This window comes from Xiphophorus couchianus, chromosome 22, assembly GCF_001444195.1.
Source record: "Xiphophorus couchianus chromosome 22, X_couchianus-1.0, whole genome shotgun sequence".
Lineage (NCBI taxonomy): Eukaryota > Metazoa > Chordata > Actinopteri > Cyprinodontiformes > Poeciliidae > Xiphophorus > Xiphophorus couchianus.
The window spans coordinates 16,246,157-16,390,335 of record NC_040249.1 but is presented as its reverse complement, the minus strand read 5'-3'; the positions used below and the strand labels follow the sequence as shown (position 1 = coordinate 16,390,335).

Here is a 144,179-nt window from a genome sequence, read left to right as displayed (position 1 = left end):
TCTAACTCTTGATGCTATCTGAATTAAAGAAAATCCTCTATAATGTTTATTTCATTCCCATGATTAGTGTATGTAAACTTCTTACAGGAGCCCACATGCTTTACATATTGTTGCCTCTGTAAAGCACTTTGAATTGCATTGCATAGGAATTCTGTTACATTTAGGGTCATTTAGGTTAAATATTCTGTTTCATACGTTATATGAACAGAGGAGTGTGATGCAAATCATGCATGCAAATTGTGGACATTAATGTTCATCTGCAGTGGTTATTTCCCTAAAAGATCATCTGTCGAAACAACATATTCGAGATTTGTTGCAAAAAATAAATCTAAGCCATCTTTTCAGATGTAATAATATGCTAATTTTCCTCATCCACATCTACAGATGCAGTCTCCTCAGTTTGTGAAAAACTACTTCCACCCTACTCATTTTGCAAGGTCCAAAGAGCAGACGCTCACAAGTCTCACACTTGGTGAATGAGTTCAGAGATTGTGTTATGTCACTGTCAGTTTTGTTCAACTCTTTGGTTGCTCATCTACAGATTAGAAATCCTCCAGCTCATATTTGAGAGACTCACTGCCTAAATGGAGAAATTCCTAACAAGAATAGCAATAATGAAGAGAAAACAATTTTTTCTACCCATAAACCTAAAGACAGTTGAACTATGTTCTTTCTGCGAAGTTGATAAAATATTTAAATATTTAAATCAACTTATCACTGGTAAGTTGAATTGGTATATTCAGATAAGAACTGACACTTAAACTAGATTTTGTGCTAATGTAGCAAACACTTCCTACATAATTTGATCAAGAATAAGACGTAGCTCAACACAGCTCTCACTACAAAATATTTTCTGTAGTGCATGAAACCAAAGAGTTTCAACAGTTAATAAGTTCAGAATTTTTATAGTTATAATTTTCAGCCATTGTTTACATCTGGATTTACTGTGTGAAGGTAGTATAAGTTAAAATCAGATTAGTGCAAAGACATTTCCTGATCTATTTACCTGCAGGTAAACCATGGTTTCTCTATTACCTTCACAGTATTGTAAAGGTAATACAGAATAATGTTTTCACATTACCGTTGTAAGCTTTAACACTGGAAGACATTTTTTTGAAAAAGTCAAACAATTTTGCAGTATGAGAACTGCTGTTAATGTGTGATGCTGCAACAAAATGTGCCTCAACATGCAGCAATTACCAAGTAATAATACTTAAACTCATTATAAAATATTTTATTTACATGGACATGATGGATTAATGAACTAATAACACCTAGCCTACTTTCTCATGTATTTATCTCATGTATTTAATCTTACCCAGTGGGGTCTCAGATAGGATGAAATTCACTTTAGAGCATTGATGTTTGATAAAAAAAACAAAAAAACATTAGACCAGATGGTGACTGTATGGAGAGGACATGTTCACTGCACAGCAGGTTATCATAAACAAGAGCACTGATCCCAGTTTACATGCACTAGTCAGAGTGGCTTACAACAAAAGCGATGCTCCTACTTTAAAAATGTGACTGGACTTGATATTGCACAAAAAGCACGCCGGTTACATAGACTATCATCCTTTGCAATCCCCCTCCACCTCCTCAACAGCTGCACACTCCTGGAGATATAACAGTCTGCACAATTTTAATGGTGACTTCAAAATCTAAATGGACTTTTAAATATAACTACAGTAACTGTGCTTTTCCTATTTTGTTGCTCCTCTGTTATGTGTGTCTCAAACGTAAAAGTAAAGCAGACGCAGCAGCCTGGTAGGACAGGAACATTTTGCAAACACATGCATATGATGAATGTTCCAAGACATATCATTCATCTCAGCCTTCTACAGCTGTTTGCCGTATTACCCGAAAAACAAGCCCTATAAGATGGAGCATTCTGTAGAGGAAATACATCTGAGTCATACACCAAAAGAAATTAATAAAATTAATTAAGAACCCTTAATGATTAAAGTGAGGACATCCAGTGTTTTTAGTCAGACATTATGAGGAAAATGTTATTTTCATTCATTAACAGTTTGTCACCAGTGGATTGTGTAGCAATGTGAATTATTTGATAAGACGTAGTTTGCTGTGCTGTTAATTGTTGATTACAAGATATTGCTGCTCTGTTAATACAGTTTGTTTTTTTGCCTGTTTTTGTGAATGAGTAATTAACATGTGTGATTCCTCATTATTGTTAGTCGCAAACAACAGAGATTAAATAAATGGTTCTCTAATTTTTCTTTTCTTCTCTGTCTGCTGTCTTTGCTTCCTCTCTTCATGCTCACCCATTTTCTTCATTTTTTTTGCCAACCCCACATAAAATATTCATCAAAACAATTTATCTGCTGTCAGTTCAGCTAACTAATTTCAGTGTTTATTCTCTCAACTCCCTAAATATGGTAAGTGCTTCATTTAGAAGTGAGAGTATAGGGACTAAAACATTTGCTGAACTGAAAATTTGCAGGCAAACTTGTCAAGACATGCTAGACTGCATGAGTTGTGAAAACTATTTCTCAGCCCTCCCATTCCCCGCCAAAGAGATATCGCTGTTTTATCCTTACATCTTTAGTCATTTCACTTGTGTATATGTAGAAACCCTGAGCATAAGATTTTATGTGTAAATGTGGAAAACATAAATCTAAATGCAGTGTTAAGTTTTCTTTTTTCTTATATTGTTACATTAACACAATATATCAGATTTTGCTTTAAGAGTTTTAGTCACAGAGCAGCGAACAATAGACATAGCTAAAAGTGTGTGCATGGTTGTTGGTCCTGTGTGTCTCTGTGTTGTCACAAAATAAAACTTTACTTAGGTGGTAATACTGAATCAGGCCGTTTGGTATTAGATTTTCTGTAGTGGAGTGCCTGACAAAACTTCTGAGTTGTTGAACCCTGAAACCTTTACATTTTCTGACATTCATGGCAAAAATGGTTTATCAATTGGTGTATAACTTTTGATTATACACCATTAACTGGAATAACTTTACATGTTGCTTCAAGCCTAATTATCAATGAGTCCTATAAAAACAAGTTGAGGAAATACAAGTTGTTGGAACTATCAAGATTTTTTATAATCGCTCTCTTAATAGCATGTTGGAGCAGCAATTTATTAAAATACTGCAGAAAATAAAGTTTGGGCAAAACATCCACCACTATCCAGTCCAGAAAAGTAAATACTGCAGCCTTCTGTGAGTGAGTTAGATGGGACAAAATCACAACATGCAGAAAAATGCTAATGTAGACCATGAAACTGGTGAAATGTAGTGACTTATTTTACCGCACAGAGCGGGGTGAGATTTCAAGCATATCTACCTTATTCCTAGTAGTGCTGCTGTGTTAAATTGATTGTGTTAATAAGTTTGGGTAAAACACCAGCAGCAGCAGTAAAGAGTTTTGTTTTGGTAACTAAATTCATGTTGGAAGTTGTATTTTCAGCTAACTGTTTTGGGGCCCAGCTAAATTATATACATATATATTTTATCTGTTTTGATTATCACACATGCTGTGAAGCTCGGACTTGTCCAGACATGAAACAAATAACACAAGCACCTCAGTGTTATAACAGATTACTACTGTTTCTGGTGTGTGCACTGAATTAAATTTGCTTCAGAGTGGATGTGTGTCCTTGTGTTATTATGTTTCAGTGCTTAGTTTATAGAAGGTCTCTGTGTCTTCAAAACATATCTTACTCTATGAAGGCTATTTTTGATTTAACTGCATTATTTGGAGGGTTATTTAGGAGAGATATAGCTATTTCATTTTTCTTCTCGTTGGATAGAAGCCAATCTTAATTGGATTTGTGTTAACCTATACTCTGAGGTGAACTCACCTTGCTCCTCTGGTTAGGATGGAAATATGTACCATCATTCATTTTCTACTCAAAAGTTACTGGATTTATAAAGAACCAATACTTGCATCACCACATAAATATTTTTTTATCTTGTAATTGATTTTTTGAAGCTTTCGGTGCCTCTTCTGACTGCATGTTTGCAGAGACCATTGGACTTTTGGTCATATTGTTGCCTTTTATCCAACACTCACCTCGGTCATTGAAGAGGACTTTAATTTGACAATATACTTCCACCAAGCTACATTTTTGAATGTTCTGTTTGACTTAGTGTAATTATCTTATTGTTTTAATTTTTAGAATTTCCTGCTCTGTGCTCTCTATTCCTGTCCTTCAGTGAGTCACACCGCCCTTTGGTAAAAGCAATGGACAGTAGGTGCAGATGGATGATGGTTTAACAGTGCTGTCTATCTGCAGTCTGAGGATTGATGTACAGCTTGACACTGTGTGCAGATGACCTTACTGAAACTAAGTGGAAAGGCGTGGGACACCATATACGTCAGTGTTCAGTGACAGCTGTCAGCCCATTGTGGTGTCATCGGAGGTTTACCGTCAAGCAGAAATAATGAAGAAATACAGCATTACTCACTTCACTGTTTTGCTGAACTTAGTTTTTCTATAAATTGTTGTACTCACTGTGTCACGTTTTTCCTCGTCAGATTTAATACAAAGACAACAGCAGATTTGTTTTTCATCCGAAAAAAAAAGAGATCATTTCAGCAATTAAAGACTAAGATTGTAGTCCACATCTGGTATATTTTTAATAAATGAAATTGCTCGACTTTCTGTACTTGTGATTTGCTCTGGTATTTATAAGCTCCAACCTTTTCTTCTGGCTTAAAATTTGCATTTTTATGATTTACCTGTGTAACATAGAATCTCTTCACCAGAATCAAGAAATCTTAAAGAATTGAGTTGGAAATCAAAATTTATCATGACCGCTTTTGCACCAGGCTTCAAAAACTTCAACAAAGTCTTCATGACCTGTGTTTAATGTGGTAGGTTGAGGTGTAAAATTTTAAAATGAGTAATTTTCATCCTCAAATCCCATTACATTTTAGCAGAGCTGGAGCAAGCAGCTTTCTTCCAGATAAAATTACAGTCTGCAGCATTTCCTTTCCCTTAATTTTTCAAATTGCATATACAACTAATTGCATATGAAATAACAGCAAACTGCTCTCCAGTAGCAGTCAGTCTTGTTCCAATTTAAAGACTCTTCTCTTGTTGGAGAGCATATATGAACATCAATTTTCCATTTTTGGCACAGATTTTCAAATTGACTTAGGTTTGAACTTTGACTTATTCTTTACACTCATCCATCTCACCAAAGCAAAGTTTCACCATGTCAGTGGTGTGTTCAGAGAGATGTTTGGTGTTAGTTTTACTTCATGACATAGTCCAAATGTATGATTAACACTTGTCTTGTCAACTGTTTCTCCCACCTGAGCCATGGATCTTTGCAGCTCCTCCAGTTGCCATGGGCATCATGGCTTCTCTATGAGTAATGATCTTTGGCCTGTCAGTCAATTGGGGCGACCTTGCTGGATGGTTTTGAAACCTTATCATTGGCTGAACAGTACTCAGACCTATCATGTGAGCATAGATTGTGCCTTGGATAATCTGACAATTTCATGGTTTTGCTTGATCAAAACCTTCTGATCCTTTAGAATCTAATATTTTTATTCCTTAAAACTTATTCGAAGGCAGTATGTTGGACTCAATTTTGTTGCTCAAATATTTATTTGTAAAAATAAAAAGTCTTATTTGCTTCACAGATAACAATTTATGTTGAGGTTAATGACTCTAATGTGGTAAAATATAAAAGTTAAATGGGTGTAGACTTTTGCAGAGCACTATTTGTGAATGATTAGAATGGAGAGCAGAAAATGAACTCTAACAAAAGAAGAAAGTAGATTTCACTAAACTGTTTATTGTTTATAAAGTACCTTGTGGAACACAATCCACTGTACAAGGCAGGTATTTTTACAAGTCTCCTGTAAAACAAGGATCCTGAACAAAAGTTACAAGCAGTATCATCTTCTGAGTCATTTTTCACATTCTTTTCATTCTAAAGATAGTTAATTCGTGATTTAATCCGTAGTGTCTGCTGCTAACCACGGCTGCCAAGCAGTAATAGCACGGAAAGCTATCAGCTGGGGACCATTAGTTCTGATGATTGCTCTGCACGAATACATCACAGCAAAGGAATATGGAGCTATTTTATACGACCAATAATGCCCTGTGGTGCTAATGCTGCTCATCAGTGATGTTCACATATACCAAAAATGATCACAACATGATGCAAACTGCAAACAAATTAAAAAATTGCTTCTTGTAATTGAGGAAGGTATAACATCTCTGTTTGTGCAAAGTGCCTACATTTCGCTAAGTGCTTTGGAAGACTTAACAGCAGTGTGACTTAGATTTTTACGTCTTTCATATTTTTCAATTAAGCTTATAGCCCTCGTAAAGCTATAGCTTTTCGAATGCAATGGTGTTTTCCTACTGCCGTTTAGTGTTTTTTTTTTTGTTCCTTGTATTTTAATGGTCTATATATAGTTACACAGTCTTCCAGTGCTCACTCTGTCTAAAGTGTGTATACCCCCTCCTTATTTCAGGGCTGTCTTCTGTAGCTGTTATGATTAATGATAGTGAAGTCTCATTTGTGCTCTCAATGCAGAACAGGTATATTTGTTGCTTTTTCAATGAACTGCCATTCTGCCTATGGAAAGCTGCAAGTGTGTTTCTCTCTCTGTGGAAGAAACTGTGACTTTTAGCAGCAAAACTGAGGATTGGTGAAAACAGAAATCATTTCTTTATTTTTAATGTTGAATTCAGTGTCACCATCCCTGGATTTTGGTTGTGTTGGTATTTTGACCATTTCCTTATTATTTATACACATTTGTTAGGTCTTGTCATATTTCAATTCACTTCTCTTTGTGATTTATTGCTAGATTGGTGTTGCCATGTAGGATTAATTCCTTTGTGTTTAGATTCTTAGCTCATTTTAGTGTTGTTTTGTGCATTTGGATTTAGTTCTCTTAAAGCAGTCTTATTCTTTTCCCCTTGGTTAGTAGTTTTCTGAGTGTTAGTTCACCTTGTGTTGATTAGTTTCTCTCTTAGTTTCCTTGCTTGTACTCTGCCAGCTGTTCCTCTTTGCCTCTGATTAGCTCATTTAGTTCCGAACTGTCTCAGTATTTAAGCTTTTTGGTTTTCAATGGGTTTTCTGTACATTACCTTCGTCAATTCACTCATGCCAGTTCCATGTTTTGATTCTTTTGTGCCATTTTATAATTTTTTATATTTGTATTATTATAAAACCTTCACTTTACCTTTCTGCCTTTGGCTCTGTGAACATTTGGTTCCAACTAAACACCGAACAATGAGCTATCAGCATGCTTTCTTGATAGCAGTCAGTCTTGCCTCTCCTCTTTAATAACAATAAACCTGTGCACCATCTACGGGCCACCCTGGTATTCATTAAAAACAGAAATCTGGACCTGAACAATGAAAAAGTGACTTTTCAATTATCCAGTAGGGTTTCGAAACGTCTAGGTTAATTCTACAGCTGAAGATGGCTATCGGGATAGGCAATAAAACAACTTTTTCCAAGTTTTTTTTTTATCACTGTAAAATCTCCGTTTAAATCCTCCAGATATTTTAGAAAGCTGCTTCTGTAGGTCTCTTCCTCATTGTATAGATTGTAGAAAATCCACCTGACAGCTGTGTTTACCTCTGGGCCTGCATTCCTGGCACAACATTGTCAGCCTTTGGCAACCTTCAGTTTGTGAGCGACCATTTATTTTTTTCAGTTCTTATTTGATTTGACCAAAAATAGGACTCTAAACATTAGGCAAGTGGTTAAAAATGCCCTGCACATTGAACATACATCCAAAGGTATCTGCATTTGAAGATAATATATTTGTCAGTCATACATATGCGGACTGTGCAGATTTATTTTATAAACAGTTTCAACGGTAGCTCAGTTCTCACTCTTGTTGCTTTGACAATGATTTGATTACACATACTAACTGAATCAATATTTATATGTTTTAAAACATAACTACAGCCATATAGGCTTCTTTCCCATTATGTTAGGTTTTAACTTAAACATTTGCAGCTTAGGTCAACATATTAGACACACATCTAAAGAGAAAGGTCTCTGTGGAGTACCAGGTATTATCCTCAGAGAACTTAATGCGCTCCTCTTTTCCCGTGTTTGTTCAGCTGTCACTGTTTGAGAAGCAGAGTGAATCTTGGACATTTTAGCAGCTCCTTCACAAAGGCAACACAAAGACACAATACATCATTAAAACAAGAATCAAAAGTAAAAAGGCAGAGTAAGAAATGAACCATTTAACATTTGTTTCTTGGGATGAAAGGGGAAGCAGGTGCAGCAGTTTCAGACCTTTTTGGTGTGAAGAGGGGAGCTAACCACATGCTGCAATGATGTGATAATTATTTATAATTATTATAAGTTACTACTGTTGCAGATCCACTACCGGAGGACACTCTGAGAAATGTCTGCACGTTTCATGGCGTCACTGCCTCTTCACGGGAACATTTCCTTTTCAGACAAAGCGCAACTGACAAGTGGTTCAGTTTTATCGGCAACCTCGCAGTGCCCGGTCTGCCCAGGGGTATTCCATCAATGCCTCCCATGGAGACACTGAACACAGCAGAACCGGCCGTGTTTAGCCGCAATTCCATGCATCACTCTCTGATTGGCTGGCGAGGAGGCTGAGGTGAGCTCACAAAGCTTCACCATAGAGCGGCGTGGGCGTGGGATGGGCTGTGGATAGGGAAGAAGGGGAGGGGATTGATGTTTGGAGTTATCATAATTAGGCTGTTGGGAGCCATGGTGATAATGGCCATGCTCAGAGCGAGGGAGCTCGGGGGAAAACACTTTAATTGAGATATGGAATACGTACCTCCAAGGGTGCTTCACAAGAAAAGAAATGCCAGCAACAAATGCTTGCTCAGTGTAAACACCAAACAATGACACAGGAACCCGTGTTCATAGTACACACTGTAATTAGTGACTAACAACAAAATCTAACTCTATTAATGTTTCAATGGGCGACGGAGGCAGAGAACGGGATTAATCAGGGCTTGTTTACATAAACATTTGCCTTCCTTCTCAATCAGAATGACTTCTGCAAATTGTACGACAGCAAATCTGTATTAAATTATGCCAGCAACATCTGAACTGGTGCGAAAAGGTGACCCAGTCGGGGTTGGCGTGTCGTTGGAGGAGTTATGGCAGCAGGTCAGACGAAGCACAAAGGACGATGCATATATCTGCCATTCGTTATGCCACAGATGGGCTCTGTGACAATGAGCCGTGACATCATTAAGCCACCATAGGCAGGTATCATCAGCAGGTGCAGGCATTTAAAATGCATTCAAATCAAACTGTGTTGCAAATTCTAATGACAAATATTTGCCTGTTTAGTTAGAGATTTTTGCATTTGTCTTCGGGCTGAGTGAGAAGAATCATTATCGTGCTGCTGCTTAGCATTTTCTGCAACTGTTGTTTTGACTGAATTTGCATACAAATATTGTATTGTCCTGCCTCGGCACAGTTTCTGCTAATCAAAGCCTAATATTGCCTAATTCCTGAAGTAAATGTTTGTGAGTCTGGTGTAATCCAGCTGACTTCATTTGGGCATCAAAACACAGCAGACAAATACAGCTGCATGGACAGACTGACGTGAATTTAGATGGCTGGCGCATGTGTTGTTCACAAACACAGACACAGCTTCACTCACAGGTGTGTCTCAGTAAACTTCATTATCAAGGTCTTGATTTCAAAAAGGGAAATTCTGGAATAGATTAATTACGCACAGAGTTATATTTCAAGTGTCTATTCTGTTAAGTCTGAGCTTAATGGTTTGTAACTAATTAAAACCCAAAATTTATTTTCTCAGAAAATGTGAATATCACAAGACAAAAGCATTTTTGATATTTGGTCTGCCTAAGGTACTTCCTTTTACTGAACAGTGTGCATGTGCTGAGTTTGTTCAGGGATTCTTTTGCATGAATTATTCAGCTTATGACACTTCTGAAGTGTCAACTCTACGTTGGCAAACATATCATTTCTGACAGCATCAGAAATGGTTGTTAGCTACTTTTCCTCTGCTTAGTAATACCTCTATTACAAAGTTGTGACTTTCTTCAAAAATCTACTGCATTCCATCCGATGCCTGTCTTTTAAGTCCAAGAAGGCAAGTCACACCTTCTTAACAGCAAGAAGTAAAAGGTTCACCCTTGACATGGTTACAGCAATAATATTAAGATTATTGCTTCTAATATCAGTCTTTTACACAGTCATACACTAAAAAATATTTTTGAAAACAATTAAATCATTAATAGAAGAGATGTAAATGTATGTATATAACATGCAATATGTTGATAATTAATAATATTAATAATTATGAGTTGGTCCATAAGTTGATTTTTTCCCCCCTTTTTTCCAGATTTCTGCCATGACTTTTTAACACAGACATTCTACTTTGGTTCTTGGGATTTTGGGGTGGAAAGCAAAATGTATTAATTACAACTGTCAGTATAATAGTTATTTTCTGAAATGCTGTTAGTTTAACAACAGCTCTAACAGCATGCACACCTTCCAAAAGCTTCACTTATGTCACATCAGTCAGCAGAAATGTTTTCAAATTCTAAAGATGTTTGGGAACTCCTTTTGGTGAGCTATAGTCTTGACCTTGAAATCCAACATGAAGGATATTTTTTGCCTAAAAACTGCTGATTTATTAACACTGACCTTAATTAAGGGAACTGAGTCTAGTCATACTTTGGAAAGTTGTTTTGGTTACTTTAATGGACTGTTGATGGTCATTCAGGTCATTTAGCTTGGCTAGCACATACAGGAGAGATTCACCACTGTGATCCAAGGATCCTATAGTTGTGGATCACAATGGTTACCATGGAGACCCATAGCGAGCTAACTTGCTAGCTAATGACGATCGATCGATCTGTCTGTCTGTCTGTCTGTGTTGTTTCAGTGCGATACAGAATAATCAAATTACCAGAGTAGTCCTTTCTCTTTCTGTTTATCTTTCTGTTACACTCTGAACACCTCTAATGTGAGTATTAAACTTGTAATCACAAGTTCCCCCCTACTCGCCGTCTCCATGTCTTTCACACACACGTGCACACCCACTTACCCTCACTTTGATTGGAGTCACTTTGGTTCCAGACTTTGTTATTTCATCGACCAAACAGGAACGTCAATAGCTTTCAAATACAGTGACCTGTCTGAAGAGGAGCTGTGGAGCATGAACGGCGGCACCTCAAAAGATTTCCTGCTAATTCGCTCCTTCCCTGGGTAGCCAAGGCGCTCTGCTATTATTTCCAGTCCTTTGCCTTTGGCGATTTCTCTCTGTTCTGAGGTTAGAGGGCTTTGTCACAACATGAATGCAGAGCCACCAAGACACCTTGCAGTCAAGGTAGAAATGTTTCCATGGTACCTGAGCTCAAGGTCATCTGGACAACAATATAAAATTAGCTCTCCGGGGAGTGAACCTCTCCGACACTGCCATGCACAAGTCCCATTTCGCCACCGGTGCTCTTTCACATGTCTGCCCCTGCATCCACATGCACAAATGGTGCTGGCTGAATAGAGTTTTATTTCTTTAAAGGTACTCCGGTGGGATCTGGCTGAGCAGAAGGGCTGGCACCTGCAGGGATGAGAACAGAAGAGGGCTGGTGACGAACGGAGTAGTCTGAAGCCTGAAGGAGAGTAGAGCAACTTTGCTGCGGTGACTGCAGGTCACTCCCAGGTTGGGTCTAAGGGCCCCTCATGGCCCAACCCACTGCTGCTGGTCAGATGGCCTGCTCCGCTTTAAGGCAACAGAGCCAGAAGCACACTTTTACATTGTCTTTACTCTGTCTTTGTCAAAGTCTCTCAATGACTTTCCAAAAATAGGCAAATGGGAATCTAACACAGGGGTGCCAAAGTGGGAAGAAGGGTGAAATAAAAGCCAGTTGTGAGTGCAGAGGTGGAAAGAAGTAGCATATGTTGTTTTAATGCTGTCATTATGGATCTCCCTCTTTTCTCTTCCCACTGTCCTCAGATGGTTTAATTCCGTTCAAAATAAGAGAGCAGGCTGACTTTATGTGGGCGGTGAAAGGAAATGTTTACCTATGTGCTCAACAGCCGCATCTGTGACCCACATTGTGGCCGAGGATGCAGAGAAACCAACAAAAGAAGATAAGCGGCGGCGTTTTAAAAACAAAATAATCAATGCCGTGCCTCAAACTGTGCTTTTTTAACAGCACATCTGAGACTCCTTATGTGTTGGGATACTCTTGCCTGGCAGGCAGCGTTTATCTCGATGTGACAGACCACTTTTTGAGATGGAGACATTATCCGTGCCCCCCCACCAACACTCCCTCCTCTGCCTCAAGACCCCTCGTCCCCCCCATCAGTACCATATCCACAGAGTACAAGGCTGATAATTGTTGGTATTCCCAGCAGGCAATAGTGGTGGTTTAATCTAGTCGTGGGTGTAATCCTTGTGTGCTATCTGGTGCCAAAAGGCCTATGCTGTATGTATAGCATCCCTGAGATTTCACAAGGAACCACAGGAGGGAAAAATGGCTTTTTAGTAAGACCTGAAAGAGAATCCGCATTGTGGCACATCAACAAGACGGAAAAACAAAGAAATCAGGTCATAAAAATACAAAAAGTGAGGTAATTTTTAGAATTACGTAAAATGAGAATATGGATTTTACATAGGGTTGGTTGGACATAAAAAAAACTGCAAGTACTTCAGCTATGCTAAGTTGTACTTGCAAATAAATACCTCAGGAAGTAAATTAGTTATTGGTTGAGCTAAACGTCATTAAACGAAGTCATTGCAAAATGATTGGACATTTGCATGTATGCCTGATAACCTATCTGTAATTCATCGGGACATTACAGAGGTTTAAACATTTTACGGAAGGGGGGACAAATATAAAATTAACTTTTTTGAGCTTTACATCATGTCATAATTTTATGTCCTCATCAAAGGACGTACCTGGAGTGTTGTTGTGATTCTTTTATGTATCTTTGAGGATCCTTGAATCTCCCTGGCAGCCATTTGGTGGTGTCTAAATGCTTGCTGTCACAAATTGCCGCCTTTTTTGCCATAGCCCCTAGTTGGAGCTTCAGTCCTCAGTCGAGCCTCACAGAGCTGCCCTCCTACACAACTCCTATATGGCCAGCTTTAGACATATTAATGTATGATTAGCCTATGTTCTTTAGTATTTTTGACATTTTTATGTCAGATATTTTTAATAAATCCTACTCCAGCTACTGTGTTTTGCTCTGGTTTTCCCAAGCTTCTGGTACTGGTCAAAATGTCTGCATTATGAACCACTTGCAAACATCCATTTGCTGCGATACTGAGATAAATATGATTTGCATAGCTAAGAGAAGATGAAGATTAAATATTTATGGATGTTTATAGTTTAAACATCAGAACCAACCTGATGTTTTGGTTCTGGCTCCACAGAACCAGGTAAAATTAACACCAGCTGTGATGTAAAAACCCAATCTAAAGATTTTTTTCTAAGACTTCTACATTCCTACTCTGAAATAGCATGTTTCAACTATTATTGGTGATAGTTTAAGAGAACCACAGTTAAAAGTCTGAACCACCCCCTTCTCTCTGTATTCCAGCAGACTTGGAGTTAAGCCCCCTGCAGGCTTTGCCCTGAGGGCTACATAAACATTGCTGTTGGTGTGCTCAATGTGAATGGTCTCGAGCATAAGTACATAATAAATACTTGTCAGAATCAGTTCACTTTTTAGTCATTTTAGTTTGTTATTTTTCACTAATCTATACAAAACATTTTGCATTTTCTCTGTGTGGGATTTGCATTGCAGTGACTCCACCTCCTGTAGTGTGGATAAATTGAATGCTGGCATGGAAATCACACATGCTTCACTTGGATCCACATGCAAACACAATCACCTCCATCAGTATAGCTTGTTTCCTTCTGCAGTCAAATCGTATTAGTGTTAACAAGCGTGAGAGAGCACATTCCCACTTCCCCTATCTGAACACTGCAACAGCACCACTCCAGCTTTTCTCTTTTTTCATTCTCCTTACCGTTAAAATTTGTTACGAACAGGTTTCTTGTTGACCTTCAAATCTTGTGTGGAGACCCTGCACCATCGCCGGGGCAGTGTGGGGCAGGCATTAGTTGGACTCCTTCCTGGATCCGGCTCTTCTAATGAGGGATATCAGCACTTTGGCACAGCTTCCTGGCAGCGTGCATGAAAATGGATGGGGATGGTGAGCAGCTCTTCAGAACTATCCAACAGCCTTAGTCCAAGAAAATGGTCCCCAAAGGGATCATGTTGCATTATCAGATTTTTAAAATATGCCCATTATTTTCACAGTTATATTTAATCCAAATGCACCTTTGGGATTCAGTTTATTTGTAGATAATAGGAGCCCCACAGCGTACAGGGAGGTATGGTATGGTGTAGGAATAATTTTCTCTTTTTCACCTTCCCAAAACAGCGATGATGCCTGATTTCACTGTTCACCCTAAATGTTAAGAAAGAGCATAAAAACATATAAAATGATAATACATCCGTGGGGGATATTTCCAGGGATGCTGTAAGGTCATTATCTTGTCACATATAAAGACGACAGCAGAGGGTGGTGTTTGTGAGTGTGTGTCCATATTCCCCTGGCTGTTCGTCAGCCAGACTCCCCTGTGACCCATAACGAGAGAGAGGGCTGGAGCCGCACACCTTGGTGAGCTGTATTGATTGTCTCCCCGGCACCTTCTGTCGAGAGGTCTCATTCTGTCTGTCACACTCCCACACAGGTGAGGCACGCACATACAAGCCAAATCCATCTATACATAGATGCACACAGTCTTGCACACACCTTACTTAAACGACAAATGCCAGCCTTCAGGGAGCTGCGGCTTGACATCCAGCTTACCAGGTGCTCAATTAAACTAGGAAAGCACAGCGCTTATGCCTTAATGTGGGTGTTTGGGATTTTTTTAAACAAAAAAAAGCAAAGGTTTACTTTGAGGTAAATGTAAAGAAACTTGTTTTGATTGGTTATTATTAGGGATGCACAGATATGGAAATTTGTCCCCATGTCAATATCTGGTATTAATATTGCTGTCATGACAGGTTGCCGATATTAACTGATATTGTATATATTAAGTATATTTCACTGCCTTTTCAACACCTTGAAAACCACTGTTTTCCTGTAGTATTTGACTAAACAAATACTACATGACCAACTTCCACCACTTTCCCTCTGTAAACAAACAGCGATAGGTTGGAAATAAATATTGTTTTTTAATCTCAAACTGGTTTTATTCATCAGACCAATATCAATATGTTAAAAAATGGCCAATACTGATATTAGTGCATCCCTAGACCCCTGCTTATTTCCTTCTAAATGTTTCTACATTTGTAAGGTTGGTGGGTTGACCAACAGAGTTAATCTGTTTCTGTCATTGATTTGGTCATTGGTTAAATTTTAAAGAGGGAAATTGGCAATTTAATAGTTTATTTATTTCACCTTGACAGGCATCCAATCAGGTGGACTACTACTGGCAGGTTCTCTCAGTGCGAATCTGTACAGCTCTATTTGGTCCGATGGCATAACATGAATAGCCTGTAGCATTTATGTCCAGTGATGAAAAAAAAGTTTGAAAACAGTAAAAAAAAAGTCAAAAGTCTGGGGGAAAAAAATCTTTACATTTATTTATAATATTGCTACTTTGGATGCATCAAACATACCTTCCGCTGAAAAAGGGTTTTGGTTGAAAAAGTCAGAGAACCAACAAATTATAAAGGAGACAAGAAAGTTATGTACTGAAGATGAAATTCTGAACTGTCTTTGTAAACCACTAAGACTATGCCACTGGGGACGGACGTCCACTCTCTGACCTCTGTGACTTTGGGACGTTCTCACCAGAACTCTCTGGTGCCCAATCTTTGTCAACGCTGCCCCAAGAGGCTGTAAAACACCGCGACTTTACTGGTCTGTGCCACTCAGCGGTGGAGCAAAATGCCTCACCTTGTTAAACTGGAAAGAATAGATATGATGGAGAGTTTACCATCCATTTCCCTCTCTCTCATTTCATTGGTCATGGATCTGTGCATATGCATAGAGAAGCACTCTGCGGATGACAACCGAATCACTGAGAAGATATATATATTTTTTTTATTAAATCCTCATTTTGCTATTAAGCTTTCTTATAGCTTTCAGTCGGTAACAGTGCTGCCTTACAAATTAAGCTTTTGTGACTTCGTAATTCCAAAGCGTGTCAGGCTGAATAACGATGAAATGCATACTGATCTCTTTCTCTGGTACTCTAATTTTGTGTATGTGATTTGAATTTGCCTGACGTAGGCATGGAAAGGAAGGAAATTAACACCTTTCTGGAGGTAAAATATAAACATGTGCCTGCAAATCCAAATACATGTGGGGGGAGAAGTGTTAATTGACCAACCTGCAGGGCGATTATTGTCGGTTGACCTCCCAACCAAAATGTGTTTCTGATTATCATGCTCCAGAAGGTCTGTCGTCAATAAGGCTGTATTTAAGATGTTTGGATGGCATCTTCTTTCCTCCACAGGGAACTGTTCTCAGTCAGGTGAAAATGTGATATGAAAAAAATGCGTATTTGTTAACACTTTTCAGTTTTTGATTACCAAATTCTAATTATACAAGACACTGGGAATGAGAAAGAAATTGTTATCCCCATTGTGGTGGATGTCTTCAAGACTCAAATATGCAAAACGTCTTCCTGACTCTGGACTGAATGTGAATTTTTCACAAGTCTGTATAAATGTCCAAGCTACGAAGTCATAAAAGAGAGTGAGATACGACTCAATCAAGATATAATAGGAATTTATGTTTAAACTTTCTGCTCATCAGTGGCGAGACAGGAAGAAGCTGAGGAGTGTGAGATGCAGACATTGCCTGCAGAGAGTGTCTACGTGGGATAGTGAGGTTACAATATGTTTGACCCGCAGATTTTTATCCACGTGCCGAGTCCCCGGGGATAAACACAGCAGAGACAGCGCTCTAATAGTGTTTCACTTTTATCAACAATCACAAATGTGCACTTTGTGTCTGTTTGCTTCCCCTTGACCTTCTGTCTTAGTTGATGTGGAGGTGAGCTGGGTGTCCAAGAGATGACTTCAGCCTCCAGTAGTAAAAGTTCCATCATGACAGTAACATTTAAATGATTAATACCTCCAGAGCTTTTTGTCATATGACACGCAACAATCACAAACTTCAACACCCTCAGATTTTATTTAGGGCAAGATAAATTGTATTGTGTTTTTGTAGGTTTATGTTAAAATGCAAGGACACATGAAGTAGCCACAACCTCAAACTTCTGTACACTTTACTGGGATTTTACGTGATAAGTCAACACAATGTTTTGCATAATTGTGAAGTGGAAGAAAAGTTTAGTGTTCTACATGTTTTATAAATAAAAATCTGATATACGTTAGTATTCAGTAATAGTTTGTAGGACTTTCTTTTGTTGTAAATGTAGCTGCCATACACACTGAAACGTTCACGCATTCTTCCAAAATACCTCAAGCTGAGTTAGATTGCATGGAGTGTTTTGTGACCATTATTCTGAGTAATTGAAGGTCTGTACTTTGACTAGGCCATCCTGTCACAAGAATATGTTTTGATTTATACTATTCCACAAGTGACTTCTGGATGAGTCTTCACTCCAGTCTTACATCTTATGCAGGATCCTACCAGGTTTCTTAACTATGTGTTGAATATGTAGCAGTATTTAGCTTTTCATCCTCACTGACTTTTTTTTTTTTTTGTTCCAGAAAAGAAAAGCATCTACACAGCATGATGCTGCCTCCTCCCTGATTCGTGGTGGGGATGGTGTGCTCAGCTTCCACAAAAAAAATAATTACATAGAGTGTGCAACTAATAGCAGATGTGTTGACAGATTCTCCCATCTCTACAGTAACCAATGTCTGAGGCGAGTGGAACTCAATGACTTTATCATGTAGCTTGAAGCTAGTGTCTTGGATGTAAAAGCATGCTTCTTGAATTTGATTTGCTGACTTGCATTTTCTGCAGCCAGTTTAATCAGGGATAAATGTTAGCTGTGTTGTTCCACTGGCCAGTAAAATCTGGTTAAAATTCTACTCAAGTTAACAAAGAAAGGGCTAAACTCTTGTTTTTGTGCAAAATCTTTGCTGTGAATGGCAGGAGGTTTGTTACTTTCTTATACTCAATTTAATATTCTTCATTCACTCATTTTTTGACTCTCATTCATCATTTTATACAAATTCATAGTAGATAAAACCTTAACCAGTATGTTTCTAATTGCTGGCTATAAAATGCTGAAGAACAAAACCACACATCTTCTTCCATGTGCTCACCCACTGGAATTCCCTGTTTGCCTTCAAAAGCACAAGTCACATCAAAACCAAAGACAAACATCAAGTGGTGCAATAAATTAGAAATTTATTTTTCCCCGTATCTAAAACCCTTTGAATTCTCCAGGTCCCTGAAGTAATTAGAGTCTCAGGCGAGTGGGGCTCACAGGGGCACCCACACTCCCTCTGCTCAAATAGAGGGAATGCCCTTACGCCTGGCTATAAGTAAATGGTGTCCCAGACCTTTTCCATCAATTACCCCCCTCACAATTCAAATTTACACTATCAGCTACTCACTGGAGCAAAAAATGTACTGTCCTACCTTTGCCCTTAAGGCTTCCCAGCAACTCTGCAAAATAAATAAAAAATATGCTTGTATCTTGTAGAATCAAACTCGGTTTCCAGATTCCTACAAGCAATGCTGTCACCATGCAACAATGATGAACCATTTGTAGTCTAAATGTGTGTGATCTATCCAAACACAGCTTCTGACTAGGATGGCCACAGGGCCGGTGTTATCAGCCGAGCAGAAGGCGGGTGTTTAACAGGACCTCAGATAGCCTACCCTCACCTGGCCTCAGGCACAGCATCAAGCTCCTTTTTCAAAGACAGTCAACTCGAGCAGTCTGCTTTGGGTTAATGGCGCCAAAGGTAAGGGTCAGGACTCCTATTACGGGCTAGTGCCTTATCAAACTTGGACCTGTCACCTGTCAATCACATGACTTACTCCCTATCCATCTGACCAATCTTTCTAGCAGTAGTTGCACATGTGCACAAGGGCACCTTGTATCTGTTAGATGCAAGTTTGAAGTCTTTTCACACTTTTAGCAAAATTATACACATGCAATCATGCAGTGGAAGGTTAGAAGTTGTCAAAGTTGTTTTTTGAAGCACTGATCTTGCAAAACTTTATGAATTTTTTTATATTATGATTGACCAACACAAAGTAGTACACAATTATGAAGTTTAAGTTTTTTACTTTTATTTTTTCAAATAAAAATCAAAAAGGGTGAAGCAGATGTATTCAACCTCCTTAAATCTGATATCCTTAAATGAAATAATTGCAAATGATTGTTGTCAGAAGTCACCTATTTCAGTGGTTAAAGTTCTTTGAAGCATTTAGAGGTTTGTTAGAGAACATTAGAGAACAAGCAACATCACGAAAACGAAAGAACACTGCAGACAGATGAAAGATGAAATTGTGGAGAAACAGGACAAATTGGAAAAAGATCAAGAGGTGTGACTACTTCTGTAAGGCACTGCATATCCAGCCCTCAGCCTCTTCACCTCTCCCTTTATCCCCTTGTTTCTTCTCAAATCAGCCTTTTATTGACTCATTGCTGTTTCTTTTTGGTCTCTTACACCCCATGGCGTCTTATCATCCCGACTGGTTTTCTCCTTAAAAGAAAAAGCTCAATGCATACTTGAGTGGACCAAGAGCAAATTTGCTGTTTTCCGCCTCATTCATTCATCCTCCGATCTCCAAACCCACCTCTCACTCCTTCAGCTTCTTTGTTCTTGTTTCCAAGTCTTTCTCGGCCTCATCTGTCTTTTCTTCTTCTGTCTCTCTTTTTTGTTCCTGCCAGCAGACTGATTTCTTTTTATCCAGGAGCGCAGCAGATTAACAGATATTGTATCATGGCCAAGACAGGCAAAGCCCCTCTCTGTCCCTGACATCTAATTAATGGTAATCCTTTAATCTGCTGCTTGTAGTGCAGACCCCTTGGTCGCCGTCCCATTTGCAGCAGCAGGAGTGTGTGCGATGAAGGGAAGGAGATAGAGAGAGCAGGTTTGCTCACTCAGCAGGTCGAACAGGGCTGCGTTGGACAAAGACGCAAGGAGCACAGCGAGAGATAATGTCTTTTTCATTTTTAGGGATTACACATATTTCACTTCTATTGTATAACAGAGTCTGCCTACTAGCTGCTAATGTATAAAATGAGAAAGGTGAGATCGTCTGCATTAAATGCTGTCTTCATTATAGTAGAGCAGATAATTAAGGTCCATATTGTTTGCACACATTGTACCGGTGCATGCAAACATACGTATACCCGTTCCTGGCTGACATCTGTACTTGTTGTATCAGGACTGCAGTGTAGACACAGATCTAATTAACAACAAGAGAGAGGGAAGCAAATCCTGTCCCATTAATTAACTTCATTAATAGAAATAAAAAATCACCTTCATACTGTCTTTTTTTGTTGAGCAATAAAACAGGCAATTAAAACCTCGTCTCATCTTAAAGCCTCATCAAAAACAATGTGCAGCTTCTCTCTCTCTCCCTCTGATGGTGACTTCACAGATGGTGCTTGGAAATCATCTCATGAATCTGAGTTGTTGCAGGGCTGCTGTCTTGGTGTCTTTTACCCTAAGAGACACTGGAGCCTCTAGCAGCCTACTTCCTTTGACAAACTTATGTAATATCGCACTGCAGATAGTACAAACAAACAAAACAGTTTCTTACCATCATAAAAACAGACACTTGTTCCATTTGCATTGCATATCAACAAGGGTGGGCCGTTTTACGACTCGGAAAGGTTCAGATTCCACACATCCATCAATAGCACGAGTCAGTAATTAATCTGTGGCTTTTACTTTTTCTGTTTGAGCTGTTTTTTTTTAGTGGGAGGCCTGAAAATACAGTACAACCTGGAACTTCAGTAGAAACCTATGTAGCCTTTACCCTGATTTTAGTGAGTTATAGCTTTTATGTGCAGTCCCTTTATTTTCAATGAGGTTGAGGTCAAGGCTGGGGCTGTCCCACATGCCACAAAAAGAATATTTATCCTATCTCTTTACGCAATATGCTTAATGTGGAGAGCTGTCTGGAATGCCATTAATGTTAGATAATTATTGAAGAACAGAGGACCCCTGTCTACTTGTGGGCCAATATTAGTGGATTTCTCTGGATTGTGACTAAACTGTTTGCAGAAAATTTGCAGATTCATTAATTTTTTCGTTGAACATATCTAACATATGATATACCGTAATTAGTGTTTGAATTTTAAAAACGAGGAGCTCTTAAGTTGTAAAGTTACAACACTCACATTGTTATTGCGACATTATCCACTATTACTGCATATGGAAAGTTCTCCTGAATATTGTGAAGCCATTCCGTAAGTTTAAGTTGACTGATTTAGCAATAGTTAAACCCGTTTCAGTATGTTTTCTCTCGCTGTCTGTGTTTCAGACAGCGAAACAGTAATTCTCGCAAACAGTAATTCTCATGGAAATAAAATGAAATGGAGGTCAGTTTTTTTCCAGGAATGACCCAGCTGACCAAAAAATAAGCTCGCATTCCAGACTTTCACTGAAATTTGAAGATGTCCATGAGAACAACCCAAATGAAGAGAAAGTTTTTTCTTGTTTCACCTGAATGACCCGAGGAATGTTTGGTGGAGTCAAGATGCAGCTTTCAAAGCACCGTGACTGACAGATAAACTATTGAAAGTAAGACCAGTTTGCCAGCTGTCAGGCATGGTGATGGCTGCATCCTGCCTTGGGGCTGTTTTACTGACAGTGATATTGGTGCATTGCAAAAACGAAAAAAGGGTGGAATAACAGATAATGGCTAAATGTTTAAAACTTGGACACATATTGATGTTACAACCAGGAAAGGAAACTAACATTGATCAAGATTGACACTAGCTTTAATTACAAGTTAATGTTTATGTTAATGTACTTTATGTCTCTGTGTGAATAATGGAAAAAGCTAAATGAATTTGAACTTGATTTATTTAAAAATGTGTTAAAGATGTAAGTGACATCTTTTTACTCTTATAAAATATGCTTAAAAGAAACCACTAAGCCTCAAATAAATATGACATTCATGCTGAGAATCACTGAGATTCTGACAAGTACTAAATCAGCAGAGCTTGTTGCAAATGTGCAAGCGTTAAATGAAACTGTTAAGATTTGTGTGAGCGTTTGTATTTCCTGAACAGAGGATCTGCAGGAGGGCGTGATCCACCTGAGGCAGCAACCACACCTGGCACCAATTAAATCTTTTGATGTGGCTTTTTAAGGAGCTTCTGCATAACCATTCGGCGCCTTATGATTGCCATACCTGGTAGAGTCAAACCAAAGAAACTCTTAAAATCCAATTTAAGAGAATCCCGATTTGTCTTCCTTGTGCCCTGATCACCTCCTCTGTGTTTCCCAGGTCAAATGCCTGGTGGTTCCCATAACATCCCAGTTCCAGTTCTCCAGCCTCAGCTCCTTTCAGTTCGCCTTAAAGTTACAGTATTAAAATCATGTTATAATGTTGTAACATTATACATGGAGTATAAGAAAGAGCAGGACGTTTCAAAGAGACAGAGGCCCAATTTCAAGGCACTAAATTAGAAAGTAAAATTTCTTTTAAGTCATAATTGATATATATAGCACTTTTATAACAACTATAGTTAGCATAGTTACTTAACTGTGCTATAAAATGGCACTATGTGCCTGGAAAATACATAATACTGCCCCTTTAAGCTCTGCAATCTCCGGATTGTTGTTAGCACCATTGCATCCTGCCTTCCCACTCTCCAAGAGGGAGATAAAAACATGATCCTCATCAGTTCACAAACCATCTACCTCCACGGATCCAGCTTATGCCTCCACATTGGGACTCTGCCACTGAACCTTAAGATCCATTCATATTCATCCAACCACCAGATCAGCTCAAAACTCAGTTGTTCACCCTCTACTCCTCCTACTTCGTCACAGTCCTGTCTGCGCCTTTGTTATTTTCTGTAAAATAAACACTGATTTCATTTTTAAAATTGATTCCACATGTGGGTCAGGAGACTGTCTGAAAACATGACAGAAACCTTGTATAGGCGGAGACACAACGGTTGTGTAGAACACCTGAGTGCAATGATACGTACTCCTCTATGTGGCAGCTGTTTCTCAAATACATGTGTTTTCACAGCTCAGCACAAACAGTTGCTGTGATTAACGTATAAACCCTCCTCCCCCCCTTAAAAGAATGTCCATGTCTTAATAACCCTCTAAATGTGTTTCATTAGCGCCTGATGGTATCAGATGAGTGTCCCCATATATGAAGCGGGGGCTGTTATCCAGTGGGATGTGATTTTGATGTGCTAATCGATACCCCCGACTCATAGCCCACCTCCTGCTGCAGAGAAACCCACTGTGGATTGACAGGTGTGTCTGTCAGGTTGTTAAAAATATGACACCCTCGCGCTCGATCTGCCCCTGAATTCATTAACCTACATTTGAAGGATAATTTAAGCATAGGTCATTCACCATATGTGCTTTGATTGCTGGATTTGTTCCTGCATTTGGGATTTAAAGCCAGTCCGTGTTGTTTAATAACGCACACAGATGGCCTCTGGCGCTTCTTCATTCTCGCTGCCAGTCTCTTATCCTCATCTTATCTTGAAATGGTGAACTGATGTTGCACTTTTAAGATGCTGCACTTGATTTGCACTGTAGCGCCTTAAAAGTCTGGCAACACTTATAATGAGGGCGCTCCACTATTCCTGTACAAGAAAAATAATTAGGATAAGACTGTACTAGTGATCTGTGAGCTGGGCTAAACCTACACTGCCCTGCAAAAGATTTTTCACTCCTTAAATTTTTCACATTTTGTAAAGTTCCATCCTCAAACTTTAATGCAATTTTGGGGGGGATTTTATGTGAAGCAGAGCAGAACTGTGAGGTGGAAAGAAATGATATATGGCTTTTAATATTTTGTAACAAATAAAATGGAAGTGTGGTGGACCCATGCCTATTCATGGTTCAGTGTTCACAGATTTTCCTATTTCTGTGGGATGTTAATTCAAATTATTCGCCAAAAATTCACCCAGTTACAGATTTGCAGAGACCATGAAGTGCTGCAGTGATAACATGTCTGGAGATTTTCACAGTATAAATAAATTTCGCAGAACAATTACATCCTAAATGGATCCAGGCGAAGGCTTTTGTCATGATGGGTTAAGGTTTCTAGCCCACATGCAGAACACAAGACAGGAGAGTAAGAATCAGTTTAAGTGATTTATTAAGGTACACAATTATCAGAGTGTGGGAAGGTGGTCTGGTCCAGGGAATCAACTGTAACGGGCAGCAGTGGTTCACTGCGAGGGGAAAAAGCAGACTGGTGAGTTCAGGGGTCGTGGGAATATGGAAAACTCAGATGAAACACAGGTTGTTCTTACTTGGTGGTGGCTGGATCTGAATCTTGGAGGGTTACTGAGTATGTCCAGGGTCTCGGTCTCTAGTGGGTCCAGGAACAACGGAGGAGTGCAGCGGAGAACGGACAGGTAGGCTCGGGTGCAACAGAGACACAGAGGAGTGATTCGGCCGCCAGCGGTGGGGTCCAGGAGATACTTGCAAACAACGGAGAGGTGAGTCTGGGAACTCGGGCAACCAGTGGATACTTTCCACGGCGTCACGAGGGAGGTTCTGAAACCAAGGAAACTGCCAGGATCTGGTCAGCGGGTCCAGAGTGTCAAAGGGATCTCCTGAAGGCAACAGAGAAACACAAAGAGAATCAAAGGAAGGCTCAAGGCAACGAGGAACACAGAGACAGGGCTCAAGGGGGCTCAGAGGTACCGTGACTGGCAAACACTCAGGCGACGCTGGACTGGCGGTCAACTCCTTAAGTATGCTCCGCTGATGAGAGTAATTGATGACAGCTGTGGATGATGATGATACCACCGCACTCCAACCGGAACCTGTCGCCATCTGGTGGTAAGAGGTGGAAAAGGCGCACAGGAAAAACCCCACCAAGAGAACCAGAGAACCCCGGAACATAACAGTACCCCCCCCTCAACGGTCGCCACCTGGCGGCCTAGAAGAGCTGGACGGCAACGAGGAGCGATAGTCGGAGATGAGGGAACGATCTAAGATGAACGAACCAGGGATCCAGGAACGCTCCTCCGGACCGTAGCCCTCCCAATCGACGAGGTACTGCCAGCCGCGACCTCGCCGACGGGAGTCCACGATCCGGCGGACATCGTAGGCAGGACGACCATCAATGTCACGGGGGGGCGGAGGGGGTTCGGCCGGAGGGCAGAGCGTACTGGTCTGGACAGGCTTAATCTGAGACACATGGAAGGTGGGATGGACGCGGAGGGAGGCGGGCAGACGGAGACGAACAGCAGATGGACTGATTATGGCTGCGATGGGGAACGGACCAATATAGCGGGGAGAGAGTTTTTTGGAAATGGATTTGAGGGGAATGTCGCGTGAAGAGAGCCAGACCTGTTGACCAGGGGTGTAGACGGGTGCGGGTCTCCGCTTACGGTCAGCCTGGCGCTTATTACGTGCTGCTGTTCGGTTGAGGTTATGGATGATGGTGTTCCAAACCTTATGGCAACGGCGAATGTGGTGACGGACGGAAGTGACGGAAATACCCTCTTCTTCTGAGGGTAGCAGAGGGGGTTGATAACCAATGGATGCTTCAAACGGGGACATACCGGTAGCTGCTGAAACGTGGCTGTTGTGAGCGTACTCCACCCAAGGAAGGAATCGGGACCAGTCGGAGGGGTTGGTGGAGGTGAAGCAGCGGAGGGTGGTTTCAAGGTCCTGATTGAGCCGCTCAGTTTGACCGTTGGTCTGGGGATGAAAACCGGACGTGAGAGAAACAGATGCATTAAGAGTAGAACAGAAACTTTTCCAAACCTGGGAAATGAACTGGGGACCTCGGTCTGAAAGGATCTCTCGTGGGATGCCATGGAGCCGGAAAACATGCTTGACCAGGAGTTGTGCGGTTTGGAACGCTGTGGGTAATTTACGGAGGGGAACGAAGTGGCAGGCCTTGGAGAAACCGTCGACGATGGAGAGGATGGTGGTCATGCCCTTGGAAGGGGGTAAGCCGGTAACAAAATCTAAGGCTATGTGGGACCATGGTCGTTTGGGAACGGGGAGAGGTTGCAGGAGACCAGACGGAGGTTGATGAGATGTTTTGTTTCTGGAGCAGGTGGTGCAGGCTTGGACGTATTCACTGACATCTTTATGAACAGATGGCCACCAAAACGTGCGGTTGACTAGTGCGATGGTGCGGCTGATTCCGGGATGTGCAGAGAACTTGGAGGCATGGATCCAGCGAAGAAAACGGGCTCGGACTGAGGCGGGGACGAAGAGCTTCTTGGGTGGACAGGAGGCGGGTGTTGGTTCAGCTAACTGAGCTTGTTTAATGATGTCTTCGATCTCCCAGGTAACGGTGGCGACTGTACAGCTGGGGGGAAGAATGGTGGCAGGAATCTTCTCGGAATCATCGGGTGAGTAAAGGCGGGAAAGTGCGTCAGGCTTGACGTTGCGAGACCCTGGACGATATGAGACGGAGAGGTTGAACCGGGAGAAGAACAGTGACCAGCGTGATTGACGTGGGTTGGATCACTGGAACTGGATCAGGATCTGGAGGAGATGTCTGAGGGGTAGAACCTCGAAGACAGCGGGTTAATTCAGACAACTGTTGGTTTGTTTCTGTTTGGATTCTGCTTAGCTCTCTTAAGGCATGTTCATGGGTCTGTAATAACGATTGTTGTTCTGATAATGCTCTCCGGATTGTGTCTGCTGGGCTGATTTGTTGGCCTGAGTGTTCTGTCATGATGGGTTAAGGTTTCTAGCCCACATGCAGAACACAAGACAGGAGAGTAAGAATCAGTTTAAGTGATTTATTAAGGTACACAATTATCAGAGTGTGGGAAGGTGGTCTGGTCCAGGGAATCAACTGTAACGGGCAGCAGTGGTTCACTGCGAGGGGAAAAAGCAGACTGGTGAGTTCAGGGGTCGTGGGAATATGGAAAACTCAGATGAAACACAGGTTGTTCTTACTTGGTGGTGGCTGGATCTGAATCTTGGAGGGTTACTGAGTATGTCCAGGGTCTCGGTCTCTAGTGGGTCCAGGAACAACGGAGGAGTGCGGCGGAGAACGGACAGGTAGGCTCGGGTGCAACAGAGACACAGAGGAGTGATTCGGCCGCCAGCCGTGGGGTCCAGGAGATACTTGCAAACAACGGAGAGGTGAGTCTGGGAACTCGGGCAACCAGTGGATACTTTCCACGGCGTCACGAGGGAGGTTCTGAAACCAAGGAAACTGCCAGGATCTGGTCAGCGGGTCCAGAGTGTCAAAGGGATCTCCTGAAGGCAACAGAGAAACACAAAGAGAATCAAAGGAAGGCTCAAGGCAACGAGGAACACAGAGACAGGGCTCAAGGGGGCTCAGAGGTACCGTGACTGGCAAACACTCAGGCGACGCTGGACTGGCGGTCAACTCCTTAAGTATGCTCCGCTGATGAGAGTAATTGATGACAGCTGTGGATGATGATGATACCACCGCACTCCAACCGGAACCTGTCGCCATCTGGTGGTAAGAGGTGGAAAAGGCGCACAGGAAAAACCCCACCAAGAGAACCAGAGAACCCCGGAACATAACAGCTTTTACTGATCAGGGACCCTCTGAAGAGCTGAATTCATTTTTACATATAGGGGTATCAAAGTTGATTAGAGCTGAAAAATATAAAAATGGATTCCAAAATTTTCAGAATTTTATTCATGAAACAAATTAAAACTTATTTTCTTCCACTCCAGTATTAGATTCAATTTTACTTTGCTACTTTGGTCTTTCACATAAAACAACTATAAAAACACTATTTCTTCCTATATGTTGAAAAATGTGAAAAAGTTCCCAGGGTATGGAGATTTTAGCAATACACTGTAAAATGATTACACTATTCAGGGGTGAAAGCCACATATTTTCTCACATCTTCCTCCCACCAAAGGGGTTGTTTTCTCCTTGGTTTGCAGAACTAAATAAAGCACCTGAGGATCTTTTAGTTGCTGTCGGCTGAAACACAGATGGACCAATACACTGATAGCGAGGATCTGCTGAATTTTATTCAAAGAATACTCAGAAATCTGGAGAAAGACAGAAGGAGATGTTGATCCCTTGCATTCAAATGTGCCCACATTATCCATTATCGGAATAAATGCAGCGTCAGGGTATGTTGTGGGCTATTACCTCCTGTCCCAAATGCTGTTGCAGATATTGTTGCTGAGGCAGCCAGTGCAGTGTTGGGGCTTGGTGTTGGCACGTGAGGCACAAAATTTGCCAACTTTTTTCTCTCCAACAGCTTTCCCTCCCTGAGTGTCGTGGAGGCGAGGGAGTCAGAGTGAGGGGAGAGGAAGTTGTCAGCTGAAGATGTGTGGCACTGCTTGTACTCTGATGCTTCCTGCATTTCAAATTAACCCCTAGTACCACCTCCATCTTCTACACGGTCGACAGAGCACGGCTTTTCCTGCTAGTATTTTTTTTTTAGCACTCTAAACAGAATTTTTGGCCGAACAAACTCTCAAAATAAACAAAATGTTGGTCCCGGTTCCATCACCATAGTTGTTACAACATACTGCTGGTTTCTAAAACTACAGCTTAAGTCCTTGCTTCGTTGACTTGAAATCACTGTATCACATTTGTTCTAATTCGCATGTATAATTTAATTAATTCAAAAGAATACTTTATTATCCCAAAGGTAAATTACATTTTTCTTTAAAAATGTGTTGAAGATGCTGATGACAGTTGGCAGGAATGATCTCCTGTAGCAGTCTATTACCGCAGCTCTGCTGAAGCCTCTGACTGAACACACTGTTGTTTTATAACGTCTTCTGATAACTTCTGATAAAGAGGATGACGTCCATGATGTTCTTTATTTGATGAAGAATTGTTTGCACAGTAATTTCCAGGGGGTCCAGAGCATCCAGCTTCTTTGCCAGTGTTTTCCCATTATGATCAGTAGAAGAGATGGTTTGAACTTCTTCTTTCTCCTCCTCATTTCTGGTCCTGCTCTGGATCCACAGCACCTCTTCTTGTATTGTGGGTGCAGTTGAGGTATCATTTGAGCTTTTGCAATGTTAATCAGCTACATCAAGTCGTATGCCACTTTGTTGATAGTGTTATGCATCATAACAAATGATAGTTGAATATTTGTTCAAAAATTGTTCTGCCAAAAAAATGTCTACCCTGGAATACATAAGATTCAGACACTTTTCCGTTGTGCTTTTTCTCATCTAATGACTGTCAGGTGGTAGATGTTAGTCACCATTTAGTAAGTGGTTTCCCACTGTTCTTTTGGTCCACATGAACTATAAGGTAACAATAATCTAAGGAAGGCAACAAAGAATAATAGCGGTAGGTAAGCAATTATTGTGTTTTGCTGTCATTTTTACCCACATGTGCTGTAAGTGTTTTTATTTTTATTACCATTTGCTGTGAGGTAAGAATACCTTAAGTTGCCAAGACAACTTCTCTGAGCAACTAATTGGTTCACACAAGTTTCTTGTTCACAGTGGATGTTTGGCACGATCCATTATGATGTGTAGCCTTAGTTATTAATAAATAACTGCAGAATTATTATTATTAAATTGCCTTTACAAAAGTATACCTTGAACATTTTCACCACCGCTAACTTCAATGTATTTTATTCTAATTTTATATAACAGACCAACACAAAGCAGGGCATAGTTTTGAAGAGAAAGGAAGGAAATCTGAAAAGAAATATGCATATGTATTCATCCCCATTTAGCTGTATAGATCCACAATTCAAGTTGTAAATCATATTAACAGGACTACCTGTTATAATACCTTCATTGAAGATTGGCTATATGAAAGTGGTTCCTGATGAAAACCAGAAGAAGTCATTTTAAAGGGTGCAGAAGGACACAGCAAACATGTGGAAGAAGTTGCTCTGGTCAGATGGGATCATATTTGAATGTTCTGGTTTACATTTCATGATGTGGAAAATCTGCACATCATCTTGAACACACCATCCCGACCATGAAGGAGGCATCATCAAGTCGTGGAGACGCTTTTCTTCTGCAGAGACAGGGAAACTGGACAGGGAAGAGCAATTCTTCAACAAAACCAATCATCAGCTGCCAAAGAAATCATACTGAGAAGGAGGTTCACCTTTCAGTTGGAGAACAACATCAAAGGTCACCTTAAGCTATAATGAAATAGTTTTGATCTAAGTTTGTTTCTGTACTGCAATAGCCTAGTCAAAGTCCAGATCTAAATTATACTTGCTTTATCAAAACTGACTGAGATTAAACTCTTTGTCTCTGATAACTCCCTCACAAAGCGTTGCTTAATTTTTATTTTATTTTATTTTTTTTTACTTTCCTTCAAATTTGAATGTTCTGCACTGGTTTATGTCCATCCATCTCAATCAAACTAAAGTTTGTGGTTCGAGCTTGGCAAAATATAAAAAAGTTCAGAGTTTAAAAAGAAAAATGACTTTGTCTTAACTCTACAAATCTGAGCAAACTTTTGCCCAATATTTTCTTCAAAAGGCAGCTGAAACTTTTTGATTCCATCTCCTTTAAAATCTAAATGAACGAACAAAGGGCATAGAGGAAGAGAGAGAACAATTATACCTCAGAGCGTAGTTATACAGAGGGAGGAAAGGCTGATTAAACACAGCCTTGTAAAACTGCCTACCTCACCACTACTGTTTCCTCCATTTTTTTGTCTTCCTCTGATGCATTTCATGTTCTCCCCTGCTCTCTCAGCAACATCACTCCTCCTCTCAACTTATTTGCTTTCTCTCCCTCCTCCCCCAGACCCTTTTTTTTCCCACCCTGAGCATTTTCTGCTTCTTGGAGTCTCACCAATCCCTCGTGTTGTTTCACACCAGACTGTGTAGAAAATACTAAAAATACATGTGTTTGGTCCTAGCAATCCCAAAAGGCAACTTCATGGAGAACAAAGGAGATAGCAGGGCTCAAATAACTCATGAAGAGAGAGAGAGGGGGAGAAGCAATGCTGCTCTGGGGGCTTTGTTACCCTCACTGAAGAAAATTATGATGGGATTATTGATTTACAGCACAAAATGGATGGAACATAAGTAGGGTTAAGCTAATTAATCTCCATCTTTCATGAAAATGCAATTGTAACCAGCGGTTATTCTACTGGATTATTGTGACTGAGCATTTACTGAATCAGACGCCTGCAGCCAATTCAGGAAAAAAAAAAAAACATGAAGCGGAGGTTTGCAGGTGTGAAGAGAAGATGGAAGATGGTGGGAAGAGGAGCGGACGGATTTGCTAAAATGAAGGCACCAAAATAAAATCCCAAAACACAAACGGAGGAGTTGCTGACATTCCAGTGACATTTGGTGTGTTGGTGGCATTTAGGAAGACGTATTAGGCAGTAGCTCGGTTCATGGCGTCATGTAAAGCCACATCCTCTAAAAAGAGAAAATATTTCAGCCCAATGCATACTGCTCTATTAAAGCAGGTCTTATTCATTGATGAGTTTAATGAAAACCAGATGGCATCACAAATTCCAGGTTTGCCTTCCACCCTCGCTTCTTCCCTTTGCCCCTTCTTCCTGGCTCTGTGTACATCCATCAGGGAGTGCTCCAGTGGAGCGCGGCAGGTCCGACAATTGTCCTCATAAATTGCATGTGTGTCGGGGTGCAGAGGGGCTAAGTGAGCAGTAAATAACAAAGGGGCCCCTCCGCCACCCGTTCACTGTTGCTGCGTTTCCGGCCACGCAAGATTACCCAGGATGCCCCGTGAGAGGGTGTCGTCTTCCTCAACGTGATGAATGGACAGGCGGCAGGAAGAAGACGCCTTCGCCACCCGGCGTCTGAAAGAGAAAAGGTGAGGTCCGGGAACCCTGCTGATTTAAATTGATGAGTGTCTTTATTTTGGAGTGAAAGAAGGAGAGAAAGGAGTTGTTTTTCTTCCTTCTTTCTGTAATAACAGATCACATGGCAGATATCTTTAACTGCTTCCATTCTTCACTGTCAGGTTCTTTTATTTCAATCCCACTTACTTTCTCTTGCTTTCTTCTGACCTTTTTTCCCCATTTCTTTTTCCTTTTCCTGCTCATTCTCTGCATCTCTATTGAGCGTGAATTCATAACCACCTCTGGTCGCTTATTTCCACTCGATATCCCTTTGCTTGCCTGCATTCTCACACTGTTTACCACTTTTCTGCCCTTTGTTATTATCTTTCTGATGTGTTCTGTGATGCAACCTAATTATTAACATCACATTTTAGAACAGCGCCTACAGGGAAAATACTCAAGTTATTTTTCAGTTGATAACACTTTTGTACATTTGATTGATCCAATCAACTTCAGTATTTGCAGTGTAGGCTACATTTATTGGCACCTCTACAAAAGAAGTAATAGAAAGTCTCTAAAGAAAACCAAGCTTTAATTAAACCATATTTATTCAGTGGAGAAAAAAACTTGTGCAATGGTGCCACAATTACTGGCAAGCTTTAGCATCTCCTTAGAATAAATGTAATTGTTTTCTTTCATTTTCTAATTTCATTTACTTCTTCAATTTCAATTCAGTTTATTTATATTGCACATATTCAGAACAAATATCTCAAGGCACCTCAGACAAACAAAATGATCTTGTTCATCTGCAGAAATATGAAGTCAATTCAATCCAATCATACAGACAGACTCAAAGTTAATTGCATACATTCCAGTTTGATCCTAGGTAGAAAACATTCCAGTCAAATTCAGTTTATTATTAAAATGATTTAAAGTATAGACGTCATTGACTTGCAGCATTCACTCCTCCTGGTTGAGCATGTAGCAACAGTGGAAAATTGCTTAGATTGTGTTTTTGACTCTGCAGAAACCTCTCATGCATATGGTGACAGTGGAAAGGCAAACCCAACTTTAATGAGAGGAAACTGGTAATAAGCCATCTGCCTTGACAAGTTGTTGTCAGCAGTAGCCCAGCTTAAAGAAGGTTTAACTGCTAAAAAGAACAGAAAAGTAAACAGGGTGTTTGCCTCTTGAAAAACTGTGAGTCAGATAACTAATAGATCTGCCTCCCATTCTAGTTTTAGAGATTCTAGGAACATAATGGAACAATCTGATCTCTAATAAATAAATATTAAAAGTATTTTCCTGACTATTAAGAGTGACTCATTGTGTATCCGGATTAGATTTAGATAAACAATTTACTGTTCAACAAAGATTAACAAAAATATGCACTTTTGAATTTGTTATTTTTTTGTTAATGAAAATTAAACATAAAATGCCCAGTGTTAGATAACGATCCAAACCATATGGTGAAATTAACAGAAAAGTGGACACAGACACAAAACCTGCTGGAGAAAACTAAATCTTTTAAAAGAGATCTGAGGTGAGTTGAAGAGAAAAGAACTCTGGACAATGTACAGAGACTGTTCAAAAAAAGACTGGTCAAACATCTTTCCTTTTCTCGTCCAACATTGTGAAATGTTGCAAAAGAAGACTAAGAGCTGCCCTAACGACTAATAGCAGTTTTTGTTAAATGTTTTTGAAAATAAGTTCTTCATCCAGAGTGAATAAATTAATGGTAGCACTTTCGAATATTGCAGTGAGATATTGTGCTTCTGCAGCAAATTGAGTTTTTCTATGCACATCCTCATGAAAAATGACAATAAATGTGGCTGGCACTGTTTTGGTGTTAGCTCTCCTGACTAGTCTCATCTTTTTTTTCCTTTGCTGTGGAGGCTGTACTGTTACCTAAATACTCAATATCACACTGCTGATCTCTGACACCATCTGTACTGCCCCTCCTTTATCAAACTTACACCTGGTCCGCTTTAAATGTTCCTCCTCACTCAAATGTTCTTGTTTTATTCTTTGTTTGTTTGCGCTTAATTTCAAATCCTGCTTTAACAAGCTTTGACAGGTCTGCTTTGAACCCAATGATCTAGCCGCAGTTGCTCAACATTCAGGCGGCATCTAATAAAGAGGGAAATGTTAGGCTTTCAGATAGGTGCATTTGGTGCAAGATGTTATTTCAGCTAGAAGAGTTCCATCCATCCATTCTCTGTTCACCCTTGTCCCTAATGGGGTCGGGAGGGTTGCTGGTGCCCATCTCCAGCTACGTTCCGGGCGAGAGGCGGGGTACACCCTGGACAGGTCGCCAGTCTGTCGCAGGGCAACACAGAGACATACAGGACAAACAACCATGCACACACACACCCACACCTAGGGAGAACTTAGAGAAACCAATTGACCTGACAGTCATGTTTTTTTTTGGACTATGGGAGGAAGCCGGAGTACCCGGAGAGAACCCACGCATGCACAGGGAGAACATGCAAACTCCATGCAGAAAGACCCCGGCCGGGAATCGAACCCAGGACCTTCTTGCTGCAAGGCAACAGTGCTACCAACTGCGCCACTGTGCAGCCCAGCTAGAAGAGTTTCCTCTCTAAATGTTGACAGCTGTGTGAAAAATGGTGAATGCTTTACGGAGGGTAGACATTCAACTTTTCTTCTCTCTCTGAGATGCATTTTTGCTATTTGTTGTTTTCTGTGTTATTACCGGGAAAACTATGTTAAACCATAACCATTTATCTGTCAAGTCTTGCCATTTAAACTGAGACTTCGACAGAAATAAATGACCCGTGCATGCATATGTCTTAATGAGAGTCATTGGTAATGTGACACAAACAAGTCAAAATAAAGATAATACATCTACAGTGCTCTAACCAAGCACTACATTTTGCATTTGAATCAATCGTATATTTAATAGTTTGACATGTAACCTTTTTAAGAATATTGATTTGTGCAGTGTTCTGCATGAGGGCTCGTTTTGGAGCGTATTGACCACTGTGTTGTTGTGATATGGTGGGAGAAGGCCTCAGGCTCCGGCCAGACGCTCTCAACGCCACAATTATTGACCCTCTTGACCTTCTCGCTGCAAAGACAATATAAGCATGTCTGTGTGCTCCCTGTATATTGTATCAACACTGCCGAGACAGAAACAGAACCACTTACTCTCCTCTTATCAGGACCGAGAATGCTGAAAATGTTTCTCTCCAGCACAATTCCTATTATAGATGTTTATTGAACCTCAACGGTTGTGGAATACTGATCCACTTGTTCGTGTGGGTCCAAGTGTCTCCTGTCAGCAAACATTTGATGAGCTTTGAATATTCTCTCATCAGAAGAAAACAGATGTATCTTAATGACCTTATATTGTTGGAACATGTGTTGATTCTTAATCAATCTTATCTATTGTATCTTTTAGTGGCTCAAACACAAATCCTAATTTAAATCGACGAGTAACAATGACAACCAATACAGGCAGAGAGTTATCTCTATATTAAAAGTGATGTTGTCTGAAACTATTTTAGTAAAAATTGGAGTCTGTTGATATCTGAAAAAAACTGCTGGCTTTACATTAGAAACAATGGTAGCATTAAATACTACAGCCTGGAGTCTCCTGAAATTACAGCTTAATTTTCCATGACTTAGAGATTATCTTTCTTAAGCTTAAAGGTTAAACTTTGAGAATGTATTTCTTACTTTTCCAGAACTGAAAATGTATTTTTTCAGAACTCAGAGGTTACTTCTCTAGAACTTACAGGTTTCTATATTTAAAAAGTTAGAAATTACTTTTCATTATTTAAAGATCACTCTTGTAGAATTTAAAGATTACTTTTCCAGAACTTAAACACTACTTTTTCAGAACTCAATTCAAAGTTTATTTGCAGCATCCTCCCATATTGGTATAGGATAAAGTAAAAAATAAAATTAGATTTGGTGATGATAAAAAAGGCAATAAAATACTAATAAAATACCCTCAGATTCAAAGGTTACATCCCTCTAAACTAGAGGCACTTCCCAGAACATAAGGGTCACTTTGCCAGAGCTTAAAGGTTATTTTATTCATAATTTTAAAATAATATTTTTAGTAGTAGATCTCTCTAAATTGTTTTTAGGTGAGTGGGTGAGCATAGTTATTTGTCTTGCGTGTTTCTGTTGTCCTGTGATGGACTGTCTAGAATAAATTCTGCCATGTGCTCAATGATCACTGGAAATTGGTGCCAGCCAGCAAGAGAGTAGCATCAAGATTTGGTAACGAGAATGGCAAGATTTTAACCCCAAACATGGAGAGAGAATTACAACGAAATGGCTCAGATCAAAATAATAATGTGTTAGAATGGCCCAGTCAAAGTTTGTGGCAAGACCGGAATATCAATGTTTGTAGACGACTTACTCTGATGAATAAGAAATGGGTCAAAATGTTTTTATCTGGTTCCTAAAACACCTGCAGCTCAAACTGCAGAAAAAAGTGATTCTAAATGTATTGATTAATGGGGGATGACTTAAAATTCATGCCACACTTTTTAGATTTTATTCGCAAAAGGTGAAAAGCTAGGTTTTCACTTTGAGACAAGGAGATAGATAGATAGATAGATAGATAGATAGATAGATAGATAGATAGATAGATAGATAGATAGATAGATAGATAGATAGATATTTGTAAGTTTAATTGATTCCTTCCATTAAAAAAAATTATTGAATGCCTTTTCACACAATGCAGGAATATAATATTGCTCCCACCACAAGGTCTTTGAAGTTAAAGAGGCAAATTTCCGCTTTAACTTCCCTGGCATAACTGTTATAGCTGTGAAACTACACAATGATTACTTTAAAAAAAGATGACCCACCGGACGAGGTGGGACGGGTGAGCAATATCATACCTCCTCAGTTCTTTTATTCCCTCTCCTCCCATCTCTGTCGTTCTGTGTGTGCGCGCATGCATGTGGGTGTGTGTGTCAGCCTTCAACCTCTCTTCTCAGCTCCCTTATGCTGACTTGGGCTTCGATGCGGAGGTAAGCAGCCTCCCTCGGCTAGAGGTGACCCCCTGGAGCCTATTAACATCATACACACTCCGAGCAGCCAAAACACACTCCCTAAATGAACTCTCTTCTCCCCCTCAGCCAGAGCCCACTGCTGGGTGAATTAGATTGCAGGCTTTTTAATATGGCTCTTAATGGTTTATAAATTGCATGTAATGATTCCTCCTTTCCTCTCTCCCTTGCAGAGCTTTTTATGGCCCTTCTCCTATCCAAGGGAGTAGGTGGGATTTAATATATGGTGGAGGAGGCAGAATACAGAGCTGAAACTAGACCCGCACTGCTTTCTTCCTGGCCCTTAACACCTCCCCTGGCTATAGAGTCAGGAGCCTTGGAAATGATGTCGGACACTAGTGCTATCTGGCTGTACTGTGTAAGCTGTGTGATGAGGGAATACAGGATGAAGAAAAGTTCACCAGAGATGTGCAGGTATGAGGAGAGAAAAGGCCACACTGTAAGGAAAACTATAATTATAAATAGCACCCAGGTGGAGAACAAGTACATAAAGAAGACAGATTACACAGAGGAAAAGCATCCCAGGTTTAATATTTATGTGCTTCCGTTCCTTATCAGACGAGATCTATTGACAGAAATGTAGTGATAGAGATAAAGCAAAGACTAATGTTGTTTGCACAACTTTGATGGCTTCTGTGATGTGAAAGTGTGGAACTGTATCTCTCTCCATGTGCTGTCTTACCTTCAGGCTGGCGCTGGAAGTGGTGTGTGTGGGTATTTGATGGAGGGACTTCACAGTTGTGGCTATTATTAGGTGCTGATTGAAGAAAGATGTGACAAAATGTCTTTATTCAGGTCTATCTTGCTAACAACAAATGCATGACAAACACTTTCTTCCTGCTATAATTTGAAGTCTTATGCTGATTATCACATATGTCAGAGTGACATTACACTCACTTTGTCTTGGCTGACATCGAAAAACTGCATTACATGATTGTGCAGCCGCTCAAGAACAAGAAATTACAAGAAGGTGTTAATTCTCAAGTATTAAAAACATACAGGTGGATCTCACTCATTTAGATCATCATCAAAACATTAATTTATTTTAGTACTTAAATTAAAAAACAAACTGCAGACCAAAAGCAACAGAAAAGTCTTTGTCCTGGGGAAAATATTCTTTGGATTAATAAGACAAATTTAAAGCACTTTGAACTGCCTAATTACTGAAATATGTTATACAAATCAACTTCTGGAAGTTTTTTCCTTTTACATCTCGTGTGAAACTAAGACATCATTTCAGAAGAAGGAAAAAAAAAACGTCCTAATTGCTAGATTGATCTTGGCATCTCAGTTTCTTTGTGTTTATTTTCTGTATTTTATTTTCTTGTGTTCTGTGCTTTAATCTTTTTGGATTTTGTTTTCTTAAATTGGTATTTTTTTTCCCACAAAATTTTGTCTCTTTAAATTTCAACTCCCAGTACTATTTATTAACTTTCCCTCAGGGCACCTGTTTGCCTCTGCTTCCCAGCTGCACCCCGGTAGTAATCAAGCACCTGCATGTTGTCTACAATCAGACTCTGCATTTAACACTTTCAGTTTCTACCTTTCTGTACCGGACCATGTTGCTCCTGTTTGTATGTTCATTCCTGACTGCATTTCAAAGGAGGGTTTGCATTTCAAACCCTCCTACAATGTCACTCCTTGATTATTATTATTATTATTATTATTATTAAACTCTCAGTTTGTCTTTGTCTGCACCTTTCACAACCTACAATTTGACACCTATTGACAGTCAAACATGATGGTGGTAGTGTGATGGTCTGGGGCTGCTTTGCTGTTTCATGACCTGAATGACCTGCTGTAGCTGATCAAAAATGAGGGAACTAAGAAACCTTGAAGAAAAATGTTCAACCACCTTAAGCTTAAGGCCAAATATCCAAAGAACACAAGCAGGTCATCCTCTGAGTGAAAGAAAAAAATGACATTCTAGAGTAGCCTAGAATGTCTGGATTTAACCTAAACTGAGCTGTTGATGCTGAAAAAACCCTCATTGTCAATTATCATAAACACCTTCTCCAGTTGTCACTGCCAAGGGTGTGATTGCTTCTCCCAGTTGGCCTCCAATCAAATCATCCTGAAAACATTTCAGTTTTGTTATTATTTGTCTAATGGTCTGAACAAATAAGTGTGAGAAATAAAAACTAAAATGGGGATGAATACTTTTCACAACACTATTTTGTATTTTGTATGTATCGATAACAGAAATGGCGAATTATGTTTTTCAAGTAACGTTGTCTCATCAGTAACAAATAATCTTGCAAATTTCATTTTTTGTACATATTAAAAATGAAGACAATGTGCAGTTTTTGTTTTTGTAAATGTGAAGACACTATTTAAATAAGCCTCTGGCCTCGGGTCTATAGTTGCAACTATGACATGTATTAAAGTTTGCATTTACTGCTATACACAGGCAGGAATGTCCTCCTCAACTATTTCCAACAAATCAGTCTGCCTTTTGCAAAATGTTGGTAAACATTTTAATTTCCTTTGTTTTCTTTTTAGTTCAGTGAAGTATTTAAAGTCTTATAGAATGCTTTTCAATTTTTTTCTTTTTTCTTTTTTCACAGTTTTCTGGTCAAGTCTTTGATTGTATGTAAAAGGGCAGAAAGAGTCCCAAATGAGAGCCTTTAGAATATACATAAAAGACCAACATATCTGTGGTAATTGCAATTTTGCTTTTCAGTGCTATACAGAAATAAATCTGTCACACCAGCTAACATGAACAGAGATTGTGCTTTGACTTTGCCACGTATTCCAACATTATACGTTTTTGGTATGTGAAGCTCCAAAGAAATGATGATCCCTCAACACTTTTACACTTCAATAAATTAAAATCAACCAAACAAGAAGCTCTTTGTCAATATGGTAAACAATTAACAATAAATAATTGTAATTGACAACTAATCCAATAATCACAGTGTTTTCTAAATCTGTAGTTTTATTCTAATTTTTAGAGCCATCTTGTCTTCATAGCCAACATTCCCCCCCCCCCCCCCCTCAAACCATCAAGAGACTGGTAATTAGAGAGGAGTGGTAGGTTTTCCGTTCCTAATGCTTCACAATATGAACAGCAGCCAGCACAAACCCAGCCTTTACTTGATGGTGTGTTGGCACTATGTGAAATTCCAATTAACTGACCCAAATGTCTGCAGGGAGTATTTGAGAGTGCTGAGAGAATGCAATTATTTTCCGTCTTGTGCTTGGATGTCAGCTGTGTGGTGAGAACCAGATACAGAATCTTGTACCTTGTGTGCATGTGTGCTTGTGTATGTGTGTGCTTTGCGAGGGCAGTTTTGTGAAGTTTTTACCTTTAACTTTGCCACTCTGCTACAGAGGAGGTGTAAAATGTGATTCATTATTTGCTTCCAATGGTCTGCTGGGCAGCGGAATGAAAGAGAGCACAGGAGAGAAGTCATTTACATTGTGTGCAGCGAAGCTCTTAAAGTAGCAAAGCTCAGCTAGACTTCCAGTTACGCAGCCATTGTCATGGTGAGGTGCAGCGTTCGTAACTATGAATCCTACCCAACTGAAAGTCTCTTAGGAAGCAACGCTCTGCAGGGTAGCGATGAAAAAAATACCCGCTACCAGACTCCTCTGTCTGACAGAGAACAGGTGGAGAAGCAAAGCTCTGTAACTGCCCCATGCTGTGCTTTAAAAAACAGTTCACACAACTTAGTTTTTTTTCAAGTGGGGGGACCTACTTTCTCTTGCTTTTTGGGAGTTTCTGGTTATTCCCTGCGCTGCCGCCAGGTCTTTGGTGAGATAAAAACAGCTCCTGGGGCAAAGAATCATCTAAATAAATAAAGTCCTTGATGTTGCAAAAAAAAAAAAAAAGGAATATATTAAAAAGTGAGCTCACAAATTGGATGTTAGCCTCCTTTTTATATAAACAGAATATGCAATGACAAGACATAAAGGGGAACAGAGGAAAGGGAGGAAGCTAAAACATCTACAAAACTGGGAGTGTAGCTTCTTGCTACCGTGTTCATATCCTTTAAACCTTTTGACGTTTTGTCACATTAAAACTACAAATATTAACTTTTGTTACTGAGATTTTGCATGATAGAGCAATAAATGTGATTTATGAAACTGATCACTCAACATTATTTATAGAAAAAAAAACAATCTGAAAAAAATTTCAGTTCAGCAGCGTTTAGTTATTTCTTTGTAGAACCACTTTTTACTGTATTTACAACTTTTGGTAATTACTTAAGTTCAGTTTGAATTTTTCACTGATGGAAATGTTTGTGTAACGCACATAAATAAGGGTGCCTCTTTAAGAAAACGGAGGTTAGGAAAGCCGGATAGCCTGCCTAACCAATCAGTATATCTAGACTCCAGTGTGTTTCAACCAATCAGAATGCAGAGTGTCGCTGTAGGTCCCACCTTTCTTCTCTGTGTCTCCAGCATTGTTGTGTGTGTCTGTAGGGTTGACATGAGGAGGAGATTGCTAAACTGTGCAGCGTGTGAGTTTGTGTAGTTTAAGATGTAAAATTACTGGATATAAACTTTCAACAAACTGTTTTGCTGTTATCATCCGACTTCTGAGCTGGAAGTAGCTGAAGTGAGTAAACAGATCGGCGTTTCAGTTTTTTCTGCCGACTTTAAAAAGTATTGCTGGAGCTAACCTCACTAGCCTTTTAGCTATAGGATCATTGTCATGCCAAAAGTCGAGAGAGCAAATGAGACCCCACGCGAAGGGAATAGTATTTGTTTACTTTTATGTTACTGTGGTTAAAGCATAAAAAACATGCCTTGTTGCTTATCTAGTGTCCCACGTGTTCGGACTGAGAGCCATCATACTGTTGTCACCATCTTGTCGCCTTCAGAGCGGTGAGCAAATTCTTTGACTTTCACTTAGGTTTTTATTCTGTTTAGCAGATTGTTGTTGAATAATAGAATTTATCTGACTTATTTAATTGCTGAAATGTAAACTTTTGCTGAGTTTGGAGTATTGCTACACCCTGCGGTGTGTGAGGCCTGTATCACTCACATCATCATACAGTGGTTTGTGTAAGACCACTGAGATCTCTTCACTTCTATTCTTTCATCCTGAGAATTTTTGGACTGTACTATTTGGACAAGTTATTTTTAATTTGGGACTTTATAACAAAGTGCTGTGTAGGAAATTCCCATGTGAATGGTGTTTGAGTTGAAACTGAATTGGAACTGGATTTGATGAATCTGTTTTCTATCACTGTTTGGAGCTCAGGTTAACACAATGCACCCAAGAGATTTAAAACTGAGAACTAGCAGTTAGCCAAATATTATTAATACTTTATGTATTTAATGTTGTGTAATTTTATTTTCATAATTGTTTAAGTCTTGTACAACATTTTTTTTTACAAATTTTTGGTTTAGTTCACTAAAGCCAGTTTGTTCTTTAAATTCATCTAACTGCCTTTGTGTCTCATTTAAACACCGCACTGTGCTCCGATAGCCGAACTTATTGACCCATTGGTTTAATTAATTTAATAATCTTTATTTCTGTTTTACACTTTGATCTGTTGTAATTTTGGCTTCATATATTATATTCTCATCTGGGTGTAGGTTTGCAGCTACTAACAGGTCTTTTTGCTGGCAGAGGTGAGTTATGTTTCTAGAAAATGTCCTCAAATAAGAATAGCCCTACTTAAATATATCTTAAAGTAGAAGTAAAAAGTAGTCATCCAAAAAATTACTCGAGTATAAATGTATCTGGTTAAAAAAATAAGCTACTGAAGTACTCAGTAACAGAAAATAAAAAGTATTTTATCTAAGTATTATCTGACAGGCAAAAAAGTAAAGTTATGAGTTAGAATATTTGTATTAATGAAGTTTTACTGAAGTAAAAGCAAAAAGTACAGTGCAGTAAAACTACTCCCACGAGTACGTTTTTCAAATCGTTATTCAACTAAATGCAACTAGTTATTACTACCTATTTTTGCTTCTAGCTCCATCCACTTTTGATCAACTTTGAACAGCTGCACAGTTCATGCTGCACGGGACCCGCACAGTTTGAGTTCAGTCTTAGAGCTTAATACACCACACAGCATTTTTCATCTAAGTGCTCTGTTCTATTCTCATCATATCAGAGCACCTAGCTCCACATGTTTTCTGTGTCGCCTGCAATGAGAAAATTTGGTGATCGGTCATGTTTGTACATTTCCAATTTTACTGAACTCCCAACTTCCCATGTTGGATTGAACATCATGGCATGTTAAATGCTCATGATATTGTTTTATAACCTCACCCTGCTTTTAAGTCCTCTAAAGCTTCATCTCTGAGCTGCCTGCTGTACTACTTTGTCTTCACAGTGATTTTTTTTTTCTCATTAAGATTTTCTAGCAGACTTCTCAAATCTTCACAGAACAGCTGTATTTATGCACAAATCATAGGGTGAATTTAGGAGACATTTGGTTACAGTGAAATTTATTTTGGGTTTTTTTAGGATATAATTGGTCCGATTGTATTTGTAAAAGAGTTTAAGAAACCTTTCATCCTTTTGCATGCAGTTCCCACTTTGGTCTATCAGCAAAGGTACAAATATTTCTACAAGACACTTTATGAAAGGTAAAGTTTTACAACATAATGAAATTAAAACATATGAAATGATTAGTAGTAAAATAAAAAAAAACATTTAAAAAATCCTTCAAGCCCATCTGAGAAGGGCAACACAACATTGATTCTGCAAGATCCACAAATGAAAAATCCATCAGGGTGAGCAGCTTTTCGGCCCTGTGGCAGAAACAGGGCACCAGTGGTCGGATTCTTCTATCTCATCTTGTGACACTGAGCCTGGTCCTCTTGTAGGGTGGCAGTTAGCAGCCGATGGATCAACTGGACCAGTCAGACCAACAAGTTTTCAGTTTTAGAAACAAGTCATTTATTCCTTGATGTAATCGAAATGCTAATATAATGAAAGACATAACGCATAGACTGTTACATTTGTTCATGCTATTTCCCATCTTCACGCTGGTTTCTCATCTTATTATTTGCTAACTCTTCATCTAAACTGAGGAAAACATGTCACTGCCTCTACCTGTAAAAGCAAGATAAAGACACCCCGCATCTTTATCTGCGGTTCCATTTGAGCTCCCTCTATTAAGCCGAGGGTGGAGATTCGACATGGGGGAGGGAGGTCCTTTCTTTCTCATTACCACCTTCTGTCAGTATGTGTACACACCACAGAGGTGCTAATCTGGACCCCTGGTATGCTAATCTCTCACGTCGCCTCCCTCCAATTCCAGCCACACCTAAATGCTCAAAGAAGGAAAGGAGAGAGGAAGTCATTAAAGCCCTCGCTGCAGGAGCCTGCCCAGGCCTGGCCTGGGTGACATGGGACAGCAGAGGCACTTCAGGCGTGCAGGCACTGGTGGAAGAGAAAAAGAAGTCTCAGAGGAGAGGCAGATCAGTTAAATCACTGACTCTGTGCTGGCTCCCCCCTTGGGTAATCCCAGTTCCCAGCAGACAGGATAGCAATCAGACATGCGGGGTGCAGAGCAGAAAAAATAATGCAGTGCACAGTGATGGTGGGAGTATTTAGGTGTGTGTGTGCGTCTATGCATGCAGTTTTAGGAGATTAAAGGTGACAGTCATCGTTTTGCTCAGTCCTGCTCGCCTGCCACAATCTGTCAGTAACCAAAGCTACTCAGTGAGGCGTGATGCACCTGTCATCTGTGAGTGTGTCATAGCCTGCGCGTGTGCTTTGAGTGTGAATGTCTTGCCCCGTGTTATTTCTCCTGAGTTTGTATTGATAGGTGCACGCTCTCTGGAGAGGCAGTGGAGGTGATTATGTTCCTGTGTCTTCATCAGAATAGATGTTTATACACGAAAGAAATCAAGTACATACATGAATAAGATGATGTCAAAATGAGGCAATTTCTTCTTTCATCTTAAAGGGAATCTTGCATTGTAATTTTTTTCTAATTTTCCTTCCCAATAGTGTTTGGACTAATACCACATTTGGTTCTAATCAAATTAATGTGAAAAATATAAAAAAATAACCAACAAAGAGACCGCTTGTGATCCATAAAAATCCTCCTTAACTCTTCACCTGCTTTCTACCACCAAGCTTTTGCTGTATGTTGATAGAAAAGGTATTCACTCCATCATCTTCATGTTGCTAAGATTTCCATCCTGTCTGGTTTGAAAATAGGATGCTTCTTTGTCTTTGTTGCAGTGAGAAACATTGACGGAAAATATGAGAATCTATAGAAAAACAGGCAGCACTTCTTTACATGAAGCATTTTAACTGGTCATATATGTCTCTGATCAAAAGCTATGAGCTGTTTAACAGTTTGAATATAACCTCTTCATTTGTCACAGGCAATAATCACATTGTAACTCTGGTTTAATGTGCAAAGCCATAATGTGAAATCATACTGATTACAGTGCAGGCACGTATAAGTGTGTGTGTGTGCAGATTACTGCGAGACAAGGAACTCTGCACTTCTCTTATTAAAACTGGATGATGGCTCAGTTGTCTGACTTTAACTCATCTTTAAAACTCCTCTGTTTTTTTCTTCTTTTCTTAATTTCAAGAAGCATTGCTACAATTTAAAAAAAACAGGGGCGGACTCTGGGTGATTTAAGTTTGCAGTCATGGAGACAAATTGAAAAAGATGCTCAGATGAAAGCTAAGCAGTACATTCTTATGAGCAAATAGGAGCAGAGTGCGGCATTTATATGCTAGCTGCATTCACATCAGTACCTCATCACTGCATTTGTTGTAAATAAATGTGAGCAATCAGCTAAGAAGTGCAATAAAAACCCAATAAAATGCCGCAAATAGAGAGATGGATGGAAAATGCATTTCTCCTTCTCTCAATTTCTTTGAAGACACTTGGGCAGGCAGAGAGACATTGAGGGAATAAGCAAGATAAAAATACAAAAGAGAAGGTCGGCAGTCTTTTTGCTCTGACCTATATGTCTAAAGACTGGGGGGTCAGAAAAACAGAAAAAGGTTATGGTATCTGGTCCATTTCAGCAACAAAGAGCTAAGTACAGAAAGCCGTTTAGGTCCTGGAGAAAAAGAGATTCGGAGGAAAGGTTAAAATGAAGTTTTGTATCCTCATCTCCCTCAGCCCTGCGGCTCAGGGTCACCTCAGAGACCGGAGAGTGAATTACCCAGCAGCCCCTGCTGCTCGCAGGATCAGACGGACAAGGGGAGAGGACGAAAAGAGTTAATGAAGGGAAGAGACAGTTCAGGCTCCCTGAGGACCTCCGGGCACCTGTCTGGCGAGCTCCCGTTACCCAGCCTGCTCTGGCTGGCTAATTATCAACACAGAATTAGCCCTGAGTCATAGTACTGATTGATCGTGTGTCTTCAATGTGTCTCTGGTCTCACACTGTCTTATCTAGCTGTTTCTCTGTGAAAACCCTTGGTCAGTGGACTCCTGCTGTGGGGACTAAGGCAGCGCACAGCAGGTGACCGGTTCTTCAGCTCAGTGTTGACACACTGTGTAGACTGTGGTTATTTTGCCTCTCAGTGGACATATAATTAATTTGTTAAGAAATGATTTGACAGAACATTTTTCAGATGGATGCGAGGGAGAAAAGGCCATGGTCTCTCTCACACTGGGTCAACATAATTCCCCTTAATAGATGTTATTTGCCATCCTGGTTATATAGAGGTGTGATTAAATGAATGTTATTATGTTTATATTCATTATAATCATTCATCAGCGATTAAGTGGTTCCAGGTCCAGTAGGAATCTTGTTCTGGTTCATTAGGCTTTACATTTCAGTCTAAAGGGACTCAATGTGGCACAGATTATCACTCTTACCATAAGTCATGTCTGGTAATGTGAATGTTAGTGTCTTTATAAAATTCCCACTTATCTTGTGGAACACAAATACTTATTGACAATTATTTTATAAATATCCATGAGGGGTACATGTTGTTTAACCAGGTAGAAAAGGCAAAGCAGTGATCACACAGTCAAAAATTAAGTATAACATTTATTATACAAACAAAGGTTATGCAAAACTCTAAACGTCCAGTGCTCATGCACAACCAACAAGAATTTGGCAAGTGGTTTCTGAATAATAAGTCACCAACAAGTCATTCATGTATTTCTGCACCACATGTGCTGGAGCTCTGCTGGGGTTGCTAGGCAGTGTGTCCTGATTTGTGACGTTTAGATACCAGTGGTTTTTAAAAGGCTCATTTTCAAGACACCAAAAAACATTAACTTATTGCCAAATGGCTTGGTGTTACTTTTTCTTTTCTGTTTTGTGCTTGGGCTGTTTTTAGAAGCAGTTCAGACTCAGTAAAAAAGTAAAAAAAAAGGGCCTAATTTGAATTTTGCATAATACGTCCCCTTTAGGAAGAAACCTCCAGGTCTCCTGAGCAGTCCCTTTGTGGTTCCACTGCATCAGCAGCCATCTTCTAAAAAGAAGAAGAGAGCCCCAGTCCTTAAGGATTGGCAGGAGGCAAATGCTTTTGGAAAGCTTTGGGTACTTATTCCAGGGACAGAGTACTAGACTGCCCCCCCCCCCAAGACATGACTGGTTTCACTTTTGTGCCTGCTGATGCTGTCCTAAGCTACCTTTACTGGTCTCCCTCTTTTCCCCCCTTGTCTTCTTTAAAGGCCTTTCCTTGCCACCACTCACTGATTGTTGCCGTCGTGCTGACTCCTCCTTGGTTACCCAAGTCACCAGGTGTTCCTCAAGGCTGCATAATCAACATGGTAGACAAAGGAAACACATTTCTAATTAAAATCCTGCAAATAAAATCAAAATCTTAAAAGATTTTGATTAAGCTACTTTGATTAAGTACTTACAACTTACAAGTGAAACATTTTTAAAGAAACTAATCACATTTTCCATTCAGAACTTTTTTAATTAGTGCATTTCTGTTATGCCCTTAAATCTGATGCACACGTGCTCACCTCAGTAGACAATAAAGCCGCTTCTCTTGGTCCTCTGGAGAATTTTAGGGTAAATTTTTTCTTAAGAAAATAATTTGATGCAAAGTTGGAAAAGACTTGTGTGTGCAAGTTGTGGAAAAATTATCTAGTCTATTGCTGAAGCTGTTCGAGGCTAAAATATAAACTAAATGCAAAACATGTTGCAGCAAGCACAGACATCCCCAACGTACTAAAGAGATGGGTTTTTTTCCAAGTAGTTACTTGAATGCTCTGAGGTTTCTGAAACAGTTGGAAGCTAACTAGGTATAATAGCGCTATGCATTAATTTGATGGTTGAATAACCTAAATAACAGATTAAAACCCATAAATGATATTTGAACTCATATATCTATTTATTCAATAATTTAGCAGCAAAAGGATTTTTCAATTGAAAATGCTGCTTATTTTATCGTTACATAGTTTTTGATTAAAATGCGATTAACTGTGATGAATTAATTACAGGCCCTGCAATTAACTCAATTAAAACTTTAATTGAGCTCCACTGCTAATAAGTATCTTTTAGGACTTAAAGTTGGTCATTTCTATGTAGAGAATCAAACATATCCAAATGAAAAGTATTTAAGTTGTTCCACCAGCTGAACTGACACAGTTATATGCATTGCTTTTACTTCCCTCTTATTGTATAACCTTAATGAAACTAAAAGCAGTCAAGGAACATCAAAATGTGGATATACAGGATATTTGCATCCACCTAAGTATCTGGGAGTGAATATGACTCCCCTTTTGTTTTCTTCTTTGCCTCCAGTTTAGACTCAGTGCTTGAGGCATCATGTTCCCCCACTGCAGGAGGAAAGAGATAAAGAAGCTGCTAAAACAGACTGAACACATGTTGCTGGTAGAAGTATGCGAGCAGGTGCGTCCTCTCCACTATTCTTGCATGCATCAGTTCAGTCAGAAGTCTTTTTGTTTTTTTCCTCTTGAAGGAAACACAAGACGTGGGTTGGATGTTTCTCCCAGCGGGGAGGAAACACTTTGCCTGCAGACAACTCCAGCTGTGAGCTTTGCAGGAAAGCTTGAATCCTGAGTTTCAACCTGTATTTGCAAAATAAGAAAAGAACAAAGCAAAGTCTCATAAGAGAGCAAATTTAGCTCTGTGCTTGCAATCGTTTGGGGTGTCTCCCTTATATTTTGCATCCTGGGACAGAACATCTATAACAGTCTCAGGAAACCCTGGGGGATACTTGGAGGATTAGCACTGGCAATATCTGCTCAGAGCTGGGAATTAATTAAGTAATTATGAAAACCAAGTATGAATATTGCATGAGTCCTGATTAGGCCGTTTGTGATTGTGTAATCTCATTTCAAGCGGTTGACCGTTCCTGTCAGCCAGGTGGAAGCCAACTCATTGTGTATTTCTACACACACACACACACACACACGTACTGCCTTGTACAACAAGGATGCAACACAGCCAATCATCATAGTTACTACTGTCAGAACAGCTGATGTTTATTCCATTACAATAATCACAATGAGGTAATCACAGTGGATTAATCCTCATAGTAATGGGGATTGAGCAGCAGATTATTTCTTCTTACCTAATCCATAAAATTGTGTTTGTAGAAGCACAGGATCTAAGAATATTACTGTGAGCCTGAAGATAAAACGACACATAAAACAGGTTTCATTTTGCTGCTAAAAGTGGGTTTTTGCTTTTGTCTGTGACACTGTCTGGCTTGTTGTTTTTGCTCCTCTCTGTGGAGTCCTGTGGGGTTTTCTGTTGTACTGCAGTTTGTCCGTCAGCCTCTTTATTGATAGACTTCAAGGCCCTTTCTCAGCCAGAGGTTTGCTTTAAAGAAACGCTTTTTGCAAAAGATTCAAACAGACCCAACAGCAGACAGGAGATGAGTAACTAAGAGAAATAACTCCACAAAGATTGGCATATTCTCAATATACACAAGCAGCATACCTGTGAAATATAGGCAACTACTAGAGTTCACAAACTATGGAGGTCCAAGGACTCCAGTTTCCTATTAGTCACATGGAAGTCTATTGATCCAAGGGTATCCGTCTTCTCTTTCATTTGTTTCACATTTTTCTTGTATTGATTTTTGACATTGGCGTTTTTAAGGTTGTATTCCACAGTGTGTAAATATCATATTCTGAGTTTGACTTGTGTCTTTTTTTATCCATGCAGTTATTTTACCATAACTCTGGGATTTAATCTAACAATACAACTGTGTGCTGTTTAATATGTTTAATGTTGTCTTTTGCTTAAAATAATAATAATAAATATTTAGTGGTCTCCATCTCTACTTAACCCCTTAGTCCTCATGCTAGCAAAACATTACGCTGAAAATGAGAAAAACCAAACATTTAATGTGAGTTCATTTATTCAGTAAAAACAATCCATTGGAAAATCACTGGTGTTCTGTTTTTATTTATGTTTTATAATGTAAATTTTTAATTTGTCATCTGTAATTTGTTACTTTTCCTCTGGGGTATAATAAATATTCCATGACACATTTTTAAAAGAGAGGATTAGCCTCTCTAAAAATATGAAGATTATTTATCTATTTCAAATAGATTGTATCCCTTTTGAATGGATTAAAAAATATGTTAAGGAATGGATTTAAAAATATCTACTGTAGTGTCTAGTAGCACAGATATGGTATTCTATGGGTCGAGCAAGGAAGGGTACAAAATGGAGCCTTTGTTCATTGTTTCTTTGGAGATTCCTTTTACAATTCAAATTTTCAGGCTTTCTTCTGAGTGTTCTCTAGAATATTTTCTCATGGGCATTTTTAAATAACAGCACTAATCTGCTAAATCTATTTATATCAGCAGTTGGAGCAACAATTTAAATGTTTAATGTTAAAACAACTCCAAAGAGGTTAAAAAAAAAAACGTCTTGAAAGCTCACTGTCAGAGAACTGCTGCAAGGAGTGACATCTTGGGCTCATCAAGTCTCCATAACAATCATTAGATGTGATCTGCCAATTGTTCAAACGTTTTTTAGGCAGATAAGACTAAAATCTTGCATTTTAAAGAACAGACTGCTTTCTCACAAAGCTGGAAGATTTGTGCCATATTTTTCTTCCTGAAGCCAAACGACCCATTAACAAGAAAGTTCAGCTGCTTTTTGCCAAAGAAGAAGTGAAATAGAAGAAGAAGACAACAATGGCTAAAAAAAAACTCTTCGCTTGTTTGGAACTGTTTGATTTGCTTTCCTCAGACTCAGGTCAACAACACCTTAACTTTCATCAACCAAATAGCTTCAAACCTATGACTTGAAATCTGCATTAGTAAAACATAAAACACAGCAATATGATCAAAACATTTTAAAAGGATTACTGTGAGTAATCCTTTTTAAATAGTTGTAATTGAACCCAATAGAAGCTATAAACTGTTACTTTGATGTTTAAGGATGCCAGAAAACCATCACAAACTCAAACATGTGTAGTTAGCTAAACTCTATTTTGACTTTACCCACAACTGTATTTCTATGGTCATAGGAGAGAAAACTTTAGTTTTCTGGCAACAAACACACCTGCTGGATTTGGGCTGTTTGTTTGCAATTCTAAGCAGCATAGAAAACCTTTGGGCAAAGAAAGGAAGAGGATCCATGTCTCTACTTGTGTCAGTGCTGTCCTATTTGCAACTAGAGGTTGCAAAATGTTAACAGCCTTTTGCAAACTCTCTTAGTGTGACAATTTCCTACAGTATGAAAAGATTAAATTATTTTATGGATTTTTGCACATTTTAACCAGGACTGCCAATAAGTTAGAAGGGTCTAATATGGTTCAAACTTAAAAGAACAAAAGAATACCAGGGAGCTTGATTCAAGTGAAAACTGGAGCTTCTTATGTTTCACTATATGCTCTACTTCACTGGAGCAGTGCAGTGGGAACCTTCAGTATTTAAACTGGTCCCCAGTGTTTGAACTCTGTTCAGAAAGCAGAACATAAAGCGGAGAGATGAGAGGATAGATGCAGAGGGAAAAAAAAGATGAAAGACTGCGGTGTGCCCTCCGAAGGGAATGTGAGAGCCCTGGAGCACGCTCGCTCACACTGTTAGTTAGTTGTGTGATCGTTCCTTTGTCCCTTTTAGCAGCAGAAGGAACTGCTTTAAAGCCCAGGAAACATGAGATGAGAGGGACTACAGGTCTGATGTTTCAATTTCACATCCTTGCTCGTTCTTTACATTGTTGGATTACTTTCTGTGCGTCCCTGAACTTTGTGAGATTGCACTGTGCGGGAGGTCAGAAATCAGAGAGATGAAGTTTTTGTCTGGGTGACACCATCGCCTTGCAATTCTTAAACTAACAATCATGTAGAGGATGAGAGGAGCAGGTGGGTCTCCAGCATCGCATGCCCACCTTTTTAACCCCTGTCTGCTCCCGACAAGCTGTTGCAAAACATGCTCATTAATTTCATATCAGGTTATAACCAGAGACGCAGCCTGCTGTATGATTTTTTTATTTTTAATTGCAGCAAAAATGTCATTTTAGTTATTTTAGTCTGGAGGGAGAGGTCACAAAGTGTTATTTTGCAGATATTAATACTTTACATAGGTTTATTTGTCTGTACAGAGAGTGTTAGTCAAATGTTTACACACTAATCACAGCTATTACTGTCATTTCATTTTGGGGTTTTAATTATTAATTTGAACTGTTGTTTTTTCAAAATGAAATAATGATATTATATACTTCAATGACCTAAAAACAAGAGAAATGTATTCACAAACCTTGCTGGAATAATGTCCCTTTGCAAGTTTTATGGAAACCATATGATTTCACTTGCTTTCTGTAGCCATCAACAATTTTTTCTGATTAAAATACTTCAAAGATTGTCTTGACCTCAAACTAAAGGCCTTTGATTGGGAACCAAACAGTTTAAACAACATTAATATTTCAGAATCAAAAAGTGGTTAGTTATTCAGTTGGAATAAGGCAAGACCTTGATGATAGCTACATGTAGACTGGCAAAAAAAAAGTCACCTTCTGGATTTCACTAAACAAATAAGTATAAGCCTCGTATTAAATAGTTACTGCAAGGAAACAAGTCATAAAACCTCAGCTGATGCAATGAGTAGCTTCTCATTTCTTAGACAACCATGTGGAAAGACACATCCTGTGGTTGCGGAAAAGATGTTCGTCTGTTTGAGAAAGGTCAAGTCATTGGTATGCATCAAGCACAGATTACAGAAACTACTAAAATTGAGTTGAGAACTGTCCCACACATTATTAAAAACTGGAAGGAAAAAAGAAGGAAGAAGAAATGTGGTTGGAAAAAACCCCTGAATGACCGTGATCATTGACCTCAAATCAAAGGAAAACAACAGTGGAACTGAGGACTGTTTAATAGTGAAAGTAAGAGTTATTACTTACACATACAAAGCAAAGGGAACTTAAGGATTGGGACTGAACAGCTGTGTAGCCATAAGAAAACCATTAATCAGAAAGGCTAACTGGGAAAAAAAAAGCTTCAATTTGCAACAGAGTAGATCATAAAGATACTGATCTACTCTAGAGGAATGGAAGAATTTCATGTTATCTACCTTCTTCCAGAGTGATGGGCACATCAGAGCAAAAAGAGAGGCAACATTAAGAGGCCATCTAACTACCTGTATATACTGAATGCCCAGATTATTCCATCATGGGATAGTTTCTTCAATGATGCCATAGCGTTTTTCCAAGATGATGATGCCAAGCTCTTTCAGGCCACAACTGTGAACAAGTTGTTCAGGGAGCATGACACGTCATTTTCAAACGTGGATTGATCACCAAAGACTTCAGACCTCGACCTCACTTAGAAGCTTTGGGATGTTCTGCAGAAGGCTTTGCTCGGTGGTCAGACTCTTCCATCGTCAATACAAAATCTTAGTGAAAAATGAATGCAGCAATGGTTGGAAATAAATCTTGTGACATTGCAGAAACTTAGAGGCGGTCCAACAAAATGTTAGTGTGTGATCTTTTTCTTTCTTTCGTCCAAGCAGTGTACGGATTTGAGTCTTTTTGTATAAATTTGCTGTTTATGTTTGAGGAACTCCACATTAAATTCTAACTTTTGCACTCAATAACTGTTCGGAAAAATGGTGGAGATTATTTGCTGTACCATAATTCAGTCCTGGAATAAAAGCCCCTGAATTGCATTGCATAGCAATTTCTGCACTTTGCCTTCTCCATTTGGGAGCCAATAACCCTGCCGTTTGTATTTTATCTTTGCAAGAGTCATATTTCACAGAAATGAAGTAATGAAGTATTTAAAATAAATCTATCGTCATAAATCACTTGTTAAAGCTTGCTAGTGTCACAAAAAAACCTAGGTTTTTCACTGTTTATAACACCCACTTGATCAGCACAATATCGTGACCTCCACACAGCACAGATTCATCCTGGTTTGAGGTTTCTTTGTCTCCTGCCTGGATGTTTTGCATGGATTTGACTTTGAACATAAGGGATTTGCATCCATGTACAGAAACACATTTTGGCAGCCTGGATATAAATATTAAAGTAAATGTGGAGTCATGTAATATAATCTTGTAATGAACTAATCACATCTTTGTTATGATGCTTAGAGAATATGATTTCTTTATAGATTTTCATTTAGAAGCAAACAACCTATTGCACTGCATATGTTGCAAACAAAAGTTTTCTGCTGAGAGATTGCTATTATTTTCTTTCTATCCATGTTTTTCATATTGTTCATTCTCCCTGTATACCTCTACCCACCGCTCCCTCCTCCAGAAATGAACGGAAATTGGTGTGTTGGGGAGGCCACCAGCAGGCAAACAGAGCACGCCTACACCTGAGCTTTTTATAGCCTAATAAGATGACCGCTGGATGGCGGTACTGCAGGGTCAGCGTGTGTGTTATCTGTGCTGTCTGGCAAATCTAGCCCATCATTACAATCCTGATTGGCTGTCGACTCAGACACCTAATGATACAGTCTGTTCATCTTGTACGAGGAATGTGAAAAAACTGGCACTGAGCGTTTTTGACTTTTTATTCCGTTTTTAATGCCTGAAAAGCAACATAGTAATAATAATTCTTTGTGAAAGGCAGGAAATGTGCTGTAAGCTCATGATGCCATCCCGCTGTGTTGTGTCATATCGTGGGATGGCACCGGATCTTGTCAGGGCCTGTAACGCATATGTGGCGAATTAAACATTGCATCATGTCTCTGATAGAAGAAAAACAACTTGTGGTGGTTGTGAGCAGACTTGGAATTTCCTGTTTTTCTCACCACATATTGCATTGTGAAGGCCGACTGTAGTTTGTTTGGTGTGACAGCTTAAAGACAGAAATGTGCCAGGCAAAAGTCAGTTGTTGCATTAAAACATCCAACGATAACTTTATGAACAGTTCTTTCTGTCCATTTTATTTGCATCAAAAATATAAAAAGAATAAAAATAGTGTTACCATTGTCCAGTATGATAAATATGAGAAGATATTTCCCTTTAGATGTTGGAGATCAAAGACTATCTGGGAGGGGAGCAGCATCTGTGACATCTCTTGATGCTCAAGCAGCAGGGAAACTTGCCTAAAAAATCAGTGTGACTCGTTGGTCAGCCTGCATCCTGAGTCTCCATGGAAACAAACTGCTGTATTTTCAGAAAGGTGGATGTAGTCCCTGAGACATCCATTACCACTATGTTTGATGCATCACACAAAGGAAACACAGTGCAACTCTTTGATTAAGAATACTTTAACATGATTTCACCAGTTTGTGTTCAGCCTCCAGGTTAACTGCACAGCCCCGTGAACACAAGTCGTGCTCAAGATGTCTGCTGGTGCTTCAGGTTTTAACTCTTTATTGCAACACACAGGAGAAGTTGGGAAATAACTCAGTCAGCAGTGACATAAAGCTACAAGTCCACATTCAGTCTCCATAGTAACCAACCACTGGTCAGTGGACATCAGTAGTCCTCAAAATCTATTTGTGCGTTGGGTTTTTACTCTTTGGTGATGGACACAGAGGAATGTAATGTCTTTTTTTCAGCCCACATTTAGTATCCTTAGAAATCAGCTGCTGAACTGGTCAATAAGCAGAGAAACTCCTAAGAAACCCATTCCTGCTTTTGAATTTATCTCTTTCATTTAACACTCTGATGACATTGCCCAGAAAGTCAGTGGAACTCCTCGATCAGTGGTAACGTCCATCTACTGGTTCACATTCAGTCTTCTTGGTAACCAACTTTTCTCCTGGCCAGAGCCTGGAGGTAGTCACCATTAGTAACAGTGTCTACCAGTTCATGTTCAGACCAGGCAATTCATGGTTCAATACTCACTCATTCACCTCTTCCATTTTTTTGGAACACAACTCCACATAATTCACGGAAAAATCACCTATTTACAGACTTTTGTAGACCCCTCCAGCGGGTCTTTTGTGGGCTCTAGTGTCCCTTATATGACAGTAGGCCGACAGGAAAGGGGGAAAGACATGCGGCAAATATCATCGGGTCCGGGAGTCGAACCCTCGACGGCCGTGTCGAGGACTCAAGGACTCCAAATATGGGTCGCGCTATCCCCTTCGCCACCACGGCATGCCCAATAATAAACATTTTTATAGGAGTTTTAAATATTTGCATATTTCAGCTGTTCACAGTCAGTTGTGGTCCATAAACTGCAATGACTAGTGGGAATCCATTCTTCACACAATGACTATTTTCATTTTCAAAAGAGAGCATACAACTAATAGCTGCCCTGTTAACATTTTTTTCAGATGAGCTCAGGGTTTTATCAGCTCCTCCAGAGTTACAGTGGTCCTCTTGACTGTTTCTTTGATAACTGCCTGGTCTTTCAGTTTGCTGGGTATTTCAGCTATGCCATCCTTTTTCTATGGTGTTCAGTTGAACAATGCTGCATGAGATCTTTGAGCGTGGGATACTGTTAGAAAACCTAATCCTGCTTTAAACCTCTCAGCTACTTCTTGTCTATCATGTCTGTGCTCCCTGGTCTTCACAATGCTGTTTATTCATCAATGTTCTCCAGCAAATCTCTTAGGCGTTTACAGGACAGGTGTATTTATACTGAGATTTACGGAAATATACAAACATCTTAAACTTTTTCAGATTTTTACTTGGCAGAATAAAAATATGTATGGATTTATCTCCTAAATCCCTATAAAACACAATAAAAGTTTTAGTTTTAACGTGACAAAATGTGGAAAAAAAGGATGTGAATACTCTTGCAAGACGGGGTAGTTATGTTTTCTATATATAAGCACTTGCTCTTCGCTGACACACAGACAAAAGTTTTATTTTCATCCAGAGCTGTCTATGTTTCCCACCAGATAAAGGCTGTGATTAATAAAATGGGTTTCTTGGTCCCCTCCAGTCTTCTCTCACCTTCTCTTCTGCTTCTGTGACAAACGCTTGTCTACTTATGGCTGCACATCTCTCATCCTCTCTCTTTCTTCTCAGAACCTCTTTCTGGATAACAATCGTTTTCATCTTCCTATATCTGAATTAAGAGAGAATATTTCTATTTCTCTTTCTTGCCTTACTTCCTTTACGGCTCCCCGTTGCTGCCTCTAGAGCCCTGGTAAATGATGCATGGTAGACTCGCAGCCGCTGAGCAATCATTAGTGAGGTGGCACAGGTGAGCAAGAGAGGCGGATGATGAAGAGACAGGGATATAGAGCGAGAAACAGAGGACAGCAAAAGTCATGTTTCCGCCCCGAGGCGTTCCCCACGCCATCACAAAACCAGTTGTTGTTTGTGTAAAACACTAGTCTGTGGCACTGCTTATGCCAGTGGTCATTAATCCACACAAATGCAAACACAGACGCAACACAACTCAGACACTAAAGTGCATACTGGCAATGAAGCCGTAATGGTACTCTCAGAGATGACACTCTGATGTGCAGCGTCCTAAAGCCCTTCTCTCACATAAAAACCAGTCTGGACTAGACCGCTCTGTGTGCTGAGTAGACAATATTATGAAGTGTACATAATGTTTCCCTTGTGAAATTATCACTCAACAATGCCCTGATGCCCCTGAACATAAACAAATTTTGGGTTTATAGTTCATATCAGACCTAATAAACCGAGGCGTTACTTGACAGAGGCCCACAGTGAGTAAGAAACTCCTCCGCACTGAGACGGAGCTACGGGTATGTTTCAGGAAGAACGTCCTCCCCCGGTCATCAATATACAGAATGAATTTGGCTTGATGTAACATTAATAATCTGGTAGCTGATTATTTGACTGTGGGTTTGATGTCTGGTGGAGCCTCTGAATCTGACAGATGTTAAGTTTAATTAGCATTCACACCTACTCTTCTCTGCAGCCGGGAGTCTCGCCCCATCAAAACAACACATTTACAGCACTGGCGCACATCTTTATGTTTCCGTTTCTAACAACTCGCGCTGTGTAAACAGAATCTTGTGAGATTCTAGAATCTCACAAGAGTGCATCAGTATTTGGTGGCATTAACAGGAACTGTAATTTTAGGTTCATTGTAGACCAGTGTGTCATACACAGACAGTTAACGTGCAACCAGTGTACCCAAGCTGCATGTTTAATTTTAACCTGCTGAAGAAATGAATCAGTTTATGTGTCTTCAGGGTCTTTTCACACTTCTGCCCCAATATTCAGAAACAAACAACAAGACGTCCATCAGAGATTAGCTCAGATGTTATGACTCCAGAATATAAACGCTGCTGTTAAGAGCGATTCTATTCAGTACTGGAGACAATAATGAAGTTATATATCAGGTTCAGACCATAAAGCCACTGACCTAGACCTTACATTCAAAAAGTTATTAAACATTACATAGGGAAAGACACTTGTTGCTGAAATGTGCTATACAAATAAACTTAATTGAAACTTGATAAAATTGAAATTTTGGATTTCGCACAGACTGCGACAAATAATACGCTGATATATCCCCATACCGGCTTTGACATGATTCCCGATTCCCTATAACTTTATATTCTAAGTAGCTCAACCTCTATATCTGTCCACACAAATAAATCTCTTGGCTCCAGGTTTAATTCATACAAGAATGTAATAGATGTTTTGAAGCAATCTTTTTGACTGACATATTTTAGCTTTACACCACACTGCCCCCTACACGTTTGGCAGGTTTATTTTATTTATTTATTTATTTTTAAAGGATTTTTTCAAGCTCTAGTGGCCTTTATTTCATAGTGGAGTGACAGGAAAGCAGGTTGTGACAGAGGAGGAAGACATGCAGCAAAGGTCAGTGGGCCGGTACACGTTCTTGTGAAAGCCATGTTGAGGACCAAACTTCCTTATATGGATCACATGCTTTACCCCTGCACTACCGCCACTCCTGACTACAACATTGTTTTAAAGGGATAGAAATTGTTGTCAACAATATTTGGGAAGACTGTCTGTGAAGCCATTAGACAAATTTGATGTGTGTCCAAAATATACCCCTACACTATTACACCACAAGCCTGAACCGTTCATATAAGACCGGATCGAGACAAGTTTTCATACTGCTTTTACCTAAATCTGTTTCCAATGTTATAGAGTTCTGTGAACATTATTACCTAAGCTCACAATAAAATCAGCTCTCTAAAGTTTCGAACTAAAAAAAAAAAACAAATTCAAAAGTTAGACGGAGAACTGACCTTTCACTATATGAATCTATTTTCGTTTGTAAATCAATGTGCTGAACAGCCTACCGGAGGTAGATGTGATATTAAAAGCAACATGCAGACAGGCTCACTTATTTTCAGCATTGTTCTGTCACCTTAAATGTTATTAAGTTTTTTTATTAAGTTTTTTTTTTTTTTTTTTTTACTATTTCCCTCAGCAGCAGAGGCACAGCAGAGTTTCTAGGGCAACAATCAATGTAATTGTCCTAAGTCTGACACATGCAATCTGCTAAAAGCCCTGAAGCCCAAAAGGCCCAGGTGTACCCAGGGATTACAGAGCTGGAGGACAGGTGAAGTCAATGCACAATGATGGTGACACATGCACACGTTTGTTCAGTCGTCTTCTCAAAGGCAAGCACAGACACACAAGCAGATGCAGCCATACACAAGCCAGCAAACCTTAACATAGTCTCCCTGGGCTTTGCATTTGTTTTGCTTTAGTAAACAAATTTTTCAAAGTTTCATAAGGTGTCACAGATGTGGATCCACCTCATAGCTCTGAAAGCTTATATTGACGCATGAGTAGATTATATAAACAAGGTTCATATGTAAAAAGGTTCTAATCTGAATATTTACATGACTTAAGTGCAGATATGGTTCAGTACTAATAAGTGGTTATGAATGTAGTTTCTTTTGCCCTTGATAATGTTCATGTAATTATTGTTTGTCTTTTAACATTAACTCTAAAGCCATCATAAAATTCAAGTGTTTATGGGTTGTGTTTATTTTTATTTACCAAAGCTTGTGCTATCATGAAGTTACCTTGAACCTTTATCCCTGGAATTTAATCACTCCTTACTCTTATTCTCTACTGGGCTATTTACAGTGTTTGGACTCAAGGGCTGTCCATGTAAATAGTCACTGACTAAAAATGACCTAACAAAATCTCTATTTTTCAAAAACTAAAAAGAGGAAAAGCTTCAGTCCCAATCTTAACCTCCTCTTATGGTGGCAACATTGGGTTTAGCCAACTGCGTAACAGTGTGGCTTGATAACTGCGCCATTAGAAACCAAAAACATCTCTAGTGGAAGGTGAGGGCAGCAGAAAAGATCATTAGTCACCAACTCCCTTCCCTCACAACAACAGACTTACCTAAAAAGCCACAAAAATTGCTGATGACTTCACTCACTCACCACACAATCAATTCTATCTCCTTTGATCAGAGAGAAGGTACCAATGTAGCCATGCCAGCACCACCAGAGAGAGAAGTAGCTTGTACATCGTCATATAAAGCAGTACGGACAGTGAACACTCTTACACACCGCCACCCACCCAAACGTCTTCTCATAAGGTCACTTTGTAACAGAGGTCTTCAACTCCTAGACCTGAAACTCCTAGACCTGAAATCGAGGAGAAGAAAACAACTTCTCCTCAATACCTTACTGCTTGCAGGAGTGTCTGTAACAGGTGCACAGCAACCCACGGCAGGTCAACTACACCCTGTTAGTATGTTATTTTGCAGTTCCACTGAAGAAATCAGTAGAAATGTTTGTAAAAATAACATTAAAAGTTAGTTATTCTTGTATATTTACAGAAATGAGAAGATGTCAGTGCCCATAGTATTCAGATTGGAGCAGAAAACAGTAAATTCAAACCAAAAGAGCAATAATCTTTGATTGTATGAAAATGGTTACAGTCTAAAACCTGGATAAAACATTTAAACTTTGTGAAATTGTCAGAAAGCTCCACGTTAGAGGTAATTTTGAAAGACTTTCCTTCCTACAAGGGTTAATTTAAGGAGTGAAGCAGAATACTATTGGCAGCTACTCCTCTGTTCCAAAATGTTTTGTTGATCCATAAAAGGTTCACCTCTGTATTTTGGGACTCTGTAGTTCTCTGTAGTTCACTATAGTGTCAAAGCCTTAGAAACAGCTTTGTAAGATCTTTTTACCTACATCATGCTCTGAGTCAGGTTTTATTTAAAGGATTTCTTGATTGCACATGTCAGGCAGTTATCTATCATGAGTATAACTAGTAAGGCTGAACCAAAAATTTCTGTAAATCACAGTTAATTCATGATTCAACAAGGAGGATTATAATAATTTGACATTGGGTGCAGCTGGTTTAATCTAGTTAAATTTGTCTGATATAATTAGTTTGATCTGAAACTGGCGACAACAGAAGGAACCTGAAAGTGAGAATATAATATTTTAAACCTCACTGTGCAAATAGAAAATGTATGAAATTGAATTTTTGAATTATTAGATATAAAGATTTTGATTTTATGCAACTGTTCAACCATTATCAAGCTTTACAGCTATATTCAGACAACACATTCTTATGTTTTGGCTTTGAGCTATTTAATAATTTAAAATAAACACTGCATATTATTGAGGAGGCACAAAGTACAATTTTGAGTCACTCATTTTTTAGAGAGAATTGTGAGTTTTTTTCAGTGACGATCAGTCTAATCTGTTGGCATTTATGATTCTATGTTTCAAAAACAAAATCAGTATTTTCTCTTTGCAACAGTGCAGAGCATTGGCTGTACATCAATTAAAAAAAAGAAAGTTGTGGTTTGCTTTAATGCGCACTGTTCTGAACTGGTTTTCAGCATAATGGAAATAATCCTGGTGCTATTGCTCCTTTATGTGAGTCAGGCTTATGCTTGAGTAAAATTATTTACAACAGTCTGCAGTCTGCAGCCAACAGGAACATGCATTGCAGAAGAAGACAGACTATCTTCTCTTCACATGCTGCAAATGGACCAAGTCCCCTGCTGATTTCAGGACAGGAGCAGTGAAGAAACACAGCTAGGAAAAGAATTAAGTTCTTGCAACACAATACAGCTGCGAGTCAGAAATAGCACTGCTGTGAGTCTGCTGTGTTGTAGCAGAAAATTCATGGTTACAAAAACCCATTAGACACAACAACAGAGGAACAAATGCCTGGAGAAAAAAATGTTTAGCTTTTAATCAAAAAAATGTTTTAAATACTTTACTTTTTATGTTAGTTGTTGAAGTGAATGACTATGTAGTTGAAGTAAGGTCAGAGAAAAGGATGAACTTTAACTGTTTAAAAATATTTCAAAAGTATTCACTCATCTTGAACATTTTCATGTTTTGTCATCTTACAACTACAAGTATATTTGATTATGGTTTCATCTCTGTTTGCTAGGTAGAGGGCTGTTTGATACATTTACAGCAGTAAAAGTCCTTTGAGGTTTGTCTGCACTGGCTTTGCTCATCTAAAGAGCACATACATTTCTTTTCTAATTTTTTGCAAAATAGCTTAAGCTCAGTCAGATTTCAACAAGGAGTATTTGTGAGCATCACATTTAAAGTGGTGCCACAGATTCTCGATCGGATTTAGTTCTTTGAAGTCAAATTTATTCTTATAGCCCATATCAGCAGCAAGACAGTTCAAAGTGCTCAACAGCATAAAAACATAATACAGTAACCTTTGCTTTGATCTTAAACATCTGACTGTAGCTCTGGCTGCATGTTTAGTGATGTTTCTGCTAAGAAGCGAATCTCTGACCCAGTACTTTTTACAGCCTCTGGCAGAAATTCTTGCAAGCTTTTCATGTATTTAGCTCCATCAACCCACCAATCAACTCTGGCCTGCTTCCCTGTTCCTGCTGAAGGAAGGCATCCCCACAGCTTAACACTGCCATCTCCATGTGTCACTACGGAAACAGTATGTACTTGGTGATGTGTAGTTTGTTTTCAACCACACGTAAGATTATGCATGCGGATTAAAATGGTAAATGTCAGACTCATTTTTGTTCTCTAATGTTCTCTAAGAAAACCTGTGAGGCCTTCACTGAACATACTGTAGATTCAAACTGAGATTAAACTACAGGCTGACTAATAAGGTGACTTATGCAAGGAGATGGTTAGGTTTTATTTTGGAGTTTCCAAGTAAAAGAGGCAAAATACAAACAACAAAATTCATTTTATTTTTTAAAAATATTGAAAACCATAAATTATTTTTGCATTATCTTATGTTGGACAATCATGTAAAATGCCTATAAAGTGCACTGCATCAAAAGTGAGGGTAAATAAAAAGAGATTCCTATGAGTAAGTTGACGAAGGTTAGTTCCTATATTTATTTCTAACTCTTCTTGGAGATTATTCTTTTTCTTTTTAAAATGAAATTTTGCTCTTAGAAGCAGCCACTAAGTAATGAGAACTGATATTGAGAAAATTGTTGCTAATTGAAATGTATCATCATGGTCAAAGGTAAAGGAAGAGACTGCCTTTCTTCAATTTATTATCATCACGCATCTTATGGTGAACAAAGGAACAAGAAAGCCTGTTTCTAGAATCTCAAACAATTAACTTTATATTCTGACGTCTGATGATCCTGCATCTGATGTTGCAAGACTTTTGTAACAATTTTGTTATTGACAGTCATAGTATTCAATTAAGGCGTACATCCATTCCAATACGGATTGTTTGCCAGATTAAAAGCATCTTTTGAAAATAACGACCTTCAAACACCTAAAATTTTTTATTGGTATGATATAACATCCATCCATCCACTTTCTGTTCACCCTTGTCCCTAATGGGGTCGGGAGGGTTGCTGGTGCCTATCTCCAGCTACGTTGCAGGCGAGAGGCGGGGTCACCCTGGACAGGTCGCCAGTCTGTCGCAGGGCAACACAGAGACATACAGGACAAACAACCATTCACACACAACACACACCCCTAGGGAGAATTTAGATAGACCAATTAACCTAACAGTCATGTTTTTGGACTGTGGGAGGAAGCCGGAGTACCCGGAGAGAACCCACACATGCACAGGGAGAACATGCAAACTCCATGCAGAAAGACCCCGGCCAGGAATCGAACCCAGGACCTTCTTGCTGCAAGGCAACAGTGCTACCAACTGCGCCACTGTGCAGCCCCTATGATATAACATTTCTAAGAAATTAATTGTTGTTTTGTACAGTTATAAGTGGAAAACCATCATAAGAGAAATACAGGCTTGAAAATATTAGCCTGTGTGTTTTAAAAGATTTACAGCTGTATTCATTAAAAAGTTTGTTTATTTCACACACAGAAGCTTAATGCTACATAAACTGGAAAAAATAACAGAAATAAATGCTTTAAATAAATATCTCTACTGAATCAACACAATACAAAGGTATGACTTTTAATATTAAATAAAATAAAGCTATATAATGTTGTAGTTTCGCTGCTATACTGACTATAATTCACTTTGGATCAGTTGACCAACTCCTGTAATAGAAAAATTGAATCAAAGCTTGACTAATGCAATTGTGCACAAAATTGATAAATGAACACATGATCAAATGAATATCATTTTAATATAAATGTAACGCATGTGAACAGACTGTAGAAGTTCCTATGAAAGTTTTGAAGTGAGGCTATTATAATCTAATATTTTCTAAAGAAAGAAAAGCATGGGAAATTGCAGAGCAGAAACCTGACCTGCGTAAATGTGCACGAACCTGGGGACCACTGAGGGAAAGGAAGTAGGAAGTAGGACACCAGCTTCCATACAAACTCAAGACATCACCAGGGGGAAAAAAATAAGATAAATTCACGCCCATTCCTCAAGTTAAACTCTAATGACGGGCATTATTCATTTTTCCACGGATACCGTGTTCTTGGTCAGCAGACAGCTCGGAGATTGGCTGCTTTATTTTCCCTTATTCACTGCTACCAACATCTATTAAACAAGTTCTGCTCTGGCCTGCAAGAAATAATTAGTCTACCGGATAGGTCAACTTAATCATTCCTGAAAATAATATTCAATTATCTCCACAAAAACTTCTAGAACACGTCTCCTATTTTTAGAGCCCCCCCCTCCTACGTTTTACAGAGATAGGGAATTTGATCCTTTTTATGTCAAGCCTGCAACACAAAGCAGCAGAGAGTCAGTGGTGCCAAACAGACTTGCTGGGTAACCTATTATGCCTTAATAATAGGCCGAGCTTTCTTATTGTGTCTTCCTCTGTGTGGTGCACCTCATATGAGCTCCATCCCACTCGATTACGCCTCTCCTCTTCCTCAGCCTTTCTCTCCACCGCTCCATTCAATGTCCTTGACTTATATCATTGGTTAGGCTTTACAAAGGGCAGCGGAAAATTGTGACTTATAGCAAGTTCAGCTTCATCATTATGTGGTAATAAGTGGGGCTACAAAATGTTTGTGGTTTAATTAGAGCTCCAGAACCACTGACATCTCGGCCAACCTGGTCGAGGTAGGCGAAGTGTCACAAAATTCAGAAACATAAAATTGACAGAGGAGTTTCTTTCCCCCCAAAGTGTGATGAGTCACAGGCAGATGATGAGGCTTAAAAATAAAACACTGTATTGTCAAGCAACTCTTGCTCTATATATTATTGTCAGTGCCAACAGACAGAGCGTTTGTTATTTTGGCTGCTCATAAAACTTCAATCTGCTGTTTTGTGTCAATAAATGACATAAATATGAGCTGAAAGTTATAAATTTCCCTTTAGAGTTGAGAGCATTTCAAGCCTAACTGTAACAAGAGTTCAGAAATTGGTTCTTAGTTTCCTCACATGCTGTTTTTGTGGACATTTGTTAGGTGTTTTTCCATTAAACTTCCCCAAACCTTCATCCTATTATGCCAAATCAGAGCAAAGTCGAGGTTAGAACCAAATTCTGCTTCACCCAGGAGAGTTTTTGATGCTTATAACTCAGAAAACAAAACTTCAAACTTCATTTTTAAAGTCTAATTGATTTAAAAATAAATAAATAAATAAACTCCATTTCAAAATCTGCTCCAATATTTATTTTAAAAAGTGAATTTACAGTAAATTAAATCTAGAAATTTCAAGAAAATCGATAGAAATGGCAGCTTAAAAGTGCAGCAAGTTAAACTTTGCTTAACCTTCTCCACTCTGCAGTTTATGTGTTTGCATTGAACACAAGTACCATACTAAAAATGGTGTTTATTTATTAATGTGATAAATAATACTTAGGAAGTGTCACATGCGGTCTACTTGTGTTAAATGTGCATGTTGGAAAAAAATCAAGGATGATGGATTTATGTTAAAGCTGGAGAAGTGGCTAAAAGCAGAAGTCTGTATTTTAAAATATATTTGATTTTAATCAAAGAACTTATATATAAATAAATACTCCAGATCAGCTTTCTTTGAAACAAATGAAATGAATAGAAATATATGGAGAACCCTGAAGCATAAAAGATAAAAATGAGCTACGAAACAAATTTTTACAAAAACTCAATTTTATTGTAATATTTCCAGACTGCACGTACCAGATATGTAGACTTAATGTTTACAGCTAAAGGCGAAACAAAAATACTAACCAAAGATGAAAGGTGGAAGAAAACATAATCACAAACTGTGGCTTGCACAGACACGCAAACAAAAACCAAATTTGCAGCTCTGCGAGTGAAATTAGTTTGAGACACAACCTGCAAACTCTATTTCACACTGACACATGATGTTGCTCCTACATTCACTGTAAGCATCTCTCTGTCACTCACCGCTTCTCTAGATAAAATGAAAACCTTTTAGAATAATAAATGAACAAACAATTTGTAGGTTTCAACAGATGCTGTTAATGTTCTCCAAGAAATCACTGAGGCCTTCAGAGAGCAGCTGGATTTAGACTGAGATAGATTACACACAGCAGGACTCTGTTTAGAGGTGGAAAGTAGCCAAAGATATAATTTAAGTAGAAGTAAAAGTAGCCGTCCAAGAAATTACTCAAGTAAGAGTACAAAAGTATTCTTTGAAATACCTTTGTATTAGAGTGTCAATGTTTGTTTTAAAACTAAATGACGTCATCAGGCAGACAAAAGTATAGTTATGTGTAAATTCTGGTATTTTAAGAACAAAAATAATATTTAAAAAAATCAATGCAAATAAGTAACATAATTACAAAATAACAAATGTAGACCAATAAAAAAAGCTTTTTCCAAAAGCTGATTTTAAAACTTACTGTAAGAAACTAATACTTACACGAGGTAATGTATATATGTGTGTTAAAACAGGTTATAGTTCTTCCAGTGATATAATGCTTACTGTATTTCCGTTTAATGTAGAATAGAAAAAAACATAAGAATAATAAAACTTGTGTAGGAACAAGATGTCTCACTTTAACATCAACTGTGTGTGTGTCTCTGTGTCTCATGCATTTCAGGTTAAAACATGTTTGTTTTTTTCATCCAATGAAATGACTCTGGGTATAGTGTTCAGATTGCTTCCTCAAGTAAGATCAGTAATAAATTTGTTTAATTAAAAGTAAAAAAGTACAGCAATAAAACTATGTTAACACTTTATTTGAAGGGGTGTGCATAAGACTGGCATTACACTGTCATAAACATGACATTACACTATCATGAACATGACGGAGTTTTCATGAATAAGTGTCTTTTGGTAAGTAATGACTCTTTTAATCCAAATTTGCATTAAAAGTGTTAACTTGGCATTATTTGGCAAATAATGACTTTTTTATGCAAAGTTGCATTAAAACTTACATTAAAAGTCAATTAAAAGAGTCAGCTTTGCATTAAAAGTGTCATTATTTACTGAATGACATAAAGACTCTTTCATGTTCACAACAGATGTTATGTCATGTTTATGACAGTATAATGTCAGTCTCAAGCACACCGCTTCAAAAAAAAAAGTGTTACCAAACGACTAAAAGTTTTGTTTTTCAAAAAGTTACTCAAGTAAATGTAACTAGTTTCTACCTGACTCTGACTATATTCACTAAATCTGATTACTTTTGAGAGCAGCAGACTGCACTGGATTTTATTTAGGGGCATCAGACAAAAGGAGGCTGAAAACAAATATGACAACATTTAGGATTTGTATTTGAGAAACAAAAAAACCTGAAATACATGTACAAATTTGAACAACTTCTGGTTGGTGTTTTGCATAAAATCCATTGAAACAAAATTTTTGTCATGATTAATTAAATAAAATAAATTCGAAAAAAAATAGGACAAAGGACAAAAAGAGCCATCACTATGACAGACGATGCTCTTTTCTTCTCCGTCCTCTGTACTCTGTGTGGAGCCACTTTTAGACGCAGCCTTATAGAAAAACGACTTCCGCAGAGAAGCGTGGCAGTGCTGGAGATCAAGTCACCTCTGGTCTCCACTGCAGATGGTCTCATTTATGAGAGGGTGCTCTCTTGTGGCCACTGAGAGTAAAATATGACCCACGCTTGGATTGACAGGAAATATCCCACTCTCAAAGTCAAAAACGTGGGCTGCTGGACAGACAGACAGACAGACAGACAGACAGATAGATAGATAGATAGATAGATAGATAGATAGATAGATAGATAGATAGATAGATAGATAGATAGATAGATAGATAGATAGATAGATAGATAGATAGATAGATAGATAGATAGATAGATAGATAGATAGATAGATAGATCTGCGCATTTAAATCTATCTGCGCATTCTCACTCCATGTTTTCTCTATTTCCCTCTCTCTTTCTCTCTTTCGTTCTCTCTCTCTCCTTATCTTATTTCCTCCTCTCCTGCTACTACAGTGCACCTTCACTTGTTCAGCCCTCAGTCTGAGAGGAGGAGGATGATGATGACATGTGATTGGCCAGGCGGGGACTGGTAGACCGGGGGTTGGCACTGCGAGGCTTTTCGTTGCTCCCCGTGTTCATGTTTACACCTTTGCTGACCGGGACGAGAGGAGACGCGGCGCGCCGGGGTCCGGTGGACAAACTCGGGAGTAAAGTCTTTGGGTTATTATTTTTTGCTGCAACCTGTCAGCGTTTTATCTTTTGCGCTTCTTTTTTTCTTCTTTTTCTTTTCTTTTCTCTTTTTTTGGGCGCAGAACTGGACTCGCTTTCGTTTAATTTCTCCGTCCAACGCAGCGATGCGTCAAAGTTTTTGGTGACTCTCGGTGCATTTGTGCGCTTAGGGCTGGGAACCAGGTCAACCTGACAGATCTTGCCTTTAAACATCGTGAAATCTCTAAACACAAACTTTTAATGCGAACGGAATTAAAAGTTTTGGCGATGGATGCTTTTTAAACCAAAGGAAAAAGATTAACTCGCGTTTTTGTTCAGTTGATGAACTCGAGGGCGTTCAAGCCAGCCTCATCCTGTGGGCAACGACCGTGCAGGACAGGAGCCCCCCTCGGTGCGGAGGCGCAGCCGAAAAAGATGCGCCCTCTTCGGATGCAGTGTGACCAAATTGCCGGTCCTTTGGTTCTTCTCCTGGTCTGTGGATTTGTGGCGTCTGACACGGGTAAGTTTCAACTCACATGGCGAAACGCACGCACAGCAACCAGCTGTGCTCACAAAGCGAGCATTTTAATCAGTTTGAAGAATTTAAATCAGAGTCATCCAGGTTACCTCTAAACCCCAGAGTGTTGTCTATGAAGGGGGAAAGCAGCGCGGGGGTCTGGGACCTCCTGCTGACGAGCGTCTTCTTTCTTTTCCACACAGCAAAGTCTCAGTGTTACAGTAAACCTGAGCTCAGAGCTCTCTTTTCTTCTTGGAGCGGAAAAATCAAAGTCCCCCGGTGCGCAGGGAGTAATTAAGGTTTTGCTCCATGCCTTCCTGGCCTCTCCACAGAGGAAAAGGCAAAGAAAAAGCCATGTGAAATGAAATGACACTTGACAAACTTTCTCATCCTCAATAAAATATAGATCTTTTCAAGCACGGGTTGCTACATTTCCTGGGAACCTGCTTATGAAATGCTGAAGTTATCACTGTAAACTATTTATGCTTCTTCAATGTATTTTTCATTATGTTTGAAAGTTGCATTCAGAGTAGCTCAGACTGAGGAAGGGACAGACTGGGATTTATAAATGAGTGACATGGACTGGTGTAAAGTTCTCACACTATGATAACTTTGTGTAAAAATACTACAACATGACAGTATATACACAGAAAATTGCTTTAATTGCTTTTTTTACATCTTAAGGGCAACTTCTCTTGTCACTGCCTCTAAAATATTTTAAATATTGTAATAATGTCATTATAATTATTATTTAATATTTTTTTCATTTTAATGTTTAACAAAAATGTTGAATAAACACAACTGGCTGCTTAACTTAAATACTTCGCAAAGCTTTCCAACTGTAGTTTAATAAGATGTTTATTTATTCAAAGTGTTGGGCGGCATTCACATAGTATGATGTTGCCACCATCATGTTGGATTCAGTTTTCACACCACAGCTTCTTTTGTCTTACTTGCTTTCTTTTTAACATATTTTTATTTTGGAAAGCTAAATAATTTACAACAATTTGATATTTGTAAAGTGTAGATAGCTTCTTTCAGCCAGCTGTCCGGAAGTGTGACAGCAGGCGGGTAATAGGAAGGGAACATTCAGGCACTTTTCCTGACATCTCATCAATTTAAATGGTTGGATCAATGTGGCTGAACATTTTAGCACGTCTGTGAACATAACAATTTTTAAAATCTTGATACTGGTGATCAGCCCATCCCTGAATTGTTCAAATATTTTTTAGACTGCAAAATATGTTGCAATTTTTTTAATGTGCTACAATAGCTTAAAAAATATATGAAACCTGAAAACAGAACTGAAAAACATGTTTTTTAAATGAAGGTTATAAATAGCAGGTTTCAAATCTTCTTCACTTGTTTTCCTATTTAGAAATTAAAGTTAGAATTGACTTGAGAAAATTGCAGTTTGTATAAATAAATGCAACATTTGTTAACAGTTCAAAAGTTTCATTTTTCCGTTTTTCATAGAGTTCCCAAGCAGTCTGACCTGTAATCTTTTAAATTGGATGTTTGGATGCGTTGGTGTTTGTCACAACCTCTAGTATGATAAGTTTGGTGATTCCTATGTCAATTTAACACTTTGAGACTCCAACGTCATAGTAATGACTCTTTAAATCTCATTTTGGTTTAGCCTGTTTGTAGCCAAGTATAGAATCATCCTCCCCTCCCTTTGTCCGACCAGATTGAAAAACAAGGCAGAAATCAGAGGGTTTAGTGGATTGTGGATTAAGCTTGGCGTACAGTTGGCTAAAAAAAGAACAATGCAGCGTGCTTTGGGGGCAAAATCTTAGACGGCTCTGAGAAATAAATCTGATCCTCTTTTTTTTTTTTTTGCTGTTATAGTAGTAATCTTTTGTAGAAATGTATACAGTCTCCCAAGATGTTCATCATTTTTTAAAGGCCAATAAGATATCCCGGCTCATCAGCAGCACCACTACCACTTCTGCTACCAATAGCTCCCAAGGTCCTTGTGGGTCTGTTATTCCCTGAAGCAGGGCAGAAAAGCAGCTTAGGTTTATTAAAGTTGTTAGCCATTCTGAAATCCTTTCATGAGAATTGTTGATAAAAAAAAATATTGTAGGACTGCAGGGAATTCCGATTAGAGAACCAGATTAGGCATGGGGTGGTTACTGGTATGGCATACCACAGTTTAAAAAAGCTATGATTTCAAATATGCTAAAAAAAAATTGCACCATGTCCTTCCAGATATATAAAATCTCCATAAAAACTGGAGGAAGTGCCAGTTCCTCCAGTAGTACGTCCCCCTCCTTTACCTGTTGCAGTGCACTGTCGGTCAGCTGTCTGAAAAGAAAGCCATGGCATACATTAAAAAACATGGCCAGTGACGTGAAAACTAAAAGACCACCTCACATTATGGGCTTTTATTACAGCCCATTTGTTTTGAAACTTAACTTGGCAAGCTGAGAGCAAGCTCTGTTAAACATTCATCTGTAGATAGTCATCAGAGATCAGTTTGTTAAACCTTGTAAAGACATAAACAACACAAAAGTTTAATAGTTTGAGCAAGAGTGCAACAAAAATAGCTCAATTAAGAGAGTTTATGTTTTTATTTGTGAATGAATGTTAAAACAAAAGTTAAAGTCATCGTATTATAACTGTAATATGTCATGGTAATATATTATAGGACTCTAGCAGCAGCAGGAATAATGTTGTCTATCCTAAATAAAAGCAACTAAGTCACTCATTTTATTATTAAAACTTTGTGTAAATATGCTTTATCATACCATGGGAATCTCATGCTGTTCCAAGCTTAGAGCACATGTAGAAGGAGGGGGGGGGGGGGGGGGGGGGGGGGGGGGGGGGTGAAGGAGACAATAGCATAGTGTGCACCAGTAAAGTTTCTGTCTGGGAGAGAGGAAGCGAGAGATATATTTATGGTAGTCATGATGGGATGGACGGATTGCATTTATCTTCTCTCCCATTGTGGGTAAACCTTTCCTCTGCTGCATCATCCCCCCACGATCCTGTCTCAGTTTCTCACCATTTTGTGGATCTGCTGAGCTTTTTACTTTAGAGCTTTTTTTCCCTGTGTTGACATATACATTAATTACAGTGTTGCCAGGAACACTTGTCTCGAGTTACTACCCTGATATCCACTGTTTTTGCAGCGTGCGTGCGGGGGCGTGCGCGTAGGCGTGTGTGTGTGTGTGTGTATGGGCGTGTACTGTTCCATTCAAGGTTTCAATATAATTGGAAAATTGAAAGAAGAAAGGGATGTTTATACAAAGTTGGTGTCTTTAAGATGAATAGATTCCCAGCAGCACCAATCAGAGGCAAACTTGTGAGCTTTGTTTAGTTTAGATGATTAAATTTTTCAGTAATGTTCAGTAATTATTTACTTTATTCAGTTCTTTCACTGTTTTTATCATTTTTATTAGTATTTAGTAGCGCTAGCTTGTTCTCGCTCTTCCACAGCCTAATATAGGAAGGTAAAAGATCAGCATTTAAAGAACTCCCATCTGCCAAACCGTTCTAAAACAAAAAGCAAAATTATCCAGAAGCTGACATTTTAAATGGTCTTTAGCGTCTCAGTGACCTGAAATCTTAAGATTTTCTAAGGATGCCAAGATTCAAAAATCCAACATGTGCCAAAATAAAAGTCAGAATTTAAAAATAATAACATCAAGAATTGGAAAATCCTTATCTGACGAAAGTCTTGCTTTCTCTTGCTCTCTCACAGCCTCAATGAACCACAGTCAGGTCTTCACATGTTTTAGAAAATACTGTTTTCTTTTGAATATCCTGTTGCATTCAGTAACCATGGTGTTTTCACTGCAACTTAGTCTCTGATCAGGTCAGGACTAATCAGGCTGAAAATCAGATTATTCTGACTAGCAGCTGAATTTCTGGTGCTTCTCTTCCCAGCAGGTAAAGGATGAAGCAGGTGGAAGTGTCCAGACTGTAAGACAGCAGGGGAGTGAGTGTGATTTAAATGGGCAGTCGGGAGTTGAGCATCAAGAAGCACAACATGTCAGGCATTGAAAGAGAAATTCAACTTGATTTCTCATTTGTGTCAAGTTTTGAAATCTTCTTCCCCGCGAACAACGCTTGAAGCCTCTGGAGAATCTTGTTCTCTAATATTACATGCCAGCGTGTTAAAGGCTTCTGAAATATTTGTGCCCTTGCTCTGTGGAGGGGTCAGGAGACTTCTGCAACTTTCAGACTGCTAGAGCGTGTGGTTTACATTCACGGGAAGGAAGGAATGTGACAACAAAGCTTACCTTGAGCAGACACCTAAGTAGATTTGGCTTCAAAGACACTCAACAGATTGAGATGTCAGATTAGATTCGAGTGTGTCTGAAACATGTAGTCATAACAAAAGTGCTGTCGGGCCGTTGCATCCGCAGAGGTTTGAACAGGTGGTTGGTAGCGCGGATAAGCAGCTCTCTGCGAACCAGGCCAGATCCGCGGACCAGTTCTGCTTGCACACCAAGCCGGGCCGCATTCCGTCCTGAGGCAGTGCATTAGTTTTATGGCCGTCAGGCGGCAGGGGATGGGAAGGCTGGCCAGCCCCTGCCCTCTCTGCTGTATTATTCATATGTGCAAAGTGGTCTTTTTTAATATTTAAAATGTGCTTATGATGCTCAAATTCTTGAAATCTGAGATGGCTAAAGAGAAAGAGGTTGGAGGGGAGCCGCTGCTGAGTTCTCCTTAGAGTAACTGACACGGATGGCTACAGGAGGTGGTGAAGGATTTTTAAAGTCCTAGTCCACATTTATAAACTGTGTCATCTGAGCAAGAGGACCAATTGCAGCTTGGAGCTATTAAAGATGATGCCCCTGAGCTGAATAACAAAAATTTTATTTAGGATGATGTTTTCCATCTTTAGGCAAATTTGGCAAAAAAAAGAGGAACAGGAAGAGAAGCGTGTCTGTGAGAAAGACATTGAAAGGCTAATCTCAGGGGAAGGCTTTTAAATATTCTTTATAGGGAAAAGGCTGAAGAAGAAAACTCTGTACCAGTAGCATTCAAGCATCATTAAACCTCTGGCACAGGCCAGACTCAGTGGTACTAAGATGGGAAGGAGGGGAAAAAAATGGAAACGCATTCAATGTGCACAGAAACGAAGTTATTGCTAGCAACATCAGGAGAAACAGTAGTTAAAAAGAAAGATATTGTTGAGAAGGGAGGTGGGGGGTTGAAAGTGAAAAGAGACACACAAATCTACCAAGAGGATGTTTTTATTAAGGCTCTTATCGATGGAAAGAGCTTGCAGTATTAAGAGCAGACATGTTTAATGCTTTGCCAATATGGTGCATGTTAGACGACGCTATAAATCTGCAGCAAACAGCAAAGGGCTCTGTAAGAGAGCAAAACAACAAGGTAAATGGGAGAGGGAGCTGACTATGAAGAGTGCAAAGTGAAATTACTGTTGTAGTTGAAGAAAGACTTTGAGCTGATACTGCCGTGACTGGGATATAGCTTCAAACACAAGCCATTGTTTCTTCTGCAGAGATAGTAAATTAAAGTATTTATATTGATTTAATCATTTTGGTTTAACTGTCTTGTTTATCTCAGACTAGAGGAACTCCTAAAATGTGTCCCAGGTTTGAGTCAGTATTAGATTGTCAGAGTATGATAATATTTTGTAAGAATAACACAGTTTCACATTATCATAGTACTCACAAAAGAATTATGTATGAAAATGAGTAAAACTGGGAGTAAAATAAGCCTGTATTAGCTGGCCAAAAATCTATAATCAAAACTCACTGCATTTTGAATACTCCACAGGTTCAGACATGGAGCTATGATAGTGTGTCCGGGGTCTGACCATATCCATGTAAATGATGGAGGAATGCACAGTGCATGTGGAGTGCTCAGCCTAAATGCCTCTGCAGTAATCCAGATTATGCTAAAATAATGTTTTCCTTACCTTTTTTGGGGTCGTTCATCAACTGCCTTACATGTGAAAGTTGGTCCTGTTTAATCACGTAGACTTCAGATCATTTCCATAAATACCCTCTAATTTTTTTTAGTTATTTTATAAAGACTTTGCATCCCACCTTGTGACTTTCAAAAAGTAGTTTTTAAACAGTTTGTTTTTCAGTGTCATTGGAACTTTAGTTTGCTTTTGGTTTCTTTTGTCTCTTTTTGTTTTGCACTTTAAGTCAAAGACATGTTGTTTAGGCTCTGGTTTGATTGACTGAGGTCTTCTTGTATTTTTATTCATTCTCTGTTTAGTTACTTTTTCCTGGTATATTCATTTAATGCAGTTTTCCTCCTGCACCCTGTTGTTAATTAGATTCACCTGTTTGTCATCTAGTAATCACCATCCCAGTTGTTGGATGGATGGATAGTTTCAGTGACAGATGGGAGTTGAGTTTCTGCTCTGCCAGCAGGACTGGGTACCCCCTTCCCTTCCATCACGCCCTGTGGGGCAGATTGGGAGGAGCCGACATGGAGGCATGAAGAAAACCTCTGTGGGGTTCCATTGTACTTTAGATGAATAGGACACTCCAAAGGGCTTTTTCTGCCCCCTTTGTGTGGGGTAAAGAGGGACAGCAAGAGAACACACACACACACACACACGCCTTCACAACTTCACCAGGAGCGCTGCTTCCTTTTATCTGTTTTCAAAAGGTGTGTCACTATTGCCCAACAATTCATGCAAGTTAAACTTGTTTGAGCTGAAAATGTCTGATTCTCCCGACGATTCATATGCTAAACCAAGCTTGGTGACATCGAATGTTAAGAAGACAGCAGCCTCCCACACATGCTTGCATACACCCACTGCAGTTCTTGCAAAGCAGACCCATGTCCCGTTATGAAGAGGTACCGTTTGTGTGTCTAATACTGGCAGACCTACTCGGCCGCTGGGAGGAAAAAGTGAGTTAGCACTGGAATTTTCACTTAAAGATCTTAGTGGCACTCGGAGCGTCGTGACCAATAGGATCTGGATTCTCTGCGGGGGATCCAGCCAGATCCAGAGCAACCACTTTTACCCCTAAGTCGGTACACACACACATACACACGTTGTAAAAGCCATAACAGTGAGGACCGGAGATCGGAGACTGTGTCAGCTCCTGATTGGCTGCTCTCTGGTCCAGCTCTCTGCGTGTGTCCTCGTCTTAAAAGAGGGTTTTTCAGAACATATAGATTCCCCTCATCCTCTTAGTTGAGGTTTTTTTTTTTGTCTTCAAAGGGCCAAGTCATCTCTGAGACCACAGTCTGTTAATGGTTTTGTGTGTGTGTGAGTCAGTGTGTAACTGCAAGAAAATATATCTAAGGCTGTGTTGTTACTGCCGTTTACATCAGTGGAGAAAATGTGCTGCACTAATAAAGACAGCAATTTTAAATGGATAGTTCAGGATTTTAAAGGGAGATTCGGCGAAGAGGTTATGTGCACTTAATATGTTACATCACTCTCTTGGTATTTTCATTTAGTATAAATTCAGATTTGTTGGTCCCAGAAGCTGAAGCTAACGGTTAGTCCCAAAAGGGGCCAAGAACAGAGTGGACTTATATTACAACCACATCATAGCAGCTACAGGAATGCTCTTTTGCAAACCTTTAACCCATTTTCACATTGGCATGTAAACAGAAGTCAATGGATATTAGAACAACCAATGGAGGCGGTGGACTAGCAATCTTTTCTAGATGAATCATAAACTGTCAACATTGTTTAGTGTTTACAATCAAAGTAGATACAAAATACAAAACGCGGCCATAAATGCGTTGCGTTTACCCCTGGACCACAGTTTCCCGTTTTCATGAAGTTTTATGCACATTTTGACGTATGTTGTTAGAAACAGTTGATAGAAAAGGCAAATTTCCAAAATAATAATTTTTACTTTATTCATCCCAGCAGGGAAATTATTTTGCAGTTACAGCACACGACAGGAGCTGTGTCTGCAGGCAGCCAGCTGAGCCGGCGCCATTTTTTGAAGGAGGACATGCAGCAGAGGTCATTGGGACCGGGAGTTGAACCCGTGACGTCCGCGGGTCTAAGGCCTCCAAACGTGGGGCGTGCTAACCCGTTGCGCCACCACAGCAAAAATTTTCAACTTCTGCATCTTGTTTATTACAAACATAGTTACCATCAACTTCTGCTGAAATTAAAATCTGATTGTTTCACTCCAAATCAGTAGATGGAAACCTGTGTAATTCACATTTCCTCATGTATTTCCTTTTTTTGACATTTCAAATGTTTGCTTAGTATTCGCATGACAATCAGATGGAAACATAGCTACCGATTCTGAAGACAAATAACTTTCGCTCTTCTTTGCCTCAGTGCCTCAGTGGCATCTTCTAAAAGTCGTGTTGCCCAACTTGTCATTGCTTACATATGGTGATCATAACAAGATTTTTCTTATTAGAAAAACCTTGTAGTTTTGAATTTTCACTGGTCAGGGCCAAATCAATTTCAGCCACCTGTTGCATCTCAATGTTTAAGAAAACCCTGCTTTGAAAGTGAATGACTAATTATTTTTCCCTAGTGTTTGTTTCTTTTACCAATTTCTCACACAAAACTACAACCCTTAAAATCAATATTAATATACCACTGTCATAACTCATTTCTTCTTCCCTCAGTTTCATGAAACTCTAATGGGCATATATACATAGCTTTGTATCCTCATCTATGCCAACCTCTTTCGTCCATCTCTTTCACTCCATCATCATTATTTTCAGTAAGAGTTTGAGAATTGCTCTTTAGAAGGCAGCGTGAAAAATCCCATTTTTCTGGGTGTAACGCTTATTAGGGTCCCATCTGCCCTTGAGATACTCATGAATGTGGGGAGGTGTATGGGTTGTCAAGGAAGGGCAGAGGAGGGGACTCCGAGGGGGAGCTTTGTCATTCCTGTGTTTAAGTGGATGTGGGAGCCACTGGGGGGGCTCATGCGAGGTACGATCAGTCTCTTAACGCTGCAGAGCGCACACTGAGCAGCTGGTGTGTCTAAAGCACGGGAATGACACACAGACCTCCCTGGAGAGAGGGGCATACATGTGCACACCTCTGGCAAAAGAAAGAAGACGGAAATCATTTAGCACCCTTAGTCTTTGTGGCACGCAGCTAAGCAACAGCAGGACTTTCAGATCATTAACTTTTTTCCTTGCTTGGGTTTAAAATTAACTCAGATGATGTCTATTCTATGTATTAGTGAGTGTAGGTGTGTGCAAGAAGGAAAGAGGCACTGCTTTGATGGATTGTGTGTGATAGGCTGCATGTCAGACGGCTGCTGTTCCGTGATTTAATGTAGTGCTTGTTGTGGAGTCAAAGCATCATGTTTGTCTCTTAAGCTCATTGTCCCTGTCTGTTCAGGGCGTTGATCTGCTACTTAATCAGAGGTTGGAAAGCGTGTGGCTAAACTCTTGTTGACTCTTCTGCTTTTTTTTTTTACTTTCTTTTTCTATTTTCATCCAGAAATGCACTAATCAGTTGGCAGGTGATCAAAATTGGCCAATTTTCCCTTGATTGTCACTGATGCATGATCTGTGGCTTAATTAGTTAAAAACATCTGAGTACATTTTTTATTTATTAAATGCATAACAAGTAAAAAACATCCATTAATCCAAATATAATATTTGAAATGAGATTCCAGGAATCTGATCACCTTGAGTGAAAACACCACAGTCATGTACAATCAAATGTTAACTATAAATAATATAATTGCTCCAAATAGAATAAAAATAAAGCCTTCATTTGTTCCTTAGTGTGTGTATACTTATGTTCCCTTAACAAGAGTTATGGATGGCATCCCTATGGGATGATGCTGCCACCACCATGCTTTTGGAGATTAATACAGTAACTCTCCTTTTTGCAACCAGAAGTTTTTCAGACATGTTTTGTTCTTGTAAACTTACCCTTCTTTCAACCATCTAACAGTGTGCAGAAGCAAGAAGAAAAGAGAAGTATTAAGTTATTCCACCATTCAAAAAGTTGGAGAAAACTCAAAATCTTGTGCCTTTACTGGATTCTTATTTAAACACTTAAAACTTTTGACATGATGTATGGCAGAAACATTTGGCCTCTATATTGCTGCGCCTTTTTGAGTTGAATAAAATCTTAGGAGAAGCGACATAAGCTTTGATTCATTAACGATCACGTAATTCTGTCAATATGAGTTGGATTCTTCTGCCAAAAAAACTCATGACACATTTTATATCTTCTAGATGTTACATCCCTGGTCAAAGTTGGACTGAGAGAAAATTTGAAATCAGCAATGGTCTGGAAAAGCCTAATCCTTGCATCTCTACCATTTTACCTCCTTTCAGCTTCTTTTAAACCCTTTCCCATTTTTTGATCCTTTAAGATCTTGCGTAGGAAAAAACTCTGCTATGCAAAATATAGAGCTTCATCCTCACAGTATAAGCAGATGCATACAAACAGCCACAGTTGCGGCAATAATCCCCATTTCTGAGCAAACACTCTTGGAACCATAGCAAAGAGCAGCGTGAAAGAACGGGATCTGGCCTCATCCACTCTTTAATTCCTCTACCCATCTTCAGCTTTGGGACCTAATTCTTACTTCTCCTCTCTATGCTCTGACTGGGAGCAAGCACACAGGAAAAAAAAGACTCCCTTCTCACTTGAATTCAGGTCTTAATCAAGGGTTGACAAGCATGTCTTGGCTTGGTTTGTGTGTTTGGTCAGTATGTGTGTGTGCTTCACACTGATGGGAAACAAACTGAATTACTCAGGTATCACTCCGTTTTTCTGCTTGGGTCACAAAGGGTTCGTACTCTCTCTCTCAGTCAGTCTGCTCATACCGACGTGCCGCTTCTTCACTCTTCTGGCACCTCTTCGGATTGCGCAGAAGGAATCCTGTTGTGGTCACCATGCAAAGTGTCATGCATCAGCCGCTGCGGAGTAAGAAACCATTTGTGCAAAGCAGAGGGATGAGAGATCTCATATAATGTGGCAGATGTACCTGCATGTAATTAAGGCTAGATTTAAGTGTCAGAGTAAACATGCGCATTGAGTGTGTCAGCGGGTGTGTGTTTCAAGCCTCTTACCTGCTGCTGACCAGATGGGCTCTACAGACGACCTCACGCTCACCTCTTTTCCCCTTCGCTCTGCTTAGATTAGCTGGTGAGCCGAAGTAAGGCGCAGGCATCGCGGTGGACATACGAAGCCCACCACCCCCCACTGCAACGGCCAGTCCCTCCCCACACACACATCCACAAACAAATGCAGAGCACATATGCAGACCTCATTCTTCATATTAGATATTTCAGATGACAATATGTTGTTTGTGTGTAGGCGTGTGGGGGTGTGTGTGGGGGTGTGTGTGTGTGTGCAGCACAGTCTGCTGTTTATGGGGATTATGAAAGCAGATGGACAGACATGCTGACTGGTGAGGGTTCATTAACTCTGGGTGTCTCTATTCTGACTCTCATGCTGCTGTTACTCAGCCTCAGCTCACAACTAGTTCAGCAGCCAGAACGCATGTGTGTGTTTGTGTGTACTTGTTCAGCTATCCCATTTAGGACCATTACTGACATATTTAATAAACTACTGAAGACCAATGGGCCATAGGGTTAGGGTTAGGGCCAAAGCCTGGTCCTGATATAGTGGACCCCCTTTAATATAGGTTTAAAGGTAAGGTGTGAATTAGGTATTGGTTAAGATCAGGGTTAGCTGTATACTAGTAATTGTTATTGTTAGGGAAAATGTTTGGTTTAGTCATTAAATGCAGTTACTAAAGTGAATGGGAGTCAATGCAAAGTCCTAATATGGGTAGAAATACAATACCATATGTGAGATAGAGGAATTATAGATATTTATTGGCTGTTCAGAATGAGCTTGAAGATTCTGCTTGATTGGTTAAATGCTGCTTTCCATTGTTCATTTGGAACTTGGAAATTCTGACGTCACAGTCGGTAAAATCAACTGGAGCAACTTCTGAAGTCTGGGAAACTGGGAACATCTCCATTTATCCCCACTTATTTACTTATTTATGGATGGATGGATGGTTTGATTTCTTACCCAGATCAGAAACAATATTGTAACTCCCTAATTTTCCATAATTTTTCAACTTATTTCCACACAAATTAAATTTTTTTCCCGATCTCCCCTGTTTTATGAACCAGAAATATTTCTAAAAAATAAAATAAAAAGCAGCAGGTGAAGCACACTTCATCCCATCAAGCCACAGGCAGCAGAGAAGTTTTACTCTGGGGTGACCCAGCATCTTGAGGCTAGGGAGCGTCTCTGCAGCATTCTTCCGCTCTGCTAAGGGAGATGAATAGTTACAGCGGATCATTAAACACAAAGCATTGTCTTCCTTTCTATGGCTTCAACCTTTACACTACAGCCAGCTCTCATCCCTATCTTCTGTGGCTTAATTAAAGGAACATGGATCATGTAGGGACAGACAGACACACACCTGTGGAGAGGCAGACAGGCAGACAGACGGGCTGGCAGATTCCTGGACAGATGGGTTGTTTGGTGCTCCTCTGAGGCCTCATAGCTATCAGACTCAGACAAATTGAGAGCTAGAGGCGTGACCAGAAGTAAGAACATCAATGGGGGAAAAAATCAGAATGCTGCAAACACACTGATTAATCATTCATTTTACAAAAAGAAAAATTGTCTTTGATGATATTGAATCTTTGTTGTTCCAAATGAAAGTGGCAAGCGCTCGCTGTCTTCACTTCCTCATAATGTGTTAATGATAATTAGTCAATAAAGCAGAAGAAAAAATGTAAGAGAAAATCATCTTTCATGTTCCATTTTTGTCTGATAAAACACTAAAGCAAAAAGCCCACACCAGAAACATTACATCATAAATCACATTTATTTTTAATCAAAACATCTCTAGAAGTGGCTTGATGCCACATGTAGGGCGGACGCCAAGACATGTTGGCGGGCTCATTGTAACCAAGAAAAGAGCTATCACAGCATTTGCATAAGCATTTATCATTATTATTGTTTAAATTCATTTTCAAGTAGCACTAATACATTCAACAAATCTCATCTTGGGGCACTTCACAAAACAAATATGCCCATTCATGTGTAAACATATAAAATCCCATTCAGTTCTCTTTTTTTTTCGATTCAATTGAACTATTGATTTGATTGATTTGATTACATACAAATAATCTAATTCTAATACACTTCAGCTGAATACAGTTGATCATATCATGCCAGTTTGACCGAGATAAAGAAACTCAAGTGATTACATCATGTTATTGACTATGCAGCAACAATAAAACTTTGTGTAAGAAAACCAAACAAGACACCAAGTTAATGGGGTCAGTATTAATTTCACTAACTTTGTCTAGGAAAAAGACACTTTTAAACACTGAAGGACTAGTTCATTAGCACTCTGTAGAAAATCTAGGAGAGTATTCAAAGATAATAGCAGTAATATCAGGAATCAAAGATAACACAATCAACTAGTAAGGAGTTGTTTCTATGACACAGAGGGTTGACAAAGTTTGTGGTAGGAATATTTTGTTCAAAGATTTTGTGCAGGAAAGACAGACTAGCTAACCAGAAACGCACATGGTCCGGAGTACTTTCTGCAGAAATAAAAAGCAGCAGAGTGAACACACTGGGTTAATAACAACTAAAGCTCAGTCAGTGAATGCATCCAGAAGAAGCACACAGTCTTAAAGAAAAGCATGGAGGGGAAATCAAAAATGTAACATCAAGCTATTAGCAGCAATATCCCACTCAATAGATCTGCCCAGTGACACACGCTTGCACAAAAGCCCTGAGGAAGTATTAGTTTCTGTGGAAGGAAAACAAAAGAGGTAACACAAAGTTAATGACAGTCAATAGCTGACGAGGCAAACTAAAGTCAGTACCACTGAGCCAAGTTTACTTTCTATGGAAAGAAAAAGACCCAAGAAAACAGAAGTAGTTGGCAAAGTTAGTGGTAACTATATATCTGCCAATGGCATCCTCCACTAAAGAGAGACAGCTATATATTAAAGCACAAGAAAGACAAACAAGACAACGAAATAAGTTAATGGCAGGAGTAAATTTTTTGATTGCTTTGGCACAAAAGAGAGACAGTTAATAGGTGTACCTTCTATAGAAAACAAACAAAGTATTCAAAGTTATTGGCAGCAGTAATAGCAAATAATGTATAAACAAATAGAAACAGGAGAAATATCTGAAGTTTAAGCTTAAGTCTGAATTAGTCGAGAACTGTAGGAGTTACTGACAAGGAAGAGCCACAAAAAGTAGGCAAAATGTTTGTTGTGTATTATGTGTCCTTGGCATAAGTTCACAGAGAAAGAAAACGGTTTGAACAGATTGTACATAGATATGTAATTATGCAACTCCATGGCAACTCTCTCTCCTGTGAAAAAACTGAAATTTGCACTTGGCTCTGTCGGATGAAAAATGGTACTAATCACTCTCTCGAAACGAGCCACACGAAGCATCTTATGCTGCATTCACACTCAGGTTTTATTAAAAATGACTTCCTGAAATTATGTTTATGACATTTAAAACGAGATTACCGGTAACTTTACTGGTATTACATTAAATTATTTCACCTCTGTTTGTGTACAACTCACAGAAAGTGTGAACAATATTCTATAATTGTCATGAAACAAAATGTATTGTAATTTTATTGATAAATGTTACACAATGTGGTTATTATGCATCTGAGTTTTCTAAACCAAAAGCAACAATAAAAAATAAAATAAAATCTCAAGACCCATCCCATTAATGAGTGAGTGGATATAAAAACCCTTAACAGGTTAATATTTCTCTTCTGTAGCACTAAAAATGATTTTAAATTCAAATCATTAATTTGAGTAAGTTAACTTTTTGGTGGAAAAAAGAAAACCTGAGAAATAATATAACCACTGAGAAGTATGATACTGTGGTCCATAAGTTTCGGATGATTATCCGGCTGACTTTTTCATTATTGGATAAGGTGACAAAATTTACTTTTAAAATTCATGCAGGCGTAGACTCTGGAAAGAGACACAGGCCCACAGAATCACACATCCTCTTCCTTACTTAACAGAATGTATCTTAAAAACTATTATTCCTCAACTGGGATTTTCTTTTCCTCGCTGAATAAATTTAATCAGATGAATAATTTTTAAATTTTTTTTTCCATGTGGTGATGAAGGATTAAATAAATTTTCAGGGCTTTTTACACATCAGTACCAGGGGTGAAAATAAATGCATCTGACACCGAGTCAGAGTGTTACATTCTCTTATGCTCCAAAGCAAACTATTCCCATTTCAAATGAAAACAAAAAAAAAAATGCGAACAAAGAAACAAATCATTTTTTATAATAAAACAGTATTGTATTGTGACTTCACTTCTGCTCCTTTGGTGGGTGTGATGAGATGATTGAGTCTTTATGTTGGGTTCAGCTTAGGAAACTGTGAATAGTGGAGGGAAATAGAACATTTATGAGTGAGTGTCAGCTTCCACCCACGCTGCTGTCAGCGCTGGAGTTTGAACGTGTTTGCGTACCTGCATTACCTGCATAAGCTCGCGTGGATGTGTCGGCTTCATGTGTTCGCGGCGCTGTTTTGCGTGGCGTTCGTTCTCTGTGCTGTTTTGAGTGACAGTTATGCGGCAGTGTGGAGTGTGTAAATCTCCTGCCGTTTTAAGCTCTCAGTTGTGGGCCTAACATTAGCACAACAATTTACACATCTGTCCTGAGGCAACTCGGAGAATAATGAAAGCCTCAGTCAAAGAGAAACTCTGAGTCTGTGTGTGTGTGTGTGTGTGTGTGTGTGTGTGTGTGTGTGTGTGTGTGTGTGTGTGTGTGTGTGTGGGAGCGGCAGGAGAGACTGTGTAAACAAGAGACAGAGGAGGTTTATTAAAACCCCACCAGCACTCACCATCCTTTTGTCCCCCTATTCTTAGTGGCCCTCACCTCTTCTCCCCCTCTTTCAGTCAGAGGAGCGATTACATGCCTGTGTCTCTCTTGTCTTTCATCTCTCTGTGAAGAGGAGAGGAATGAAGGTCTTCTGTGGCGTGTAATTACACAGAGACATCCTGGATGAGGGCGTCTGTCTCCAAAAACATACACATAAAAAAAAAGAGGAAGCCCTCCCGTCTTTTTTTTTTCTCTTTAAATGCCTCTTGATTGAGGGAGATCTAACAGGAGACGTTTAGCTGCCTTTGATCAGTTTTCTTTACCTGCCACTTATGGAGGCCTGGTGCCATCACAAGTCCATTTATTTCATTAGAAGCCCTGACACTAACAGGCATGGCTCGGCTCCAGCACCGTGGGAATGAAATGCGTCGCTCCTCGATTTGTTTTAGGCACACAGTCATAATCGTGACACATTTAGAGGCTGCTGTTCTAGTCTTGCCCATGAGTCATGTTGTTGAATGATCAGGAAAGGGTGGATTTTTATGGGCCTACAGTGGTAGTGACTTAATCGCTAATTGGCCCAAAGCACATTTGCATTCTGGGAAGTTAATAATGGTCCTTTTGGGAGGCACTGTAAATGAGAAAGTCACTGCACTCTGACTTAATTCTGCTCATAGAAGTGCTGATGCCTACAGATGGCATTTTTTACTGAGTGTGATATGGCCATTTTGTGTGGATGATCAGACACTTAGCTCGTACTTTGGGAACTGCTAACTTTCTAGCAACGCCACTGGTCATTGCAGTATAATTCCTTTATTGCTTCTCATTGCATGCTTGCGACAGTGGGCAAATGCAAATAGAGCTTGCTGAGATGACTCGCTCAAACGCATTCAAAATGTAACAGAACAGAACCAGGTGTTAAATGATCAAAGCTGGTTCTGTCCATGAAAGTGTTACATAATCATAGTTTTCAGTCTGTTTTCATTGCCCTTTTGTTCCTTCCAACCTGTTACCTGCAGGTTGAAGCATACAGGTGTTTCAATAAATTAAAATGTCGATAAAATGTATATTTTGTCACTACTTCAATTTGAGAAGTGAAAATTATACAATATATAGAGTAATTGCACACAGAGATATTTTTGTCCTTTTCAATTGATTTCTATTTCTATCTGTTGGATTATGACAACTAATATAACCCAAAATTCAGCTCCTCAGAAAATCTTAATATACAAAAACCATAAAAATGTAAGTTTTAACACATAAATCTTATGTTATGTTCTCTACAATAGTAGGTAAGACTGCTGATTTGATAGTTGTCCTCCAGATGGCTGCTGACACTCTCCACAGGAGGGTAATCCATGAAAGACCGTTGTTAAAGAAGCCGACTGTTCAGAAAGCTGTTTCAAATTAAATTAATGGAAAGTTGAATGGAAGGAAAAACTGTGTTGGCAAATGGTGCTCAGACAGAGGCAATACCACAGCTTTGAGAAGACTGCAGCAGTTTTCCCATTGATGATTTAATTAATCATTTATCTGATGCAATCATTTCAGCCTCACTCTTCAGTAAACCTAATTAACAATGTTTTCATACAAAGCAGATTTCTGAAGCAGTAAGGTAACGGTTTTATATGACTTGTAAAATATGTCAGTGCAGTTCTTGTGTATCACCAAGCTTTTAAAAAAACAGGTTGTCCTTCTTCTTCCTTTTTTCTGTTGTGTTTTTGTTCATATTACAGTAGATGTTTTGATGCTTGATGATTACCATTTCTCTTAAACAGAAGCAGCTGTCTGTGGACAGAGAACAGCACATAGAGCAGGTCGCACAACACAGACAAGACAAGCCAATAAAGTTGATCTTCCACTTTGTTGTTGTAAGTGGTGAAAAACTGTGAAACTGACAGAAAAACTCCAAACAAAGTTGATCAGCAAAATAATGTGAAGAGCTTGCACAGCTTTGCAAGTCACTCAGAAAGACTCTGACTTTTAAACATTGATCTCTTAATATATGGCTTCACAGCTCACTGACTAACTCCATTAGTGCAGAAAGCATAAATATCAAGCATATGACACCAATGGAAGGGATCTATAGTTGCTCATAGTAAATAGCAATGGTTAATTTAAAAATACATCATGATCAGGGCATTGATGTAACATTTCGAATTGATTCGGGTCATTTGTCTTTATTTTTAATCGTTTTCTTCTCGCTCTTCTGTTTGCTTTGTAGCTCTGTTAAACTCTTACTTCCAGATTCAATTCTGTCTCCCTGATTTTTAAAATTATTTATTAATTCGTATTCCACAAGACTGAGCTCATAATTACAACATAAAAAATTGTTCTTTCGTAATTGGCTTGTGTGCAAATGTAAAAGTGAGGTACAGACTGTTCCTGCAGATTCTTGGATCAAAGTTTCATGACGTTTTGTATTTGTCACGTTTATGTTTTGATGATAGTCATTATGTGCTCTAGTATATTAGTTCCTTATGCTTTTGCTTTAGAAAAAAACTGGGAAATTTCATATTTTAGAATCCAATTTCCACTTGACTATAAAGGTATGCCTCAGCGTATTGAGGAGAACTGTAGTTTCATTCAACATCTTTTTTTCCTTTTGTATATTTGCTTGCGTTTATGGAGTTTTAACTGTTTCTCTGAACTCTCTGGGAGATGAAGAGAGCCTTTTTCTGCTCCTCAAACAGATCTGGCGCCAGACAATAGGCTCAGGTCTCTTGTTGCTCTCAGCTGGGGCTGCTGAATAGGCTGAGAGCATGCAGCTGCTGGACAAAAGCCTGCTCAGCAGAAAGGCGGTCAGTGACCCCGAGGTGTGGCTCTCTGATCCCTGAACCCCTTCCACATGGAGTCAGCACCGAGGGGACTGCAACAGAGACCTGTCATAAACATGGCAAATCAACCAAAATTACATCTTTGAGCTGCCAACTTGTGTTTTTCTAATTGCTTCTAGTGGGAGACAATTAATGAATCAAGAGAATTAGCATTTTGTTAAAGACGAACAGAGAGCAGATGGTTAGACCAAGTGTTGAAAGAGCTGAAGAATACCAACCGCACCCACTTGAAATTATGCAAATTAACATTTCTAATGTTATATGAGGTCAGAATGTTGCATGCTACTGCAAATCTATGTCTTTTCTCTTTTTTTTCTGGAAATTCACTAAGTAATAAGCTGAATCAGCCGTTCGGACTCTGTGATTGTTGAATGCATGAGTGAAACCTGTCAGCTTGTAAAGTGATGTATACTCAAAATGTTTTGTTTTTAGTATGGCTGCACAAATTTAGACTTATTGCAATAATAAGGTGAGCAATATTTGGATTGTAAAGAGATACTTGGACTCCTGTGGATGTTATTATATAGGTTCTAAGCATTCAGGCTCTCTATGCAAGCAATATAATTGGTGTGACTAGTTTTTCATTGTAGCAGGAAATGTTTTCAGTGGGCATTGAAATAAGGTTGTTTCATTCTTAAAACAGCAGATGCCAATTTTTCAATTAAAACATGTTCTTAAAACAGAAATAAGAGTTTAATTGATTTCCACTTGCTGTATAAACCACTCACCACCTGCAGTTTGCAATGAACGCAACTCAGAAACTCACAATCTGCCCAAATGTTTGCGTATTGCATGTTTTCTTAAATCTGTAGAATCAGAACCAGGAGGAGGGTGCTGTTCTGCTCACATCCTCCTCCTTGCTAAAGCAACACTCCAGATAGGTTTTTGATGAGGGAATAAAATTATAACATGACTTAAAGCTCAAAAATGTAAATATGTGAAAGACAAATTGTTTATAAAAGTTGCATACCATGTAGCCTTAATTTTACTTTTAGTAAGATGTTTTTTTTAAAAATTGAGTATATACTTCAAAATGTTTGCGATATGTTAGAAAATGATGCACTTAGTTTCCTCTCTGAAATTGTTCTGTAAAGCATAACGGAGGAAAGCAGTGTTTGTTTGAGCAGCGTTATGTTGTTCTTTAATAAAAGCAAGTTTGAGCCCCAAACGTATTCCTGTTTCTCAAAATAAACACCATCAAAACTCAAATCAAACACGATTTCACACAAATCCCCATAACCGAGAATAAAAGCACCAAATGCAGAGGAGACGCAGCTCCCATCCCTGCACTTGATCTCAAGCGGGCTCCCATCCGCCCTCGTTTTGTGTTTATACTGGGGATTACTTTGACCTAATCTCTTTAGACCATAATTCTGATTATACTTTGTATTATTATTATTGCTGTGTCCATTCCCCACTGTCCTGCTGGGATTTCCTGACTGCTGGAGTGCTCCTGTGTTTGGAAAATTGATTAAAACTGCTGACCACTGCCCCAGATAGTACAGACTCAGAGAACTGGATAAAGAAAATAGAAGCAAACACATCTAATATAGTGCTGCTTTTTATATGAGACATCTTCAATTTAATATAAATGATGGCGAATATCCTTTACCCAGCTGCACCCCTTCTACTTGTATTTGCATTTGAACATATCTATAATGAAATTCCCTTTATCAACCAGTCTATAGGCATGTGTAACTTTAGCTGCTACATACTTAAAGTGAGACTGTATTCATGCTGGTAAAGCTGATGCTCCATCTGTATTAAAGCTTCTAGAAAGATGTTCATCTGTTTAATATTCAGATGTCATGTTTAGTGTGCATTTTCAAGACTCTGCAGAAACACCATCTGTGTTTTATGCCTGTTTTTCAAGCTCAGTAATCTTGACTGTAGAACCCTTGAACAAATTACTGTGTGTAAAAAAAATGCTGCAAGTGAAGAAGATATAAAATATATTTCCTGTTATTTTTGGAGGGCATTGTATCAGATTTGTTTTTAATTATTTTTCTAAAATTGCATTTTTAAATTTTCATCTCCCCACTTTTTGGCCAATCAATACTTTACTGGAGTATTGGACACACCGCAGTGATATTGTGATTATTATTTATTAATTTATCATATAAAAATGCCCTTCTTAAATGTGGAATTAGCCTTAAAAAACTCTTGAAAATTTTGTTTAGTTTTGATATATGACAAAATTAGAAATCCGATGTGAACCCCCTTTTTAAAACTTTCTTCAGGCACTTCTTTGCCACTGTGCACAATAAGGAGGTTTTTAACAATCTCCAAATATGTGAGATTATGTTACCGCATAATAAAATGAATTTATTATAGAGCTTTTTCACATCTTTACAAGAGTTGCAGGTAAATATTGAGGATGCTGTGGTGAAATAACATGTAAATCAGTTACATATATTTTTGGGATTTTTTCTTCTTTTGCTTAGTCACAAAATTATTTTTAACTTGTGTCAAAAATCCTTGTTCGGTGTTTTGAGAGTAAAGTAAACTTACACTCAGGTTGTTGCCCAGGCTCAAAACTTTGGGGGTTTTTTTTATCGTAGCTTGGAGCTAGACTTTTCTGAAGGTACAAAGACATTAATATACATTACATGATCTCCAATCATTTCAATGGCTGTGGAAACACAGAAAGCAATCAGTGTCGCAAATAAGAAAAGAGAGACAGAAGGAAGTAAAACGAATATGATGAAGTGAAACTATCTGTGTATTTAAGGGGTTTGAAGATGATAAGAGGAGACGGTTAGCTGAGCAGAAGAGGCAATTTTGGTTGGTGTGAGATTCATCATACTGTTTTGTCTTCGACTCATCATGAGGTGTTCTGTGTAACAAGGTGTGGAGATCAATACCATCCATGTACTTAGGTGCACTTGATCTGATCATCTTGCTCTCTGCTGCCCACAATAAGAGCTGCAACCCACACTCAGACCCTGGGAAGGGAACATACTGATGAAAGCCTGGTTCATCTTCAAGCCATCAACATCCTCTATCTCTCCATTGTCGCCAAATGAGCAATAAATGCAAGCTTTACTACTTCTTCCCTCTTTTTTCCTTCTTTGTATGCACATGCTCAAGGTCTCTTGTTTGAATTAAGCTGCATATTGGTGGGTCCATTAGGAATGGAAAGGTGCGGTGCACAGAATAAAATAACTACTATGTTTCTCCCTCTTTCTAATTCAATGACTGAGCACCTCTGGGTAACATTACAATAAGTACCTTGTGTCCTTGTCTCCCAATGTGATCCTATAATTTATCCTAAATTGGAAAAAACAACCAAGAAAAAGGCGGCACTGGAGTACTGTAAAGTGCAGGACAGAGAAACCTTGGCAAGGGTTTGTATTTGTGAGAGCTGCCAGAAATGCACATTCTAATTGCTGATACTGATTTAAGCCAATTTCTGCTTTATAAATAAATTGAAAACTGTAAAAAAAATAAGATGCCAGTAATGTATAAAGAATGGTTGTGAATAACAAAATAAGTAGCGTCAAATGTAATACCTGACAGGAAGAAGCTTTGATTTACTGTTTATGTTTTATCTCTTTTTGCTATAAAGGAATCCTAAAACCAGAGTTGATATTTTTGTCTCTTGCAGCATATTGTTTTAGCAATTACTATAATTAGCATGACAAGAGAGATTAATGATAGCAGTGTTGTTAGCTTGGTTAGCGCCATTAGTATTTCCAGAAGCAGACCCTTTGTGAATTCACTGTACAATTAGTGGATACTTATCTTACCTGAGAGTTTTCCGAAAGAATGAAACATCCCGCAGGTTCAGACAAAGCTCACTCTTCGCAACAACTAAACAAAGCAACTTCTGCTCAGCTTGCTGTTATCTGCTGACATCTAACTCCAGCTCGTGGCAGCTTCACTGAAGGATCAATATGCTTCTGAAAAAAATACACCTTCCCTTATTGAGGTTCCCAACAACTTTTAAGGTATCCTATAACTTAATTTTATAAAAACTCACTGATATTGAAATTGCTAAAGCTGCTGTCTCACTGTTGTATTTGTTGACGCATATGCTGAGGAGTTACATTGGCTCAAATGTGAGAAAATGGAGGGAATTTTTTGGAGCATCAAGGCCACTTTTGTGTGTTGCTTTCAGTGTGACATGTAAACTGTGGTGCTAATATAGTTGAATTTTATGTCCAAAAAATCGAATTTGGCCTGTTAGTGTCAAACGAATAGTAAGACAATTCAGCACCGAAGTGTCATTGGTATTCTCATGATGATTAAAGATTCACCATGTAAATAAAGATTGAAAAAAGATCTGTATTTTATTATTTCTGATTGGCTGATCACCAATCCTAGCCCCTGAAGTGTAAACATCCCTGATTTCTCTGTGCATCTCTACTATTTAACAAAAATATTTTTTTATGTTTTACTTCCTATTGATGATTAGGAGAAAAGCTACTTACTTGCTGATTGTAATCTCTGCATAAATAGTTGTTTGCACAGAAGAGCAAAAATCAAGCAAAGCTCAAAATGTAGAGAGAAGTGGGTAACATGAAAATTTTCCAAAACCTCAAGCAGTGCAGAAAAGTAGTAAGTTCTGCTCCCTTTTTCATGTGTCACATTCTGAAAATTAAAAGTAGCCATTATACCAACCTATTATTCTTCAGATCAAATTGTAATGACAGTTGAAAGGAACAATAGGAGTCAAGTTGAGGCTTTCATGAGCAAGAAAATAATTTGGTAGTTCTATAAAAATATTTGAAGCACACATTTGGCTTAAAAAGACCATCGCAACACTTCATCTCACTTTAGTGAGGTGATGAACTGAATGTGCAGCCACACTTATATAAATATGTCCACCATGAATCATGAGAGTCATATATATAGAGAGACACCTTTCCTACGTCCTTAGCAGAGTATTTATCCTCGGAAGTGTGAAAATGATCATTCATAAACTTTGACACACTTCCCATGAATTTTTACAACTTCCTTACTGCTAAAATTAAAACAAACTCTTTGGGAGGTGAGAATGAACAGAGGTGGATCCGTGTGGTCGGTTGCATTTTGCAGACAGACACACCCAACAGCTCAACACACATAAGTAAAAGATGAAAAATCTCAAAGGCAGAAGGTCACGTTGTGATTTCAGCAGATTTGAGCATCTGCATACATCTCAAAATGCATGTGGACCTTATAAGAGCAATGCTTTTAGGCCATCCAAAATTGCCCAAATATCATGTGACCAGTTTGGGAGATGGAGTTAATAAAAGACCTGGTCGTCTGACTTGCTGATTTGCTCCAAGATGAGTCACAGAAAAACAAAGCATGGATATTAAACTTCAGGAAATGACTTCAATATGCTGTAAAGCTGATAAACCCATATTGTCTGGCATAAATTTTGCTTCATGCATATTTGCAGAGAAGCTGCAAACAGAGTTTAATTTCATTCCCGTCTGTCATTTGTTTATATGATTTGGGATCTACTTAAACAGGGCGGCATTTTACTGTGGAATGTGGTTCATACCACTAAGAGAAATGCATATATACCACATGGATTCTGTAATCTGCTTGGATGTTCCTCTGCACATCAACTGCACTCTGCTCTGCAGAGTCGCACAACAACAAAAGCTGGTTCTCCTTATTGTTGTGAAAAATGGAGCTTCACTTGTGAAGTCAGTCATGCTGAATAGATTGTAAATTGTGAGTGAAGTATAAACACCTTTATATCTGCTGACTGCCTTTGTGCCTCACAAATGACCCAGCCATATGAGGGTCAAGCTGTTGTGTTCTTACAATTTCCAGCGCAGCCATGTGGCTATTAAGGAGCTGTGATGCTGTTGCTCTGTGGGCCAGAAGTATAACAAAGGATGTAAAAAGCATTTCCTATACAAATGGCTACTGTTAGGGACCACAGCTGCCCTCAAATCCATAAATACTTGAAACCTCCTTGAAGAACGCTTATTATCGCCCATTTTAGTAGTTCAAACATCAAATACTGTATACCATAATATGCAATGGAAACCACACAGTAACATCTATGGTCTTCCTTATCTCCACTGTTGGGGGTGCGGCCAACTAACACGAAGGAAAATGAATGATGTTCATTCACTGGACATCCATTTGCCAATGGACATTAGTCCATTGGCAAAAAAACAAAGAGGCAAATTGGTAAAACAATGAAGAACATCAAGAAGGACCCTGGGTTCCCAAATTTATCTCGCACAGCCCTGCTATAAAAAAAAAAATGTAACTAGATTTATATTTGCTACCACCGGCCTTACGAAGCAGTTTAGGTTGTTTTGTGGTCAAAATGTATTTTCCAGGAACATGATAACGTCATAAATAATTATAGAAATCTTCTGACATTTAAAAAAAAATCAGCCTTGTTTAACACCTCTAAATGATGCAAAATGCTTGAGTCATTTAGCTCCTTCTATCATAATTCCAGCTATATTTCAGATATAATAAAAATGCTTATTTATGTGAAGCCAAGCCAGGAGTTTATTCACTACCTGCCTTTCATTTTTTGTGCGTCCTTATTGGCAAGTCTCTGGGCAGCATCAGTTTTAAGGTCAAAGGTCTCAAAAGCGATTATAGAGAGTTAATCTGGCGGACTTTAATAATCCAGACTACGGCAGGGAGAGATTGGCCTCTGTGTTGTGGCTGTGTATACACTGAATAGGACTGGGTGCCTGTTGTTTTAAACCTGCATATAGGTCACATATATATACACACTGTTTCCTAAAGATCATATTGCTCAGTTAGTCTGCTGTAACATTAACGGTTTTCTATTTTTTGATATTTTTTTCATCCTACTTATTTTGCTTCAAGGCAAAGCACCTATAATACTTTGATTTGTGCATCTTTGAGCTCCTTTATCTTGTCTATAAGCAGGGTTTTTTCTTCAGCTTTTCATCCCTAAGTAATCAATACTGCTCTGAAGAATCCAGGTCATCTTGGCTGCTGTGGCTCGTCTGTCTCCACTTCTGTATCCATCAATCGCTGTCAGAGTCTCTGTTCTTGGTTCTTTTCACGTTCTTCTATCCTTACCTTCCATCTTCTTGTTCCTGCTCCCGGACTCTTGAAAAATGACTTTGCCCATCTGGACTTAGCTCAGCCCGGACGGTGGGCTATTACTCCTTCAGTTGTGATTAAAAATAGATCCGAGTTCAGAGTCAGAATGAGTGAATTAGTGCCTCATCCTGTCGCTTTTTCTTATACATGAGCCCCAGCAGTTGGAGGTGAATAGAAAATTGAGGATGAAAAGTTGACAGGGAAATGTTTAAACCTTTTTTCTCGACCCTGAGTGTGTGTGTGTGTGTGTGTGTGTGTGGGTGTGTGTGTGTGCATGCTTGTGTGTGATTGTTTGTGTGGGCAGCTGTGACTGTTTATCAGAGCCACCTGCGGACCTCTTCGCTGGGTGTTGTCTCACGTCGAGCCGTGTGTTTGAGAGGCTTGTCGAGGTAAAGCTCCTGTCAGCGCCGGGCCGGAGGGAACGGACTGATGAAAGGGCTCTTCATCATCCTAATGGGATACACAAAGCTCTTAACCAGCACTGCTGCCTTGGCTTTAGCTGGGTGAAGGGGAAGAGAGAGGAGGAAGAGGAGTGAAAAGGCCAGGCCGAGTGTACAATCAGAGGACCACACTGAAAAACATACTCAAGTGCATGGGTCAGACTATACACAGTGTAAACATGACAGCGCTGCCGGGAGCCAGTGGAAATGGACAAGTCTTGACTCTGGGCGGTCTTTGGTTTGTGAGAGGTTCAGTGAGCCATGGGTATTCAGATCTGGGACAGAGATAATGCCCTGCTGTCCACACAAACCGTGGACATGTGCCCCTGCTCACCTCTGGCAGAGGTCCAAGGGCTGCGCATGAACTCCTAAATATCTCAAATACTGTTTTTAGGTCAATCCCTTTAAACTCTTTTTAACATCTGAGTATAAACATAAGCAATTACTCAATGGTGTATAATTCCCAGGTAAGCTTAGCTTCAGTTTGAGTGCATGGTTGAGATTATTTCTTATGTTAGATAAATCCCAGAGACTATCTCTCAATGTTCAGAAGGAAATTTTCCATGAAACCTTATGAAACGAATGCAGAATACATTACATTTGAATGACACCCATCAGTTTTTATACTTTCTGTATTTTTGAACGCAATGTTGCATAGATGTTGTAACAGGACGAAGGTCCTGGGTTCAAATCTGTTTTGGCCACTGGAGATAACCACCATCCCTTCACTGATCATGAGTAGAACTGATCAGTTTAGATCAGGGATAAATGTTACTATCAGGTGTAAATGAGCAATAGGACACTTTTTTTTATCAAGCCTGTCAGATTCTGCTTTGTTTTTGGTTGACTCTTTTTCTGAAGAAAGTTAACAAAAGTGTTGTGGTCTGGTCGTATTTATTATGGTGCATTCACAGATCAGATAAAGGCTGGATTTTTAAGTTTTTTGTCATTAGTTAGTGTATAATATCAGTTCACCTCTGGTTAATGTGTAGTCCTAGCAAAGAAACCTGCACATAAGATTGAATCATTTCATTTTTGATGAAAATAATTATAACATCTCCCTGGATTTCCTTCTGACAGACAGAAAATACTTCTTTTCTCAACACAAAGCTAAGTAAAAAAAAAGTTAAATATATATATCTATTGATATCCAAATGTGGTTGAAAAGTTTTTATTAAGGGGTTGCTATAAAGGGCTAACCAAGCCTGACTTGAGAAATGTTTGTGGAGGCTAATTTTGGGTTAAAAAGTCTAACTTTCTAGGTATTTTTTCAGTTGGATATGGACGACATTGAATAGCCCTTAAAAGATGTCAATGGACATCCACTGTTTGAATTAGTAATGTGTGCTGCAATCCTTCAGGTGCATGACAGATCTGCTTGCTGATCAGAGCTTATAAAGGACTTAGACGGTACATCAAACATGAATCAGCAAACATTTCACCTTCAGTGTCTTTATTGTCAGTGTGCAGATCCCTACAGAGTTATAAAATGTAAAGCTGATTCAGCACATTATTGCTTTTTATGAACCAGATTTGAAGTGAACTTTTTAATTAGGTCATAATGTAAAGTAGTCTTTGTGATGCCCTCAATATTTGTTACATTAAAGGATGCTTTATTCTAGAGAGGCTTTGCTGATGTGTATCATGTTTACAGCTGTCCAAACAAAGCTGTAAACATGCCACCTTTCTAATATTTTGATCCATGGATCTGGCACTATATTCAAACTGAACTTTTATTAAATATTCAACATTGTGAAGAATGACTTACCTTGTCAAATTCATTTGACTAGGGCCATGAAAAGGACACAGTGTATGGATCAAGGTTACATGTAGATGTAGGGGGTAGCAGTGGGGGAGGCAGACTGAAGAAGAAGAAGACAGAGGGCTTGTGAAAGAGTCTCTCATCATTATTGTCATGGTGTCACACACTTTATCCACGCAGAGTCACCATCCGTCAGCGTTGGCCCTGGGCGTCTGACGGGTGTCTTTCTGTCCATCCTTCTGCTTCTCCTTCTTTTAGATCATACACACAGACACAAGTACAGTACATTTTCTCTCACATTTGCAACCCCTTCCTTTATTCTTTCACGCCAAAGGGACTTTTGTCATGCTCTCATCATCATCAGCGCTGGCCATCACCACCAATCCTGCCAGACCAGAGACGTATTCTGGTCCGGCCCCCCTCCAGGCTTTGTGATGCCCTCTTTTTCCAGTCCAAGCCACTTTCTGTCCTCTCCTTCAGGTCAAGGAGACAACCATGTGCTTGCAGCGGAGAACCGCAAAAAAACTTTGACATAAGACAGGAATCGGAGGCTCATGAATGATTGATGCCTGACTGCTGACTCATCACACTGGGGAAAAGAAGCAATATTTTGACCGGAAACATAACAAGATTTAGATTTGTTGAGAGGGGCGGAGATGCGCACAGGTTGCCGAGATGTTCCTGTTTTGTTCTGCGTGCTGCAGTCTTCTCAGTTTCACACTGCGTTAGGGAGATTGAAGGATGGGGAAAAGTTTGGTCTGACCAAAAGTGATACTCTGTCAAAATGACTTGTGCTTTTTGTTGCAGCTGTTCACTGACATTTCCTTTTTCTTTCCTGTTTTTTTTTTCCTCTTGCTGCTGAGCGACACATTTTCATCTTTGTCTAGATTTTGAAGTTATCTCATTGGGAAGCTCATACTGGCCCATGTCTAATGGCATTAATGAATCCAAATTAAAAACTGACAGTATTTTGTTCATTAAAGCTATAGGTTTGTTTTAAAATTCTGTCTCATTCTTCTGTTCATCAGCTCACTTAATACGAGCTAAGCACAGGGAGGAGGAAATTTATTTTGAACAAATGATGAAGAGGAATAAGGGGAATGAAAGAAAAAGATCAGAAGGATAAAACAGCCATTAGCCTCTGCACAGGGCTTCTCTTGCCTGCAGAACCCTGACATTCTGCAGAGTAAGGAGATTGAATCTCACCTCTAACTGCTGCCTCCCCATTTGTCCTCCTGTGCCATCGCCACATCACATCTTGTCATCTATCTCCTCCAACGTGGATTTTCAAGCTATTAGTACCCTAATCTTTACTCATCCTTGTCTGCCTGTCTCTCTGCTTCCATTCTTCATCTATTTCTATCTCAGACGTTTTCATTTTATTTTAATCTTCTTGAAAAGTAGACTTTTGCCTAAATGTACTTCGAAGCTTCTATTATTGATGTAAGCAGCAATTTTATGCCTTCACCTTGGAGATTTTAGGCTCTTTTTTTATCTTCAGTTTTGGAAAAGCTTTGAGCTGCTAATAGTGATTTCTCTTTCAGAACTATAATTCAAACTGTTTGAAATATTTGTTTCTTGCTCTTCTTCAGTGAGCGCTTATGTATTATTTATATTACCAGAGATGAACGGTGCTTTACTATTTTATAACAAAATGAATAAACTGTCTTAGTTATCTACTAAAAGACTAAAGATCCTTACCTGACCTCTGAGGTTTCAGGAAAGCTTTCATTATTTTTAATTCACCATACACCATGTCTGAGAAATCTAAATTTGGAAAATCAAACAACTAGGGTGTTTCTGGTACAATGAAGAATGTTGTTGTGAGCCCGACCTTAAAGTGGATGTACATAAAAGTATATGTTCTCTGTACATTTTCCATTCACCGTCTTTTTGAGTCAGACAAAAAGCCACATAGTTTCCACAAACATGTTTTAAAGTTCCTCCATTATGTTTGTGTCACATACAGATCTTTTTGGACTCTGGGTTCGCCCAACTGTATGACGTCTCCAGCCATTAGAGTGGTTACTCAATGCAATGGAAAACTAACAGGAATGTGTACCAGTAAATGTTTTTCGAGAGTTGGAATCCCTTTCAATGACATGAAACGATCAAACTATGCAGCACAGAGGAATGCAGCCCTGCCCCTCCCCCACCTATTGCTGTCCCTCAAAGATTAACTGCCTGAAACAAGGGACATCTTTGTCCCTCTGTAACAACTTCCACTCTGAAGAGTGTTGAGGTGACCTGGTAATTTCCAGTTATGGTTCATTCACTGATCAGAAAAACACCGACTTTTTTGAGCCAAGCTGAAAATTGTCCAATTCCACTCACCAGACAATTTGTCACTATAATTTCATCCCAATCCCAAACACATTTTCTAAACCTCTTTATTGCAGCTGCTTGCAGAATAGTAATGCTCTTTCATAATGTTTTGGATATGAGGCATTTCCCAGCTTTATTACCAATTTTTCACACGCTCACAAACACTGAGGCCATCCTGCAGCCTCTCGGTTGTTGTCTACTGCATATCTGGGGAGCTCTCTGATGCAAGGGGATGCAATGAAGCAACGGAGGGACGCCAACCCTGCTGTGTTTGTGTGGGCTTTGATCATGCTTTGTTTTTTTTTCCTCCATTTGTCCATGGGCTGTCACCTCTGTCACACTTGCTTGGAAACTAGCAGGAATGGAGATGTCAGTGTGTTTAGTGTGCAGTGCACATTTATGACAGCGAGGTCTGCTCGTGGGTTTGTGCAGGCCGTCCAAACCTCTGCTTGTGTGCGTGCGTGTGCGTATGTGTGTGGAAGAGGTCACCAGCGCTGCCCGTCGATCCGCTGTCAATCCGGCTCATCTCCTCATCTGTTCATTAGCATGACAGAGGAGCTCCGCTGCCAAAGCAGTTAGTCACAAGAATCAGCTCCTGTCACAACACATTACGGCAGCTGGCGTCTCTAAGCGTGGCCAGTGCCCACTGCTCACGTATTTATGCTCACCATTCAAGAGTTACACTCAATCTGCACCTCAGGAGTGTTTCTACATCTCCTCCTACCTTCTTTTCTTTCTAACTACTTTCCTTCCTTCCCTCCTGCATGGCTGCACACCCACATCTTCACTGTTAATCTCCCTCCTCCTCTCCATCATTCCCTAACTTTAGCTGGGATACATTCACCATCTCTTCCATTTTTGTGTCCTTCTTTCCCAGAGCGTCACTCCTCGACTGGCTCTATTTCTGTCTCCCTCCCTTCTGCTCTCCGTCTCCATAATGCTCGAAGAGATCAAGACTTTTCATATTTAATCCATCCTTCTTCTTCCTGTGATGTTTTAGTTATCTCTCTCCCACTCTGCAGCTCCATAAGCCCCTCTCTAACGCTGTCCTCCGCCTTCATTATCACCTGCTTGGGTGTCTGATGTGATTTGTACAGGAAGTTTGATACAGCCGTCTTCCCCTGTCTCCTGGGGTAGCTGGGTTGTCATATCGTATAATAAAAAACACATATGTTGTGCTGCATTAGGCTTTCCTCTCACAATCGTAGTTCACGCCTACTGACTGAACACAACATAATGCTAAGCTGCCTAAAGACGGCGTCTCGAACATGAATTCTATCCTTTTTTTTTTTTAATGGGAAAGTTTTGTTGCCTTCAGATTTCGGTTTGTGCGTGAAGCATAGCTGTCTGTGCCTCCAGCTTACCGACTGCTGGGAACTTACTCGTTTTTTCAAGCTGTTTATTTCCCGTTCATTTGCCAATCTCTTACAACAGTGTTGAAAAATGCGGTTCGTCATTAAAATTAACGACATTCGTGAACCTGCTTTTTTGAAGGTGTCCCTCTAAGCACACCCACATGTACTTCGAGTGTGAAAGAGACTAAAATTTGGTGGGAAGGAGCCGTGACTTAGCTGTAGGGCAGGAGCTGTCTCTTGTCAAGAGCTGGCCATTAGCGCTGATTGGCATTTAGCACTAGCCTCCACCTTATTCCAACAGAGACATGTCCTTCAGCTTTAATATTTGGATTATATAATTTATTTTAACTCCAAGAAATCTTAAATAAATACATTTTTAGAAGAGAATCAAAGTTGTCGGCATGAAAGAGGCAAAAGGAGGTGGAAGCAGAGTGTTGCAGAAGTTAAAGAAAGGTGGATCAGAGGACACATGGCAGTGAGGGGTGGGGGCTGTAGCCTCACCCATGCAAATACCGTGGGGTGGAGGGTGAGCCGCTGAGTTGGGGAGGGTAGCCAGGATAGGGTGTGTAATTACAGGGGCCCTAAGAGGAGAGGCCTGTAATCAGCCTGCCCTCAGGAAGGAATGCAGCTCATCTTCTCATGTAATTACGGTCTTTTAAACAACCCCAGCTCCCAAACACTCATCCCACTCCACTGCTCACCTATTCGCTGTTTGTGCTTATAGACAGTCAGCAACAGGGAAGGACAGATTTTAAACAAAATTGACTGCAGCGGCAGTGTTTACATCACAGTTGTGTAGTCTACATGCAGGCCTCTTGAGAAGCCGCCTCCTTGTGGACTCCCACCATGGCAACTGGCCACTGTGGAGTGGATTTTCAGCGTTGGAGCTACGGCGTCTCAACGCAAAGCCTCACCCCGGAAGGGAAGCAGTCGCATTGTGCAGCATCGAGTTTGACCTCCCTGTATAATAGCCGTGACATTGGTCTGTAATTTAGAGAGGATAATAGCAAAACATCATTGTCTCACCCACTCTTCCGGCTCTTCATCCCCCTCTTCACCCTCACCCTTTCTTTTCTTGGTCTCCCAGTCTCCACTTCTGATAGTGATTGATAGTACTTCTGCTGCACACCCGTGTTCCCATGCCATAGGTGGCCATCAGGGCGCACACAAACAGCACAGGGCCACTTTTTGATGGGCAGTGATTAATGAGCTCCATGGGGGGTGGCGCCCCCTAGTTGCGACAGTGCCCACTTTCAGCCTCTCTCTCTCTCTTTCTATTCAAATTCAGCAGTGGGGTTGCAGCTATATAGAAAAAAAAGTACAAATCGTCTTAGAGAACCCACAGTCACATTCACCCACACTCTTAAAAAGCAGCATCTTACTTGAAGGAGACTGTCTACTGAATCTACTCTGAGTAAGAATAATCCATAGTCTCTCTCTCTCTCTCACACACACACACACACACCCTCTGTCCGCAGAGATATATGATGTGGAAAAGCATGTGTCATCCTACAGATTTCTTCTTTTGCTTCTTAAAATGCTTAAATTATTGCAATCATCAAATTTAATATCAGATAAAGATAATCTGAGCAAATACGAAATGCAGTTTTTTAAATGATCATTTTATTTATTGAGGAAGAAAACTGTCCAAATGAACTTGGCTCTATGTGAAGAAGTGAATTGTTTCATAAACCTAATACCTGGTTGTGCCACCAGTGATAGTAACGACTGCCAACAAGTCAGTTTTTCATGTAGCTGTGAAGGACTGATGGCCCTCTTTTACTTGCAGAATCATTGTAATTCAACCACATTAGAAGTTTTTATTTTTTGCCATCATGAATGACTTGCTTAGGATCTCAATCAGACTTAAATTGACACTTTGACTAGACCGGTACTAAACTTTCATTTAGATTTTGGGGTTGGAGTGTTTAACTTTGGATGGGATTCATAGTTCACAAGTTCATCTGTTACAGCAACCCATTCATCTCCTGAAGCTGCAAAGAAGACCCAAACCATCAAACTACCACCACTATATTTTAATTTGGGTAAATATGTTAGTTTTACTCCAGATATAATACAACCCACACCTTCAGAAAAATGTTGGTAATCCAGTATTCTCCCTAAAGTTGTGAAGATCAATAGGAAGTTGTTTTACTTTTATTTTCCGAACAATATTTGAGTAGTTTTGACTCCATACTTCTGCCATATTTGAACTATATTTGCCCAGTCTTCTCTTTGAGTTCTGCTCTAAAATTTACAGTCTCTTGGGGATTAGTCAATTGGTCAACAAGTCAAAGTTAATTTAGATCGGAGATGATTTTTACTTTTTTGAAACATTCGGGTCTTCTTTATGCAATTTCTAAATAAGAGATTTTTTTATTCTACAGGTTTGGCAGAAACCAGGCCTGGATGTGATTAATGACATTGAACTCAACTTTCTAAAAATGTCATTAATGATAGTAAATTCATAGTTTAATGAGAAAGATGTTCACATTTTCACAATGTTGGTATGAATAACTTTTTTCTTTTTGATAAATGAAATAATCATTTTAAAACTACTTTTTGCATATTCATGCAATCTTTCAAGTATTTTTTTCATAATCTGATACATTTAAGTGACAACAAAACTGAAGCAACCTGAGAAATGGCAAATGATTTTTTTATAACAGTGTATATTTTGTGAAACAATCAGAATGCTGCAGCATTCGCCCAGTTATCAGAGAAAAATACCACTGAGTCCTCTCTTTAATTGTCTCTTATTTGCCTTCTGTAACCATGAGGGTGGATAGCATGTTTACACGTGTGTGTTGGTGGGATGCCACATGGCGTTCCCGTCCAACGTGGCTGATTAAGAGTTATTATGTCACTATGGGAAAAAATCAGAGTAGAGGAGCTCTTTTTGAAAAAGGGCAGGTCACACTTCATGTAAAATTAGAGGCTTCTGGAGCAACACACCTTGGAGCTACGAGCGTGGGATTACACTCTATTTACAAACAGGTCTGCAAATGAGGTCTTGCAAGCCTCTGCAATTGTTGCGTGCGTTTGTGTGTGTGTGTTGGCGTGTGTGTTGGTGTGCGTGTGTGTTGTTAACCCGTCCCCAAGCTCTCTCCTCATGCCACCCAGACATGTTGGATGGACAAGCGAAGCATTCCTGTCACTGTGCATCTCCGTCACCTGCTTGGCCTTCTCCCCTCTGCCAATCTGCTTTCCAGCCCTCGGTCGCTTACCTCTTTCTGTCTGAGCATAATCAATGCAGCATACTGCCGACGACTGCAACCTCTGGAAATGTTTAGCTTCACAGTCGTTTGCAGGGATGCGCAAAAAAAAAAAGTAACACTGTAGCTTTTAATTGATCAGCAGCACCTGGTGTAGTTTCTGGCAAGTTGTTTAATTAAGCAGCGGATGTGGGAGAGCTTAGTGGAGCAGATTGCAGACTTTAATGTTAAAGCAAAAGATTTAAATTATCTAAGATACAATGAGTCACTTGTGGGTAAATATTCCTTTCTTTTAATTAGTTTTAAACTTTCTTTATGGTCACAATCTGCCTCTTGGTTCCATTTTAGTTCCTATTTATTTAAAGCTCTCCTCTTGATAGACTAAGCTTCTTCTGATTGGCAACTTAGCATGAACATGACAACCATGTCTAAAAATACCATGTTATTTTTAAAGGAAAAACATAATCGTTTTACTTTTATTAAAAACAGAAAAGCTACATTTACTCCCATTTTTGCAAAACTTACACAACATTGATTATTACAGTTATATATTGTGTATTTGTTATTTTGATTTATACTTTAAGCAAAAATTTAGAAAACCAATCTTTAGGTTGTTCTCAATTAGTAAATAGTCAAACCTGTAGGAGCCTTTAAGCCAGCTGACCAGCAGTTCACTGTAGCATGGGATGGGAGAGGGATTAGAGAAATACTTTTTGCTCTATTCAGGCGATGAAAACGTGTCATTCCAGCACTTTCTCTGATGTTTCACTACAAGAACTTTAAACTACAGGAATGTTATGATGGAAAATTGTAGCAATTTGAAACCAGAACACTTTAAAACCTTGGTATCGATACCAGAACACAGATAAACCATCTTTGTTAAAAATGTAGCAGAAAAGTAATCTGAAAAGAGTTGTGTAAATGTATTTCATGGTCATGTAAGTAAGTCAGAGAAGAAAATCCTGAATGTCAGTTCAATGTCTTCCTACCTTTGGTTTCAACTTTTGACTTTTACAACACAGCACTCATTTACAGAGACATAGTTGTTTTTTTAATGTTAAAAAGGTATCAAATTAATTTAATCTTTACCTTCTGTTTTTAATCTGATCTTTGTTGAGCTATTTACATTTTTTGACTGACACCTGCAATTTTTTTCATCTTTGTCAACATGACAAACTTGGATTTGGGAATACAGTGATATCCAACAACTTATTAAATAGCAGACTTCATCAGAAATATTTGAAAACTTATACGTAACCATTTTCTAGCAAAAACTGACCCAACTCCTGTTCTTGTTACCAAAAATGCACAGAAAAAAATTTTGATCTAGAAAATGTAAAATTAAAAATATTTTTACTGGGAAAACAAACCATTGTTATGGTTATAATGTCTAATGGTTTACAGATCCATTTTATTACAAAAAGAGTATTTTGCAATTAAATTGACAACATTGGCTTAGATTATATCAACTGAATTTTCCAAATAAAGATGCTTAGATTTCCATATTTTTCTAGCTCATGTATATTAAAATACGTCTGACATTTCCCAAGAAAACTACACTAGTTGCAGTCCCTTCCAGAGCCCCTATTAGGTTAATTCTGCTGTAATATAAAGGTTTTAGTTTATGTAACCTCTACTTAAACAAATAAAAGAGAACATAGTAGTCACTTTTACTTTTCCTACTTTTTCTTTCACATTCTCCACCTCCTGCGTTGCATGCTGAGATCTAAAGGGAGGCTGTTGCAGAATCAATGTTCCTGCATGTGCACCGAGTGTGCAGGAACAATTTAGGATCAGCTTTGATGTTTAAAGAATCCTTCCTCTTTAGTTTTAGAGAGCTATGTCTCAAAGAGAAAAGAAAAGGCCAGTATTTTGTAAAACAGGGGTCTCCACATTGTAAAACTGTCTTTGCGTTTATATTGGGCTTACCATATGGAGAATGCATATGGTAAGCATCCTTCATATTTGGTGAAACCTACATATTTCACCAAATATTTAAGTTATGTTAAACTTAAATATTTGGTGAAATATGTAGGTTTCATGCACAAATATTGCCCTTATTTGAAAAGATGAACTGCTCGTTTCTGTTTTTGTACCAGGTGGAAAGCACATTATAGCTGCTTTAAAATTATATAGGCAGAAGTATCAGTCATTGAGGATGAGAAAAGTAAGCTATGCACCTGTCGGGGTGAGAAATCTCTTCGTTAGAGAGTGTTCATGCTGAGTATAAAGAAGCCGTCTGCAGAGCCATGTGGAGCCACCTCTAGCGAATGTCTTGATGCAGAAGCAGAGCTCTCAGGGTCAACATGTGGAAGCTTTCCTGAGAGAATCTGAAGAGGTTCAATTTGTGTTTGTCATAGCAGGAAGTCACCCTCTCCTTCCCACCTCCTGTCGCCTCTTGATGGAATAAAAATAATGGCATTTCTGTCACTCACTGACTGAATTAATGACTTTTCCCATTTAAAAAATTACCAATTTAGCCCCCCTGCCTGAGCCTGAAAAAGGCAGCTTAAAACTGTGTTGATTTAAGTGTGCAAAGATGGCGAACTGCATGACTCCTCATGATCCTCCTGTCTTTGTTGAGGTGGAAGTGATGTTGTCGAATCAACCCTCACTCCTGTCACCCGATGCCAACATGCATATGCACTCTGAAACTGTCCACCCCCGGAAAAATACCGTTATTTCCCTCAAAACTTCTCTCAAACCTCAACACTCGGCCCTCCCCCCACCCATCCTCACGTGTTCCTCTCGTGTTCCTCTATTCATCTTTTCCCCTGCTGGTTTCTCCTCTCTCCTGCAGCCCGGAGTTTCTTTCAGGCTGATGAAGATGAGGTCAGTGTGAATATCAATCATTCAGCGTAATTGTCCTTTAAGGCAGGCAAGGAGAGACTGCCTCCCTTCATCCATCTCTGTCTCTTTCGACCAGACTCGGTGTGTGAAACTCGCACCCCGGGGCGTCCTCGCAAGAGAGACGGTAATGAGGTAGATTGGATGAAGATGACGTATATGCTCAGTCAATCGATGTTACATAATGGCTGCTGATCACTGTATTAATTGCCATCTGTCACCAGAAGCGTTTTTATAATATGACTGCCTTTAAAATCTGTTTGTTCCTAATGGTCTCATCCGGGCTTTAGTGCCTCCTGCAGTATCTGTGGGCCACACTTCCACCTAATCGTGCCTTGCAAAAGCATTTTGTCATGTTAGAACTTCAAAGTATTTATTGCAATTTTAGATGGTAAACACATGATTACAGAAACGCGTATTATTCAATAGTTGTGAAGCAGAAGTAAAGGATAAACAGTTACCGTAATGTGCAACCAGCTGCCTCATGGAAGTAGCAAACAGAGTCCACCCTTACTAACTCTGGAGGATCTTCAGAGAGGGTTAGCTCAGGTGGGATGATCTGTTGTGCATTGCACAATTGCAGCTTTTAGGGAAGAGATGCAAGATGTCATGTAGGAGACTTGTGAAAGAAGGTGAGACTAAAATGTGACTTTTCAGCCAATGTGCAAATATATGTGTTGAAGCACGGCAGCGATGGCATCATACTGTGGAGTGACTTTCTTCAACTCAGGGAAGGCATAGTCTTGACACCAGTCTAAATAGCAGTGCATTAGAAAATAAGGTGCAATAATTTTTTATCAAACAACCCACAACACCTGGGTTTGGTCAGCAGCTGATGCTCCAACTATGATCCTTTTCTAACCCAGTGAAACACAATATCTGTTAAGATCCCAAAGTCTGGAACCTTTTCAATGTCATCCATGGTTTTATTTCCAAAATTCCACTTATGCAAAGGAAAACTTGTCTCCTTTGTTTAGAATGATAAAGAGGCTGTTTTATTTATTTTCCAGGCATTATGCCATTTTATAGCTCAATCAAGTAACTAAGTTACCTTCAGTTGATATAAAAATGCTGTATATAACAAATATGGCTTAAAATAAATTTTACTTTGTAGTTAGACACCTTGAAATTGGACCTCTGTCTCTTCAAGAAACTCTTGGTCTTTCTGAAACACTGCTTTCACCGCTCCTCTATGAACCCTTTAACAACATTTTTACCAGTGTTGCACTGAGAAGTCCCTCACATAATGAACTCATCAGACTCACAGTTGCACCAGGTGTTTGCTAACTTTTCCTGACTAGTCTGAAGGAGCTGAGTGGGGGAGTCGTCGTTGTAGGGGTGCTCTGTAATGTGCAAATTCGTAAACTTGGAAACTGCAGCCTGAGGAGGAGGTTTGTCTGAGGAGGCGGCCAGAGGTCCAAACATGTGTTTTGCACAGCTGAATGGTTGCCACAGGAAAGTAAAGAATTTCTCAAATATGCATAAAAGAATCACAGTAACACTATGTATATTTTTGATGAGGGAGTAACATCATACCAACATAAGAAGCTCAACAAGTCAATTTCACATAATACTGCCCCCTTAAGAACATCCAACTCTATCTGACTCTCTGCCTTCAGCACATCATAAATGGAATGCTCCTCCAATAAGCCGTTTATAACTATTCTTAGAAACCTTTGACTAAGAAGTTCCTATGATAAGCTCAGCAGACTCGCAGTTCCACCAGGTGTTTGCTAATTGCTACTGCTCTGTGAGGCAGAAGCTCGTCTGGAGGCTGCAGCTCCAAAGAGGAGCTTTGTGCCCCATATGGCTGCTGCAGGAGATTCAAGGATTCCTTAAACATGCACAAAAAACAATCAAATCAGATATGTTTTATCAAGACTTATCAAGGTAGTCTGTGTTTAAGGCTATGGTTTGGTCAAGAGATCTATGAGATGGAAAAGGACTGAGATTGGTAGGACCAGAGAACGACTCCAGTCATTAAAAGCTACTATTCCTTATTTTTTAAATGTTTCTGTGTTTCAATACACCTGCATGAATGGTTCACTTCAGGTCTCTACAAAACTTGATGACATACTGAGGAGGGAATGTAGACATGAGTTCAGTTATGTTGGAGACATCTCAAACAAGAAAAGCACCGAAAGACTCGAGCTGAACACCCTTGATGTAAGGTTGTGGGGATAGTGACTAAAAACAAGACAATCATAAAAGAAAACCTGTAAGAAACTGGAAAGAAAAGCAGTTCTAAACACACATTCAAGGCTACAACGGGGAGGTTCTGGATCTATTGTTACTTGGACAGTCGTTAGTGGTGCTCAGGAGACAACTTAATATCAAACTGGTCTGGCTGCACAAGAAGATCCATCCTTGTTTGTTCTATTTGTTTGTGTGATGGACTGGCGACTTGTCCAATGCAAATACTTTTGCAAGGCACTGCGTATCTCTGTGTGTGTTTTCAGATAAGGTCATAGAATACCATTTGAAGTCTACTAGAGCTTGACCAAAAGCTTTGAATCCAGCAGGCTGGAGGGAAGGAGGACTGGTGTCAAGGGAGGGCAAAAAGAAGAGTACTCCAGAGTCACAGGCGGAAGGAGGGGGGGTGGGATGCTGTTGTTTGTTTCTTTTTGACCTCATAGGATACTTAAAGGAAGAAAAAAAGGAAAAAATCTTCTGATCCTGCCAAATACAGCTTGACCTCGTGTCTTTCATGGTGCGTCTCAGTTGTTTGGCTGCTTCAAAGTATTCCTCTTCCTGCTTTATTCTCTCCTGCATGCCCCCCACCTCCTCTTCCTCCTCTTCTTCCTCTTCAGAGTGCAGTGCTGGGATAGCGAGGGCACTGGAGGGGACAGTAATGACTAACTCTGTAAAGGTAATGATAAAGTACAGATGCTTTAGACTCCACTCTGGCTAGAGGCACTGGGGGTAAGAAAATTACAGTCATCTGTGTGTGTGTCAGTGTGTGTGAGAATGAGAGGTAAAGGGTGGAGAAAGACAAAGAGACAAGAACAGAGAGCATTTCAGTCAGACGGGAGACGGGGACAGACATGATTCATTCGCCCTGCCAGATGCTATAGCGATCCACCGCTGTACATCTCTCCTCTTTGACCCGTCTCTGGTCAGCGCCTCTCGTCTTCCCTGCCTGTCACCTTTTCCCACATTCCCTCCCATCTCCATCCAGGGCTGCCAGATTGGGAGGCTTTCCACCCAATTGGGTTGCTTTTGAACACGAGCTGGAAAAAGCAGCTTTGGTTGGGTTAAGAGTTTGGGCTGCTTTTCACAACATTTTTTGTTTTTTTTTTAGAAAGTGTTCAGATGAAAATTATTTTTGAAACAGTCAAAAAGCACAAAATTGTTTTATTATTATTTAATTTACTTTGAAATGTCTAGAATTTGTCAAATGTGGCATCGTCAGTGATTAGTGATCGATTAATCAAGTGTCACTTTGTAGTAGTATTGTAAAACAGACATTCCAGTGCAACATCATGATTTAAAAGGAGATAGTGCCACAAAACATTCAAGTCTTATTGTGTTGAAAGAGTGAAGTCCTAATGGTATCTGGTCAGAATATAAAAAAGGACAACCACAAGTGTTGGAAATTGTCACAAGTAGAGGACATATGAGATTGTGTATATACATATATATGACTGTATCTAGCGCTATAAACTTGTTTTTCATAAGCGGTTGAGATTTTGGCCTTTTTTTTGGAGTTGGGTGGGTTTTATGTTATGTTTGGGATGGAAACTGTCAGTCAGATCTGGCAACTCTGTCTCCATCCCTAATGTTTCCTTCCATCTCCCAGCTGGACCAGGCCGCACAATGGAAGGGACCGCCTCACCTACGGTCGAATTTAGCATGCATAAATAGAGTGAGAATGGTGCCGCATAAGCATGGGTTGTCATCTCCAGTGTGGCTGCGTGTGTGCGTGTTCACATGATTGTTCTCTGAGAGGAAGAATAGCGAGAAGCCAGTGTTTGGTGTCTATCTGTCTGTCATTAGAGTAATAAAAGACTTGCTGTGCTGCACAGCGAGGAGTTCGCGTCTTTAAGGCTCCTCTGTTTTGCGCAAATTGCCAGCTGCTGAGCTGTGATGGATGTTTGTATGCTGGCTCAAAATCACAGGTTCTGCTTTAAACTCCTGGCTCCATTATGTTACAGTGAGACATGTCGGGCCGACTGAGACAGAACTTGTTTTTCTGTTTGTGTCTCCTACCTCTGTTATCCAAAAGTGTTCTTATTTTAATTAAACTGTGCACTCCTGCAGGGCTCAGAAAACACACACACACATACTGCACAGAGTGGGAACATACAGACCTCTCCTCCCATCTAGTCTCTTCCTCTCCTGCCCGTCATGCCTGAAGACTGACAGGCTGTGTTTTCAGCCGATGTCTGAACACGGACCGATCAATGCCGGACAAAAAGAACAGGAGCGAGGGTGAGGGGCGTGGGGGGCTATGGGGGGGGAACACAATTGGTTATTGACAAAGATTTCAGAGTCTGAAAGAGTGGAGGCGACGGCTTAGTGAAGGGAGAGGGGGGGGGAGGATCACGAGAGGCGCTGATTGCAGTTCACGTGCATTGTTAAGTATTGGGTTGAGATGTGTTAACTGTCCAAGTTGTTTGTGCTCAGTTGCATTTACACCTACTTCCTCGATTGTGTTTAATTCAGCAGGGCGGACTCTGGCCAGGGTAGGAACAGAAAACGGCTACTTTGACTGATGTGGGCATAGGCGGAAAACCCGGGGGGGACACAGGGGACAAGATCCCCCCTTCATAATGGTGTCCCACCCCAAAAAAATCATTGTAAATACAAATAAAGTTTTGACCCTTTGCAACTACGCCACTTAATCACGTGAGATCCCTGGACGGACATCGAACGTGAGGGGCGAGAGTATTGAACAGAGCAACTGCGATTGTTTTCCCAAGTGTTTTTTGCCAGTATAGCCACTACTTATTCAAGTGAAGCTAATTTATCTGTGGAAGTAGGTCACCTAGTAGGTGGCTCATAGGCAGCAGACTTTACAAAAGTTAGAAATAGCTAGCTCAAAAATGGACCCATACCTTGTCACTCCTGACTTGTCTGTTGATTTGATCAAATCACCAACCACTATAAATCTAAAGAGTTTTTGCTTTAGACTTCTGACTTTGATGGACTGAAGTAGAAATTAAAGCACGGTGCAAATGTATTCTGTTAGATGTAATCATAAAGGTGTAGCATTGTCACATTTCCACCTGATACCATTGTTGAAATTGCTGGGTGAACAAAGAAAATCATGCATATACGTAGAATACGAACTTATACAGAACAAGACTACCACTATTACGTTTAATAAAATTATTTAATATGCTGAAGACTCACTCTTACGAGATAAGTCACAAAGGAGCAGCTCTACCATGAATATTAGACAAAACCTTTCAGTTTCTAAATGTGCAAAACAGGTAGAAATGTATTATTAATTTTGCAAGTCACTAAACGTTAATGCATTTTGATTTTCTGCTGGTGCCCTGCATTGCACAACTCTCAGTGATAAGGATGCATAGTATTTGTATTCTCCTGCCATATGTTGTGGGACTGTGTACAAATCAATCAGGAATGGGTAGAGAGATGTTATTTGCACAGCCTGTCCTGAAATCATCAAAATTCTTGAAATGTAATTGCCTGGGTACTCTCTTTGAGTGAAAATCATTCACTTTTCAGCGTTTAAGCTTTCCGATTATTTTCAGAGAACCCGAAGTGAAAACAGTTGAGTGCTCTGACTCACTCTGACATGCAGTTATTTTCACATACAGTCGTGCCTTTCTGTCAGTCTAGACTATAATCACTGATCTAACGTCTAACATTGTTATGTTTTTTATTGTTCTTGTGTTGTGCAGATGTAAAACTTTGTTGTGTTTCTTATAATACCTTGCAAGGTGCATATGAGTAGCTACTGCACTACCTAAAGTAGGAAGTGGAAAACACATTTTCAGTTTTACAAATCAAATAAATTTTATTTACTTTTGCACTGCAGGAACCAAGGCAGATGCTATATATATATATGTACGGTGAATGTACGGTGAAGCTAACTAAAACTAAAAGATAAGTAAACAGACTTTTAAACCAGTCAGTCTTATCAAAATATTTGCCAAAAGGAATAGTGCAGGACCTGAGCCTGGGAACCAGCAGGAAGAGAGTTCACTTCAAATACATGGGCTTTGTTTTTCTTTTTTGGTTTTTACTGTAATTTGTAAATAATAGGCTATACGCCTGTATATGTGTATATGTGTGCCTGGGTCACATTGTGTGTATTTGTCCTTGTGTGGGTCAGATGCGATGTTTCTGTGTGGTGTTCATGTGACCTGCATTTGTGTAGTGGTGATGGTGGATTTGTGTGCCACACACACGATGAGCGCTGAGGACGTGGTTGTGTTCATGTGGGTCAGGTGCGGTGACGGTTTTTGTGTGTGCCTCCGATAATATTCGGCAGGCCTCACTGGTCTCACACACTCAGTTTCTCTTTTATTGTCGCTCTCAGTGTCATGTCTGTCTTACTCTTGATCTTGTGCAGTCATCTTCATCATACAGCAGTTCAGCCTTTCGACAAACCGCATACTAGCTATATAATGTGAAAAAAGTAGCGACTTATAGCCTAGAAATTACTGTAGTATTTCTGATTCCAGTCTGTTACAGATTTTATAGTTTCTGGTAGTTCTTCTGTCATGAGGCAGCTTTAGACTCCAGAAGCGATTTCCAGACCCATATTTATCTCCATCCATTTTCAGTGCTGCTACCAGGGTGAAAACAGATTGGCTATGAGCAGAAATTTACCAAACGAAACGATCATGGAAGAGAAGCAGCACTCTTGATGAGACTTTGAAGCTTCAGGGTGAAGCTTTGTGGAGCTAAGTGTTTTTAATTTGAAAAATATCCACAACATAGAGTTTAATATGTTCTCCTTGTTCATGTGTGGTTTCTGTCTGGGTACTCCACCTTCCTTCTATAGGTCAATTGGTGTCTCTAAATTGCCATTAGGTGTGAGTGTGTATGAAATTACTGCTGGAGTACATACTGTATATATATATATATATATATATATATATATATATATATATATATATATATATATATATATATATATATATATATATACGGTATATATATATATATATATATACCGTATATATATACTGTATATATATATATAATATTTATGTCAGTCGTTGTAAAATCTTCACTGATTGTTAAATCTAATTGGTAGTTCAGGCACAAAATCAATATGTCAACTTCTGAGTGCATCCCTTGTAATAATCCCCAATTTTACAATCACTTACTGACAGAAAGCGTGAAAATGTTTGTGTTTTTGATGGAGATAATCTGTCCTACTGCTGTGGCTTTCTCCGGGCACCCTTGTACTTTCTGACAGAAAGTGACTGTAAGCTGACTGCAGATGAAAGGCATCTTTTCACAGGTAAGAAGTGAACTGTAAGTTCAGAAATTGGCTGAGGAAGAAGTACATGTGAGCCAGAGTTTTCAAAGACAGAGGTGGAAATAGGATGATGGGTTCATCCTGGTTTAAGCCTGGAAAAGCTGTTGACCTTCCATGTATCCTGCAGTGGAGCTCCAAGCTTTGTGGAGCTTCTCCTTCAGCCTTTCAGAGCACAGCCAGACAGAATCTATTCATGGGAATAGTGGCACACAATAGCTGAAGATGGCATCTTACTTTCTGGGTAGTTTCTCTTGTACTCTGTTAGCAAAGGGACCAGGTTGGGCTTGATGTTTTCAAAAAACTGAGCTCTGCAAATTTGCCTGGTTTTAAATCGGCTGTTTGCTCACACACCTCTTTATCCACAGAGTGTAGCAAATGAGATTTAGGAACTGTGAGACTGCTGTGTAAGAGAGGCAGAGCTATTATTTGTGTTCATTTCCATCTGTGTGTGTGTGTGTGTGTTTACGATAGAGGAGGAAAATGGGCTGAGTGGAATGAATATGCCCGTAGGTTTTTGGAAACCTCCTGTCTGGAGCTGATGCTGTCAGTCTGCGCCAGTCTTCCACTTAATGCTTATTGAATTCAGATCATTTTCATGTGCTGAAGCAAGTTTTCTGCTGGAAGGTCAGCGGTATTTAAAATTTATAACCTAGATTAGGCTAAAGGGAAAGTGATGATAATAGCTCAAAGAAAGACAACATTAAGCTATTCAATAAATGTAAAAAAAAAAAAAAAAAGAGCCACTAGATAAACTGAACTTTTGAGACACGCATAAAAAGTGCATTAGTTTGCAGTTCAGGTCAGAAATTAACATACACCCATCTTGAATCTGTCATACTGATTTTGTTCTTTTATACTTAAAATGCAGCTTTTTTCAGGGTGAAATTATTTTTAATAAAAAACAAGTTTGTAGTTTTGTGGATTTTCACTCATCCATACTAACACACACCGACTTGTATTTATTTTAGAGCTGAAGCAATTATTCAGATGAATCGTGATTAATCAATTATTGAAATAATCGCCAACTAATTAAGTAATTGAATAATCATTAACTGGAGTATAAAAGGCTGAAGTCTCCAAAACATACCATTTGCTTAGGGAACAACACACTGAGAGCAGGAAGGACAAAACTGTAAAAAAAAAAACTATCTACACTTTGCATGTAAGACAAAAAACCGTATTTGTAAATATGTTCCACCAAGAACTCAAGTTTCAGCTTCATCTGGTCTAATATTGCATAAAATGAAAAATCTGCAAATGTGTCAATAACTGTTAGCTGCAGCTCTAATTTGTTTAAATGTCCCTTAGAAACTCACCTTCCAGAGATGGTGTATTTAAACTTGTGAGCAGAACTGTGCATTAACCTCTCCTATGATGAACCCCAGCAGCCATCAATAAGTGGGATCTACCCATCTTTATTAGGGTGAAAATGTCTGGCTGAAGAGGTCAGAAAATCTCTGTCCTTGCCGCCAGAAGAGTCTTGGCAGCGCTGCCTGGAGTGATGTGTCACCTCGGAAATGTCAGGGGATAATGTGAGATCAACGGGACCTATATGTGAAAGGTCAGCGGCTCTGCTCTTCAGCCGAGAAGTGCGGACTCTTCCAGGGAGACCAAAGCAGGAGGCCTCCCTTGAACAGATTGGTGTCGATATGTGGAACCAAAAATGTCACCACTTATGGTGCACACTGTCAACACCTTAAATGGCTTCCCAAAATACACCTAACACCCTGCAGTTGGATTGAGAATCACCAGATAAGCTGCTGCACATTTACTGCCTCCAGATTTGCTGAGTTTTTTTTTTTTTAATTTCCTGCATTTCTTATAACCCAAGAGCAGGATGTTGAGACTGAATGACATCTGGCGTGTGTTTTTTTGTTTTTGTTTTTCTCAGAGAGCAGCGACTACAGCGAAGCCGAGGTTCTGCCCGACTCCTTCCCGTCAGCTCCAGCGGAGCCCCTACCGGAGTTCCTGCTGGAACCCGAAGACGCCTTTATCGTGAAGAACCGTCCGGTCCAGCTGCGCTGCCGGGCGTCGCCGGCCACCCAGATCTACTTCAAATGTAACGGCGAGTGGGTCAATCAGAACGACCATGTCACCAGGGAGAGCCTGGACCAGCTTACAGGTATGCACAATGCGGAGAACTGTAAACACAGCTACACACACAGTAATGTCACCTTGTATTATACAGAGATAAACATCAAACTTAATTACCAACATCATTTTCAGCTATATAATCCATTAGGTCCTTTAGGATTTAATGTGCGCGTTAACTGCTTCTGGCATTCAGCCACTGCATAATTTACATGCACTGTGAAATATTTGCTTCAGTGGTTTCCCTCCCTCCGCCCTCTCTGCACAGGTCTGGTAGTGAGGGAAGTGGACATCTCCGTGTCGCGGACCCAGGTGGAGGAGCTGTTCGGCCTGGAGGACTACTGGTGCCAGTGTGTGGCCTGGAGCTCGGCTGGCACAACCAAGAGCAACCGTGCCTACGTTCGCATTGCATGTCAGTATCAAGGCTGTCAGTCCTTGTGTGAAACACAGAGAAAGAAAGGAGACATTCCTGATTTTCTGCTTGTTGTATGTGTCAGCTTAAGCATAAATGCAAATAAATTGGCTGCAGCATCCCGCCGCTGTCCCCCCATGGAAATATATGCTGCGGTTTGATTGACAGGTTGCATGTTTATGAGGGTATGGAGTGAAAAATGCGATTCAGTGATGGAGGCTTTGCATAGCATGTGAGAGAGTTTGTGTGGCAGACAGAGTCACCAAGAAAGGCTGCGTGTCAGTCACAGTACGCTTGTCGCCCCCTGTAGACCTGAGGAAGAACTTCGAGCAGGAGCCCCTCGGGAGGGAAGTGCGGCTGGAGCAGGAGGTGCTGCTGCAGTGTCGGCCCCCGGAGGGCATGCCTGCTGCGGAGGTAGACATTTCTCTCCTCATCAACGTTACCTTAACATGTTCTCTTAAATGTTGTTTATCTCTTGGGGAAATATTTACACCTTCTTTTGCAGCCATCTGACATTGTGGCAATAAAAGAGCTCTTTTATTGGCATATATGTTATTACATGCTGTTTCTTCAGCAACACATCAGGTAGACTTTATGTTCTTGGACTAAAGTAATAGAACAAATGTTCATATGTGATATAAAACACTTGAAGAGGGAAATAATTTCTGTTCATCTCAATAAATTAGAATATCATCAAAAAGCAGAGTTATGGATTTGAGTTAAGAAGTTAATAGAACACTTTGGACTTGACTTGGACTTTCACACCAATGACTCAGGACTGCAGTGTGAATTGAGAGAAACATTTGATATAATTTTATTATATATAGGAGACTAAACAGAATAGAAAATTATGTGGGCTTAAAACTAAAGTAGCCAGCCAACAAACTTCTGCTGACAATTAAACTTACACATATTGCTGGATGAAAGCTATTAAAGGAACTAATGTTTACCTAATGTCAGCTTATGTTTTTGTAATTTAATCATGGATCCTGAATGTCCCATAGAAAGCTTATGTAGTTTTGTCAAGAGGCAGATGAGACACCAGACCTCACAATACAATCAAGCTGAAAGCCACTTTCAAAGAAACATGGGCTTTTTTAACTCCTCAACAGAACCACAGGCTCATCACATCCATGCTACGCCACATTGATGCAGTAATTCATGCAAAACAAGGCTCAACCAAATCTTAAGTGCATATAATATACTGTATGCGGACATACCTTTCAGTAGGTTGACATTTCTTCATTTAAAATCATATTTTATTGGTTTTCTGTAATTCTCTAAGAAACTGAATTTGACTTTTCACTCTCAGCCGAACCAAGAAATAATTTAAAAATGTACAAATGTAAACATTAGAGTTCTAATTTTTCAATTAAGTTTATTGAATAAAATCAATTGCATGTCAATTTAATTGACTTGCACCTGTTTATGGAAAGCAGCCATTTGATTAGAGAGGGGCTTAAAGCTGGAATTTGAGAATCAACACAAACCAAGAGACTTTCTATCCTCAGACAGAATGATAAAGTTTCAGAAGTGTTTGATCATCACCGTGTGTTGTGGAGTCTTAATACCCTGCAGGTTTATCGTGTTTACTGAGCGGCTCTGTGGATGGCGTGCTGAGTCATGTTACTGCATAAACACCTGCTGATTTGTGCAGTTTATTTTTAGGAACTTTCAGCTTAAAGTATTAAAGAAATTAAATTGATTATTTCAGTTTTTAACCTTAATATCCGTCTCTTTTAATAACTGTTGATAAACGATATCAGTAATTGATAGTCTTCTTCCCGTGCATCATTTAAAGGTGGACTGGCTGAAGAACGAGGATATCATTGATCTGTCACAGGATTCCAATTTCCTGATCACTATTGATCACGACCTGATCATCAAACAGGCCAGACTCTCAGACACGGCAAACTACACGTGTGTGGCGAGAAATGTGGTGGCCAGACGGCGGAGCAGCACAGCCACTCTAATTGTTTATGGTAACTTAAGCTGCACCACATGTTTGTCTTTTTCATTTCTCAAACCTCATCTCACTCATCTTTGATTGTTTATCCAAAACTTTGATTCGTGGAGTCGAGGAGCATTTGAGGTAATTGTGTCACCATAATCACTCCTGTGTTCCTTGATTTAGCAGTAACATAAAACACTTTTATTTAATTTTATCTATATTTATGTACAGTTGAAATTGGATATTTAGGTACATCGTATCAAAAATAGTGTTTTTTTTCTCTCTGTGTGACATCAAACCAGACCAATAGCTGAAAAGTGTTATACACAGTTACTTAATTTAGTGGAATCGCCTTTTAAGCAGTATGATTTTAAACGTTTTGGCTTTCCTTCCACAAACTTCTCACAATAGTTTGCTGTGATTTTGGACAATTCCTCCTCATAGAAATGTTTTAACTGAGTCAGGTTTATCAGCTGCCTCACGCTCACAATGTTTTTTAACAGACTGGGATCAGGGCTTTCTGATGGTCACTTGACAAAATATTGAACTTTGTAACTAATTTGGTGTCACTAATAATGTAATAGTGATGCACCAGTCTCTCCTGCTGCAAAACATGATGCTGCCACCTCCATACATGACAGTTGGAATGGTATTTTTAGGCTTACAAGCTTCCCACTGTTTCCCCCAAATATAACAGTAGCTGCGTTTCCATTACAAATGTACGCAAAACTTTGTCAATATTCCACTACTGTTGAAAAAAAACACAATTTTACAATTGCGCTGTTTCCATTAAATAAGAAACACAATTAAAATCACATGCGAATAAGTTTGTTAAAGCGAAAAGCCATTGAAAAACATGCCGTGGTCCTCCAACTGTTTCTTGTTGTCTTCTTCTTGTGCCAGTGGCAACATCCAGTTATTGATTATGTGACTCCTGTGTTGCAAAAAAAGTGTTTCCATTGGAGTTTTGCCAAATAATCCAATTTCGATACAGCCATAAAACCACCTCATCCTATTTCCGAAACTTTGTATTGAAAAATGGGAGTTTTTTCAAAATTGGCATGTTTCCACTAAGCCAATGTATTTTCAAAATATCAAATTACACAATTTGATGGTCTATAGAAATGCATCTACTGATTTTTATGACCAAACACTTTATCATCAAATCTTAAGACATGTCTTCAAAAATGAAGGTCTTTGTCCCTGAGTGCACCTGTAAACAATAATCTGGCTTTTTTTAATGTTGCTTTTGGAATAATAGGCTTCTTCCTCTTAAATATAAAGCAGGAAAACTGAGAGGTTTTGCCGTTTGTGTGTCTCTGTGTCAGTTAGCGGAGGTTGGTCTTCTTGGACTGAATGGTCAGAGTGTAACGCTCGGTGTGGGCGTGGCTGGCAACGTCGTACACGCAGCTGCACCAATCCAGCCCCTCTGAACGGAGGAGTCTTCTGTGAGGGCCCGCCGGTGCAGAGAGTAACTTGCACCACACTGTGCCCAGGTAAAGAAGAAACCTTTCCAAACTTGTATGTGCTAAAGCCTGAAAAGGCTTCTTACTCAAAACTGTAACTGCTAGAAGAAGGAATACAGTCATTCACCATTATGACCATCTTTGCTTTGCTGTATGTGAAAGCTCCTTTAGACTATGGTTCCTACACACTGTTTAAAAGCATTGAATCAGCTGGGGAAAACTTCCTGGAGCTTCCAGACTCATCTCTGTATTCTGTTTTCTGTGCAGTTTCTGTTCTATGAAAAGCTGAATTCATTAAAATGTGTGGCATAGAGACCAAACTTATTCGTTATTTTTTCCAGCTTGACATATGGAAGTTTGCTGATTCTGTGAAATTCTAAACAGCTTAAATTTGAGGTAAAAGATAATGCAGATAATATTTAAAACATTATTTTCTGTAAAGGAAGGAAATTATCATGTAAGGGTGTTCATAATTTTAAAACTTCTGGAAAAGTTATTTGTGCTGCTGTGCAAGGAGTTAAAATGTGGAAAGTTTTGTGGAGAAGAAGCAATCTTCACATGAAAAACAGTTTAAAGTGAGTAAATAACATACAGTCTTTATCAAATTCAAAGAAGAGAAACATTAATTTTAATTTATTGAATGTTTTGTCACCTGTTTTTATGATTAATATTTACGTAAGTAATATAACTGTATATGTTTAGTTTTCTATTGTTTAAATCTTTGAAATATAATTTACAAGAGAGACCTGTATTGATAAAACAAGCCAAATTACAAACACAGCAACAAAACAAGCAATTAAGAAATTTTGACTCAATTAAATAAGCTAATAAAATATTAATAAAAATGAGTGGCTCATTTCATGACATTGAGTCACTCAGACTGTAATCATAACTAAAAGTCTTAGGATAATAATATCAAAAATGTTATGATCAGAAAACAACCCTAAAATATTGTATTTACTGTATATACATAATGAGATAATGAAATATATTGTAAATACCATTTAATTAACATTAAATCCTGCTTTTAGCCTAATGAGATAACTGACACAATGTAACTGTTCAAATGAAAAAGAAAATCAAAATAATATAGTAAAACTGCTATCAGGACGAACACATGCTTGTGATTTTGATATCTGAAAACACTGAAACAAGAAAAATTTTATTCTTACAAAACAAGATAATGAATTTTCTGTCACTACAAAGCAAGGTCAGAATTGTTATATATTCATATAGTGGGTATTGAAACTCATCTTGGCAATAAAGCTCAGGTTTTTGTTATCTCAAGTTGATAGTACAAACAACTCCTATACAGATAAGCAAATAAAATATATATATTTTAATCCACTGGCGCATGCACATTTGCAATGTTTTGAGTCTCTTAGTGCAAAGTTTTAGCGTGTATAATGTTTAGAATACTCTAATCCACAAACATCATTAAAATAGTGAATCACAGGAATCACACTTTTTTATGTTTGTGTGTTTAAAATGATCTGAAAGTCTGAATAAATGTGTAAGAATCTGGGTAGACTCCAACTCAGCAAACTCAGACACTTCCAGCCATTACATTAGATGCCAGGAGAACGTCATGTTCAATCCTCCTCTACCTGGACTAATGGAAATACTGGGCTGTAAAATGACTCACATCTTTGTTGTCCTTCCAGTGGACGGAGGCTGGACAGAGTGGGCAAAGTGGTCCGCCTGTGGGACAGAGTGCACCCACTGGCGCAGTCGCGAGTGCCAAGCCCCACCGCCAATAAATGGAGGGAAGCACTGTAGCGGAAGCATGATGGAGAGCAAAAACTGCACCGAGGGCCTATGTGCAAGAAGTAAGTTATTTTTCTTTTTAAAGTTTCTTGGTTTTTGCATAAATGTGGATCAAAGTAGAAAGTTTTTGGTACTAATGTACCAATCTGAATTTTTGGTCAATTTTCTAGTCTTTGTTTATTGATCTTCCTGCAAAAAAACATTATTTGAAAGAGCAGCCGCCGTGAGACGAGATTCTGCTGTTATGTTACGTCAAAATTCACTCTTCCTTACAATCTTAAGTTATTCGTTAATTTGGTTTGCACAGCTGGGACTACTCAAATGTGTGTGTGTGTATTCCATGTAAAAAGAAGATGCCTATTGTCGGTCCAAAATTTCCAAATAGTAACTTTTTAAGTTCTTTTTAGCCCTCCTGTTATCTTCTTAAAATGTTGCTCTCACACAGTCTAAATTAACTGAAACCTTGTTTTACAAGGTTGTGGAAAATTCAACATCCTTTTAATATTTCTGTGTCATCTTACCCCAAGCACTCAGAGTTTGCCATCTCAAAATAATCAGATAATTAAAACATTGTCACAACAAAACAAGCTTAAGGTCTCATCATCTCAAAATAATGTCCAATCCTCCTCTACCTGGATGATGTCATTAGCTGAAAACAAACTTTCTAGCATCATGAAATTAAGTTCTTGTAAAACCTTTTTTTTTTTTTTGATGGTGAACTTGCCAAAAGCTGAATTTCACCTACCTTGAGATAGTAATAGACAGTGTGTAAAACACATTTTGAACACATCAGCAATTTTCTATTTAATTTAGTTTATTTTTATATGGACTGGCAACACAGGTCATCCCTATGCACTTCACAAGACAAACAGATCCAGTTTATATGCAGAAATATTCAGTCTAGTTGAACAAAAATATTTAAAATCAATAACATACATTACAAATTGAACCCCATGATAAAACACTATGGTTTATTTTTCAAACCGGTACAAGGAAGAAACCTCCAGCAGAGCCTTACTCAGTGTGAGCGACTATCTGCCTTAACTGGCTTTTAAGGAAAAATAATTCTGAAGGTGCAACTGACATGAAATCATAACCAGACCTAAGTTACAACCCATCCAGTCAACAAATACAAATAAATCAGACTCTAGCTGCCCATAAATTAAGTTTTGTGTAATAAAATGGAATGACACATGAAAAGAAACTTTATTTACTGCTTTGAAAAAGTCTTCTCTTCTAAATGACAGCTTCCAGTCACCTTCCAGTATGAAGGTAACTAGTTGCCCTCATTGCACAGGTTTGATCTTGACCCATTCTTCCACAAAAACCCTCATCCAAAAGATTTTCTCCAGGATGCAGGTCAAGTGTTTGGATGGAACATTTAATCAGCTTTAGTTTCTTTCTTTGAAACCAGATGATAATTTATTTGACTTGTATCAGGGGTCAATGTGCCTTGGTTTCATTTTTATCATCATTTTTATCATATGGCACCATTTTTATCATGACCTCCAAAAACTGCTTATTATTGCATTCAGAGAATTTAATATTGGTTTCATCTAACCAGACTGTTGGAACTGAGAAATTGCAACAGATTTGTTTCCTTCAGCAGTGGAGTCTTGCACAGTGAGAAAGCAATGGAGGATGAGTACATAACTTGTGGCTAGTTTTACTGAAAGGAGTTTAGACTGTCAGCAATGCCATCAGTGTGTTTGGCAGTAATAAGGCTGTGAGGGTCTTCTGGGAGATCACTGGTTTTGCCCATCGTGAGACGTGACACTTTGGTAATGGGAAACCTTTTTATAGGCAGTAAATTGGGACTGAATGTTTGATATTGATTTGCAATAAGGAGCAAAATTGCTTCCTAATTCCTGACAGATTTCAGCTGGTGTCATGTCTTACACAAAATTTAATTTGTGGATATATGTAACCCTGTCACAATACACAATTAATCAATTAATCACATGAGGAATTAAAATGAGCCTGATCATTTCTATCCTGATGATTACTATTTCTTTGAAGGGCAATTTTGTATGAAGAGACATCTTGATCCATTTTATTTACATTTTCTGTTGTTTATATTTCAGTTGTTTTGTGTTTTATTTTGGATATTTAAAATATCTTCTAGTTCTAGTGTAAATATTTATTTATAAACACATTTTTTTTTAGAAATGGTCTTAACACAACAATATTATTAATATTTATCATTGTTACTGATGTCTGGTTAGATTTTCATGTCAAATGCACCTTAAGAAATATATATTTTCCTAGAAAAGGTGTGGTGTGTTCAGTACTTTTTTTACCCTCCGTACTGAAAAGACTATTTCAGTCAGAGCCATAGGTGTCCATTCCCTGAGAGCATGTTTGGTGCTTCAGGTAGCCGTTCATATGATAACTATAAAAATCTCGCCTGCAGTGATTTCTTTGCTCTTAGTTCAGCGTTTTGTAAAGCAAAGCGCATTTCAAAGCTTTCTTTTTGTAAAAAGCAGTTTTCCAGGGGTGTTAGGCCACTAAAGCGCCAACGTTTCGAGAGATGAAAGCAAGACAGACAGATGATTCATGAGGAAAATGTTTAGCTTTATAAAAAGAGAAGGCAACCGCTCCAGATCTAAAAAGCTCAACAAAAAAAAGGGGGAAGTGAAAAGGAAAGCCGGTGCAAGTATGGGCTAAGAGAGCGGATCGAGTGGGAAGTGAGCGTGACACGGCCAAGTTGAAAAATTAGCGCGGAGGAGAGCATATGAGAGTGAGTCAGACTCACTCTGACACCCAATGTGCTGCTCGTGACGAGCTGGGAAGAATCCAACCGACAGCGCATTCGCATCTCACAGTTGCACAACCAAAAAGACAGAGGGATGCATTCAATTCATAGACAAACTTGCAAGAAAGTGACAAAACAATAAATCCAACCCAACAGAGAAAGTTCCCTAAAATTGTGAGCATTATTCATTTTGCGAGATGGTACGCACACGCAGAGCAGCTCTCTGCTTCAGATCTGTCAGACAAGCGAGCAAGTCCTGACAGAAAGAGGCTTCTTCACAGCTGATCTGTTCTCATTCTCAGGGGAGAATCAGGAAGAAGGTCTCTGAGGTGGTTTTTACGTAAAGGGAACACACAGACTGCTGTTCTCCTGATCTGTAAATGTGTAACATGGCAGACTGCAGGTGACATCTTGATTTCCCCTGCATGTTTAAATGATTATTCTGCGGGTCACAAGCTGCTCTGATGAAATTCACATGATCAAATCACCGGCGCTCGGTCCCACATTTCCCCCTCGTCATAAATGTACAATGCTGTGAGACATCTCCACCCGTTCCGCTCATTACATCCCTGCTAGATTCTAATTGCTATTGGACGAAAGACGAACTCCAGGAAACCATTTGGTGCTTTGATGATGCTACAGAGGGAAAGTTATTTGATTTGAGATCTGCTAAGTGACACAATCCTGACCGATGGGTTTGATATTCTTCCGACTGTTCAGTTATGATTCACTGTGGAAGTTACTGCTCCCATTGGGACAGATGTTGAGTTGTTTTTTTTTTTTGTGGGATGAAGGTTATAATTTACCCTGCGGGGGATAGAGAGTGGTCTGCTTAGATCTATAGTGTCTCTTACTTTGTAGCACACAAATACGAGAGTCATTTTTAAATTACTGATTATTACTTTTTTTGCTCATAAATGAGGTTTTCTTCATTTATAGTTTTCTATTGCATTAAATTATTGCATCTTTCATTTGCATAACTAGCTCATCCCTTTTTATGTTTTTGTTCCCATTTCCTTATGTTCTGCTTTTGTTTCTTTTTTCTCTGATTCTAACAGATAAAAAGGTCTCAATAGAACATGCGAGCCATCGTAAGTCCACCTTCCACACGATTTTGCTTTCAGCTCTGTTTGTCTTCATCTCCTTTATGTGTTTGAGTGAACATGTGTTGATACACGTTGGGAATCTGAACGTGTGTGTCAACATCTTCTGCGTTTTGTGTCAGCGCAGATGCTGCATAGTGAAGACAGGCGTCGTCTTCCTGTCCAGCAGAAAAGTTTGATGTTGTTTAGTCTTTTTGAAACAAGTTTTCTACACAGTCTGGGAGCTTTTAGACAAGTTTCATTCAGGAATTTTTCAGGCGTGAAAAAGTATAGGACAAGGAAACAGAGAATGGAGAAATGTTTGTTTCAAGATTTTATTTTGTATTTTATTCCATGTTCATCCATTCATTTGTTTACTCATCCATGCATCCATCCATCCATCCATCCATCCATCCATCCATCCATCTACGCATCCATCCACGTTCCGTTTTGTGTATAATTATGTTTTAACTACTATAAAAGCATTGAAACCTCTGGAAGTTTAAATAAGTAAAGCGTGGACCCTGTTGAAATGTTGACCTTAACTTAATCACGTTTCCTTCCTTTACTCAGGCTCAGAGTATTTTCTGGCATTAAAACATTTGATTTCTCAGTTCATCTGTGACTTGGTTTACATTCGTACTGATGGTAATTCCTCTGGCTTAATGCTATGTGGACTAAGGGGAGAGTAGCTGCAGCAACACACCTAATTCGCTATTGTTCCATTTCTTGTAATAAGTGCAGACGGCTGTCGGATTCGGTTGAGTCGCGCCACGTGAGCAACAGGGCTCCCTTCTGCCAGCTCGCCTGCCTCCGGCTTTCTTCTCCTCCTGCTGAAGAGTCTTTCGCTATGCTTATCTCCCCTCCTCAACACACGTGCAATGCCTCTCCACAAATCACAACCTTATCTTCCTCCTTCCTGTCCTTTTTGCCAAATTGCTTCTCATCTAGCCCTCTCATCCAGCCTGTCTTACGTCTTCTTGTTTTTTTTTCTGTTTCTTTTTTTTTTTTCCTCCCGCCAACTTTGCTCCTTGTCTTCTTGACTCCTCTCTGCTGTGGTGTGACTGGCTCACGTGCATCTGGTTCTGCCAGAGTTGGGGAGTCTGGGCTAAGCAGGCAGTGCACAGCCCACTGACCAGTCAAAACCAATCACCCAGTAGGGGAGGCTGAGCAAGCTCAACAAGGTGCAGGTGAAGTTCGGGCCAAATAACCCCCCCCCCCCCCCCCCCCCCCCCCCACAGCCGACCTCTGTTCGTGATTATTTTTGGGATGAGATGCATCTCTTCTCGGTAGAAGGAGGCTGTTAATTAATGAGATGATCTCTATTAACCCTTTTCTTTAAACTGAACACGGGGTGCATTTTAACGGTCAGCATGTTGTGAAGAAATGCATGAGAAGTTGTAGCCTGTCTGTGCAAAAATCTATAGCTGTTTGCAAATGTGTTTCTGCTCACAGCCACACTTACGGTCAACATCAGAACATCTTATTCAGATTTTATGTTATAAACCAGCACAAAACAGGTCTTTCTAGTTATGTGCTAGAAACAACAGGTCTCTCTGGAGGACAACAACAGGTCTTTCTAGTTATTTGACCAGTCGCAATCTGAAAAGTGTGGCGTGGATTTTTATTTAGTCCCCCTGCACACTCATGGCCCACTGGGGACAGACTTTTGCTTCAAAATATGATTTGATGGGTCGTTGGAAAAGACTGTTGTTGTAAGCAAGTTGTGCCAAAAGGAGTTGGCCTGTCACCGCAGCTATTCAAGTCTAAAATACAATCTCAATGCTAAGCATGCTGCAGCAGCCGAGACGTCCCCAATACTAATATCAGGGTCCACAGTCCTCATTTCTAAAGAAATGTTTTTAAAGAAGTTACATGAGGTTCCTGAAACACTTGAAAACCGAATGTGTATAATCGCACTTTGCACTAATCTGATGGTTGAGTTGTTGAGCTCACATGTCTGTTTATTCAATAATTTAGCAACAAATTTTTTGTTGGAATTGTCGATATATGGTTTCTGATTAAAATGTGATAAATAACGTTCAATAAATTACAGACCCTCCAATTAACCACTAGTTTTGATCAAAAAATATTTTTCTAAAGGTTTCTGTGGCGTTTTTATGGATCGTTCATAAAGTGACAAAGACAGACAGGAAATGTGGACAATAGACAGAAGGGTCGAGAATGACGCACAGCAACAGTTTGGCCAGCTGAAGTCAAACCAAAAACCAAAGACTCTGGTGCTCAGGTTATTTCAGGCCATGTGGTTTATGCTCGGAGCATTCTGCCACCGGCCTGCACTGAGGACTGTTGATATCATCTGCAATCTGTTGTGTTGTAAAATGTTTAGAGGCAGTCAGATTGAGATAACGATGCGCAGAGACCGCTGCTGTCTGCTGGGGGCACAAGGAGCGATTTCAGCAACTGTTAAACTGCCCTGCACACTGACTGACTCTCCTTGTAAAGAAGTCTGGAACACTTTCAGATCAATCCATTATTTTATTCTTGCATGTTAATTCAGAGGGAAAAAGTTATATGATAGAAAATGGTTGCTAAATCACAAAATCACATGTGGTGCAATAACTGGCACTTTTCTTTTTTCTGCGAAATAAATGCACCTGAAACTTTTATTTATATCATTCTATTATAATTTGGTTTTAATTTGTGTTTATGAATTTTTCATTAGAAGCCGATGACTTAATCTTTACAAGACTATTTTTTGATTAATAATTGGTTAGTGAAAGGTCCTTAGTATTTTCTTTTTAAAGAATTTGAATCAGGAGAAACTAAAATTTTACCACTAAGAATTCTGGGTAGAACAGACGAGGAAGGTTTTTCATCTGAAATGCAAAATGTAGCTGGTTCTCTCAGCTCTCTGGGTTTGGTATATACGCCAGCAAATATGCCATTTGCTAAAATAAGCAAATGGCATATTTTAGTCTTTAGCATTTTATGCTCCGGGTAACAGACTATTAAATTAGTTGACTTCAGTAATCAATTAATTATTTCAGTCCTGTTTACTTTATCAGGGGTAATATTTTCTTCAGAGTCATTGTATAGTTTCAGCAGGAACTCGAATAACTTGCTTTTTTTTAGCTGCATGTAGATAACAACATGATTTATCGCCGTCCTTGTTGTCTCATCTTACGCTGTCTGCCTTTGCCCTGCAGCATTATCTCCTGGTATGGGTGTAGCGGTGTACACAGGCCTGGTAGTAGCCTTGCTGCTGACGGTGGTCATGGCTCTTGGTGTGGGTGTGCTGGCGTATCGCCGCCGATGTCGCCATCTCCACGGAGACATCACAGATTCTTCATCTGCTCTTACTGCAGCGTTTCATCCTGGCAACTACAAGGCTCCCAGGCAGGGTGAGTTTGCACACATTACATCCATACAATGGCATGGAGAAGTATTCACACACACATATATATACAGCATACATACTGTATGTATTTGCATTTCAACTGTATTTTCAATACATCTTGTTTTTTTATTTGTTTTGATGCTAAAAGACATTTGCTCAGTGGAAAGAGAATGACGCATCATTTCACAACTTTAAAAAAATATACAAATCTGAAAAGTGTGGCATGCATTTGTTTTTTGCCCCTTTGAGTAAAGACTTTGTAGAACCACTACAGTTGTAATTACAGCTGCAGGTTGTTTGGGGTATTCCTCTAACAGCTTTGCACATATACAGATTTAGTAAAATAGCTCATTGATTGGATGGAGAACAGCAAATTCTTAATTATGCTTCTGGTGTTAGTTGATTTTGATGTATTTTATTGAGGAGCATCAAAGTTTTTACTTTACAAGCAAAAATACTTCATTTGGTTTCTTCTTTTTATAAAATTGTTTTCTTGTATTTCCATTGGGGTATTTAAACACAAACACACTAGATTTACTTTGACAAAATAATTACAATTTCTTTGCAAAATAAAATAAAAACAAACTCCTGACTTTGCGTGACAAACACAAAACAATTCAGTTCATTGAACTTGAACACTGTAACTGTAAATAAATAAAACTCCAATGGCATTCACTGAAATGTAGTGTTTTAATGTGACAATATCTGACGTTAAAGGAGTATTAATACTTTTGAAAGGCACTTAGTGAACTTTTTGGTTTTGAACATTATGGATGTAACTTTCTATATTTTTCTTGCTATTCTTTTAAAAGAAGCACCTCTTATATTTCACCATCGCATTACTATATATAATCCTGCTATGAATCAGCTCCCATGTACCATTACCTCCTCTCAGTCAAGTCTCGACCCCTTTCTTAATGCATCACATTTTTCACACTTTAAGCATTTATCAGAGTGTCTTTTCTCCTGCTCTGGCTATCAAATATTAATTAGCAACATTAATCCATTTTATTCGCCCCACTTTGAGCGCTCTCAGCCCCGCCTGTGTCATTTCTAGTCCTAAAAGCCCCATTTTTACCCCTATGTTTGCAGATAATCCTCTCCACCCCTCGGCTCCTCCGGATCTGACAGCGACAGCCGGTGCTTTCCGTGGACCGCTCTTCTCCCTGCCTCAGGGCATCAATGACAGCCCGCACAAAATCCCCATGACCACCTCCCCCCTGCTGGACCCGCTCCCCAGTCTCAAAATCAAGGTGTACAACTCGTCCACTCTGTCCTCTCTGGAGCTCCCGGCTGATATGGGTGTTGGCGATGGCGAGATCCTGAGCCTGAAGTCGGTGGGCACCGTGGGCCGAGAGCGAGAGTTTCACAGTCACACGCTGTCCAGAGAGCCGGGGCTGAGCACCAGCGCCACGCTGGGACATCTGGGCGGACGACTTACCATCCCCAACACGGGTAAAACTCCTTCCAAGAAAGAAAAGCCAATGTCAGGCGATGTTGATTACAGACTAAACATGTCGGCACGTCTTCTCCCAAAGGTGTGAGCCTGCTGGTCCCGCCTGGCACAATCCCTCAGGGGAAGTTCTACGAGATGTACCTCATTATTAACAAGTGGGACAAAACAACGTGAGTGTCCTTCATCTTTATTCCTTTTCTCCCCACCCTCCTTCAGCAGCTGCAGGGCAGCATAGACCTTTCTCTCACCTCAATCAGTAACTTCTCCGATGCAAGGCTTACTGCCGTGATAAAAAAGTTCTTTTGGAGTCTTTTTTCCTGAGGTCAGAAATTTGAGCGAATTCCAAGCTGTTGAGGCAATTAGCTTTTAATAAATGAAGTGTGGCAATTTGTGGAAAACATGTATGTGTTGGGGGTTTGCAGGTTACCCTCAGAGGGGAGCCAGACTGTGCTAAGTCCCGTGGTGAGCTGTGGTCCATCAAGTATGCTGCTGAACCGGCCTGTTGTCCTTACGCTTCCCCACTGCGCTCAGCTGGACACGCCTACGCCCGACTGGACCCTCACACTCAAAACACAAACGCACCAGGGAGCATGGGAGGTAAGTCATTCCTAAGCTGTTTTTAGATTGTTCAAAGATCTTTTTGTTTACAATTAAGTCAAACTTCACTCTTCGTTTCCAGGAGGTGCTGACGGTCGGGGAGGAGACTTTGTCGTCTCCTTGCTACCTGCAGCTGGAGGAGGAATGCTGCCATGTCCTCATGGAGCAGCTGGGAACGTACGGCCTGGTGGGCCAGTCCTGCCCTCCACGGCCGGCCTGCAAGCGCCTGCAGCTGGCTCTGTTCGCTCCCCGCGCGCCATGCCTCTCCCTGGACTACAGCCTGCGCATCTACTGCATCCACGACACGCCACACGCTCTCAAGGTGCCTCTCCGAAATTCACATTTTGCCCTCCACAGCATATAAAAGCTCTGCAGGCCTCACTTACCTTAGTATTCGTTGCCTTGAAGAAAATATCAAACATTTTGTAGAGTAAAGGGAATAAAGAACCTTTTGTGTGCATCCTGTTAGATCTAAAGAAAATGATTGTACCTAAAGTCAAAAATGTTAGTGGTGCTGTGAAGGTCTGGAGTTGCTCTTCTGCCTCAGGACCTGGATGACTTGCTGTAATCGATGGAAGCGTCGTTCCGCTCTCTGAAGGAGAACCTCTGGGCATCACTTTGTGAGCTCAAGCACATTAGGGTTATTAGTATGATTGATTAAATGGGGAAAAAGAAATAACAAAGGCACTATTATACGCTGACCTTTCAAAACTGTGTGATTATAATTTTTTGAATTCACATGATTGTTAAAAGTGCTTTTAAATAGGCACATAAAACACTTAAGACGCCGTTTCACACAATGGCGGCCACTTTGTAGCTATATCCTGTCTGTGATTGCCGGTGCTGGTTTGCATTCAAGTCTTAAATTAGGTGATGAGTTCAAAACCATTGTAAAGGGCTACTTTCAGAATATCTAATTGCTTTCATGGCTCACATTTCTGGTGTTATTGTCTCCTGCACTGTGTCTCTAATGAACTCCACGTCAGATGAAATCTCCGTCTGCATGATCTCATCTGTACTGCTTCACTAACTCGGCTTCTCTGTGTTTGAGAAAATTCTTCTAACCTTTTATTTTCCTCTCTGCTGAAGCCTTCTGAAAGCCTGTCCCACCAATCCTGGCTGTTTGCAGCCAAGATGCTCTTTGAGTAACTTTTATCTGCGGAAAGCTTTTTTCTGAGCCACATGGGGACGCTTAAAATGAATGTTCAGGTTTGACTGCCTGCAAAAGAGCTGAAGTTGCGCTAATGTTTCTCCATAGCACTCTGAAGGTTTCATGGAATATATATGTTTATAAAAGTGGATTAAAACAAACGCAGTAGTGAACATAATCACATTTTTTATCGATAAATAAAATAAACCTAATTTTCTTTTAACAAGAAAATTTATTTATTGTTATGTTTGGAATGTAGGTAAGATAATGATTTATAGAGAACGAGTTAGAAAAGAGAAAAAAGGAGAAAATCAAAATTCAGATTGATTTAATTCACATTCAATTATTTTGAATAAAGTTTGGTCCAATGATCATCAGTTACTTGCAGTTCCAATTATAAAACATACACTACATTCAAATTCGGTTAATCTTTTATTCCTAATAATGAAGTCGCATGGAGTCGTTTATATTGATCCACATTGAAAGTGAACGAACTCCTTCTTACAAGAAGAAGCATTTAGGAGAATCAGATTTAATGCATATGATAATCTGCCCCTATTGGCTTGAGACATAAAAAGATTAGAAGGCAGGAAAAAACTTGAAAACGGCCCAGAAGTGCTTTCTGTGTAAAAGAAAATGTAAACGGTTGAAGGTATCAGAAGCACCTTAAATAGTTTCATCGAGAAAAAAGACACAGCTAAACATAGAGGCATAGAAACAGGGACACTTTCTATAGCTCAAAATATTCATCCAGATCCTTATAGTTTTGAAGTGCAAACTAACACAAGAAAACACTGTTTGTTTATTGCTAAAGCAGCTACTATTATTATACGAAATTTGTTCATTTTTCTTTCTTTCAAATGTTTCATTTATTTTCCACCCCTTCTAAGAAGCAGTGATTTCTGTTTAGAGGGGAAAAAACGAAGCAAATTCTAATAATTAATGGCATAAAATAGTATGTCCACCAATGACAGACCAAGAAAAAGAGACAGAAGCACTCAGTAAAGATTACTTCAAAGGTATCCTTCATAGTTAATGGCACCAAAAGCTTGTCAATAAAGCCATCTAGAATAAAGAGACAGCTAATCACAGAACCACTGAAGTTCTATAGATCAAAATATTCATCCAGTTTCTTGGGGTTTTACAGTCAAACCCAGGAACTCCAGTTCTTGAGAGCTGGTGGTCTGCAAGCTTTAGGTGTGTCTGTGGTCCAACACCTGTTTTAAATAGTTTAATCATTTCTTCTGCCAGTTGACAGATTTTGCATGCCAACGATTCAGTCAAGGAAAAGTGTGTTGAGGCAGGAAAATATTATGCAGAACATCGTTCCTCAAGGACTGGAGTAGCCAAAGTTAACACAAAATTAATAGTATCCGTTGAATCCATGCAGAAAAAAGGCAGCTAAAGAAGAGAAGGAAATCTGAGTGAATCACCTAGCAATTAATTGCGCCAGCAATTGCAAATAATGCATAAATGTTGAGACGCTCCCTCTGGTTAAATAAGGGTAGAAATTTACATTCAAAATATGTTATATAAAATTTACTTTAAAAGTCTCAAACAATAAAACAAAAGTCATAAAAGGTCAAAATGTTGATGCATGCCTCTGAATAATAATAAAAGCTAATATACCTTATTTCCATAGTGGCTCGTGGCAATAGTGGCACATGGCCTCTGTCAGTCTTTCTCCAGCTATGCATCCAAATTAAATTTCAGCACATTAATATTAAACCTTCAAATCCCTCAAGAAACAACAGACCAGTAGAGTAGAAAAATAATACAAACTTCGTTCTAAAAATGAGGAGAACAACAAACTGAACTCTGAGCAGGTAAATATTCAAATATAGTCGGTTTTCTATAAAATGCTCACCAAAGAAACACATGATTAAAGTTCGCCTAGCTTTTATACTTCAAAAACAAAATCCTACCAAGTATTGTTGGTCTTCTAGTGCAAATGTTTCAATATACTTGAAATAAGGAAAGAATAACTTATTAGAAACTTTTCTGCAAGATATGGGAACTTGTTTTAAGAAAATAATTCCTTGATATTGATGGAAAAAGTAGTAGTTCCACTGACAGATTATTTCACTTATATCAAGAAATATTTCTCATATTAGAAGTCAGAAAGTTATATTTGCACTAGAAATCGACAAGACACTTGGTAATTTTTTGTTTTGTTTTAGCAGCAGTCTGCACTTTCTGTTCCTACATTCTACAAACTTTGTATTTACATTTAAGTGAAACATTTTTTCAAAACTTGATGCATTAAAGTGATAAAGTCAGTATTTTCCTAACTGTGTATGCTTTCTGTCTGTACGCAGGAAGTTCTGGATCTGGAGAGGAGTCTGGGTGGAGTTTTACTAGAAGACCCGAAGCCGCTGTTCTTCAAAGACAGCTACCACAACCTCCGCCTGTCCATCCACGACATTCCTCACAATCACTGGAGGAGCAAACTTCTGGCCAAGTACCAGGTGCTTCACAAAAACATTCTGCATTCATTTTAGATCATTTCTTTATGAGACAAATGAAGTTCTTTCATTTGATTTTGCAACTAAAAAGTTATTTGTAAGTCTAAACTGATTCTTCCTGTGCAGAAGAAATGGTTTCTTTTTTGTTGATAAAAAAAAGTCTATGAAAAACAGTTAAATGTTAATGATTAAAAATTGTACAAAAGCAAAAAGCACTGATTGGAAATTTTGTGTGCAAATATTAAATCTGAAGAGATTTTCTTATCAGAGAAAATATTCTGTGGGGCATCTTTCAGCGCTGCTGTAAACATTGTGCGTCTCCACTGACTAGATACTGCAGAAATAAGATTACAGTCTGAATATGTTCCAGAAAAAATAAACAGGAAAGCTGATAGCGGTCCTAATTTATGGGCTTTGTGCGCTTGAAATAAATCGCAAGCAGACAGTTGTAGGAAACATATGCTCCTTGAATAGAAACCAGATGCTCCTGTGGATGATTCTGTGCTGAAGGTTTTAAACATGCTTCTTTGCGCGACAGGAGATCCCTTTCTATCACATTTGGAGCGGCAGCCAGAGACCTTTACACTGCACCTTCAGCCTGGAGCGAGCCAGCCTGGCCGTGTCGCAGCTCGCCTGCAAGATCTGCGTCCGGCAGGTGGAAGGGGAGGGACAGATATTCCAGCTGCACACGGACATCCAGGAGGTAACCTTTACAACACAGATCCTCAACTGCACTGACGCTCACGTGTTTGCACCACGGTTAATCTGAACTCCTCTGTCAAAACAGACTCTCCCACCTCACTCACCACTCCCGTCGGGAAGCACCTGCCTGCCTTCCTCTCAGGTGGGACCGTATGCCTTTCGCCTGCCCGACTCCATCCGACAGAAGATCTGCGCCAGCTTGGATGCGCCCAGCGCTCGAGGGTGCGACTGGAGACTTCTGGCTCGCAGTCTGGGCTTTGACAGGTCAGATCCATCGCACATGTTCATGTCTGGGTGAGATGGTTTATACACGATGGATCACCAGCAGTTTGGAAGGAAGGAAAATAAATCTGTGTAAAGACTTTTCCATCTCAAAAATGGCATAAAAATCAAAGCAGCAAAGTCACAGAGCTCTGCTTATGAACTACATTTGCGCAAACCATATTTTGTGCAGCTATCTAATTTTCAAACTAAAATAAAGCACACAGTTATTAATGTTAATGAAAATCAAGTCATGTAAATGACTTGGAAGATTTGAGAAGAAAAATTTGCTTATTTTCAATTCAGAATACAAATGTTTTAAAACAAAAACAGCATTTCACATAGAGAGGGCTACAAACTAGATTCCTTTCCAGCATAATCTAATGTTGTTCTTTTTGTTATGAGAACAGCTGTTGTCAGGACATTAAGCTCTCTGTTCAAAACTATTTTCCTCAACTCTTTAATCCAGGTTGCATCTTCTCTGAATGGGACTGGAGAGGGGAACAGTTGCAACCTGTCTAAAAAAAAATAGAGCCAATTTTTGTTCATCTGCTGGATTTGATGAGTGTGTTTGTGCCTGTATGTCTTGAGTGTAATCTGCATTGTAAATCTGGTTTAGAAATTAAATGTATAATGTGTGAAAGATCTGTGGACAACTGGCATTACTTAGTTTTACTTTAGTAGGCTACGTGCTCTCAGGACGAATAAAAATGATGTTCAATATAAAAACGTCAAGCTGCAGAGATTTATGTCCATCTGTTGTACACTATATGGACTCTGGGCTCCTTTTACTGCATCAGTGGCAAGAAGGTGATCAGCCTGTGGCTCTGCCTAGCTATTGAGGAAATCCTGATTGCTTTGACAGGACATGTTCAAAGTTCTGTTTGGGAATATTCAATAAATTATTCCAGTAAAATAGTGTTTAAAACATCTTTAAACTTTCCCAGAGAAACCAAAGCATTCTAATTTAGTTTTTCCTAAAAATGACCAACATAACAGGATGCAATCCTATCAAGTTCAGAAAAACAAAATTGTGTAGTTTTTCCTTCCACTCAATTTTCTGATCCTGGAACAACCTGTGTCTCTTTCAATGACCTTGTTGTGTTGTGCTCTCTCGTGGCGTTTTTTATTGACTGTATTCTGGACAACTGTTATGTTTGCTGTCTTCTCCATGTTTGTTTTGATCATAATGTAACATTTCTGTATTTAAAAAAAGTTCTGTTGCAACTTTTCTGAGAAGCAGATTTACATTTTTTTTTCATAACCAACAATCATTGAAGTGTACCTGGATATTATAGATGGTAACATTTGAATTGTCACCATCTAAAAGTTATGCATCTGTGTTTGTACTTAAATTTCCAAAGACGTAAGAAATGTCTAAACCTGTGATTTATTATTTTTTTTAAAGATAGAACAGGAGTTATAATTGTTACTGTTATGATGTTTTTAGAAATTAAGTTTGCGTGTCTTCTCTCAACATGTCCTCTCCTCTGTCGCAGGTATTTGAACTACTTTGCCACAAAGCCCAGCCCCACAGGTGTTCTGCTGGACTTATGGGAAGCGTGTCACCAAGGTGACGCAGATCTGGTCTCTCTGGCGACGGCTCTGGAGGAGATGGGCAAAAGTGAAGTGCTGGTTGTCATGACAACAGATGGGGATTGTTGATTGACCAAGATACACAAGACCAAGCAAGACATTTTTGGACTTTTGTTTCGGGGGGAGCAGGAGGGGGATTTATTTCCACCGCAGTGATGAAAATGAGAATCCTTGCCTATGAATATGCACACGCTGACACAGATCTTTCATCAGCAGAGCGTTTCGGTTGTACTACCCACTCTTTTGCTGAGTCCTGACCAGCCATTGTAGCTGCATATGAACCATAGCCCGTCCCCATGTGTGCCGTCCAACTGCCAGCCTGATTCAGCCTCAGCTCTCCAAAGCAATATTGGATTTGCAAGATGGAAAACCATTCTGGGCGCACCAACTTGAACAAATGCTGCAAAGTCTACTAAGATTGTGATGTAACGTGTTATTAAGTGCTGAAAATTACATTATTCTTACATATTTAATAACATTGTTTTAAATTAAGCTACAGAAATCCATTTAGTCAACACGCAGTTAACTGCTGACATGGGATTATTTCAGTAGCAGCATGGAAGTGCATGATTTAATGATTCAACACCATCTCATCTCATGGTACGGGGTTTTGTTTTCTTCATTCTTATTCAGAGTAGGCTGTGAATGACAGGCTGCACCAACCTGCCTGCAGTCTTACACACACACGCACGCGCGCTCTCCAAAATACACACATGGAGAAAGTGGTCGTTAATCGACTCGGAAACAGGCAGGCGAAGAATTCTCGTCTTATGGACAGATAAGAATCGGATCCTAAAGGTTTCAGTCATATTGCTTCTGGCTGAAAAGGGGAGTAAAAAAAGGGTCTGCCTCTCCTTAACAATGGGAGATTAAATTGCAAAGTTTGTTTCAGGATTGGCAGATAACTAGACTGACTCTTTTTATTGTCCCAACAAACACCTCAAAGCCTTGGCATATCGCTCCGACTCACAGGGGTGTTTCTCTTTCATGTTTTCTTATGTTCCTCCATTGCTCTGCTGCGCTCCCTATCTGCCGAGAATAAACTGAATCATCCTTTAAAAGTTTCCTTTGGGGAACGCTTTTTAATTTATTATCCATATTTGTGGATTGCATTTTTTTTTCATTCTTACTGACAGAGTTATCATATAGGACCTGTTTTACCATTTGTGCTTCTTTAGGCTACTGAGCTGCTCTTGATTATTGTATTTTCATTCTACAGCGAAGTGAATAGATGGTGGTTATTGGTAGGAAAAAATAATTATATTTTTTATTTTGTGCACCGATTCAAGATGTTAATATTTCCAGTGCCTTGCAAAAGTATAAACACCCACTGAATTTTTTCCACATTTTCCCAGCTCAAGATGGATTGTTTTCAAAAGTTTTAACACATACAAATTTGTAAAATTGTGCCATGCATCTGTGCTCTTTACTCTGATTCTCCTCAATAAAATCCAGCACATTGTTCAAATCAACCACAATTCGGCTTTCTAACTAACTGGGAGGCCAGGCAAGGAGAGGCAGCCAACATGCCCAGGTTAACTTGGGAGGAGCTACACAGATCCTCTGCTCAGGTGGGACAATAAGTTCACAGAAAACCATATTTTATGGGTGAGGAACAAATGAAAGGCATTTTGGATAGAAACTTATGAAAAATCCCATTAAAATTTTGTCACAAACAAATAAAATGAGATTATTTTGGTCAGATATGGAAAACTGTGTGGCAGAAAATGAATGCTGCACATCCCACCATGCCCATGATGGAACATGGTGGTGGCAGCATCATTCTATGGGGATGGTTTTCTTCAGCATGACCAGAAAACTGGTCAGAGTGGATTGGAAGATGGATCTTTTAGCAACTAACCCTTAACATAACACCAGAGCTGGTTTAGAGTTAAAACTTACTCAAGTGTTAGACTGGCCCAGTCAAAGTCCACACCCAGATCCAAAGATTTTAAAAGAGATGTTCACAGATGCTGTCTGTTTAACCTAACTCGGCTTTAGCTATTCTGCACAGAAGAGTGGGCAAATATTCCAGTTTGTAGATGTGCAGAGCTGGTTGAGACATCCAAACAAGTTGTAAAAACCCTTGAAAATCATATATCATTTTTGTTATTCTTCACTATAATGTCTATAAGACATAATTCCCAATACAATATACTGATGTCTATGGTTTTTACATGACAAAATTGGGGATCGTTCAAGGTGTATGAGTACTTTTGCGAGGCATCATAACATATAGGACCCTTGCTTTGCTGCGTCTGAAAAAGAGACGATTATAGAATAAATTAGCCTTACCTGAAATCAATTTGGCAGCAAGGGACCATATATGTTAATTTACCGCAACACAAGCTTAATTATGTCTTGTAAGACATTCTATCCTCCTTTATCTCACAATGATGGCTTATTGACGATCTTTCTCCTGAGCTGCCTGCTCTGTGGTTAGGCTCCTCGAGCCATTTGTATTATCATTATTGATCGATCAGTTATTGTTAGATGAGAAAATTAAATTTCATCCTCCACAGATTTAGTTTTTTCCTTTCTGTTTTGTGTCTCCAAGAAAGGAGAAGCAAGTGTTTATAGTTCTAAAAAGACAGAAACCAAAACAGCGCCAGTATCCCTCCTCTTCAGCTGTGAGTCATGCAACTGTTTTGTGTGAATGAAGTGAGCGTGCGTGAGTAAATGTGTTTGTGGGGGCAGATTGATGTTCACAAACAAAAAAAATGTATACATCATTTGGAGCTGTCATTTCTCTCTGTAAGTGCTATGCAAGTACAAAGGAAAAGTGAAGCATTTCCAACTTCTTTTGTTTCCTCCAAGAGTATTTCTATTTTTACAGATCACAGCATTCATAGGGTTTTTGATTTTTGTATCCTGAAGTGGTCTAATGGTGATTTAGTTTTCTTCTTTTTTGGGGGGGATGCTAATCTTGCTCAAAGATTTCTCCATCTGGACTGGAAGAGTTGGATCACTCACCTCACCGAGGATGCCATAAATGACAAAAAACAAAAAACAGAGTGGTGCAACGGGCTCAGGACGAGCCGTGGCTTACATGGTGAGGCCATGCCCTGCAGGTCTTTACCAGACTGCAGTCGGTTCAGTGAGCACCGCGGGATGTTTCTCTTTTCACCATTCTTGTTGCAGAAACCTCCTTGCTGATGACTATACAGTGTTTTTTGCGTGCAGATCTCTGTGTCCGCTGGATTGTTGGCCATAATCGCTGGAGTTGCTAAAGCTGAACGTGATTGGTCGGCTCACTTGAAGGAGACAAACTCTGCCTTTGTTCAAATATTCAGACATTTTTACAGAAACTCTAAATGGGTTCAGTGACATTATTTTGTCTCTGTGAAGTACCAATTGTAAATACCTGTCTAGCCTTCTTACTTGTAACTAAATATAATTTTTATGCAATAAATTATATTTCTTAGATTAACATGGATATGTGTTTTGTCCTTTTTTTCTTTAATTCCATCATATCTCACTGTTATGAAGTCAAATAATGCATTAGAAAAATCCCTTAGAATGCTTCTCAAATGGTTCTATTGGACAAAATGTCTCCTAAATGGCATCTGTTGCGTCAATTACACCCCATTTTAACTGAAAATGTGAAGGAGCTCAACCTGCACCACTTTGCTTCACACCTCGCCGACAAATTCCCTTTAGGTCCATTTAGCTTCGAAGGCTTTTAACAGGCAGGCCGACGGGTCCTCACATTAACAGGTCTTGGAGACACTAATAGTGCCCTTCAAGGAATGACTTGGGCATTTACATCAAGGGTTCTAACCTCAGTTCTTTTATGACTGCAGCCGGTGTGGGGAATTGTTGGATTATTCCATTTTGTCAGAAATAAATATCCCATTTTTACTGATTGTGCACCTGGATGTGGCCTCAAAGCTTAGGAACACTTGGCACTTGTATTAATTATTGCACTGCTAATTGGGAACTGATTTGACAGGCAATGCACAAATGAAGCGGATCTTTAGTAATGTCTAAAACGCTGCCCTCATTCTTCACACAACTTAATCATTTGAAGTGAAAATACAGAGTTACAAACCTGCTGCATATACGGTGCTGTAAAAACGTATTCGCCTGCTTAAAAATTTCTTCTTTGTATCAAAATTTTATATTTTAAATCATTAAAAAATATCAGGCAAATATAAGTAGAGTAAAGACAAATGATTATTTAATTTATTAAAAGGGACTAAAGACATCCAAACCAACCTCATCCTATGTGAAAAACTCTGGCAATGAGATTTTCACTTTACAGTGGAGAAATTTTGTCCCACTCTTCTTTCCACAATTGTTTTGATTTAGCTTAATTAGAAGGTTTCCAAGCAACAAGCCTGTTTAAGGCTATGCCATGGTATTTTAATAGATTCATGTCCAGACTTTGACCAGAAGACAGAACTATGATTCTGGGAGTTTTCCTTTTCTTTTTAGCAAGTTGACATTCGGAGGTCAACTTGCTGGTGTGTTGCGGATTGTTGTCCTGTTGCATAACCCAAATGTGCCTGAGTGTAAGGTCGCAAAATAATCGACAAACTGTCAGCATGTCCTGTTAAATACAGAAATGTATTATTTCAGCAATTACTGTAGGTCATCCATGTCCAGAAGCAACAATGCAGCCCCAAAATATCACATTACAGACATGTTTGACTTAGATTTCATGTTCTTTTTCCTTACACCAGATATAACACAACAAACAACATATAAATGGTTCCTCTATTGTCTCGTCAGTCCACAGAAATGCTCTCAAAAGTCTTGAGGGTCATCAATAACGACTTTGTGTGATGTCCTCCTATGGTGACCGCCTTTACTAAGTTTCTTTTTTGTTGTTGAATCATGGCATGATTTGAGTGCTGTATTACAACATTATAACAGGGATTCTCGAACTGAGAAGAAAAATTAAGGTGTGGTACAGTGTGAAACTCTTATGGTGTCATAATCCTGAGTAAATGCACTGCAGTGATCCTTGTAATCACACCAACATTTAAAATAACATTGTGTGACATGATCTGTAGAACCCAACATCAGGAAAGAGACAGGCAAAATTATGCTGGAGGGGAAAATTTCACTATTAAACTAGAAACACAAGATGAGCAAACAAATGAATCCAACTTTGAATGAATGAACTGAGGAGGTATAAATACTAAAAACAGATGATTAAACAGGTGATTAAATACTGAAAACAGAAAGAACTATGGGAGGAACTATGGGATTACACAGAAAACATATATATATAGAAATATAACAAGGAAGCTTTAAGAAATAACCCAAAATATCCCAAAAATAACTCAAAACAAGAATCTGAACACAGAATTCATCAAACATGGAAAACCAAACTTCTCCACATGATGACTGCTTTTATTCGAACCCCATAAGCAACATTTCTTCCAATTTTTCCAGCTGACATTTAGGGTGTATATAAAATAAAGTTCCCTATTAATAATTTAGAAAGGAGCCAGTTTTAACACTCTCCTTTTTAAATTTTGACAGATTTGATCTTGTTATTTCCATTATTTTCACCAGAAGAAAGGAGTCTACAGATTTTCCTTTCCAGCAGCAAAGCAGGCCATCTCTTGTGACTTGTGCGCCTGAAACATCCAGCCTCGTTTCTTCTAATAGGACCAGAATGACGGGACAAACTGTCCTACAGCGCCATCTTCTGGTTCATATGGCCTAGCGAATCCTAATTTATTTATTTTTTTTAATGAATTCCAAAACTGAATCTTCAAAAACAACCGAAAGTGAAATTATTAGCACTTTAATAGTAGCCTAACAGATTCACTTTCAGGTTTCAGTTACAGTTTTTGTGTTAATAACAGTTTACTCATATCATGAACTGAAAAGGTCCAAATCCTGTTGTGATACCGTTTTAAAAGTCTATCAAACCGAGTAACTGGTAAACTTGGTATTAATTCGGCCCCTACTTATTATAAGAAGTTAGAGAACCACTATTCTAAGATGTGTCTTATTTATTTATTTATTATTGAAAAGTGTATTTCAGTAACTCTTAAAATTTAAATGTATATAAAACATATTCATTAAGCACAGAGTAAACTATTTTAAGTTTTACCTACAATATATCACAAGTGTAACTCGCAGTTAATAAAAATAAAAAAATCTGTTTTTCAGAAAATTGGAATATTTCATCAGACCAATAATAAAAGGATTTATGACAGAGAAATGTCAACCCGCTGAAAAGTAAGTCCTCTTGCATGAATTATTGCATCAATGCCACATGGGATGAAGGAGATCAGCTGGTGGTCTGCTGAAGTGTAATGGAAACCCAGGTTGCTTTAAAAGCAATCTGGGGCATCTGATTGTACAGACTGCTTTCACTTAGGGCTCTCTTGAAAATTATTCATAGAAAATATAAGTATTATTACCTTTGACAATGTGGCTTGGTACCAAGTCCTACTGGAAAATAAATTCAACATCATTG

The 144,179-nt window shown here is 39.3% G+C and overlaps 1 protein-coding gene and 2 long non-coding RNA genes across 4 annotated transcripts; 1 reads left to right on the top strand and 2 right to left on the bottom strand.

Annotated features, from left to right (window-relative positions):
• Positions 1-24,249: 24,249 nt before the first annotated feature.
• LOC114138455 (uncharacterized) lies at positions 24,250-24,491 on the bottom strand. Its single transcript, XR_003594219.1, has 2 exons — positions 24,425-24,491; positions 24,250-24,343 (listed from the first exon to the last, which is right to left on the bottom strand). It is a non-coding gene; the product is annotated as an uncharacterized LOC114138455 (long non-coding RNA).
• Positions 24,492-26,872: 2,381 nt separating this feature from the next.
• Positions 26,873-27,644, bottom strand: LOC114137578 (uncharacterized). Its single transcript, XR_003594024.1, has 2 exons — positions 27,048-27,644; positions 26,873-26,966 (listed from the first exon to the last, which is right to left on the bottom strand). It is a non-coding gene; the product is annotated as an uncharacterized LOC114137578 (long non-coding RNA).
• Positions 27,645-68,858: 41,214 nt separating this feature from the next.
• On the top strand, positions 68,859-141,167 carry unc5b (unc-5 netrin receptor B). Of its 2 annotated transcripts, XM_028006081.1 has the most exons (17): positions 68,859-69,567; positions 116,517-116,747; positions 116,985-117,128; positions 117,439-117,542; positions 118,930-119,110; positions 120,408-120,575; positions 122,210-122,374; positions 126,126-126,158; positions 129,320-129,514; positions 130,603-130,965; positions 131,049-131,136; positions 131,389-131,563; positions 131,646-131,885; positions 135,032-135,181; positions 135,717-135,881; positions 135,966-136,144; positions 137,641-141,167. In XM_028006081.1, exons 1-17 carry the CDS (start codon positions 69,390-69,392, stop codon positions 137,804-137,806), a joined length of 2,925 nt encoding a protein of 974 aa, XP_027861882.1. In that variant the 5' UTR covers positions 68,859-69,389; the 3' UTR covers positions 137,807-141,167. The 2 variants fall into 2 exon arrangements, with proteins under 2 accessions (XP_027861882.1, XP_027861883.1); XM_028006082.1 differs by lacking the exon at positions 126,126-126,158.
• Positions 141,168-144,179: the final 3,012 nt, after the last annotated feature.

Coding starts and splice junctions, on each gene's coding strand:
- unc5b (XM_028006081.1), top strand. CDS start 69,390: ATGAACTCGAGGGCGTTCAAGCCAGCCTCATCCTGTGGGCAACGACCG. Junction 126,159..129,319: donor AATAGAACATGCGAGCCATC/GTAAGTCCACCT, acceptor TTTGCCCTGCAG/CATTATCTCCTGGTATGGGT. Junction 131,886..135,031: donor ACACGCCACACGCTCTCAAG/GTGCCTCTCCGA, acceptor GTCTGTACGCAG/GAAGTTCTGGATCTGGAGAG.